Raw genomic sequence first — 119,586 nt, 5'->3', positions numbered from 1 at the left:
GGTGGGGAGAGGGAAAGGGAGGAAGAGTGAGGGTGGGGGAGAGAGGTTGGGGCAGGGTAAAGGAGGGGGAGGAGTGAAGGGAGGGGAGTGTTGGGAGGTGGAAGAGGAGGAGGAGTGAAAAGAGGGGAGCTTTGGAAGGTGGAGGATTGGGGAGGGAGGGGGCTAGAGGGGAGGGAGAAGAATGGGGAGGAGTGAGGGAAAGGAGAGAGTGGAGGGGCAGAACTAAGGGTGGTAGAGGATGGAGAAGGGGAGGAAGGAGGGGGGAGGAGTGGGGAGGGAGAGGGTGGAGGAGGAGAGGAGGGAGGGAGAGGAGGAGGTGGGTAGGGAGGAGAGGATGGAGAAGGGGAGGAGAGAGGAGGGGAGTGAGGGAGTGGAGGAGATGGTGAGCGATGAGGTGAGGGAGAGGGTGTGAGGTATGGGGACAAGCGGAATGAGAGGTGGAGAAGGGTGGAGACTAGGGGAGGTAGAGGGACAGGTGTGAGTGGGGGATGAGCGGAGGGAGAGGAGATGGTGGGGGAGGGGGAGGAGGAGGGGATGGGGAGGAAGACCAATTGAGGTTGAGAGTGTGGAGTAGAGGGAGGGGAACGAGGAGAGTGAGGGGGAGGGGGACGAGCAGAGAGGGAGGAGGGGAGGGACAGGCATGAGTGGGGGATGAGCGGAGGGCGAGGAGGAGATGAGGGGATGTGGAAGGAAGACGGAGTGAGGTTGAGGGTGCGGTGCGGAGGGATGCGGATGACCGGAGGGGGAGGAGAGAGGGTGGGGGGTGATGGAAGGGAGCAGAGTAGGTGGAGTGTGGGAGGGGGAGGGAGTCGAGGGGAGAGTGGTGGGTGGGGAAAGGGTGGAATAGGGTAAGGGAGGAGGGGGAGTGATGGGGGTTGAAAGTGGGGGGAGAGGAAATTGGACAGGGAGAGAGGGATTTAAGGGTGCGACAGGAGGGGAGAGAGGGTGGGGGGAGGGGGGAGGGGAGAAGTTTGAAGGGAAGGAAAGTGGGAGTGTGAGGGGGCAAAGGGAGGGGGATGGGGGAGTAAGAGGGGAAAAGAGTGGGAACAAGGGGAGTTGAGTGGTTTGGAGATTGGGGAGGGAGAGGGTGAGGGAGGATGGGAGGGAGAGGGGGAGCGGGAAGAGGGAAGGGAGAGGTACACAGAACAAGTGGGGAGGGGGAGGCAAGGGGAGGGTGAAGTCATGAGGAGAGTACAGGGAGGTGGATGAGGGGTGGTGAGGGGAGGGAGAGGTGTGAGGGTGGGGAGGAGGGAATAAGGGTGCACTGGAAGGATGGAGGGAGAGGAGGATAGAGTGGGAAGAGGGGATGGGGAGCGGGAGGGAGGAAGGGATGGGGAACGGGAAGAAAAAGACCGAAAACGGAAGATGGAGGGGTGGGAGAGTGAGGAAGAGAGGTAGAGGGAGATTGGGAATATGAGGGAGTTAGGGAAGAGTGAGGGAGGGGGCACGTTGGGGTAGATGGATTGAGGGGGTGAGATAGGATGGGCAGTGGGAAGGAGGGAAAATGGAATGATGGTGAGGGACGGAGAGGTAGGGCAAATGAGGGAGGAGGTGGGAGATGGCTAGAGAGCATAAGGCCAGGTGGGAGAAGGAAAGAGGGAGAGTGAGTGTGTGGGGAGAGGCACAGAGGAGTGGTGAGAGGTTGAGGGGGTGAGATTGAGGAACAAGATGGGGAGACAGAGAAAATGAGGGGGAAAATGAGGAAGGGGATGAGAGAGGAAAGAAAGAAATGGAGAGGGAGGGAGGTGGCAAAAGAGTGTGGGAGTGAGGGAGAAATATGTATGAATATAGGGGAGAGAGAGGGAGGTTGAGTGGGAGTGGAGAGTGAGTTGGTAGCAGGAAAGGAGGAGGGTGGGTGGGTAGAAAGGGAGGGAAGTGGGAAATAAGGGTGGATAGGAGAGGGAGAGAGTGCGGGGGAGAGGAAGGGAGTGGAGTTGGGATGGAAAGAGGAGAGACTGTGGGAGGGAGGAGAGAGATGGAGGGTAGGGAGGGAGGGGTAGGATGAAAGTGAGTGGGAGAAGGGTAGAGCAATGATGTGGCAAAGGAGCGAGAGTGAGAAGAGTGGAATGAGAAGGTGAGATGGAACAGGAGGACAGAAGTGGAGATGGGAGAGGAATGAAACACTGACTGGATATCAGGAAAATAATGGAAGCTGTTGGAAGAGGGAGAAACAGGGCTTGTTTTGCTGCTGTTGTTTTATTGCTTGCTGTGTCTGTGCTGTTATGCCAAGCATTGCAGGCAGGCTATGTTGGTGTCATTATGTGTGGTGACACTTGCGGGCTGTCCCAGCACATCCTTGGCAGTGTTGCTTGTTAATGCAAATAGCACATTTCACTGAATGTTTCAAAGTACTTGTGTTAAATGAAACTGAATCTCTAATGATGTCAGAAGTAATTTCAATTGATTCAAAGACATCACATTGTTTCTCTGAAAGAAAATATTTGAACTATTTATTGAAGTTAATGGAAGATGTATATCAAAATGTAGAAAGAGCAGATTCAGTGGATAGATATGGGGATAGAATTGGTAGAAAGAACAATATTGATCAGTTGCTAAATTAGACAGAGTAATGGTACATGGAATTTAATCCTGATATACAAGGCATAGTAGTTTGAGAGATCTATTAAGAGTATCATTGGTAGAGCTGTACAAAGTTCTGAGGAACAGAAGGACATTGGTGAACAAGTGCATGGATCCTTAAAGGTGACATTGCAGATAGGTAAGGTGACAAGGAAGCCACATGGGATACCTGTCCTTATAAGCAAGATGCAGAATATGTTGGCTTGTCGTGTCAAGTATCTTCTCTATCTTGTTTTGTGCCCCCACCCCTGTGCCTTGTTATTTTTCAGTTTGTGATCAAAGATGTCACTCACCGCCAAATTGACTCTGCTCTTCTGTGTTTGGGTTAAGCCTCCTCTACATTTCCTGACAGGATGGGTGAACCAGAGATTTACCCAGCAGAGTTTGCTTGCCTAAATGAAGTCATCCATCGACAGGAGCATATTATCCGGAAGCAGCAGGAAACCATTGGCCAACTACTCTCTACTCTCAACCAACTCTGTCTCGATTCAGCTCTGGCTCTCCACTCACTTCGCCTGGTCATCCAGATCCCTGCTAAGTCAGGGACCTGCCAGGCCACCTGCCTGCAGTCCCAGCTGACTTCACCCCCGTAACACCGTGGAGACGGAGGAAGCATTTTCAGCAAACTCCTGACTTAGCCATCATCTTCAGTATGAGAGAAGTCAGCACCCTGCTGATTGACCTCCTCCTGGGCACGACCCCTCCCCGATGTCACCTGTTCTCCCTCTCCCCTCCTGAGACCCAAGCCATGAATGTCTACATCATCGAAGCGCTACAGCACAACTTCGTTTGACCACCCCAGTCCCCAGCCAATGCAGGATTCTTCTTCATCAGAAAGAAAGATGGGGGTGTTCGTCCTGCATCGACTGCATCGATACTCAACAACATCACTATTAACAATCACTATCCTCTCCCTTGATGGATAGTGCATTCGAAGAACACGTGGAGCCCAGATCTTCACCAAACGGAATCCATGGAGTGCATACAACCTGATCTGCACCCGCCAGAAGATAGCGCTCACAATACATGCTGACCACTATGAATACTGGAGGATGCCGTTCGGACTTTCCAACAGTCCAGCTGCGTCCCAAGCCTTCATCATTGCGATCCTATGAGACATGCTATACAAGTATGTGTTCATCTACCTTGACAACATCTTCTTCTCCAAGGACCCCCAGAATGTATCTGTCACATCCATTCTGCCCTTCAGCATCTCCTTGATAACCAACTGTATTGCAAGTGAGAGAAATGCCAGCTCCACACCCTAGCCATTTGCTTCCTAGATTATGTGCTTTCACCCCAAAGCATAACCATGGTCCCAGAGAAAGTGCATGCCATTGTTGAATGGCCCCATCTGCGCTGCCTCAAAAGCTATAGCACTTCTTGGCTTTCTCCAATTTCTACCTCTGCTTCATCAGAAGCCATAGCCAAATTGCTACTCCCCTCACCTACCACATAGATAACCTGGTCTGATGCCGCAGATCACACTGTTGAGGAGGTCAAGAGATGCTGTACCACCCCTCCCATTTTCCTCCATCCAAACCCCTCCAGATCTTCTGTGGTAGAGGTAGATGCATCTGGTGTGGCCATCCTCTCCCAACAAGGTCCGGACAGGAAGGCACATCCGTGTGTCTTCTGGAAATTCAACTCTACACAGTGCCACTATGGACTAGGAAACAGGGAGTTACTTGCCATTAAGTGGGTCAGAGGAATGGAAGTATTGGCAAATAGAAAACACTGAGACCTTTCTGATCAGTACTGACCACCACAATCTCATATCCATTCAAAGGACCCACCAACTTAATCCATGTCATGCTTGCTGAGACCTCTTCTTTGAGCAATTCAACTTCGCCATCTCCTACCAACCCAGCTCCAAGAACACTAAGGCAGATGACCTCTCATGATAGTTTGACCCAGCTGAAATAGAGATTGTTGTTCAGCCCCATATTCTATCCTCCCAGATCCTAGCCCCAATCGTCTGGGACCTTGAGAACCAGATCTGCCAGGCCCTACACCACTACCTGCTCTGGCTGACACACCTGACAATCACATGTTCATGCCGTTGGCCTTGTGCTCTGAAGCATTCCAGTGGGCCCACTCCTCACCTCCCTCCAGCCGTCCAGGCACACGACGGACCCTGGTATTCTGCAGTATTGGCTCTGGTGGTCCACCATGATCATAGATGTACTTCAGTTTGTCGCTGCCTGCCCTCAATGTGCCCAGTCCAATCCCTGCAACATATAGTCCTCTAGGCTCGGGTGACCCCTGCCCATCCCCTGACAACCATGGTCCCACATTACTATGGATTTCATCATCAGTTTGTCACCTTCCATTGGGGCCATGACAGCAGTGGACCGACCCACTTCACTGCTCTCCCCAAACTTCTATCAGCCTCTGAGGCAACAGACCTGGTTCTCCAACATGTAGCTTGCCCCAGAACATTGTATCTGACCAGTGCCCACAATCTATCCCCCATTTCTGGTGAGCTTTCTGCTCCCTCCAACAATGAGTTGATCCTCTGACTATCATCCACAAACCAATGGACAGTCAGAAGGAGCCAATGAGCAAGTGGAGAATTTTCTGTGATGCTTCATCCTCTATAAACCTTCCACATGGAAAAGTATTTGCTCTGGGCTGAACTGCCTCACAGTATACACACCTCCTTTGCCATGGGTATGTCATCTTTTGAAGTGCTTCATGGCTACCAACCCCTGTTATACCCTGCAGAGGAGCCAATGGTGAAGGTACTGTCTGCCAGGGCCCTGGTTTGCCATTGCTGGAATTCTTGGGAGGGCCATTCTAGCTATCAACCACACCTAGTGCCACCAGGCCAACTGCCATTGACACCAGGTCTGGGGATCGTGTCTGGCTGTCCACCTGAGATATTGCCTTGCATACCGCCTCCCACAAGCTCTCACCCCAGTTCATCAGTCCTTTCAAGACCACCCAACACACCAATCCAGTCACTTACCATCTCCAGCTGTCTGTTTCCCTCAGGATGGTGGAGGGTGGTCCAGTGGACATGATTAAGCAGTTGATGGATTCATGTCCTCATGGATGGGGGGTGGTGGGGGGGGGGATGTGTGCAGTACCTGGTGGACTGGCAAGGATACAAGCTGGAAGAAAGGTCTTGGGTGCCACACAGTTTCATCTTGGATCCATTCCTCATTGAAGAATTTCACTGGATTCATCCAGATTGATCTGGGCAGTCAAGTGCCGGCTGTAGAAGGGTCCTTTCTGGCCTGCACATACAGGCACCCCCCAGTCTCCACCCAGCTAACAGGAATCACTTGCTGCTCATTTCCAACTCATGACCTGCAGCCTATTTAAACCCAGCTCTCATCCACAGTCCTTGTTCACTCATCAAACCAACCAGCCGCCTCTAACTTTCAGTTACTTTGTCATGTTTAGTATCTGAATTCTTCTTGTCCTGTGGCTCCTCATGGCTTGTTATTTTGCAGGCTGTCATTAAAGCTATTGCTTGCCGCCAAATCATCTCTGCTGCTCTGCGTGTAGGTCAAACCTCCTCTATGTTTTCTGACACATGGTGGACTGAAGCCTGTTTCAGTGCTGATGCTATAAAATGACCAAGCAACATGCAGTTACTTTACACAATTATTATTATATGTGCCTCTGGAGGTGGGGTTTTCCATTTCTTTCGTCAACAGCCCGTATTGGAGCAAAGATGTGGAAACCCCCAGCGTTTCTGCCATGGCCCAGAGGTAAACAACACAGTGCACATTTTAGATAGTGATCAAGAAGAACTATGATTCCCAGAGGTTGATCACAGAACTATGAATGCTATTGGCAGCAGATTCCTGAATATTAAAATACCTCTTGATGTGTATGTGTAAATGCATGGTATGGTGATTAAGATTAATAAACTGCAAATCAAGATAGACATTTTGGAAATTGATAACTGCAGCCTGGCTGGGGGCTTATATTGCAAGGCAGAGTGTTCTGAAGGGGCAGGTCGGGAAAGAACGGGAGCTGGAACAACAATACAAAGATGTTACTGGGCAGGGAGGGCTTGAGTTACAATAAGGGTCTGGATAGGCTGGGACTGTTGTCCCTGGATTGAAGGAGGCTGAGGTGTGACTTTATAAAGAGATTTAACATCACAAGGGACATAATGAGGTCACACCTTTTTTGCAGGGTTGGTGATACTAGAACTAGAGAGCATATGCTTAAAGTGAGACAGAAGGGATTTAAAGGAGACCTGAGGGCAGATTTTTTTTTTACACAGAGGATGGTGAGTACCTGGGATAAACTGCCCAAGGGGCAGGTAGAGGAGGGTACAATTACAATGTTTCAAAGATATTTAGACAGGTCTGTGAATTGGAACGCTTTAGAGGGATAAGGGACAAACACAGGCAAACAACAGTATTTTAGGTAGGCAACTTGAAGAAAACTGTATAATTGGTACTGTATAATCCCATGACTCAGGTAAGGAAGAAGTGATGGTGTTGGAAAGACAGGATGTCCTTGAGAGCTGGAGCGCAGAACTCTTTTGGAGTTTTAAAAAGTTGAGAGCTGAATATCACTGCCACAGTGGGTTTTCTATTGGCAAACAACAGCGACCATCAGTGAGCAGGAGTGGAGCAAATCTGGGAACTAGCGAAAGTGCACACGAACTGTGGAGATATTGGGGGCAGGAATAGGAGGGAGGATGTTAGTTACCACAAATTTGAACGTTAGGGAAAAGGCCAAAGGAGGAAGTGGCTACCTTGGAGGTATTGGGCTCCTGTCAAGATGGGCTCTTGCATCTGATTCTGGGGAATGCAACACACCAAGGAGAGTCTACACATTCATGGTGAAAATGTCTGAGCAATAATTACTGTTCCCTGAAGTTTAGTTTAACTGTGGAAATAGAGCGGAAAGAGAAATGTAAAATGGAACTGAAGCTGAGGAAAGGTTAATTTCAGTGGGTGAAATAGTTTCCAGTCAAGGCGAAGCAGAAGTAGTAAGCCAAAGGGAGGATGAGGCAACTGTGGCTTGGAAGGGAAGTCAAAGAGCATTAAAGCATAAGAGATGGGATATACTATAACAAAAAAATTAATGAGTTTGTGAACTGGAATATGTGATATGGGTCAGGCAAAGGGCAGTATTTTAGGTAGGTAATCTGAACAAAGTGTTTTCAGCAGTTTCTGTTTCAAATAATTAGCTCCTGCAGTATGCTGATTTTCATTTACTGTAATTACTCTAGAGTTTTTTAATTACTGCCACTTCTCTTCCAGGAATGTTAACATTGAAGGAAGATACTGTTTGACATTCCAAGTTCGGCTCCTCTCTCCAACAGGATTTCTGTCTGTCTCTGTCACCTTCTTTGAAAGGTTTCTGTCTCCCTTCTTTGAAAAGATGTAGGCAAAAGCTCACTTCCATAGCCGCATCTCTTTCCTTAAAGATTCTCATCCCAGAACAATTCCAATTGAAATTCCACAGCTCACAATATTGATCCCCCCAAGATCGCTGGAGTATTCAAACTATGCAGCAGTTCCTTGCCACAATATGTTATTTGTTAATTTATTTGTGGTGACATTACTTTGTGTGTTGTGTGTCAGTTATATGAACTGTGTTGTGCACTTTGGTCTTCAGGAATGTTGTTTCATTTAGTGGTATGAGTGAATGACAATAAACTTGAACTTGAACACAACTTCAAATTCATACTTTGTGATCTCTTTCTGCAACAAGATCAACTCTGTCTGCCATGGTCCCTGTTTCTTCTTTATTCTCTGTTACATTGAGAAATATAACAGACAACTTCTTTGCCCTTTTAGAGGTCACAGATTGCAATGTTCAATGGCCCTTAAATTTTAATCCTGACCTTTCACCTCCTTCACATTCTTCTGACCTCACCTCTCCTCCCAGTTCCAGCTCCAGCCATGTTTTAATTTCCCCTCCCTGTTCCTGAAGGACTGACCTTCATCAGTGGCCTCTGCTTCATTTTGTGTGAGTGAATTCTGAGCCCAACACAACTCTGAATTCTTCTTCTACTGCCTCCACTTCTATGCTCATTTCCTTGGTTTGGAGTCTAACTGCAGACATTTCTCTCACATTGGAGTTTTCAAACCAACTAGATGCCTCCATCTGGCCTCTTATCCTCTGCAAAGCTGTTCTTTGGTAACTGTCAATGGGACGTTGGTTCTACTCAATTCACTCACTCATTCATACCTACCTCCCTCTAAAGTTGTAGCACTTGGCTCACTAAAAATACACTCTGACATTGCAATTAACCCCACCAGAAAGAGAGAGATTGTGTTTTGGTGAAATGAGACCAAACATCAGTGTTGAGATACCTCCTGATCACATCCCCGGACTACAACCTAGCTTTTGACCAATTGCCCATGACACCAGCACAGTGACAGACCTTTTCCCTCTGCCATTTCTGGCCTCGGGCAGAAGTTGAAGCAAGTTGTATGAGGCTGGAGCTCTACAACTCTGCGTGCTTCTACCGACTGGCCAACATCCACAAGCAGTGCTGTCTGGGTTTATCCTATTAAGCTTATTTCTCCCTAGTTTAGCGTCATAGAGTGCAGGCCCTTTGACCCAACTCATTCATGCCTTCCTGAGCTAATTGCATTGGCCTGGATTTGGCTTATATCCCTCTAAACCTTAGGTGGTGTAAATGTACCCACCTCCTCAGGCAGCTGTTCCATATACCACTACCCCTCAGAGTATAAAACTTGCCCCTCAGCTCCGTTTTAAATCTCTTCCCCCCCCCCCACTATGTTGACCCAGCCTTTCAAGCTTAATTGTATCCTTCCTAAAATATGACAACCAGAAATATATTTTGGTACAGTCTCACCAACAACCTGCATGGATGTAACTCTTGTTCTCAGTGCCCAATCTGCTGATGGCAAAAATGCCATACACCCTTTTCAACTCCTTATCCACCTGTATAACGGAACTATGTACTTGTACCCCCTAAGTCTCTCAGTCCTACCACACTCTGCAGAGTGCCCTGCTCTGTGTATATTCTTGACTCCATCTTTTCCTTTGTGGTCCATTCCCTTTCTAATGCTCTCTACCACATTGACAGTTTCCAGTTTTCTCTCATTTACCTCTTGGCACCTCCATCCCTCATCAGTTGGTGGGTGGAGGGTGGGGAGGTTGTGAGAGGCCTTGGCTGCTTCTTTAGAAAAAGGCCCAATTAATTCTCATTAGCCCAGGATCACCTCATCATCACACTGAACGACTCCGCCAACTCCATTCACTTTTTCTGGATCGAAGATATGGCTGTGTTTGTCTTTTTGTGGGATACATGGTGCAACATTTTATCCAGTGCTACTCAGATCTCCTCATCTCTGCTTCCTGTATGTAGGTTCTAAGTGAAGACTTTTGAAGGTATTGTTTCTTCCACAGCAAAAGCACTGAATGATTCAAAAGGGATGCTGTATAAGTGAGTAGACAAAAATCTGGCAAATGAAGTACAGTATGGGAAAATTCAAGAGGATGGAGAAGTCCCTGGTTAGAAAAGAACACACCAGTAATTACAGTAAAATTCCAAGCTGTCCCAGTACATTTACAATATTGGCATCTACCCAAAAATGTGGAAAGTTGCCTAGGCACAGTACATCCCATCCACAAGACGCAAGACAAACCCAATCAGACCCAATGAGTCTGTTCTCAGTAGAGTGCAAAATGACGGAAACTGTTGTCAACAATGCTGTGAGCTAGACTTGCCCAGCAATAAGCTGTTTATCAATGCCCAGTTTGGTTTCCACTAGGATCACTTGGCTCCAGAGCTCTCTGCAGCCTTGATTCAAACACAAACCAAAGATCCGAAACTCCAAGAGATAAGTCTACAGGGACTGCCCGTCAGAATCAGGATTATCATTACTGGCATGTTTCATGTAGTTTGTTAACTTAGCAGCAGCAGTTTAATGCAATACATAATATAGAAGAACAAACTAATAAATAAGTAAATCAATTACAGTGTGTATATATATAATAGATTAAAAATGTATATGTATATTGGATAGATTTTAAAAAGTGCAAAAACAGGAATAATATATACTAAAAATGTATAGCTTTATAGCTGCATGGAGGTCGGTGACCAGTGGTGTTCTGCAAGATCTGTTCTGGAGCCCCTCCTCTTTGTGGTTTTTATAATTGACCTGGATGAGGAAATGGAGGGATGGGTTAGTAAGTTTGCTGATGACACAAAGGTTGAGGGTGTTGTGGATTGTCTGGAGGGTTGTCAGAGGTTACAGCAGGACATTAATAGGATGCAAAACTGGGCTGAGAAATGGCAGATGAAGTTCAACCCAGATAACTGTGAAGTGGTTCACTTTGGTAGGTCCAATTTAAAGACAGAATATAATATAAACGGTAAGCCTCTTGGCAGTGTGGAAGACCTGAGAGATCTTGGGGTCTGTGTCGATAGGACACTCAAAGCTGCTGTGCAGGTTGACAGTGTTGTTAAGAAGGTGTATGGTGTTGGCATTCATCAACTATGGGACTGAGTTCAAGAGCTGTGAGGTAATGTTACAGCTATATCAGACCTTGGTCAGACCCCACTTGGAGTACTGTGTTCAGTTGCGGTCACCTCACTGCAGGAAGGATGTGGATACTATAGAGAGAGTGCATGGGAGATTTACAAGGATGTTACTGGATTGGAGAGCAAACCTTATGAGAATAGGTTGAGTGAACTCAGCCTTTTCTCCTTGGAGTGATGGAGGATAAGAGGTGACCTGATAGAGTTATATAAGATGATGAGAGGCATTGATCATGTGGATAGCCAGAGGCTTTTTCCCAGGGCTTAAATGGCTAACACAAGGGTGCATAGTTTTAAGGTGCTTAGAAATAGGTACCGAGGGGATGTCAGGGGTAAGTTTTTCACACAAAGATTGGTAGGTGGTTGGAATGCACTGCCAGAGGCGGTGGTGGAAGCGGATATAATATGGTTTTTTAAGAGCCTCTTAGATAGGTACATGGAACTTAGAAAAATAGAGGGCTATGCGCTAGGGGAATTCTAGGCAATCTCTAGAGTAAGTTACGTGGTCGGCACAACATTGTGGGCCGAACAGCCTATAATGTGCTGTAAATGTTCTAAAAAAATGAGGTAGTGTTCACGGGTTCAATGTCCATTTAGGAATTGGATGGCATTGGGGAAGAAGCTGTTCCTGAATTGTTGAGTGTGTGCCTTCTGGATTTTGTACCTCCCACCTGATGGTATCAATGAGAAGAGGGCATGCCCTGGGTGCTGGAGGTCCTTAATAATGGATGCTGCCTTTCTGAAACACTGCTCATTGAAGGTGTCCTGGGTACTTTGTAGACTGCTACCCAAGATGGAACTGACTAAATCTGCGTCCCTCTGCAGCTTTTTTCGGTCTTGTGCAGTAGCCCCCTCACTCCCATATTAGACAGTGATTAGCCTGTCAGAATGCTCTCTATGGAACATCTATGGAAGTTTTTGAGTGTTTTTGTTGACATACTAACTCTCTTCAAACTCCTAGTGAAATATAGTCACTGTCTTGCCTTCTTTATAGCTGCATTGATATGTTGGATTAGGTTAGGTCCTTAGAGATCTTGACACCCAGGAACTTGAAACTGGTCATTCTTCCCACTTCTGATCCCTGTATGAAGATTGGTATGTGTTCCTTCATCTTACCCTTCCTGAAGTCCACAATCAGCCCTTTCATCTTACTGATGTTGAGTGCAAGGTTGTTGCTACGACACCACTCTACTAGTTGGTATATCTCACTCCTGTACGCTGTCTTGTCTCATGAGATTCTACCAACAATGGTTGTATCATCAGCAAATTTATAGATGGTATTTGAGCTATGCCTAACCGCACAGTCATGGGTATAGAGGCATCAAGGCAGTATTTAACTGAATGTGGCATCAAGAATCCCTGGTAAAGCTGAGATCAATGGGCATTCAGTGGTTGGTGTGCCTTGAACAAAGGGAGATGATTATGGTTGTTCAAGGCTCTGTACACAGCCACACACATAAAATGCAGGAGGAACTGAGCAAGTCAGGCTGCATCTATGGAGGGGAATAAACAGCTGACATATCAGGCTGAGACCAAGCTCCTTGCTTTACTGTCCTCATGAAGGTTTGTGGTCGGAAACACCAACTGTTTATATTTCCTTCCACAGATTGTCCAGCATTTAGTGTATGTTGCTTTCCAGTATATGTGGAATCTCTTGTGTTTATATTACAACAGGAGTTCCTTAGTACAGTGTCCTTAACTAAACCATCTTTTGCTGTTTCATCTACAAAGCTCCAACCTCAGTCTACCATCTAATCAAGGCAGCATCCTAGTGAACCTCCAAAGTCTCGATTCTCCAAAGCCTCTACTTTCTTCCTATAATGGGCCAGCAAAATTGAATGCAATACGCCAGATGAGGTATAACCAGAGTTTTATAAAGCTGCAACATAACTTCCTAACTCTTGAACTCAATGCCTCAACCAATGAAAGCAAGCAAAATTAAAGCCTGTGGAATACCACTAATCACAGACCTTCAGTCAGAGTAAGTCCCATTGACCAATACCATCTGACTTCGAAGGGCAAGCTAATTCTAATCCAAGTGGCTATGTCACCATAGATTCCATGCATCTTAATCTTCTGGATGAGCCTACCATGAGGGACCTTATGAAATACCTTACTAAGGTCCATACAGACAACAAGTTCTACCTTCATTGATCATCTTTGTCATCTCCTCAAGAAACTCAATCAAGTTAGTAAGACACAACTTGCCCCACACAAAGCCATGCTGATTGTTCCTAATTTGGATATGGTTTTCCAAATGCTCATAAATTCTATCCCTAAGAATCCTCTCCAATAACCTCCCTGCACTGACATAACACAGAATATGACATGTGGTCTCATCAATGCCCTATATAATTGCAGCAAAGCCTTCCTACTTAAATTCACTTTCCCCTCATTTCTTTGATTGTCTGGTGCATGAGGCTTTTACAAATCTTTTACTGGTCCAATCTAATTGCTCTGCATTTCAGAGCTTTGAAACCACGGAACATGCTTCTTCTTCCTTTCTCCTACCAAACTGATAATTTCACATTTTCTCACATTTTATTTAATTTGCAGAGTCTTTGCCTGCTTACTTAACCTCCATTTTTGTACCAAACAAGAGGAAATCTGCAGATGCAGGAAATCCAAGTAATACACACAAAATGCCGGAGGAACTCAACAGGCTAGGCAGCGTTTATGGAAAAGAGTACAGTCAACATTTTGGGCTGAGACCCTTCATCAGGACTGGAAAAAAAGATGAGGTGTCAGAGCAGGAAGTGGGGCGATGTACACTAGGAGGACTGGATACAGTAGATGATACCAACAGATTCACAGGTGAAGTGTTACCTCACCTGGAAGGTCTGTTTGAGGCCCTGAATGGTAGTGAGGGAGGAGGAGTAGAGGCAGGTGTAGCACTTGTTCCACTTCCAAGGATAAGTGCTAGAAGGGAGATCAGTGGGGAAGGACGAACAGACAAGAGAGTCGCATAGGGAGTGATCCCTGCAGAAAGTGGGGCGGGAAGGAGTGAGATGTACTTAGTGGTGGGATCCCACTGGACATAGCGGAAGTTATGGAGAATTATGTGCTGGACGCAGAGGCTGGTGGTGTCTAGGTAAGGACAAGAGGAACTCTATCCCTGATGGAGTGGCAGGAGAATAGGATGAGGGCAGACATGCGTGAAAAGGAAGCGATGGGTTGGGGGCAGTGTTGATGGTGAAGGAAGGGAAGCCCCTTTCTTTGAAGTAGGAGAACATCTCCTTCATTCTGGAATGAAAACCCTCATCTTGAGAGCGGATAAGGTGGAGATAGAAGAATTGAGAGAAGAGGACGGCGTTTTTACAAGTAACAGGGTGGGAAGAGATACAGCCCAGTACATTTTTGTTATGTACTCTTCACGAAGTAATTTCCTACCTATATTTGTCTCATCAACAAATCTGGCAACCATAGTTGTGGTATTCTGAGTTTATCATCTGTAGGTTGATAAATCACCAGGTACAGATGAAATGTATTCCTCGCTGTTAAAAGTAGCATGGAAAGAAATTACAGAGTCTCTGAGCCAGTCCTCATCAGAGGATCAAAGCTGGAGAGGGTCAGCAATTTTAAGTTCCAAAGTGTTATTATTAAGGACCTGTCTTGAGCCCGACACGTAAGTGCAATTATGAAGGAAGAATGGCAGCACCTCCACTTCCTTAGTAGTTTACAGTCTGGTATAGAAACGCCAACGCCCCTGAACAAAAAATCCTGCAAAAAGTAGTGAATATGGCCCAGTCCATCACGAGTAAAGTCTTCCAACTATTGAGAACATCTACATGAAATGCTGTTGCAGGAAAGCAGCATCCATCATCAGGGACCCCCACCACCAAGGTTATGCCCCCTTCTTGCTGCTGCCATCAGGAAGAAGGTACAAAGCCTCAGGACTCACACCACCAGATTCAGAAACAGTTATTATCCCTCAACCATCAGGTTCTTGAACCAAAAGGGATAACTTCACTTGCCTCATCACTGAAATGGAGTCTCTCTCAAGGACTCTTCATCTCATGTCCTCAATATTTATTTATTGCTTGCTTGCTTATTTATGTATTTATTTATTTATTTATTTTACTTCTTTTTGTACTTGCACAATTTGATGTCTTCTGCAATCTGGTTGAACATCCTAAGTGGGTGGTCTTTCATTGATCCTGCTATGGTTATTTTTCTATAGATTTATTGAAAATGAATATCAGGGCTGTATAGGGTGACATATATATACTTTGATACTAAAATTTAATTTGAGCTTTGAACTTTTTTCATTGTCCAATTGTCCCTGGTCAAATCAGTGATGTAGCAGGATTGGACAATTGCTACTGTTGTAATGCTGGTTACAGATAAAGGAAACAATAAGCCAAGTAATATTAGGTCAGTTAGTTTAACTTCATAAATGGCTATCACAGCTACACCCATCACAGCAAAGCCCTCTCCACCACTGAGCACATCTACACAAAGCATTACCACAAGAAAGCTGCATCCATCATCAGGGTCCCCCACCATCCAGGGCATGCTCTCTTCTCAATGCTGCCATCAGCGAAAAGGTACAGGAGCCTTAGGACTCACACCACCAGCTTCAGGAACAGTTATTATCCTTCAACTATGAGATACTTGAAGCAAAGGGGATAACTTCACTTGCCCTATTATTGAAATGTTCCCACAACCTATGGACTCACTTTCAAGGACTCTTCATCTAATGTTCTCAATATTTATTGCTTATTTATTAATTATTATTATTTATTTGTTGTACATTCAGAGTTTGTTGTCTTTTGCAAACTGGTTGAATTGTCTAAGTTGATGCAGACTTTCACTGATTATATTATGGTTATTATTCTATGATGGACTTATTGAGTATGCGCACAAAAAACTGAATCTCAGGGTTGTATTTGGTGACACATACGCAATTTGATAATAAATTTACTTTGAACAAGCGATTCAGCAGATACTGGAACTTCAGTGAAACTGACGGGCAAATTACTAAATCTAAGGGACAATATAAATTTTCACGTAAAAAGGCGTAGAGGAAAGCTTGTCAAGAGTGTGCATGATTAACAATTGAATCATTTTCAGAAGGTAACAATGTTTATGTTGACTGTAGGGATTGTAGCAATATTTTTGAAAGTGCCCTGCTATCCTGCGACTATTGGAAGATAGCATTAGGAGTTTGGCTGGGCAAGCTGTAATATTTTCTCATATTTTCTTACTATATATTTCCAAATTTCCATTCAACATTCACACCAACAAGTGCAGAGAGACACATACGTCATCTGTGTACTGCAGCTCGATACTGAGAGTGGAATACCCTGAGTTCTACAGTGGAAGTGAGATAGACTGAACAGTGTACATTACCTGTACTCTCGTGGAAAGCTTGTAGGAGGCAACGTGTGATATTGCAGTGAAGAGGATTCAGACAAGGGTGAAAGCGATGACACTGGGATGGTGGGTGAGTCTGGAACTCAACATTCAAAAGACAGTGGAGACAGAAGCAGTATTTGAGGGCCTTGTGTAGCAGAGTCACAGACCCACCACTGGATTGAGTGATTTGTTTGGGATGCTCTTTACTGACTAGTTGACAAGATGGACAGAATGGTCTACTTCTGTGTCATAAATAATCTATGATCCATCCCTATCTCCTTGCACTTTAGATACCTCAATGCCAATTGATTCCCAATTATTGTTTATATTTCAATATTTCCTTTGTTTAGAAAAGATGGTCAAGATGGCACCTGCGAACGATTCCTCAGGTGACATCTTTCAGATAGCCAATCACTTCAATTATTTCTCTTTTTCTATGCCTTCTGCTTGTTCTTTTTGACTTGATTGTGTTTTGGAGACTGTTGGAGCCTGTGCTGTATAGTTTGGAGTTTGGTTGAATGATCTGGTGCTCTGCTGTCCCCATTGAGGATTGCGGGCATGGGCTGCCTTGTGCAGAAGACCAGAGATAGGGCGCGAGTCCATGATCGACTCTATTTCGAAGTGTCAAGGAAGATTGAAGCATTGAGGCAAATATGGAGGAGGTCAGTGGTCACTCTCCATGGAGGTCATGGGTTGATGCGGTTCGGAAGGCTGCAGGTCAGTACATGGTGGTCACTCTTTGCAGAAGGACTAAGTCGAGTGGCCTCTCTCCTTGGTTCTAGCGGGAAGGTGTTTCGAAATTCTGATATGTATGTGATTATTGAACTGTAGTTTATATTGCTCTCGTTCAGTTTTCTGAGTTTTCTTTCTTGTTGACGATTATCGGGTTGGGAGTCCGGGTGTGCAATGTGTTGGTTTTTGTACGAGATTTGGGAGTCTGATGTTCTTACTGTTTTTTCTGTGGGATGACCTGTTCGTTTTTGTGTGTGGGAGAGGGAGTTAGAGTTTGGTGCTGTTTGTGCTGGGTTTTTTTGCTGGCAGGGGTTGGGGGTTTGATGTTGTCACTTTTTTTGTGACTGAGAGGGTTGGAGTTTGGGGTTTTTGATATTTTGGTTGCCTCTTTTGGGTGGGTGAGCTGTTGGGTTTTTTTGTGTGTGAGGAGGTGGGAGGTTTGGGGTTTGTGAGTTTTAAATGTGTTTTAAGAATGTTGGATTTAAACATGTATCAGTGAAAATAAATGAACTGTATTTTAAACTACTTTGTTAGCTGGAAGTATCTTCTCCTTGGTAGGGAGAGGGGACTCACCCTTTGAATAGTGGATATTGGCAGCTAAACTCACCATGGAGAATAAACAGGGAAGTGAACAAGTCTGAGAAGATTGTGTAATTACAGTATAATCTCTCCTTAGTGAGAGCAGTTATGGCTATTTATATCCAGTGACACTTAACGTCATCACTTGAGTTTAGAACTTCACAGTCAGCAAACCCAATGCCAACACAGTACCATCAACTACAACCCTCTGCAGTAGTTAAAAGGCACACCTTTTGTAGATGATTAGGGGGAACTCATTGTATTTGATGGCAATGTACAGTTTGTTTTTTTCTCCAGTCAGCAAGAAATCATTAATACCTAGTCATGGTCAGAGAAAATTTGTTGAAAAATTGGTACCATGTTGTAATTTACTCTAAGACTCATTTCATCAGCTTTGTGCATCAGCCTGCAGTTCAGGAATGCCTCAGTTTCATGGTCTTGCCCTTGTGTTCCTGGTCCACTAAAATATTTAGTTCCTTTAATCCTAGAGACCTGGCACTCAACTTCAGTAAGACGAAGGAGCTGATTGGGAATGTCAAGAAGAGTAAGAGGAAGGAACACATACCAATCCTCAAAGAGGGATCAGAAGTGGAGAGAGTGAGCAGCTTTAAGTTCCTGGGTGTCAAGATCTCTGAGGATCTAACCAGGCCCCAACATATTGATGTAGCTAAAGAAGGCAAGACAGTGGCTATACTTTATTAGGAGTTTGAAGAGATTTGGCATGTCAACAAATACACTCAAAAACTTATATAGTTGTACCGTGGAGAGCATTCTGACAGGCTGCATCACTGTCTGGTATGGAGGGGCTACTGCACAGGACGGAAAGAAACTGCAGAAGGTTGTAAATCTAGTAAGCTCCATCTTGGGCACTAGGCTACACAGTACCCAGGACATCTTTAGGGAGCAGCGTCTCAGAAAGGCAGCGTCCATTATTAAGGACCTCCAGCACCCAGGGCATGCACTTTTCTCACTGTTACCATGATACAGAAGCCTGAAGGCACACACTCAGCGATTCAGGAACAGCTTCCTCCCCTCTGCCATCGGATTCCTAAATGGACATTGAAGCTTTGGACACTACCTCGTTTATTTAATATACAATATTTCTGCTTTTGCACATTTAAAAAACCTATTCAATATGTGTAATTGATTTAGTTTATTATTATGTTTTATTTTATTTATTATTATTATTTTTATTTCTCTCTCTGCTAGATTATGTATTGCTTTGAACTGCTGCTGCTAAGTTAACAAATTTCATGTTACATGCCGGTAATAATAAACCTGATTCTGACTATACTGCTGAATTTAATTGCACCTCATTACTAGAGGCTGTGATGGAAAATGAATAAAACTGCAGATACTGGAAGAACTCGGTTGGTCAAGCAGTAACTTTTGGACGACATTCTGACTTGGAGTCATTCAGTCATAATCAGAACAGGTAGCTTCAGGCCATTTGCTCCTTAGCCAAGTACACTGTGAGCCTGCAGTTTTCTAGTACTGAGCAGAAATGTTAACTGCTGTCTCTTTCTGCAAATGCTGTATGATTGGCTGAGTTCTAGCACTTTCTGTACTTACTATTCGAGGTGGTGAATTCAACCACCAAGACACAGGGGTCTGTTGAAAATGCAATCACCAGCTTCCCTCAGGAATTATTAACTCGTTAAGAATGTATGCCCATGGTTTAGCTCTGTGTTTAATGCACAGAGTGGTCAAAATTGAATTCCTGTGCCCATTGCCACGAGCCCAGCCTACGGAATTCCCCTCCCTGAACACTTCTTCTCTTCCCAATCTGAAGCCACTCGCTAAAATAATACTAGCTCTTTGCTCAAAGTTTTACTCATCTGATCTGCTTATTTGGCTTAACAATGGTTACTGCTTTGATAATAAAAACGCTGGGAACAGCCGGTCAGGCAGCAGCCGCAGAAAGAGAAACAATCATCTTATTGACCAGCCGAATTTTCCCAGCAGTTTCTGGCATTGTTTCAGATTTCCAGCATCTGCATCCTTTTATTTTCGACTTCCTATTTTCGATTACTGATTTGATGATAGCTTTGCTTTGAAATGACTTTTGCAGTAGTTGTTACGTTTTGGGCAGATGTACTTTGTCTTCAAACTTAGAAGTGGTAGGTTGGAAGTGGGGTAGATTCGGCTGTAACGGTTACGGTGGGTGGCTCGACCAATGACAGTTAAGCACTAAATCTCCTGGGAATAACATCTATTTCACTTTTTGCTCGGCTACGTTAACTTTTAAAAATTTTAAAAAATGTCATGTTTTGTTTAAAATCTCCGTAGATAAGCAAATGTGATCCTCCAACGACCAAAGGCGTTGTTTACTCAGCAAATGATTGATTTTATTTGCCACTTATTTGTCCAATCATGGAAATCCCCCTGATGAAGTCCCGACCCGAAAAGTCGACCGCTAATTCTCCAAAGATGCGACCTGAACTGCTGAGTTCCTCCAGCACGTTTTGTGCTATAATCAAGATTATCAGCTTCTAGTGTAATGTCCCAGGAAGTCACCCAAGTCCCTCTTCAGAGGGACAAGATAATTACCGAACAATTCTAGTGAATGCATGAGGACATTGCTAAAATATGTATTGTTTTGGGAAATTCCATCTTTCAACGAGATTGTGGGGCGAGTGGATGAGGCAACAGATGTCTGTCCCTTTAAATTTCTGGCAGTTTGCAGCATGGGGATTGGATAGATTTGCATCCTTGTACAACATCGACCAATGAAACGGCGGCTTGTCTCGGCGCAACCAATGCGCTTTCGTGCTGACTGTGATGGACGTCATGGGAAATCCCCGGTCTCCAACACGCGCTGCAAATAGCAACTGGGACTTTCCGCCGCGAGAGGCCGTGAGAGAGGGGCAAGGGTCGGCACAGGGAGAGAGCGGAGACATACCACTGCACCTGGGACGGAGCGGAGTGGGGACTGAGACCCGACATCCAGGGACCCGGAGCGGCGGGTCTGGGGCGAGGGAGAGTTTAAGCGGCGCCCTGGGCGTGGGGTGAGCCGTTGGGTGGCATTCGGTAGGGCCCGAGTGCACGGAGCGGTAGTGGCCGGAGTTTGGAACTGAAGCGCCGCTCTGTCAGGTAGGAAGAGCGCCAGTTCGGAGCATCTAACGCCGGGCCAATATCCAGGCACCTGGTCGTTGGGGACGGGGGGAGGCAAGACAGCTGGAGTCGGGGCATTTGGTTTGGTCTGCTCCCATCAACACGGTCCGACCGGTTGCCATCGAACTGGGGGCGATTCGCCCCAAGTCCCCGAATGAAGACATGGGCTAGATCTGGTTTACCGGGAGAACGTCCCATCCCAGATCACGAGCAGAAGCGATTCTGCAGATGCTGGAAACCTTAATAGGAGGGGCGGTCGCGTTCAGTTGTCACGGCTGGTTTGACGGGTAGAGCAGCCCTGGTGGGCCGGGGGTTGAGGAAGTGATGCGGGGAGAGGCTGAGCGCTCGCTACGCTGTGATTCAATCTTTGTAACTGAGCTGACATTATTATCATGTGTGTACACTATGGAGCTGGATAACTGCACTCCACCTCATCACTTGAAAATGAATCCATGGGTTCTGACAGCCCATGGATTCACTTTCAAGGACTCTTTATCTCATATTCTCGATATTTATTGCTCACTTATTCCTTATTATTTGCTTTTCTTTATATATGTTTGCACAGTTTGTTGCCTTTTGCACATTGGTTGTTTGTCTTGTGCTTTTATTTTTTCATTGATTCTATTGTGTTTCTTTGTGTTTACTGTGATTGTCTGCAAGAAATGAATCTCGGGGTGGTGTGTGGTGACATCTATGTATTTTGACAATAAATTTGCCCTGAACTCTAGATCTTGCTCCAACTATTCTTGCTCCAGGATAGGCTTAATCTTAAACACACAAATTTCTCCTTGTAGGTCCTAAAGTATCTCCTTTCTACATCCAGGAACAAACTACTGGGGGAGGTCAGTATGTTGCGTAGCATCAGTGGAGGGAAACGGACAGTTGATGTTTTAGGTGGAGACCTTTCACCTACACTGGAACCTTGACCCAAAACATTGACTATCCATTCTCACCATAACCACCATCACAGATGCTGCCTAACCTGTTGAGTTCCACCAACAGTTTATTTTTTACCTCCAGGTTTCAGCATCTGCAGATGCTTGCAGCTCTGCATATTTTGTCATTATTGTGGTGCTCACTGACCATACTGTTTCTTGGTTTGGGAATTTTATTTTTTAAAGAAATCTACCCGTTCTAAATCACCACATGTTTGGCCTTGTGTCCACGTGGGTTTATGTGATGGCTAGTATTTTGTTAATGGATTAAGAAAAAGCCTTTACTCTTTTGGGTAATGAAAGTTCATCTTGAGAGTGGCAGGGTGGTATCCAAGCTTCTGCCAACAAAGATGTTTTGAGGATGATAAGTGGTCATATCAGGATCCAGCTTCATGCACACCAAGGGTTGGAATCAGTGGGGCTGAGGAATAACTGTGGGCGTGTGCACTGCTGAGGCAAACACATGGGGCTTTAATAGTGACAGGAGGTTTACTTTAGAATCATGGTTATAGTGTTGACTGAGTTAGAAGATTCGGTTCCACTGTATGGGGTCAAAGTGAGAATGTGATGAAGCTCGAGCTATTGCCTTCTGCTTTGGAATAGTGTGTTCTTCCCATTAGCATACTGTTTTGAAGAACAGAGGCTTGAAAATTTATTGCCCTGTGTATAGTTGTAGGGAATCACTGATTTTATAAATGCCTTGGATTAGGAAAAAAATGGGTATGTTTTTTCTTTGAGGAGAGAATGGTAGGGGGCAGTTGAGTGAAGTAGATTTGTGACTGTGTTGTAGTTAGCAGATCTGGTACTCCAGGAGTGAAAACCTCCGCGTTTGGTCACCAATGTGAAATGGGAATATTTCTCTGAACTTGTCTGGTGTATATTATCACCCAAAACAGAAGCAACTTCTAAATTAATGTTTGAGAGTGCAGTGTAGGGAGACATTTTACTGTTTAACTTGAAGCAAAAAAGAAAATACTGGACAAATTCAGTCAGGCAGTGTTTTTGGAAATAGTCAATGTACTGAAAATGAATTTCTAAAACAGCAAATTTTACTCTTAGCACAATTTTTAAAAAGTAGTCAGTTCTATGGTTAATGTAAACAGGCATTCTTGTGCTTACTTGATCACAGCACTTTAAAACAGGGCTACCTTCATCTTTAAGGATGTGAATCATGAAAAATAACTCCTGATTCGGTGTTGTGTCATTCTCTGATGGTTAAGCTGAGAAGGAACTATCTGTGGGAAATTCCTGGGTCATTTTCCTGAGAAAGGAACAATGATGAAACTATTACTATGAGAATTAGACTCAAAAAAAAAAAAAAAAAAAAAAAAAAGCTGAAACTGGCCAACAGATACCTGTGGTCAGTCAGTCAGTAACACAGTACCAGATACCCACAACATGAGCCTTCCCAGTCATGAGATGTACCCACAATCCTGCTCTGCAAGGGAAGAATCCACATAGCCAACTCAGCCCTCACCAAACAATGGATATTTGTGAAAATGTACTGAACAATACACTTCAAATTACTGATACATTGTGTAAGGTAACGAGAATATTTGTGCAACTTTGTATTTGGTTATTGTTGATATTACATGGTGAAGGGTTACATTTGGGTCTGTTAATAGTTGTGGCTTTGTTAGTGGCACTGTTTTCAAAGTTCAAACTAAGTTTCATTATCAAAGTGTGTGTTTGTCCCCATATGCTACCCTGAGATTCAGTTTCTTCCTGGTATCTAATAGATTCAATGAAAACTCAAATGAAGACTGACAAACAATGTGCAAAAGAAGACAAACTGTTGAAATAAAATAAATACATAGCTAATACTGAGAACATGAGTTGTAGAGTTGTTGAAAGTGAGTCTGTAAGTTATGGAATCGGTTCAGAGTTGAGGTGGGTGGAGTTATCTATGCTGGTTCAGGAGCCTGATGGTTATTGGGTAATAATTGTTCCTGCACCTGGTGGTGTGGGACCTAAAGCTCCTGTATCTCCTTCCCAGGAGCTTCCCAGTTTCCTACTTCAGAGAATGGCGCTCAGAAATCCAGGCTGACATTGCTGCAGTGTCGACAAGCGCAGGAGTGCTGGATGAGGTGTTAAACGCTGCACCTTCTTGCAGGTGCACGTGACATGCTGACACTAATGTCGAAGGAGAGGGGGATGATCTTTCTGGTGCCCTGGCCAATATTTATCACTTGATATCAATAGAACACAGATGATTTGAACATTATCACGCTATAGTTAATAGGAGGTTGCTTGACCATTAGATTTCCAACTTGCCCCACAGACTACTTAGAACATTGAACAGTATACCAAGGTACAAACTGAACTGATTTTGGATAGAAAATAGACTTGGTAGAAGGAGGCAGAGGGTGGTAATGGTAGATTGTTATTCAGATTGGACTCCTGTGACCAGTGATGTGCCACAGGAATCAGTGCAGGGTCCATTATTGTTTGTCACCTATGTTTATGAATTGCATGGTAATGGTGATTATTAAGTTTGCAGATGGCACCAAAATTGGTGATGTAGTAGACAGTGAAGAAAGTAATCAAGATTACAACAGGAACTAGATGAACTGGGGAAGCTGGAGAGGAAGTATTGTATTTTGACGTTAGACTAGGGTCTACTCACACAGTAGGGCCCTGGTGAGTGCGGTACAACAGAGAGACCTACAGGTTAAGGTACATAGTTCCCTGAAAGTGACCCAGATAGACTGGGTGGTGAAGGTGATCAGTGTGCTTGCCTTCATTTATCAGGACACTGAGTACTGCAGTTGGGATGTCATGGTACATTTGTACAGGTCATTGGTGAGATAATACTTGGAATATCGTGCTCAGTTACAGTCAGCCAGCTATAGGAAGGTTATCATTAAGCTGAAAAGGGTGCAGCGAAGATTCTAGGGATGTTGGCTGGGCTGGAGTTCTTGACTCTTCAGGAGAGGCTGGATTGGCTGAGACCTTGGGGTGTTGGATCCTGAAAGATGTCCTTGTGGAGGCACATAAAATAGAGGGCCTAGATAAGATGGATGAGTTGAGGAGTCTAAACCTAGAGGGCATAAAGTGTAAATCAAGAGGGGAAAGATTTAATAGGGACCTGAGGGGTAACTTAATCCCACAAAAGATGATGAGTGTATGGAATATGGTCCTAGATGAAATGGTAGAGGTGGGTGCAATCACAACATTTAAAAAAAAATTTGGACAACTACATGGAGAGAAAGGCTTTGCAGAGATGTGCACAAAACACAGGTAAGTGGGATTAGCTCAGGTAGGTAACTTGGTCAGTGTGGATGATTTGGGCTGAAGGGCCTGTTTCTGTGCTGTATAACACTGATTCTGCAGCATGGAAACAGGCTTTGTGGCCTAGCATGTCTGTGCTGGTCACGATGGCAGACTACACTAATCTCTTCTGCCTGCTTGAGGACTGTATCCCTCTAAGTTTCTCCTGAATTATTTTGAGCATCTGACTGCCAGTTCCTGGTAAAAGGGGCAATTGCAGCATGCACCACTTGGCAATCTTCAAACCTGCTGAAGTCCCAGTTGGTTGACTCCTGGTGACTGATCAGGCAAGCCAACATGTGACTGCTCCTTCTCTTCCTTTGGCATCACACCCTTCCCCCCTCCCTCACTTCCCATTGCTTTATGGGTATTTAGCCTGGGAATTCTGGGTGACAGAATTTCTCTTTGTCCTTTATTGGCATGAAGGGTTGTCTGATGTCTGTCCCACTAACCTGGCTTCAATTCCCTCCCCACCGTCAACCCTGAGGAGGCCCTGGCTGAGCTGGATATTCTGTATATGGTCAGGTCTCACTCAGTTGGAGATCTCCTGCCACTGGAGGATCCAGCTGCATTTGAACATCTTTACAGCTTAATTTCTAAATGGTGTCAGGATGGACTAACCCTCTTGGAAAGCAGGAGGTCAGAAAGTGGCCATCTTGGCGATCAGCCAGGCTTGCTGTCCACCTGGCCACCAGTTGCCAAATTTGTTGGAATCAAGTCTATCATTTTGATTGCTTTGTAGCTTAATTGAGCAATACCACCAGAAACAGGCCCTTCAGCCTATAGTTTGCATGCTGACTCTCCAGTACCCATCTATCCCAGTCCAATTTACCATTTTTGCTGTGCTTTTTTTGCACCCCAATGATTAAAGTGCTCATCTAGATAATTAAATGTTGTGAGTGTACCTGCCTTCACCAGTTTATCAAATGCTGGGTTTCAGATTGGAACCAACCATCGGTGAAAAGGCTTTCTCAGATCCGCTCAAACTCTTGTACTTCCCACCTTAAGCCCACACCCTTTGGTTTCAGATATCTTTATAATGCAGAAAGCTTTCTCACTATCCATCCTATCCAGGCCCCTCAAAGCCCTTTTTTTTTTAAAGTCTCTTATCAGGATCCCCATCCCTCCACTCCAAGGGAAACAAACCCAGCCTATAAGGTTTCTCCTCCATCCCAGACATTAACCTCCTAAGTAGTCTACAGTGCAATCAAAACCTGATTATGTGCTAGAGTTGTACCTCAATGTGCATATACACTATTGTGAAATGATCTGTGTAAATGGCATACAAGACAATTTTTCACTATCTCATACATGTGACAATGATGAACCAGTGTTCTATACAACACCTGTAGCATTTTATGAAGTTGTACGATGACCTCATTCTTATAGTTCTTCTTGAAGTTCTTGTAGTCTGTGCCCCAGCTAATAAGGCCACCAGCTTGTCTGTCTGTTCTGCAAGCTTTGGGGATTTATGGACTTGTTAAACATGGGCCCTCCGTTCCTCTTACTCTTTCAGACCCTGCCATTCTTGGTGTATGCCCTATTTATGCACAGATTCAGTATTTTCAATTTAATTTCCCAAAGTGTACAACCTCGGTTTCTAAAGATTAAATTCAAATTGCCTTGGATCCCATGGGCTCTAACTTTTTGGGCCAGTCTCACACGCATGAAATAGAATGAGCCTTCTTGAAGTCCACATCAATTGTAGTGCCCTTATCAATATATTTTGTTACTTGAAGCAATAACTCAGTCAAATTGGTCAGAGAGTATCTCCCAATGTAGATAAATGCTTATGAATAAGATTGATTTGAAAATTAGAAAAAAAACTTGGAACAACATGTGTAATAAAAAAAAAACAACTGATAACAAAGCTCTGCACACAAAATGCTGGAGGAACTCAGCAGGTCAGGAAACATCTATGGAAAAGAGTGAACAGTCAATGTTACGGCCAAGACCCTTCTTCAGATATGCAGAGCTCCTCCAGCATTTTGTATGTGTTGCTTTGGATTTCCAGTATCTGCAGACTTACTTGTATTTATGATCATAAAGCTCTCTCTGAGTAGGAGTTACTAATGTTGCTTTATGCATGTGAGAATTATGTGGTTAATTACTGGAATCAGTATCTTGAATATAAGCAAATTGGGGAGCAATGGGTGTAAGGTGTCTGAGGTAGAGATGTAACCTAGGTTAGAAGTGATGAAAGATAAACACAGAAAGTGTTTAGAGTTTATGATTCTCACAATTAGTCCTTGAAGTTCTAATGGAAGAAGTTTAACAATAGCTAATGGGAGGTGTTAATATTAGAATTTTTTTTTAAAGCCTAGAAGTTGCCAAAAATAGTAAACCTGAGAGTTCATAAGTTAATTAAAAATAAGCAAGTGGATGACAAAATGTTGGAAAAAATACTAAAATGGCCAAGAAATGAAAATGTAAGATTTTAATGCTTTTACTGTTTAAACACCTGTACCAGATCTAAATGATTTTAAACAGTAGCAAAGGCAACAATGACTGCAATATGAAATAAGGAAATAATAGTCAAATCTTTATTATCTTTGTTTTCACTTGCTGGCAGTAAAACCTGCGCCAGGCATAATGGGAACTGAAGTGCAAAGGAGTGAAGAACATTCAAATTAATATTGGTTAAGAAGATTTTAGGAATTGCAGTAACAAGATAATCCTAGGGCTTTAAAACAGGAGTCAGTAGATATGATAGATGTAATGGTTTTAACTTTTTAATGTTCCATAGATTCTTAAAAAACCATCAGTTGCATGGTTGCCAATTTAACTTTGCTCCTTGAGAAAGGAAGTTCTAAGGGAATGTGAAAATTGCATGCTGTGATATCAGTAATGAGGGAAATTCCTTGTTAAAGATAAAACAGCTTTAAATATCACACCTGTCAATTGTAATTGCAGTTAAGGGAAAGGGAATCTTGAAGATCTACATTTTGATGATGTAACTAGCAGGTCCAGGTGAGAGTGTGTGTTTTGAGTTTACAGAAATTATTTGAACTAATGTGCAAGATTAGGACGAGGCTTTGTGGTTAATATTAGCATGAATTCATTATCAAGTAGAAAGGGCAGAAGGAACAAGTGGATATCTTTTTTAGGGTGGATTGCCACAGGGATCAGTGTTATGACCTCAGCCATTGATGGCTTTGATGAGTACAGTGATCTTTCTACAATGCCAAGCAAAATAGAGAAATAAACTCTGAGGAGGACACATGGAATTTGCTTCGGCGCAAATGGAGTATGAAGTGGGCAAGTGTTCTTTCTGCTGGTGTTTCTCTTGTGTAGAGGGCACGGGCTAAAATCATCAGTGGAATGCTCAGAGGGGATTTGAGTACTAGGGTCGTAGACTTGCTGTATGGGGTGGTGGGTGATAATATTTAAGAGTTAAATCAGTTTAAACTTTTGGTGCCATGGGAATTGTGTAATGAGAGTTGATTGTGAGCATAGATCTGGTACAGGTGTTTAACAATGGTCTTAGTGAGTGGTGTATCTTAATCAGAGAAATCTTGCCAGGGTAGATGTTGCATTGTTTAGAGGCAGGATAGGGATTCCTCTTGATGTTGGAAGCTTCAATTTCTAGTCAACAGTGTATACGAAGATCACAGGTCATTTATATTAACAAGGAAATAACTTTGGGAAGCACTGAGTGTTTGGCCCCTCCCCACATACACTGAAACAGCAGCAGGTTGGAGAGGATTTGGAACAGCAAACCAGAGACAAATAATTGCTTTCCTCACACTGCTGGACCCCCATGTTCCAGAGAGGAAATGATAAAGAGAGAGGTCTCTCTGTCTCTCTCTGTCTCTCTGTGATGGGGCCTAGAAGGTCTGCCCTCCTGCTATCACCTCTTCATCCCAGAGTTGTCCTGAGTGCAAGCTGTCAGTAAGATCATCTGGGCCATTTTGGGTAATGGAGCTAGAGGTGAGGAGAGAAAGTTTGAGAAGGGAAGTACAGAGATTGGAGCCTTGGCATAAGAAGCTAGTTTTGGTAACTCTCAAATTTCATTGTGCCTCCTAAGCTCATTTGTCCAAGTTACTAGCATGTATCAGAGAAAGCAAGGTTTATGGCAGTGAGCTCACATAAACTGTACTGCACACAGCCCCCTCAGCACTAAAACTCTCTCTGACTGTCAGCCAACTTTCTCTCACTAAGTGACCTTGCAATTTGTCACTTTGTTTTGAATCCCATGAACTCTTGTTTTCTTGATCAATCCACTTTTTGGGTCTTTGAAATCTATGTCCATTACATAAACCTAAGATGCAAATGATGAATCTGGAAGCATCCAGTGCATCAGGAGAGGGAGAGATGGGTCAGGGGTTCAGGTGACCTCTCCTTAAATTCATCTCTGATTGTGAACGTGGTCCATTGCCCTGAAATGTTAACTCTTTCCATCTTCACAGATACTGTCTGATTGGCTGAATGTTTTCGGCATTTCCTATTCTTATTTCTGATTTCCAACACCTGCGTGTTTTTGTTTTACATCCCATATCAGACATCACTGACACCTCAAAAAAAAACAATTTTGCTTTAGTCAGATAAATCTATGATGTCTGCCCTAATCGGTGCCTCTTTAACGGGTATTTTACCCTGTCCCTAAAAATATTACAATCATTTGGCTGGGGAATGTTGTACCACTTAAATAACAACAGCACATCAAGAGACAGTCAGAGCTGAAAGAGCATGGGTTCTCTCTGATGATGGGCTGAGGAATTTTGAAATGGATTATGGTAGTGTGGGCATTTAAAAACTGAGAAAGTACCTGTAAGCTTGGGCCACAGATCAATTTCAGTAAATGGTTGGTTGAAATGAACAGTGTGAATTATGTTACAAGCATCAGAGCTTTGAATGACCTTGTGTACAAGGTACCATTTGGAGATGAGTGAGATGAAACGGAATCGGAGAGGGTTTCAGCTGCAGGTGAGCTTTGCGGATGTAGCAGTCCACTACTCAAGTGGGATGAAGCAATTAAGTTGACTGTGGTTTGAAGCACGTGGATTGTGTACAGCCTGTCAGAGCTGGAGCTGATGGCATTTGTGGCAGGAAGGGAACTGTCTACTTAGTGGCAATGTCTTCAACACGGATCCTGTGTTAGGTGAAAAATGCAACGTTAGAAATGATGGCTGGATTGAGTGAGGAAGAGCTGAGTTTTTTTGGTTTATGTTGATGAAACTGCATCCATATTTTTGGATAACATCTCCAAAGGCACCATGTGAATGTGAAAGGAATTGGAATTGTCAAATCCTCGGAGAACAAGAGAGCTAAAAGCACAGGGAAAGGAGCGATGGACCGAATTATGTGATCCAGGATCAGGTTTAACATCACTGGTATATGTCCTGAAATTTGTTGATAATGCGGCAGCAGTATATTGCAATACAGAATTAAAACTAAATTACAATAAGTATATAAAAAAAAGTAGTGCTAAAAGATCTATTGTGAGGACTGGAAAAGAGCAAGAGGAGAGGGAGAGAAAGAACACATCATGGGACAAGATGTCAACCTTGTCCCAATCAAGTTGGATGACTTACATGACTTTATCAGATTTTTCTTCAGTGTGGAAGTGGGGGGGCCTGATTTGAGTAAGGAATCTGAGTAGCTGGGGGATGAGGCATGAATTTAGGGATGGTGTTATGTTCAAGAATCTGAAATAAAGAGAGGAAATGGTTTGCAGGGGTAGATGGATTGGGCTGGCCTTCAGAGGAATGATGACGAGGGCTCCAGAAGCAGGGACAAGTGCAGTGGTGCAGCTGGTAGAGCTGCTACCTCCCAGCCCCAGATTCTCAGGTTCAGTCCTGACCTCCGGTGCTGTCTGTGTGGAATTTGGACAATCTTACTGATTGGTGTCCTCCCATGTGCGGGTTGGCAAGTTAAGTGGCAACTGTGTTTTCACCTAGAGGTAGGTGAATGGTAGAATCTATGGGGGAGTTGTGGTTGAGAACATGGGAAGAATATGGTTTTCTTTAAAAAAAGGGATTAATTGTAGGGATTAATGAAAATAGGTCAGTATAGACACAGTGGGCTGAATGGCTGTGTCTCTGACTGTGAGAATTGTTAACAATACTAGTTACCGTGGGAACCAGAGTTGGGTTTTTATCTCTCACTTTTGTATTTTGATGAAATCTCCTGACTGAGCTTCTCTCCACTCCTCAGCCGGACCTGCTGAGCATTTCCAATTTGATTTCTTCATTTGTACATTTGACTGTTTCAGACCTGCTGTCAGCTGATCACACAATCACCTCCCAAAATTAATTCCTTTTTCTTCATTCTTTCTCCCCCACCTGCAAGCCTCTGATCATATTTTCTATGATTAAAGAGGGATTGTCCTTAATCACAAAGCCACCCCTTCCTGTGTGTAGTTTTCTCCATGGACAAACCCCTGTGTTCATTTACCCTTTGTTCTCTTTCCCACTGTTTTCATCTTTTATTTCAGCCTTTCTATCCTTTGCCCACCCCGCTAACAGTAAGCTGTCCTCAACTCCCCCAACATCAAATAACAGCTTTGCCCACTGTCAGCCATGACTGTCTACACTGCCCTACCCCTCAACCTCACCCCCACTCGCTCTGTCCTCACCCCCAGCAGTGGGTTTCCCACCCACCCCCGGTTGATCTGCCTACATCAGCATCTGTGACGAAACCAGCCGTGTGTTTGAAGCCAAGTATCTGATTAATCCACCGCCCACGCAAGTGAAAACAGTTTTGAAATGGGAAATTTCTGAAGTTCTGTTATTTTGAACCCCAAGTTGTTCCAGGAAAAGTGCTGACGCCAAATATCCCATCTGACGCCAGCATTAGATAATTTTTGCAGCCTGCCTGTGCGTGGATTGAAAGTGCTGTTATGATGGAAGGAGTTCTGGGTTTAGTAACCTCAGTGTTAATGGGAAAGAGGAAAACATTTTTTTTTTGTGGTGAGTGTAGTTTATCACTGACCCTTCCTGTAGGAGTGAGCTGGTTGTGCACTGAAAACGGCTCCTAAGTGAAGTTCCTAGGTGAAGCCCAGACTGGTATCTTTGGTCCTGTGTCTTTTCTCCTGTTCCCTTGCGCACTGTTAGAAGGGCTATCTCAGATCTGAATGCTGGTTAAAACTATGCCTGTCCTCCAAGAATGCAGGCTCTTACATTCCTTAGTAAGCACAGTCTCCTCTTAAAGTTTTCTGCTACACTTTTTTCACTCAGTCCTATCAACATCCCTCCATTGTCCTCCATCCTCCACACAGCCCCTGGACTTCCAGGTCTGACAACCCAACCTCTGAACTTGATGATTGCCTCATTTCCACTTATTTCTTTTTCTTTTTCTCTCGCCTCTCAATGTGTCTCCTTCCTCACGCGTTCTGAATGTCACTGTCAGAACGTTGGGGTTGCATTCGGCGTTGTGTAACTTCAGCTCCAGTTTGTGACGAGGGTAGAAACTTTCTCCCTATTAAGAGTGGAGGTCAAGGTGTCTTGTTGCTGACTTTGGGGAGTGTGGTTTCACAGTTCGGGTCATCTGGGAGGGTTTGGAAGGATTCTTACTGGGACTAGAGTCTCATTGCTGGAGTACTTGAAATAAGTACAAGGTCCTTCAAAATAGGCTGATCCAGAAGATTAAGGTGCATGGGACTTGGTGGGCTGTATTCAAAATTGGCTTGCCTATAGTGTCAGCGTGTCGTGGAAGGGTGTTATCTTTAGTAACCAATGATCCACTGAGACCAGGACTACTTATGATTATATGTTAATGATTTGTACAAAGATATATCGGGGCTGGTTTGTAAATTTGCATATGACAAAAATTATTGGAGCTGCAGTGAAGGATTGTCAAAGGATTCAACAGGACTTGGGTCCGTTGCAGATATAGACATAGAAAGAGCAGATGGGGCTTAATCCGAGCAAGTGTGAGGCGGAAAGTCAGAGGCATGATGGGCTGAAGAGCCTTTTCCTGAGCTGTAGTGTTCTGTATTCTAATTGCCTAACCCTAACCCTAACCCTAATGCGTGAACATAGACAAAGGGGAAGACATTTATTCCCGAAGTATGTCAGCAGTTTGGAATTTTACTCTGGGAATAAAAGAAAGGGAAGATTCATGCGGAGACCAGTTCTTGATCATTTTCAGAGATCAAGGCTTCAGCAAGGAGAGGCATAGGCTGTAGGTAGTTTTTTTGTTACTTATTCTTTCTTTATTGCACATTGAGAGCAGTGGGGTTGCCAGGCAGGTTAGTTGAATGCTCCTCTTGCGAGATGTGGAAAGGCAGGGAGACCTCCAGTGTCCCTGATGACTACACCTGTGAGAAGTGCATCCAGCCCTATCTTCCAACAGACCATGTTAAGGAATTGGAGCTGGAACTAGATGAACTCCGCATCATTTGGAAGGCTGAGGGATTGATGGACAGGACACACAGGAAGATAGTTACATCCAAGGTGCAGGACACAGGCAACTGGGAGACCATCAGGAGGGAGAAAGGGACTAGGCGGCCTGTGCAGAGTACCCCATGGCTGTTCCCCTCAACAACAGGTATACTGCTGTGGATACTGTTGAGGGATATGACCTAACAGAGGAACGCCACGGGTATCAGGTCTCTGGCATTGAGTCTGGTTCTGTGGCTCAGAAGAGAAGGCAGGAGAAGTGATCTGTGGTGATAGGGGATTTGTTTAGGGGAACAGAAAGGAGAGACGGAGGATAAAAATGAGGTTCCTGGATGGTATGTTGTCTCCTGGGTGCCAGGATCAAGGACACCTCAGATAGAGTCCACAGCATTCTTAAGTTGGGGGGGTGGTGGGGTGAGCAGCCAGGGGTCTTGGCTCATGTCCATACCAGTGACATGGATAGGATGGGTGACAATGTCCTGCAAAGTGACTTCAAGGAGTTAGCTGTTGAGTTAAAGGACAGAACCTCCTGTGTTTTGATCTCAGGATTGCGAGGAACATAGGTGTGATAGTAGATGATTTTAACTTTCCATGTATTGACTGGGACTCCTATACTCTAAAAGGGTTGGATGGGAAAGAGTTTGTCAAATGTGTTCAGGAAGGCTTCCTTAATCAGTGCATAGAACTAGAGGGAGTGCGATACTAGATCTCCTATTAAGGAATGAGACCGGGCAGGTGACAGAAGTTTGTGTAGGGGAGCAGTTTGTGCATCTGGTGATCATAATATCATTAGTTTCAAAGTAAGTATGCAAAAAGGTAGGCCTGGTCCACTGATTGAGATTCTAAGTTGGAGGAAGGTCAATTTTGATTCTATTAGAAAGGATCTGGCAAGTGTGGACTAGGACTGGTTGTTTTCTGGTAAAGATGTACTTGGTAAGTGGGAGTCCTTCAAAAGTACACATTTTGTGTATTCCTGTCAGAATAAAAGGCAAGGTCAACGGGTTTAGAGAACCTTGGTTCTCGAGAGATATTGAGGCCCTAATTAAGAAAAAGGAGGTGCATATCAGGTATAGGTAGGTAGGAACAAATGAGGTACTTGACAACAGACAATAGGTGCAAGAGTAGGCCATTCAGCCCTTTGAGCCAGCACCACCATTCACTGTGATCATGGCTGATCATCCACAATCAGTACCCCGTTCCTGCCTTCTCCCCGTGTCCCTTGACTCCACTATCTTTAAGAGCTCTATCTAACTCTTTCTTAAAAGCATCCAGAGAATTGGCTTCCACTACCTTCTGAGGCAGAACATTCCACAGATCCACAACTCTCTGGGTGAAAAAGTTTTTCCTCAACCCCATTCGAAATGGCCTACCCTTTATTCTTAAACTGGTTCCTGGTTCTGGACTCCCCCAACATCGGGAACATGTTTCCTGCCTCTAGTGTGTCCAATCCCTTAATAATTTTATATGTTTCAATTAGATTCCCCCTCATCCTTCTAAATTCCAGTGTATACAAGCCCAGTCGCTCCAACCTTTCAACATATGACAGTCCCGCCATCCCAGGAATTAACCTCGTGAACCTATGCTGCACTCCCTCCATAGCAAGAATGTCCTTCCTCAAATTTGGAGACCAAAATTGCACACAATACTCCAGGTGTGATCTCACCTGGGCCCTGTACAACTGCAGAAGGACCTCTTTGCCCCTATACTCAGCTCTCCTTGTTATGAAGGCCAACATGCCATTAGCTTTCTTCGCTGCCTACTGTACCTGCATGCTTACTTTCAGTGACTGATGAACAAGGGCACCTAGATCTCGTTGTACTTCCCCTTTTCCTAACTTGACACCATTCAGATAGTAATCTGCCTTTCTGTTCTTGCCACCAAGAGTATAAGTAGTGGAGTGGGGTACATAACAAGGATATCAGGAGGGCTAAAAGAAGGCGTGACGCTGCTCTAAAAGACAAGGTGAAGGAGAATTCCGAGGATTTCTGCAGATACTCTGTGCCTTGCAAAAGTATTCAGCTCCCACCCTTTGTTCACATAAATGAGTATTACAACCGGGGATTTTGATTAACTTAACTAAGAATTTTTATTTGTAAATCTTGTGCTTTTTTTTTACAGTAGAGCCCCCCAAAAAACAGGGAAAATTGTAAAGCATGAAAATCTTTAAAAATCACTAACTGAAATGTCAGCAATTCAAAAGTATGCACCCCCCACCCCCGACCTTTTGCTCGGTACTGAGTTGAACCACCTTTTGCAGCTATTAGCCCCAGTAGTCTTTTTGGATAAGTCTCTAATAGCTTTTCACAATGTGTTGGAGCAAGATTTGTCTATTCCTTTTTGGAAAATTGCTTAAGCTGTGCCAGGTGAGTGAGGGAGCGGCAGTGGACAGCAATCTTGAGGTCTTGCCAGAGATATTCAATTGGAATAAAGCCAGGATTCAGCATGGGCCATCAAGGACATCAATTTTCTTCATTTGAAGCTACTTCAGTGTTACATTAGGGTTGCTTTGGATCATTGTCCTGCTGCAAGAGGAACTTCTTCCCCAGTTTAGGCTTTCTGGCAGAGACTTGGACATTTTATTCAAGATCTCTCTGTATTTAGCAGCGTTAATCTTCCCGTCAATTCTGACCAAATTTCCCGTCTTTGCTGCTGAAAAGTATCCGCATAGCATGATGCTACCTCCACCATACTTAACAGTAAGAATATTGTTACCTGGCTGATGTGCAGTATTAGATTTACGCCACAAATGCCACTTACTGTTGAGGCCAAAAAGTCTTATCCGACCACAAAATCTTATTCAACATCTTTGCAATATCTTCTAAGTGATGCTTTGCATAGTTTTTACAAGCAAGGATATGATTTTTTTTAAGCCAGGTCTTCTTCCTTGTCACTCTTCCATTAAAAACCCTTTATGTGCAAGACCTTGGAGATTGTGGACCTAGGCATATGGCAGTAGTTTCGTATTTTTCCACTTTTTCGTGATGCATTGCACTGAGCTTCGAGGTATGTTCAGTGCCTTTGAGATGGTCTCGTACCCTTCCCCAGATTTGTGCTTCTCTATTATTTCCCTGGTTTGCCTTGAATGCGCTTTTGTCTTCATTTGGATTGGGTTGAAAATCTACCATACTGTTGGATTTTAGAGAGAGAAGTGGGGGGAGTTATTTGGACAATTCTCCATTTTTCTACATCAACAATTTAGGTGAGTTGGTAAGATAATATACAGTATTGCACTTGACGAAAGGTTGTGCAGTGTTTACAACGGAGGTGAATACATTTTCAGCCTCTTAATTTTGGTTTTTAATTTTTAGTTAATGACATATTTCAGAATTTTTTTTATTTGACATGCACAATGTTTTGTAGATTAGCTCAAAATATCCTAATTTAAATTTATTAAATGAGACAGTAAAACACGAAAATACTTAAGGGGGCTGAATATTTTTTCAAGGCACTGTCGTAAGAGCAAAAGGGTAGCAAGGGAGAAAATTGGTCCTCTGGAAGATCAGAGGTGGTAATCTATACAGGCAGCTGAAAGAGATGGAGGGAGATCTTAAATGAATTTTTTGCATCTCTTTACTCAGGAAGCAGACACAGAGTCTATAGAAGTGAGGCAGTGCAGCGGCAAGGTCATGAACCTTATACAGATTAGAGAGGAGTGGATTGCTGTTTTGAGGAAAATCCCCAGGGCCTGACAAGATGTTCTCTTGGACCCTGGAGGTTAGTGCAGAAATTGCAGGGGCCTGAGCAGAGGTCCGTAGCCATGGGTGAGGATTGAAGTCTAGCTACTGTTGTTGCTTTGTTTAAGGTAAGAATAAGCCAGGATATTATAGCCCGGTGAGCCTGACATCAGAAGTGGGAAAGTTATTGAAAGGTATTTTGAGGGTCTGGACTCTGGCTTCACAGGTGAAGCCAGAGAGTGGTAGCTTGATTCTCTGGCTGGAGGCCTGTGACTAGTGGCGTGTTGCAGGGATTGGTGCTGGGTTCAGTTGCTGCTTATCATCCAGCTCATTGATATAGATGATAATGTGGTAAACTGGATCTGCAAATCTGGATGCTGAGGATGTTCTACGAGTCTGTGGTGGCCAGTGCTATCATGTTTGCTGTTGTGTGCTGGGGCAGCAGGCTGAGGGTGGCAGACACCAACAGAATCAACAAACTCATTCGTAAGGCCAGTGATGTTGTGGGGATGGAACTGGACTCTCTGACGGTGGTGTCTGAAAAGAGGATGCTGTCCAAGTTGCATGCCATCTTGGTCAATGTCTCCCATCCACTACATAATGTACTGGGTGGGCACAGGAGTACATTCAGCCAGAGACTCATTCCACCGAGATGCAACACAGAGCGTCATAGGAAGTCATTCCTGCCTGTGGCCATCAAACTTTACAACTCCTCCCTTGGAGGGTCAGACATCCTGAGCCAACAGGCTGGTCCTGGACTTATTTCATAATTTACATATTACTATTTAACTATTTATGGTTCTATTACTAGTTATTATTTATGGAGCAACTGTAACAAAAAAAACAAATTTCCCCCGGGATTAATAAAGTATGACTATGACAAACCAAGATTGGGGGTGTAGTGGACAGCGAGAAAGACTATCAAAGCTTGCAGCACAATGTAGACCCAGCTGGAAAAATGAACTGAAAAATGGGAGACAGAATTTAATGCAGGTAGGTGTGAGGTGTTGCATTTTGGGAGGACAAATCACGGTGAGTGGTAGGCACTAAGAGGTGCAGTGGAACAGAGGGATCTGGGAATACAGATCCATAATTCCTTGAAAGTGGTCATCATCATGGCTTGTCACAGCAGACAGCCAGCCACTCTAGTGTTGTTTGGTTGATGTTGAGCAGGTCAGTGTCTCCTAAATCAGGTGAGAGTGGACAGTTGCGTAGTACGTGTTCAATGTTCTGCACCCTTTCACCACACTTATAGGATTCACTGGTCTTTAAACCCCACTTAACCATATTGCCTGCCGTCCTACAAACTCCCGCTCTTGCTCTGTTGAAAGTGCACCACTTCCGTCTGTCAGGCAGTGCCCCGTCTGGTAACATTTCTGTGGGGTCTTACACTGTATTGTTTGGTGGGGTTCAGGCTTCTGTTTGTTGCCAGAGGTTAATCCTGTATGTTTGGGGGGATGTTGCGTGCGGAAGTTCCTTCACTGTAGCAAAGCTTTTCCTCGATTTTAGGCGGTTGGAAACTGGCACATGATGATGTAGTGGGTGCCGTGGATCCGAGTTCTGTTTACCTTTTTCAATTTTTGTTGTAGTTTGTCTTCGGATCTCTGGGGGAGCAATGCCTGCAAGTCTGTAAATGATGTTAGTAGGTGTGGGGCGCAGTGTGCCCGTGGTTATTCGGCAGGCTTCGTTAAGCAACGGGTCTATTTTCTTCGCATGGGCTGATCTGCCCCACACAAGTGCACAGTATTCTGCAGGTGCATAGCAGAGTGCTAGGGCAGTTGATCTAAGTGTGTGAGCATTAGCTCCCCATTTCGTGCCTGCTAATTTTTTCAAGAGAGAATTGCGAGAGCCAACTTTCCCTCAGAGTTTTTGGATGTGGGTGGCCAATGAGAGCGTCCTATCCAGTGTCACGCCCAGGTAAATTGGAGTCGGATGGTGTTCGAGCTCCTTCCCACACCAGAAGATCTTGAAAGTGGGATCAGAGGTAGGTAGGGTCACAATGAAAGCTTTTCGCACATTGGCCATCATAAATCAAAGTTTTGAGTACAAGAGTTGGGATGTTATGTTAAAATTGTGTGGAGATGTTGGTGAGGTTTAATTTGGAGTATTGTGTCCAGTTTGGGTCACCTACCAATAGGAAAGATGTAAGTAAGATTGGAAGAGTGCAGAAAAAAATTACAAGGATGTTGCTGGGACCTGAGTTTCAGGTTAGAACTTTATACCCAAGAACTTAGAAGATTGAGGGGAGATTTGGTAAGGTGTACAGAATTATTGGGGGTATAGAAAGGGTAAATACAAGCTGGCTCTTTTACTGAGATTGGGTGAGATGACAATGAGAGTTCATGGGTTAAGGGTGAAAGGTGAAATGCTTAAGAGGAGCATAAGGGGTGAACTACTTCACTCAGAAGGTGGTGACAATGTGGAATGAGCTGCCAGCGCAGGTTCGATTTCAATGTTTAAGGTAAATTTAGATAGGAACATGGATGGGAGGGATATGGAGGGCTATGGTCCGGGTGCAAGTCAATGGGAGTAGGCAGTTTAAATGGTTTGGCATGAACGAGATGGGCCAAAGGACTTGTTTCTGTGCTGTAGTTTTCTATGACTTTATCTGAACTTTACTGCTGATTTCCTTCCTTATTGTCCATCTGTAACTACATTGGAGAAGGAGGTGGGCTCTGCTCCCTTGGACCACTGCAGTACCAAGGGAGGGACTCATCCCCTCTTGGGGAGAGTGTTCCAGCATGTAGATGGAGTGAGTGATACATTCCCAGGTCAGTATGGGGTGTGTGCTGTGCCTCTCCTCATTGGGGGAGAAGTTGTAGGTTTGCGAGGTGCTGTTGATGGCTGAAAAGCTGTAGGATTGGGGGGGGGGGTTGGTGTTTTAAAAAAAATATATATAATAAATAAATAAAGCCAGGTTTGATGGTAGCAAGCTACGCTGATGTAGTTTCTTCTGTACATGCTGTTGGGCTGAGCTGTACGGCAAGGAGAAGCAGACTGTGGGTTGATCTGAACACATCCTGTTGCAGTGCTGGTATTGTTGGGGCTTTTCCTTCCTGTCTCAGCATTATTCTGCTTCACTTTCATAGTATCTGGTGGAATCAATTCCTCTTCCTGTTATGGGCTCCTTTCTCTCCATCACACCTTCTGTTATTGGAATTGGTTTATTATTGCAAGGCAAGAGTTCCACGCCTATACCATCCAAGCTGATCTTGTCGACCATAAGTACGTAGAAGTTGCAAGAACAATATTGAATGAAGTGCACCATCAAGAATTCAGTCCCGATGTGCGGCCTTTCATTGATTCTATTGTGGTTATTATTTTATTAAGAATGTCCGTAAGGAAATAAATCTCAGGGTTGTATATGGTGACATATATGTACTTTGAACTTTGAAGAGGTCCATTCGAGAGTGTGATGAACGCGGGATAGATCTATCATTGCACTTAGTGGTATGTGCTTTCAGGCTTTCGTGTCTCACCTGCCTGTCACCTCCCCCTGGGTCCGCTCCTCCTTCCCTTTCTCCTACAGTCCACTCTCCTCTCCTGTCGGGTTCCTTCCCCTGCAGCCTTTTATCTTTCCTACCTGCCTAGCTTCACCTAGCTAGTCCTCCTTCCCTCCCCCCTCACCTTCTTCTCCATTCCCTAAAGAAGGTTCTCAGCCTGAAGCGTCGACTGTTTACTCTTTTCCATAGACGCTGCCTGACCTGCTGAGTTCCTCTAGCATTTTGTGTGTTGTTTAGTGTTTAATGCCTAACCTGGAGGCCTGTCAGCTGAAGGCAGCACTGGTAGGGCCTGTTCTTGTGCTGTGCTGTTCTACATCAGAATTGGGTTTATTGTCACTGACTTGTGTCATGAAATATGTTGCTTTGCAGTAGCAGTACTGTGCAAGATGTACGGTAAAAGTTCATACATTACACAAATAAATAGAGCTAAAAATGAGATAATGTCAATGGGTTTATGAACCATTCAGAACTTGATGGGGATGCGAGGAATAAGGGGAGAGTTGGGCTTGGTTGTCACATCTAGCAAGGCAAAAGCTCCACAGGTTTCTGTGTAATCAGGTTCTGTGATCAGAAGTGAGTGGCTCTCCTCTTCTGAAACTAATACAGGTGTGCATTCCTTTATCCGAAATTCTGAAATCCAAAAAGCTCTGAAAACCGAAGTTTTTTCACCAACAGCTGACGTCACTCAGGTGTGACGTGGCAGCACTAGCAGAGGCTGCCAGACATCTGTTGTGGCTCAGCGCTCGTACTGGTTACACGTGCATTTGCAGTTCACTGTTGACTTTGTGTTTAAGTTCACTGTGAAAATGTCAAAAAGAGCTGCAGATATCCCTATGGGTAACAATGAGAAAAAGAGAAGGAAGCATCTATCATTATTAATAACGCAGAAAGTGGAGTTATTGCAGAAGCATGATCGTGGTGTGTCGGTGCGGCATCTTACTGAAGAAAATAGTGTTGGAACTGCCACTGTATATGATTGAAATAAACAGAAAGACAAGTTACTGAAGTTTTATAGTGACAGTGATAGTCAACATTTATTCCAATAAGTCATTTACCATGTGTTTGATTTGGTTCGTTTGAAGCTGTATATTTTTGTTTTATTGAATGTTTTTGTTGGAAATAAATTTTTTTCTTGTCATTATTCCCTAAACAATACAGTATAACAACTATTTACATAGCATTTACATTGTATTAAGTATTATAAGTAATCTAGAGACGATTTAAAGTATACAGGAGATGTGCGTAGATTTGGTGCACCACCGGGTCCTAAAGTCCACCGCACTGAGACAGGTTAAATAAGGGACTTGAGCAAACGTGTTTTTTGGTATCGGGGTTGGGGAGGGGGGGTCTGAAATCCGAAAAATTCTGAATTCCGAAATGCAACTGGCCCCAAGGATTTCGGATAAGGGATTGTGGACCTGTATACCAGTATGTTCATGGTTGGTCTTAAGTGATAACTTTTGATTTCTTCTAGGATGGAGGATGCCTATAACCTTGGGACACAAGATGTGAGTATGATGTGGTGTTGGGGGATAATTGGATCTGGCCCTGCCTCTGCTCAGCCTGTTGACTGCTGTGTCCTTCCTCCAGGCTGACAGTGACTTTGGGCAGCTGGACCTGAATGTGTTAACTGGCTCGGAGGCTTCCCTTGTCCCCAGTAAGTGCAATGAGGGGCTGTGGGTGGAGTAGGGAGCTAATTTAAGAGTAATCGGTGTACTGATGGAGAGTGTGGGAGTGGCTGAGGGATGTCTGGAGTTGTGTGTCCCCTTGAATAGGGGATGCAGGTGAGTATGGCTGTGAGGAAGGTAGTTTCTCAAGGCCTGGGTTGGTTGTTAGATTGTGGGTTGAGTGTGGGAGTTAGAGATTCCCGATGGGGATGCGGAGTTTGGGTGAAGGGGTATCAGTCTGAGATGTAGGGCTGTGTAGGTCTGGCTGAGTCTCGGGAGGGATTTGGGTTGTGGGCTGGGCTTTGCCTCTGGTAGAATGGTGGGCTGTGGTGGGCCTAGGACAGGGGTTTCCAACCTTTTGTATGCCATTGGCTAATACCAGTAAGTGAAGTATCTGTGAACCCCAGTTTGGGAACCCCTGACCTAGGAGAAGCTACGTCCTCTTGGTGCAATTCTGACCAATTCTTGTCTTCCTATCACAGCTGGTGGTCCGTATATTGACATCTGTGAACAGCCAAAGCAGGTAAATCCTACTCCATGAGTGAATAAGAGGATAATTTGTGATGGTAATTGGTCCCAGATGAATTAGCAGACTGTAGAACAGCAGTAGAGTGAGCTGATTGGCAAGAAACAGTGGAGGGAAGGATGTCTTGGGAACTGGAGGGGTGGGGGTGTTCATGGAATTCCCCAGTATTAGTAAATTAATAACTTGGGTGTTGTATATTCTATATGATGCAACACTTGGCAGTGTGTTAGATGTAGTCAGGGTGAAGAAATGGTTGTAGCTTGATGCTACAAAATGCAGCAAGTTAATCTTTAACCAAAAGGACAGGGCGAGGCAACGGTTCTGGAAAAGAGAACAGTGGGTGTATGTGGTGGGGTATGTCACTGAAAGTGGCAGGGCAGGTTAAGGAAATGGTGAACTGAAGAGTGAAAGATCCTGGGCTTTGTAAATGGAGGTGGAGAGAATAAGAGCCAAGTGGGTGCAAGAAGATTTGAGTATGTTCCTGGGACCAGAGACCATGGGTCATAAGGAGAGTCTGGATAGGCGGACTTAATCCCGAGAGTGTAGGAGACTGAGAGGTGACCTGATAAAGGGCCACAAGTAAAGTGAATGGTCAGTCTTTTTCCCAGGGCAAGGTAGTCCAGAAATAGAGGGCATAGATTTAGTGAGGGTAAAAATTTATAAGAAACCTGAGGGGTAACATTTTCAGAGGATGACAAGTATATGGAATGAGCTAGCAGAGGAAGTGATACGGCTGGATAGATTTATATTTAAACTGCATTTATACAGATACATGGCTAGGATGGCTAGAGGGATATGGGCCAAATGTGGGGAAGTAGGACTAGCTGAGATGGGCATCCCAATCAGCATGGATCCGTTGGGTCAGAGGGCTTGTTTTTGTGCTATAGTGCTCTGACTCTAAGTCACAATGACCTTTATAAAACAATGGCTTGGCAACAACTTGGAAGACAGTCCTGCTCAAGGAAATGCAGATCAGAAAATTTGTGAAGGCTTTGAAGAGTGGAATGATTTTGGCAAATCATTTCTGCACAGAGTTAGAGAACCATAGTTGCATGTGTGGACTGGAGGTTAGGTTGCTTTCCTTGGAGTATATTGAATTGATTTTATTTCTTACCTCCTTCACGTACATGAGAAGTAAAACTCTTTGTTACGTCTCTCTCTGTATGTGCAATGTGCAAATTATAGTAATTTGTAATATATAGTATGTACAACAAGATACAAAACAGAACAGAATGAGCTGAATTGATATTATTTGTACTAAAATACTGTGGAAACGTTTGTCTTACTTACCATTTATACAGTTCAATTCATTACAGCAGGGAATTGAAGCCATACAAGGGCAATAATAAAGGATTGCAGAATAAAGTGTAACAGCTACAAGTGAAGTGCAGTGCAAGGTCATAGTGAGATCAAGAGTACAAGGGAACCTGATGGAGTTATTTAGAATCGTGAAAGGTTTAAACAGTAGACTGAGAACTGTTCCCATGGATGGGGCAGGTGACAGCCACAAGGGAGAACTTTTAATGCACTGAGTGGCAGAGTATGAAATATCTGGCCAAAGGGGGAGTATTGCAGTTAAATTTAATAATTAATAAATAGGCTACAGAAGGATTTGAACAGATTAGGGGAATGGGCAAGAGAGTGGCAAATGAAATACAATGTTGGAAAATGCATGGTCATGCACTTAAGTAGAATAAATAAATGTGCAGACTATTTCATAAATGGGAAGGAAGTCCAAAAATCTGAGATGCAAAGGGACTTGAGTCCTTGTGCAGAACACCCTAAAAGTTAACTTGTAGGTAGAGTTGGTGGTGAGGAAGGCAAATGCTGTGTTAGCATTCATTTCAAGAGGTCTAGAATATAAGAGCAGGGATGTGATGGTGAGGATTTATAAGGCACTGGTAAGCCCTCACCCTTGAGTATTGTGTACATTTTTGGACTCCATCTAAGAAAAGATGTGCTGGCATTGGAGAGGGTTCAGAGGAGGTTCACAAGGATGATTCTGGGAGTGAAAGGGTTATTGTACGAGTAATGTTTGAAGGCTCTGGGTCTATACTCACTGAAATTTAGAAGGATGGAGGGGGATCTCATTAAAATCTTTCAAATGTCGAAAGGCCTGGACTGTAGATGTGGAAAGGATATTTCCCATGGTGGGGGAGTCTAGGACAAGGGGGCACAGCCTCAGGATAGAGGGGTGTCCATTTAAACAGAGATGTGGAAAAATTTCTTTAGCCAGAGGATGGTAAATTTGTGGAATTTGTTATCACAGGCAGCTGTGGAGGCCAGGTCGTTTGGTGTATTTAAGGCAGAGCTTGATAGGTTCTTGATTGGCCACAGTATCAAAGGTTATGGGGAGAAGGCCATGGAGTGGGGCTGAGGAGGGGAGAAAAGGATCAGCCATGATTGAATGGCAGAGTAGACTTGATGGGCCAAATGGCCTAATTCTGCTTCTGTGTCTTGTGGTCTATTGTCTAAAAGCTGGCTCAAAGAATAAGGTGAAGGCAGCACCTTCTGGGGTACAGACTGGAAGAGAGGCATGGTCTTCATGGAACAAAAATCATCATTGACAGCTGTCTGTGCTGGCATTTCACTCACTAGTCCTGCAGAGATGGTCAATATCTCCTGATCTCCACTCAGCACCAAGATTGAATCAGATTGCTTGGGCCCCAATAACTAGGAATGGGAGTTCAGTGTACCTTTCCTCCTACCAACTACTGTCAGCCACCATCTGAGTGACAGATTGCAGAGATGCCCACCAAGACTTGCACAGATGATCACCCTATCTGCTGGAGAAATGTAGCATGTCAAGCAGCATCTTTTGGAGGAAAGGAATCGTCAATGTTTCATGTCAAAACCTTGTAAGAGTCGAAAATTCCTTTCTTCCTTCTGATGCTTTTCAACCCACTGAGTTCCTCGAGTAGCTTGTGTGTTGCTTCAGATTCCACTTCTGCAGTCTCTAGTGTTTCCACTGCTGGACTGGCTGCTGCATTACCTGCATCAAGGGCCATTGGACCAACGCTGCAGCTCTCGAGCATTGGACAAAGGCAGCAGCTTGCGTACAATGTGTCTACAGCCAGCAGTTGTGATGTGTCCTCAGTTTCTGGGCATTCCCAAAGTCTGACATAATTGGGCCATGCAGAAGGGCTATTGGGTTCTCTACTGAAAAAAATGAGGGTAGCCAAGAGTTAATTAACACAAGCAGTGGATTGGAAGCTCCACCGAAGGAAGAGTGGGAAAAACTGCTCCATCAGCACATGAAGGTCAAGGACCCACAAAAAACCGCTGGGCTGTTGAACAGATTGTGGATGGGGAGAGTAGAGGAGGTCCACATCCTGTAGAATGGAGACCAAGTAATCAATTGCAGAGAAACTGTCTTGCAGCTTGGCCTCTGAGCAAATATAAATGCAAGCATCATCCACAACTCCTGAGATTCTGGAAGCCTTGGATCTGGACAGTGCTTGTTCTATGATAAATCATTTCACATAAGTTCTCAAGGCTGGGTTTGTTTTAGATACAGTTGGCTGCATTGGCAGGTCACGTTGATCATCTGGCTGATCACCCTCTTCTGGATTCAACTCCTTTCCAAGCCCTGTTGCTGGAGAAGATTACCAAACAGACAGGAACAAAACTGCAAAGATGTGAAAGGCATAGATAAAGTAGACAGCTAGCATCTTTTTCCTAGGATTGAAATATCTAATACAAAAGGGCATATGTTTAAAGTGAGAGGGGGTAAGTTCAAAGGGAGTATTGGGTGCCTGGAATGCACTGTCAGGAGTGGTGATGGAGGCAGATACAACAGAGGTGTTTCAGGTGATCTTGTGCACGTGAATATGAAGGGAATGAATGGATATGGACATTGTGAATGCGGAAGGAATAAACTTAGATAAGCATTTAATTGCTACTTTAGTTAGTTCAGCCCAACTTTATGTTCCTGCTCAATGCCATGGGTGCGGAAAAGTGAAACACATCCTCTAACTCCTGGGATTTCCTAGCTCATTATCGCTCAAAATGGGGAAGTGCTTGGGGGTGGTATTGAAAGATGAAGCCCCATATGTGGCAGAAGCAGAGCATCCTATATATAAAACTACCCACTGCCCTCCTGACAACTTTCTACCACTCGAAACTGAGGCTGATTGGAAGCAAGTTGCTCACTAAAGAAGATTCTAAGTCCTAGAACTGAACCAAACTCAGACTTGGTCCTAACCAACAGCTTAAAGCAAATTACCATAACTCAGGAGTTCCCAACCTTGGGTCTACAGACCCATTGCTTAATGGTAGTGGTCCATGGCATGAAAAAGGTTGGGAGCCCCTATCTGTGTACTTTTACTTAGGTCATTTAAAGATTCATCCTACTGCCCTGTGTATCTGGACTCTCTGTCTCTCCATTTTGTACCCTTGCACAGCACTGCCTCAGATTTCCCACTGCATTATGTTACTTTGTGCCCCTTTGTTAAGATCAGTCTGCTCCATGTCTGTCAATCTGTTTGTATCTCTGCCCCGTCTATCGTGGTCCATAACATTAGTGTGTCCTTGCAGAGAGGATTCCGGTTCCGCTATGGGTGTGAGGGCCCTTCACACGGGGGCCTACCTGGAGCTTCCAGTGAAAAAAACCGCAAGACATACCCAAGTGTCAAGGTGAGTGAACGCGAGAGTAAAGTTTGACAGAGGGCAAATGTCACAGAGCGAGTACTAATTGATTTGGTTGAATTTTTCTCCAGATCTGTAATTACACGGGTAACGCAAAGGTTGTAGTGCAGCTGGTGACAGCCAAAGACCCACCCAGACTGCATGCACACAGCCTGGTTGGGAAACAATGCACCGATGATGGTGTTTGCATTGTACAAGTTGGACCAAAGGACATGACAGCACAGTGAGTTCACAATTCTTGCATTTTGCCTTGATTCGTGGCATAATTCCCATGCACAGACCCCCATGTTGTAGGAGCTCTCCTGCACCCACCAATCTGGCGTGATGGAGAAAGGGATTTGCATGGTTCCAAATTCAGAGTGACCCAGAGCACACCAGTCCCTGGGTCAAGAGTAGTCTCTGTTGTGGGAAATGTGACAGCCAAAAAGCATAGAGCAAGTTTCCATAAAACGCAATTTTGCAATCACCAGCAAATCTCTTGAGTGCTTTTGCTGGGGGGTCAGTGTTGGGAACAAGAGTAAGCAAATCATTTGAGCCTGTTTCCCTGGTAGAAGCTGGTCAGAGAAAAATACCAAACTAATACAACTGTGTTTCTGTTCACCAGGTTTACTAACCTGGGCATTCTACATGTCACAAAGAAGAATGTTCCAGAGGTGTTGCTGGACAGGATATTTAATGAGAGATACCACAAGAATCCCTTGAGTCCGAATTTTATTAGCAAGTCTTTGCTATCAGGTGAGATCTTTGGGTGTCTGGTATAGAAGTATATGCAGATTTCAGTTTGCACTGTCTCTTCTGTCTGGAGAAATGCCTTGCTTGGCGGTATACATGTATGTAGTTACAGCGGTGCTAAATGTTTGTGAACCGCAAGTCCCAAAATTAGATAAAGAGAACCCAATTAAATAAATAACACAAAAAACATTTACTTTTTGAGAAAAATTATCCAATATTATATGTATTTGTTGGAAAAGGTAAGTTAACATTTGCTTTCAGTAACTGGTGTGATCCTCTTGATCAGCAATAACTTCAACCGAACATTTCTGGTAACTGTTGATCAGTCCTGTATATTGGTTTGGAGGAATTTTAGGCCATTCCTCCTGCAAAACTGCTTCAACTCTGGGATGTAGGTCAGCTTCCTTGCATGACTGCTTGCTTCAGATCCTTCCACAACATTTCTATAGGACTTTGACTCAGCCATTCCAAAACACGAATTTTCTTTTTTTTTTTTTTTTAAACCATTCTGTTGATTATTATTGTCTTGTTGCATTATCCAACTCCTATTAAGCTTCAAGTGACAGGCTGCTACCCTGGCATCCTCCTGTAAAATGTCTGATACAATTTTGAATTCATTGTTCTTGCAACGATTGCAAGCTGTCCAGGCCTTGAGGCAGCAAAGCAGCCCCAAACCACGATGCTTCTTCCACCACGCTTCACAGTTGGGATGAGGTTTTGGTGTTGGTGTACAGTGCCCTTTTTCCTCCAAACATAGCAATGTGCATTTCTGCCAGAAAGTTCCACTTTTGCCTCATCTGTCCACAGAACATTGTCCCAGAACTGTTGTGGAACATCTAGGTGGTCTTAAAAACTTGAGACGTACAGCAATTTTTTTTGGGGGGGAGAGCAGTGGTTTCCTCTGTGGTGTCCTTCCATGAACACCATTCCTGTTCAGCGTTTTTCTCATAGTAGAGATGTGAACAGAGACTTTAGCAAGTTCTAGAGATCTCTGCAAGTCTTTTGCTGTTACTCTTGGGTTCTTTTACACCACCTTCAGCATTGCATGTTGTATGCTTGGTGTGATCTTTGCAGAATGGCCACTCCTGTGAACTGATGAGCACTCAGGTCTTTAGAAATGCTTTTATTGCTTCATGCACCTCTATAATTCTTCTTCTAAAGTCCTCTGAAAATTGTTTTGATTGAGGCGTGGTGCACATAAACAGATTTTTCTTCAGAAGAGCAGGCTCTATCAGTAACTTAACTTTGTGTCTTTTTTATAGGGCAGGGCACCTCTACAGCGCACACCTCCAATCTTAACTCATTGATTGAAACACCTGACTCCCTATAGCTTTTGTAGAAGGCGTTATCCCAGAGGTTCATATTTTTTCCAACAAATATGTGTAATATTTTCTCAATAAATGAAGTATAATGTTTTTGTTAATTATTTAATTAGGTTCTCTTTATCTAATTTTAAGACTTGCGTGAAGATCTAATCACATTTTGGGTTATATGCAGAAATAGAGCAAATTCTACAGGGTTCACAAACTTTCTAGCACTTAACAATAAACCTGACTTGACTTTATTGAGGGTTTACTTTTATTTGAGAATGTTTTTTTGGGTAAGAAGGAGTTAGTGCCAGCAGTGGGGATTGCATCCAGTGGCAGCGTTCTGCAAACCAGGACCTGCAGTCCTGTGGGCATTGAGATGCTAGGTTAGAACAGTGCAAAGTTATAAATACTGTAAATTCTTCTGAATTTGGACACAAGGTTATTATTAAGGCAGGGTGAGCATAGCTGAGGATCTGAGTCAGGAATGGCTTCCAAATCAGTTGCATCACAGTCCCAGTGCATTCTACAGACACAGTCCGTGATGGCATTTATTCTGGAATGGAGCAAATTGTTTATCAAATGTGTTCATCCTGATCAATCAACCTTTAATCTATTCTGTTCATTCACTGGCCAGTCCAATACTGGTTCCTGTAAAACCCTAGTAATTAGCAGGAAGTTGAGAAGTTGTGAGTGTGAGAATCCATTTTTTTTTTTATTGTGGATTAAGCCCTTTGAGCCACACCACCCAGCAGTCCCTCAATTTAATCCTAGCCTAATCATGGAACAACTCTACAATGACCAATTAACCTACTAACCAGTACTACTTTGGACTGTGGGAGGAAACCAGAGCACCCGGAGCAAACCCATGCAGTCACAGGGAGAATGTACAAACTCCTTACGGGCTCTGGCGGGAGTTGAATCCACACCCCTGCTACTGTTTAGCATTGTGCTAACCACACACTACCTTTTTTTTTTGGTCCTTGATCAAGTTTTACAGGAAAGATCTGTGAAGTTGAGGGTCCTTGCAACAGAAATCTGAAGTTGTCAGTCAAGAAGTCAAATGGGTAGAAAACTAAGCCAAGATCAGCCCAGCTGAATTATAAATACATGGGACACTTGGGGTACATGCGGCAAATAACAAAGTGGGCGTTGGTAGCTCCTGTCCATTTATTTGCTGGCCTGTATTTATTGCCTTGCAAAAACCATTGGAATTATCTGTTTGGCCATTCAGAAATGAAGCCTGTGGTTTCCCAATCTTATGCAGAACTACCCAGATGTAATATTTCATTTTGTTTGGGAGCACTGTGAAGTTTACTTCCTCGATGGGTGATTAGTACATGATTTTTTTTTCATTCCTGACTTACTGAAGGTTCACCGAGCATACGGTGAGGATTGATCTGTGTACATCAGTAATCAATACTGACTCTCTCTCAACCAACGTTCACAGCACAAGAGCTCCAGCACCTCAGACAAGAGTCTGAACAATTGGCCAAGGAAATGGACCTGAGTGTTGTGAGGCTGCAGTTCACAGCCTACCTCCCTGACGGCGAGGGCATGTACACGTTGCCCCTCGAACCGGTTATCTCCAATCCCATCTTCGACAGCAGTAAGTATTAGAACGTGAAGCAGTAGAAGTGTGGATGGGACCAGAGGTGCAGCAACAGATCCTTGCAGGCTGCTCTGACTATGTTTAAGAAATATCTGTGCAACTACTTAATCACCAACTTGAGGCTGGCCTCAGACCAGGTGCTGGTAGGTGAAATTAGTCTGGTTGAGTACTTGACTGTTGGTATGGACATGATGTATTGAAGAGTCTATTTCTGTGCTTTATGACTCTGTCCCTGTTGAAGGGACAAATTGACAAACAATCACACAAAGATGGAACAAAAAAAATGCATTTGTTTATCATCTTTGAGGTAATAAAAAAAAAATCCCATAGTTACTGTGTGCTCATCCTTTGGTTGTGAGGCACAGGATCAGGGAATTTGTTCTTAACCCCTTGCCATAGTTCAGTCAGAAATTTGCACCACAGTTAATGTCAAAGATGAAGACATGACAATGGGCCACAGTAGTGCTGTAAATGCGGTGGAGGCGCTGAACTGGTCCAGGCAAGGTCACAGAGCACTTATGGGTGTGAATTCACTAGTGGGCCAGTTAGAGCTGACATGTAGGTGAAGCTTCAGTGAAATAACGCATTCAAAAGAGTGAGGCACAAAGGACTGCTGGTGCTGGAATCTTCAGCAACAAGCGATCTGCTGGAGGAACATAGTCAAGCAGCCTCTGTGTGGGGGGGGGAGGAATTGTTAATGTTTTGTGTGTCTAAGCTGAGTGCAGAGGGGAGATTGTCATTATAAGCAGAAGAGGGGGAAGGGTGAATCAGCAGCCTGAGGTGATTGGTCGACTGAGAAGGAGTGGAGAGTGATGGGCAGATGGAGCTCAGTGGGGGAAGGGGGGAGGTGGAGTTGGGAGAATTGCAGGCCCCCCCACTGGAGACTTGCCATCAATGGAGGAAGGAGAGCTGCTGAAGGATAATTGGCAAGGACACAAGAGCTACTAGTGCTGATGTATAAAAGTGGTGAGAATAGGAACCATATGGGGAGGGTTGAGGGGCAGATGGAACCAAAATCAAATGGGCACAGGTGGGAGAGAGATCTTGAGGGTTGAAGTAGGCAGCCTGTCCAGGTGAGGCAGAGATTTTCATGCACCTCTTGCAACCTTCATCTGGTGCTCTTGGCATGGCCTCCACATCAGAGAGATCAAGCACAGACTGTATGCCCGTTTTGCAGATCAGCTGTGCTCTGTCTGCTGTGGCCTTGTGTAATTCCTCTTCCCACGCCGATTGCTCCATCCTCTGCGACCAAGGTGAGAGAGGAACAGAGCCTCGTGTTTGTCCTGGGTGATCTACAAGCCAATGGCATGAGCGTTGTCTTCCAATATTGGGTCTCTTTCATGCTCCTGCCAATCCCCCATTTTTGCCTCTGTCACCTGTCTTTGTAATCCAACATCAACTACACATTACACCTTGCAACTCATCCTATTCATCAGATGTTGTTTCCATCTGTCACTTGGCTCCTACAGCACAGTGTTTGTTGCTTTATTCAAGAGTTTTATATCCAGGTTGGAGAATATTAATTCCTTCTAGAATAAAGCTGTAGGTAAGGAATGTAAGAGCATAAGAAATAGGAGCAGGAGTCGGACATCTGGCCCGTCGAACCTGCTCCGCCATTCAATAAGATCATGGCTGATCTGACCATAGACCCATCTCCACCTACCTGCCTTTTCCCTGTAACCCTTAATTCCCCGACTATGCAAAAGTCAACCCAACCTTGTCTTGCGTATATCTGCTGAGGTAGCCTTCACTGCTTCATTGGGCAGAGAATTCCACAGATTCACCTCTCTCTGGGGAAAAGCAGTTCCTCATCACCATCCTAAATCTACTTCCCTGAGCCGTGAGGCTCTATCTCCTAGTTCTAGTCTCACCTACCAGCGGAAACAACTTTCCTGCCTCTATCTTGTTCTATCCCTTTCATAATTTTATATGTAGCAGATGAGCAGACAGTGAATCTCATGCATTGCTGCTGAAGGGGAGGAATCCATTTTGGTAAAGAGTTTGAACATGAGCCAACAGAGTTTCATGTGTTTGAGCTCTGTCCTGGACAAGGATCTAAGTTGGTGTGGGACGGCTGTTACTGATTGATACTAGGATTAACAAACTGAGGTAAAATTTGTCATTGCCTCTTCAGAAGGCAACGGTCATGACTCACTGAAAATTCCCACTGCTGCTCTTGGGTTTTTCAGTTGACATTTGTACCTAGTATTGGAATTGGTCAGACTATTAGTCAGTGGGAGAAACCAAGGCCAGTGAGATGGTGGCTGAGCTAGAAAATAATTTATCTACAACCACCGTCCTACATCCTCATCCAACTGATGTTTGGTAAAGAATGGGATCAGAATGATTATTGCTGCAATGTTACCAACCTGAGCAAATTCCTTATTGTAGAAATGTTGTGGATTTATTTAGAATTCCCTGGGATCCTAACATGCCGATGTTGAGTTAACTGAACGGTGAGGGTAGCAGACAGGGATGGTGATGGTTTGCTGAAGCCGCAAGGTGTAAGCAGGATTCCTAAAACTTAATTCAACAAGATAGGAAATCAGTTGCAGATGCTGGTCCACACCACAGCTTTGCTGTTGGTGCAAGTAAGACCACAACACCAGACCGTCAGACTGCCCCACCATTCAAGATGACCATGGCTGATCTAAGCTGGCCTCAACTCCCCTCCTCTGGACATTTTATTCTGCTCCCAACACCAGGGTCTGGTACTGCAGAGGTCAGTTTTACTGTCCGGTCACTGTGGGACATGGGTATATATTTGGGTATCTGCCTACTTGATCCCTGTAGTATTACAGAGTTCCTGGGCATGATGCAGTATGTTCTTCAGACAGGCTGTGAGACTGAGGAACAAGAAAGAGTGGCTTCACTGAGGCAAAATGAAGTGGGGTTTGTGGTGGTACGTCAGACAAGGAATGGTTGACTGCAGAGCCAACCTACTAGTGAGCATCTTCGAGGCCATTTCAAGCCATGATGAGGACAGAGGACTGTAACTGGTTGAAATAATTAAATGTATTAAGATTGTTACAAAAAGAAGTGCAAGTAGCACATCGGGATATTTCTTCCATTAATCAGGATCAGTACTGAACTTTTACTCCACCTCCGAATCTACCCCTAGATTCACTCAATAATGGGAAATCTATTGATGTTTGCTTTGAAAGGACACAGTGGCTGAGTGTTTCCAACCATGAGATCAAGTTATAAAATATTCACCACCTTTATCTTGTCTGAGTCCAAAACTATCTACTGCTTATGCAGATGTTGTGCCTTCAGGCCCCAGACCCCTCAGGTGGGTAGATGTTCCTGCCTGAGTCCAGCCTGTTGAGCCATGCAAAAAAAAACTCCACAAAATCTAAGTTTCAGTGAGATCTCCTTTCATTATGGAAAATAGTTTGATCAAAATCTTCAATGGCAAACCACATCCCCATTCCCAATGTAACTAATCTTTAACATGCTCCTTGTATAGAATATATACCACCTTCAGGTAAAGAGACCAGCTGTACTCTATTGTACAGCACAGAAGCAGGCTCTTCAGCCCACAATGTCCATGCTATCCTTTGTACCCATCCACACTGATTTCATTTACCTTCATTAGGTTCATAGTGTTTGATGCTTTGGTAATTCAAGTCTTTGTCTAGAAGTTTGAATGTTGTGAAAGTTTCTGCCTATACCACCTCTCTAGAAAAAGAGAGAGAGACCTTCAGTGTTTCATTTGATGACTATCCTTAAACTGATTTCTCTATTTGATTTTAGACTTTTTTTTTGTCATAGCTGGGGGTAAAGTGCTCCAAATGGCATGCGTCACTAACAACCTCTGACAATCAAGTTCTATTCTTGGCTTTCACGTGTGACTTTGCCACTAGGCCCAGCAGAACTGTTTGTACTGACAAGAAACGGGCAAAGGTGGGGCTCAACAGCCTTGGACAGCAGCCCGGCTAGGAGAAGGAAAACTCTGATCATGTCTTTTAAGCCTCTGCTGCCTTGTGGCCATATCCACCCATGGGAAAGGCTTCAGGAGTAAACCCTGAGGAAGAAAGCCAGAGCTGGTGTCCCTAAAGCAATTTGATGTTTTTTACAACTTCACGCTGGCAGTCTCTGAGACGACACTAGTGTCAGGCTGTATAGGTGCTTGCCCTTCCTTTGGACTACATCAGTGACGTGGAGAGGGGGATCCCACTGCATGGGCAACAGCCAGTTCTTCAAACCTTCCTGACCAGGCTTGCGCCCAGAGGCGCAAACCCATGACCCCTGGGATCAATGGCTACCTACTACTTCCCCCCCCCCCCCCCCCATTGAAGTATAGAACAGAACATGATCTGTCTTAACTTGATGAGAAACTTGGGTGATGTTAATTGCAAGAAGAATTTTGAGTAAACCCATTTGCTGGTATGATTGAACCATGTGAGAACTAAGTTTTTGGATTATACATGGGCCTGAAAGTAGTGAAGACAGGGAAATAATGAAATGGTATGAGAGCACCATAGCTTACAAGGTGGCAATGTATACTAATTTCTGTAGGGGCACATGGTGTGATTTAGATTGCTGGAGTTTGGTAAGATTAGAAACAGTGACTGCAGCAAGTACTACTGGAGAGTAGTGAGACACAAAATACCTATGTACTTCATCCATTTTTTTTTAATTGCTATTAATCACAGGTTCTGCCAATGGACTTTCTGAGGTATTTCCAACCAATTCATCTTAAGACATCAAGGATGTAGAACGGGAAATTCCCTGCAGTTATTTTCACAATTACTTTTGAAATTATAGGTGTGTAACTCTTCCCTTTGGTCATTTTCTCAAGTAGAAAATGGCAGACATTTCAGGAAATGGAAGAATGAAACTTGGGTTCCTTTGCTCAAGAGCTGCTTTAGGTACCTGGTTAGGATCTTCATTGTTTACATATGTGAGACATTTTATGCACTTCACTGCATTCCTAGTTTAAATTTTACTGTTAATATTTTAATGTTTCTGATCTGTTTGGCAGAGGCTCCAAATGCTTCCAACTTGAAGATTGTCAGGATGGACAAAACATCTGGCTGTGTGCTCGGTGGAGATGAGATTTACCTCCTGTGTGACAAGGTTCAAAAAGGTGAGTCGGGGAGATCAGAGAAAGGAAAGTCTGGTGCAGGTCACTGTTCATTTTAGACTATAGCTCGGGTGGGATGCAGATCCACGGTGTTAGTGTCTCCTAGCAATCAGGTCTTCACGGTGAACCCACTGTTTCTGTCAGTATTGTGAAAGGACTAGATAGAATGGATGTGGAGAGAATGTTTCCTATGGTGGAGGTATTCAGAACTAGAGGGCACAGCCTCAAAATTGAGGGGAGACCCTTTAGAACACAGGTAAGGAGGAATGTTTTTAGCCAGAGAGTTGTAAATCTGTGGAGTGCTGTGCTGCTGCCCGCAGTGGAAGCCAAGTCCATGCCTATATTTAAGGTGGAATTTGATCATTTCCTGATTGGTCAGGGCATCAAAGGATATGGCAAGAAGGCAGGTGTATGGGGTTGAGTGGAATCCGGGATCAGCAATGATGAAATGGCGGAGCAGACTCGATGGGCTGAATGGCCTAATTCTGCTCCTATGTCTTTTGAGAAGCTATGAGCATGGAAGTGGACTGTAGCTGGTACATTTGGCTGGTTTCATCTCCCAGTGGGCAAGGAGATCACCCTGACAGTAACTGGGAGGTGGAGTTGGCTGAAAGTGAAAATCAGTTGTTGAGATAATTCTGCAATTCTTTGTTAAAGAGGGGATTACAGACACGATTACGAAAAGTTTATGTAGTTAGGCACACCCTGCAGTGGCCATATCTGCTCGGTGTTCCTCAGATCAACAACTTCATGCCAGGAATAAACGTAGTGAAGTTCCTGGACTGCCTCCAATGAAAGCACATCCCTGCTTGAAAGAACAGTGCCACCGCTCCCTTAGGCAGTTGTACTTTAGCCCAGCATTCCCTTTGCAGCAAATCACTGTCTGTGATTTGTGAGCAAGGTGGACACTAAAGTGCAATTAACATATGATTTAAATAGACAGGTATGTGATGACCAACACCATCTCAGGTGGATGAAGGACTTATTTCTGCGACCTTGTGAGGAGTTGGTGTTTGATATTTTAATCCTCCGTTCAAGTGGTTGGTCACAGATAGGATACACTGGATATGGATAAACAGGATATTTCATTTGCCAGGCTTGGAGCCACAGTGCTGGGTGCTGGGGCCTGGCTATTTATATCTACAGGAATGGTGTGGGTGAAGGAGCTGGGTATTTTGATTCCAGGTGACAGCAGATGGGGAAGTCAGAGAGGTAAACAAAAAGGTCATGAAAGACTAAGTGAATGGAGGAAAACATTGTAATATGGAGAACCATGAAGTTATCCACCTTGACAGGAAGGATACCAAAGCACAATATTTACATGGAATGGTGCAGAAAACGTTCGTGTTTGGAGAGCAAATGCTGTTACAAGAGGAGTAGTATGTAAAAGCAAGTCAGTCCTGCTGGAGATGTACCAGGCTTTGATGGGACAGCACATGGTGAGCTTGGTAGAATTTTGGTGTCTGTATTTAAGGAAAGATGTATTTGAAGGTAACAAAGGAGATGAGAAACTGTAGATACTGGAATCTGGAGTAATAAAGCAAATGGCTGCAAGAATTCGGCAGCCTGAGCAGTATCTGTGGCGGTAAAGAGATGGTTGATGGTTGGGGTTGTCACCCTACTTGGTAGCAAAGGTTGGCTGTTTTGGGTCCTTCGGGGAGGTCCCATTCTGGTAAAACTCCACAGTGTTTAGAAGATTTAAATGAGTGTGCATGATTCCATTCAGGGAGGAAGTTGGGGGGACCTAAAACTACCTGTTTCTCTGACGTTATTTTGCTTGGAACATGTGGGCATAGTTTCAGAGAAAGGCGTTGCCTGCATTAGTCAAGGCCAGGAAGAATTTGGATTTCTTAAACCCCAGAAAACTGGAGGCCATAGCTATTGCAAAAGATGAACAGATATTTGGAGGGTAGGGAAGCTGGTTATGGTAAAAGAACAGCAACATGGAAGTGAGACAAAGGACAGATCAGCTGTAATTTCAGTGAGTGATGGCTGTCATGAGGCTGAGCAGCTGCCAAGTGTTTAATAACACAAGGTGGGTGCTATGAGTGTTTCACCTAAGCAGGAGAGTATGAAGCTAGAGGATAATCTCAAAGGAGTGAGCCACTTGACACAATTACAGAACAGCTCAAGAACAGCCCTTTGGCCCATAATGTTTGTGCTGACCATAATGCCAAATGAACTAAACGTAATGAATAAACTCTCATCAGGCTTCCAGCCAGGTACAAGTATCAGTTATAACTGACATTTTGATGATAAATTCTGCCATCACCAATGAAGGTGGCAGAGTTTGTCATCGAAATGTCAGGTATAATCAATACCTGTACCCGGCTGAAAGCCTGGGAAGAGTTTATTTGTCATATATGCCGGGAAAGCACTAGATCCCTTGTTTTTCCACAAAAAAAACACTAAGTATATCTACCTGCCATGATCCGTATCCCTCTATTCCCTGCATCAGGATTGATGAAGGGTCCTGGTCCAAAAAGTCAACTGTTTATTCATTTCCATAAATGCTGCCTCACTTGCTGAATTCCCCTGGCATTTTATGTGTTTTGCTTTGGATTTCCGGCATGCACAGGATCTTTAGTACCCTCTCACCTTCAAGCTCTTTCCTCTAATATTTGATATTTCTTTCTGACTATCTACCCTAGTATCTTGTATTCTTGGAGCTACCTTGTCAGGTCTCCCCTCAGCTGCAGGTGATCCAGGGAGAGCAATCCAAGATTGTCCAACCTCTCCTTGTAGCTAATGCTCTCAAATCCTGGTGAACCTCTTATGCACCTTCTCCAAAGAACTTCACGTGCTTCCTGTAATGCAACAACCAGAACTGCACACAACACTCCAGATGTGGCTGAACCAAAGTTTTATACAGTGACAGCATGACATCCTGACTGCTATACTCAGGGTCCCAATCAAAGAAGAGCAAGTATTCCTTCTTTACTTGTGATGCCACTTCTAAAAGCTATTGACTTGGACGCCAGAGGTATCAAGGCTGTTAAGGGTGCTGCCATTAACTGTAAACTTTTCACTTGCTCTTGACCTCTCACTTGCCCTGATTATGTTCTGTCTGCCGTTTCTCTGCCCATAAATGTGACATTGAACCGTGACAATAGAGCAGCGCCACACAGGAACAGGCCCTTCGGCCCACTGTTGTGCTGAACAAATTAAACTAGTAATTAAACATCTAACTAAACTAATGCTTTCTGCTTACAAAATGTCCACATCCCTCCATTCTCTCCGAACCTCCATCACTCTCAGCAACTCTGTTTACTTTGTGTCACCTGCAAACCAACTAAGCAGCTGTCTACATTTTCATGCAAGTCATTTTTATAAACAAGAGTTCCCAGCACTGTTCCGTCAGAATAATACCCCTTTTCCACAACCATCTTTGGTCTTCAAAGTTCAGAGTGTATTTAGTATCAGAGTCTGTCTGCTGAATACAACCAAGAGATTTGCAGCAGCCATAAAGCAAAGAAAGAGTAGAAACCATTTAAATAAAATCCCACACAACAGGGATTGTCAAGCACCCAATGTGCAGTGGCGGGGGGTGGGGGGGACAAATTGTGCAAACGTTAAAAATGTAAACAAATAATACACGGAACATGAACCACAGAGTCCCCTAAAGTGAGGCACAGCCTCACTTCAATGCTGGAGCAAGTAACCCTCACAGAGTAGTGAACAGCAGTTTGTCGTTTGCCCTCGGCTTGATCCCTTATTATTTTTAACGTGGCTCAGCGCTTAAATCGGCCAACGATAGGTTCGTTTTTCACCCTCGGCCCCAGGTCCCACCGTTTCAATCAGCCCCCTAGTCTTTTCTATAAATGGCTGCTGTAGCCGTACCTGCGTTACCGAGAGTCCAGTTTGCTGAACCCGTCAGGATACCACAAAAATGTCAGGTCATACAGATGGTTCAAGAGCATGACTCTTAAAGGGAAATTACAGACTGTGGTTTACAGTGATTGTAATCCACATTGTAATCCAGAAAAAGTGTAATTAATAGAATAGTTAGTTTTGCTTGCTGCCTGTAAAACATTGCCATGTCTTGCCAGTGCCATCTTTACCAGAAGGCCAAAGGTCATATAATGACTAAACCAAGTCTGAGTCCAATTTACCAACTCTCCATGTTCCTTAATCTCTGGATCAGCCTACGATGAATGTCAAATCTTTTGTTTGATTGCTGTGAATCTTCAGCATTGTCCGACAGAGTGGTGCATGCCGAGCCATCACGCTTCGTCAAGACTTAGAATTTTGGTTAATGAGAGGCTCAAACTTCATGGAGCTGAGGTCAGAAATAATTGGCTATCCTTCAGCACTTAAAAATTCACTTTTCTTCAGCTTATGTCAATTTGTATACAGTTTAAGATAGCACTACTGAAGATGGGTGACAGCTTACTGGTGGTTCATAAAGCAAGAAGTTTATATATACTTTGATAATAAGTGTACTTTGAACTTTGATATCCAATTGAAAGCCATTCTGCTGCATGTTCATCTAATTTCTGTATTTAGATGTTCTGCTACCTGTTTAAGGAGTCAACCACTTCTATTGGAATCATAAATTTTTCTCACTTCACTAATCTTTACCATCTACACATCTCTGATTAGAGCATAATTCATTGTTGAAGTTTTCACCTGTTACTCTCCCTCTGTCATTTATTCATTTTTCTCCAATGCTTATAACCTCCAATATTTAGTTTAGTTTAGATTAGATGAGATTATGAGAACACTCAGTCCTCTTTTATTGTCATTTAGAAATGCATACATGCATTAAGAAATGATACAATGTTTCTCTGGACTGATATCACAGAAAACAGGACAAACCAAAGACTAACACTAACAGAACCACATAATTATAACATATAGTTACAGCAGTGCAAAGCAATACCATAATTTGATGAAGAACAAACCATGGGCACGGTAAAAATAGTCTCAAAGTCCCCGAGTCCCCGATAGTGGCAACAAAAGGGAGAAACTCCCTGCCATTAACCTCCAGGCACCGTCAACTTGCTGATGCCTTGGAAGCAGCCAACTACAGCCGACACTAAGTCCGTCCGTCCGAAAACTTCAAGCCTCCGACCAGCCCCTCCGATACAGCCTCCTGAGCGCCTTCGACCTCACCCCGGTCGCTGAAACAAGCAAAGCCGAGGATTCAGGGCCTTCTGCTCCGGAGATTCCGGTTACCACACATTAGCAGCGGCAGCGAAGCGGGCATTTCAGAAGTTTTCCAGATGTTCCTCCGTACTCTCATGTCTGTCTCCATCAAATCAGAATTGTGCATGGTCCCCTATTTGACAGATTACAGATATCAATCATCGGAGAGGCCGCGCGTGTTGACAGTCGTGGCCCAGTGCCGGACACGTCATGCCCTGCAAGTTGAATTTGTACCTGAGATGCATTATTTTATTCTCCCTGCAGTGAATTTTTATAAATGGGGCCACATTTTAACATTTTGCTCTAATGTTTTATTCAAACATTTGACTATTTTGTGTCTTCTAGCTTTCCCCGGAGCTTGACTTGCTGCATACTATTGCCGACTACTTTTCTACCTTTTGGTCCATTTCAGAACTATTTTTTTGTTGCCTTCTACCTTCCTGACTAGTTTAAAGGTCTTATGGTCATATTCTTATCTCTGTCCATGTGGCTCATTCTGTTTCTGTGCAAGATGTGGCTCAATACTAAGAGAAAGAATGCTACATTTGTCTCACCCTCATTACTGATTTTACTCTGCTTGTTCTCCTTCCCTACCTTACTCCACCCTCAGTCTGCATAGTTCCCATCAAAGCTGTTCCTTCATAAGAAACAAGTAGTTTGTACCTGCTGAACTACATTTTTCCTGTTTTTTTGATTCAGTTTTGAGTATTACCCTCACAGTAACACTAGTCACACAGTCTATTCTCTGTATGCCCCTACCAGCAGTGACTGAGAATGGTGTAAATTGCCCAGTTGTCAAGGCATCACTAGCCTCTACTTCCTTGTTAACTTGCAGCAGGAGGGATCTAAGTGTAGGTCCTGTAAGTAGATCGTTTACTGTCAATACTCAGCTTGCCACACCTGAGACTTCATTCAATCACTTTTGGTCTGTTTAATTCTCAATAATTTTCAACAAGTGCTGGTCACAATTTTAATTTGTCATTGCACAGATTATGTCAAATATTGGGCAAAAAGCAGTTTCTTCATGTTGGCAACAAATTTTATAAAGATGAATTAGTTTTATTTGTCACATGTACATGCAGGAAATGCGTTGTTTGCATCAAATCAAATCAGCGAAGACTGTGCTGGGGGCAGCCCGCAAATGTCATCACACTTCCAGTGCAAACAAAGCATGCCCGCTACTCACTAAACCTAATCATGTGTCTTTGGAATGGGAGGATACCGGAACACCCGGAGGAAACCCATGGGGTGAACATGGAAACTCCTTATAGACGGCAGTAGGAATCAAACCCCGATCTTACAGCTGACATTGCAAAGCACTTGCATTAATCTCTACGCTATTGTGCCACCTCTTTACACCAGGTGTGCTCTGGTTCTGTCCAACTGAGTGAGTTCTCCAGTCCAGAGAATTCAATCTGTGAGCTGTGGATCTGAGTTAAAATCACATTAGAATAGGGCCAATAATTGCACCGAAATGCAATGAGAAACTTGTCTTGCCTACTGTTCATACAGATCCATTCATTGCAACAGTGCATTGAGGTAGTACAAGGTCCAACAATAGCAAATGCAGAATAGTGTTACAGTACGGAGAGTGCATTGCAGGGAGCCGGTAAGGTGCAAGGTCACATCAAGGTAGATTGTGAGGTCAACAGTCCCATCTTATCATACAGGGGAAGCGTACAGTAGTTTTATAACAGTGGGGCAGAAATTCACCTGAGCCTGGTGGTACATGCTTTCATGCTTTTGTATCTTTTGCCGAATGGAAGGGGGGCAATGAGAGAACATCTGGGGTGGGTGCGGCTTTTGATTATGCCAGCTGCACAATAAGTATAGACAGTCCCTGGAGGGGAGGCTGGTTTCTGAGATTATGCTGAGCTGTATCCACCATCCTCCTTGGTTTCTTGCAGTTAGACCATAAGGCATAGGAGTAGAATTTGGACGTTTATCCTATCGAGTCTGCTCTGCCACTTCATCATGGCTAATCCATTTCGCTTTTAACTCCATTCTCCTGCCTTCTCGTCACCTTGCATGCCCTGACTTATCAAGAATCTATCAACCTCTGCTTTTAATACACCTAACGACTTGACCTCCACGGCCACCTGTGGCAACAAATTCCACAGATTCACCGTCCTCTGGCTGAAGAGATTCCCTCTCATCTACAGTCTAAATGGACGTCCTGCCATTCTGAAGCTGTGTCTAGTCCTAGACTCCCCCACTATAGTATATATCCTCTCCACATCCGCTCTATCTAGGTCTTTCATAGTTCAATAGGTCTCAATGAGATGCCCCCGACATTCTTCTAAATTTCAGTGAGTACAGGCCGAGAGCCATCAAAACCTTCTTGTACCTGGAATTTCAGGCCCAAAGTTTACGACCTTTTATTCCCGGAATCATTTTCATGAACATCTTTGAACCCTCTCCAATGTCAGCACATCCTTCCTTAGATAAGTGGCCTAAAACTGTTCACGATTCTCCAAGTGAGGCCTCACCAGTGCTTTTTAAAGCCTCAGCATTACATCCTTGTCTTTATATTGTAGTCCTCTTGAAATGGATGCTAACATTGCATTTCCTTCCTCACCACTGATTCAATCTTGCGCAAGCTCTCCCAAATACCCTTGCACCTCAGATTTTTGAATTTTCTCCCTACGTAGAAAATAGTTTACGCTTTTGTTCTTTCTACCAAAGTGCATGACCACACACTTCCTGACTGCATATTCAATTTCTTTGCCTATTGTCCTAATCTGTCCTTTTGAAAACTCTCCGCTTCCTCAACAGTTCCTGCCCTTCCACCTATCTTCATGTTGTCCACAAAGCTATCAATTCTTTCATCCAAATCATTGGCCTAGAATGTAAAAGGAACCTCTCCCAACACCAATCCATGCGGAACACAACTAGTCACTGGCAGCCAATCAGAAAAGGCTCCCTTTATTCCCCACTTTGCCTCCTGCCAATCTGCTAATGCTCTATCCATGCTAGTATCTTTCCTAGGTTCTTATCTTGCTAAGCAGCCTCATGTGTGGCACCGTGTCAAAGGCCTTCTGAAAATCCAAGTACACAACATCCACCAATTCTCCTTTGTCTATCCTGCTTATTATTTCTTCAAAGATTTCCAACAGATTTATCAGTTTTTTTTTGAGCAAAAGGAATAAAAGTTTGGCATGGACTAGATGGACTGAAGGGCCTGTTTCTATGCTGTAAGACTCCCTTACTATATTATTTCCATGTGATAGCTGATGATTCCTCCCCATAGTCCTGTTTTCCTTCACTTTCTCCCATGACAAGAGAGAAGTGAAACCAAATTCCATGCCATCCAAGTGACAAGAAGGATGGCGGTTCTTCAGCTGGTCTGGGAACGGAAAAGTGAGCAGAGAATTCTCCCCTTGGTTGTTCATGGTAGGGGTTGGGATCATTTGAAGGGCAGCAGGTGTGCGTCAATCTCCAATGGAGGAAGTAGCAGCTCTTGTTGCTTTGCAGATGACATCCAGATCCGTTTCTATGAGGATGACGAAAATGGCTGGGAAGCATATGGAGATTTTGGTCCCACGGATGTTCATAGACAGGTAAACAATTGTTATTTGACTCCATTTACACATACATTGGGTATGTGTGTGGTTCTGCCCTGTCGTACCCACAAATGTAAATGTAAACAACCAACATCACTGAGTCGTAGAACTGGAAGGAAACCATTGGTGGTGTTGTGATGTCACTTTGAAAGGGTTTTGATTCCCGTTCTGGAGCTCACTCTCCACAACTCTAACTTCTACATCATTGATTTGAACTCCTCTAGTTCCACCATTCCTTTTGCGTTCCAGATCACCATTAGTATAAAAATGTATTCACCAATTCCATCTGATACACTTGCCAAGGCTCTTAATTTCTTTGATTAATTTTTTGGACTGTGGGCGTCCTATGGTTTCTAGCTCCTGAGATTGGAAATGTTCGGTATGATCACCTTTCATTTAATTAAACTTAAGAGTAAATGGTCAGTGTGATCATTTTTAATTGAACAATGAGCTTACCTTCCCAATATTCAGTCTGGTGAAACAACAATGTAAAATGCTCAGAGTTCAGCTAGCCATGCAGCAGCTGTGGAGAGAGAAGCCATTCAAAGTTGCAGGTCAGCGACCCTCCCTCAGTTTTGGTGATGCCTGGCTAAATCGATACATCGGTGGCTGGTGTGGAAAGTCACGGAGATCCCCCGGACATCAAGACCTTACAAAGTCTCTACGTTTAACAACGTGTAATTAGGAGCAGGAACATACTGCTTTGTTTCTTGAGCCCGCCCCACTAGTGAATAAGACCACGACTGATCTGATTACAACCTCAACTCCATATTCACATCCACCCCAATAATCTGTGCCAATTAATTAAACACAGTACACCTATGCTTTCAAAAAATTCACAGCCTCTACTTTTTTTTTTGAGAAGGAGAGTTTCAAAGAGTGTCTCATTACAGCCTTGAGTCTTCCCGCCAAGGATCTTATGTTTCCACTTGTCAAAACCCTCAAGTCGAGTTTCCTCTCACCTCTCCAGACTCTAGCAGGTACACGCCTGTCCTGTCTAATCATATTGCAACACCAGCTACTCTAAGTATTGGTCACGTAAAGTAACACTTACAAAACGCTGTTAAGCAGCATCTATGGAGAGGAGTTTTGATGTTTCAGGCTGGGACTCTTCATCAGGAAGGGGACTTGCTAAGTTCCTGCAGCGGTGGATGGAACTGAACCATAACCATGAGATTCTGCAGATGCTGGAGATACTCGGCAGGTCAGGCAGTATCACTGCGAGGAATAATCAGTCGACATTTCGGGCAAAGGCTGATCATCAGTCTTGATAAACGGTGAGAGTCTGAAACACCGACTGTTTATTCCTCTCCATAGATGCTGCCTGACCTGTTGAGTTCTTCAGCATTTTTTGTGTGTTACTCTGGATTTCCAGCATCTGCAGAGTCTCTTGTAAACCTCTGTAATGCCCAGACAGTACTGTACATTGTTGTTATCACCAGTCCTTTGGAACTGATTGACATTCATTGAAATTGGTGGGTCTTCAGTTAAGTGTGGCCCCATTCTGGACACTGAAGGAAAGGGCTACTTGGTTACAGAGGTGATTGCCAAAAGGCCCTGCTGTCCCAATAAGAGTACCTGATGACCATCGTGTGCCTGCGACCTGTATGTGGATTTTTGGTGCATCCCCTGAATCCTGTCTGCATACTCTTTGCAGCTCACATTGTGTCATCAGTAAACAATTCTACAGATGCTGCCTGGCTTACTGAATGTTTCCAACTATCTTTGTTCTTTAGTTTAGATTTGTAGCTCTGTAGCTCTTTGATTTTCCTTTGCCCCTAGTCTCCTCAATTGATGTGTGTCACTGAATCTCGGCATTGATCCATGTGGAGTTCTACTGGTAACAGTCATCTTAAGTTTGACCCATTCATTTCCCACTGCTTTCTGCTTATTAATCAGTCCATAATCCATATTGGCATAAAATGCCTAATATTGTACATATCTTGTTCCATGTAAACCACTTGGAACTGCCTTGTGTTTGACAAGTGTTATGCAAATAAATTTGCATGTTTGCTACTGTGCAGTCTTAAGTAGCACACACAAACTGCTGGAGGATCTCGCCAGATCAGGCAGTATCTATGGAGGGAAGTGAACAGTCAGTATTTTTGGAGGAAAATGAACAGTCAATATTTAAGGCTGAGATTGCTCATCTAAACTACCTTTCACTTTAATTTTGTTTTGATATCCTGTGATACCTTAATGAAGACCTTCTGAAAGTCCAAACATAGCAACCAGTTCAACTTTGTTTATTCTACTCGTTATAACCTGAAGTAATTTCAACAGAATTGTGAAATATGATTAACAATTTGACTCTACCAACTCCTATCCTTATTTTCTAAGTTCCCTGTTATGCAGCATTGTGCAAAAGTCTTGGGCACTTTAGCTATATATATGTGCCTCAGACTTCTTACACAATACTGTATTTCCTTATTAATGAAAGTCCAGCATCATCCCTGCTCAAGATGTCAGATAATCTAATCTGTTTTCTCTCCCTCCTTGAATAGTATGGTTACATTTGCTATGTTTCAGTCTATGGGGACCACTCTGGGGCCAATGGAAAAAGACAACCATAGACACCATCTTCAGTTTTGTAGGAGTCAACACAATGGAAATTCATTCCTCTAGCATTCTCCTAATCTATTTCTGCAATATTTTAAAATTCATGCTGATTCCTTTGAGCTTCTCCTTCATTCTGAATCTATGGTTCTCCATTATTTGTGGGAGGTTTTTTGTCCTCTGAATTTCTCCATCTTTTCCTTATTCCCCAGCGTAACTTCTCCTGTATCTCTGTAAGGAAATATCATCTTTTTGAATTGGGATGAGAGGGAAAATAAATTCATTTATTTATTTTTAATCGAGCAAAGACTTAATCAGCTGAAAATATGATCGACTCATCCACCCCCACAACTTGCTTTAAAGGTCAAGTCAAGCCCTATTATTTGATTTGCTGGTTTAGAGACATGGGTGCCAGGCCCTTCTTCCTTCCAAACCACTAGTGCCAGTGTCCTATGAATTGAAACCCATTTGCCCACACATCAATCCCTGAACCACATGTTTAATTCACTGCCCCTGTTGCCAGTCCTTGTGTGGTTCAGGTAAGAGTCCAGGCATTTACCTTTGTGGCTCTGCAGCTGCTCACAGTCCCTCAGCAGAATGTTCCTCTTCGTCTTGTACGTGTTCCACCTTCTCCAGTTCCGAGGTGCAGTCCCTGCCCTCTGGTCTGAGGCAGGTATCGCAGCCCTGGAACCTCTCACTTGTGGCTGCAGACAATCCCTACGATTCCATCCACTGAGTCGTAGAGCAATAGTATGGATACAGTCCCTCCAGCCCAAATGGTTCATGTCAACCGTGCTGCCCACCCATCTAGTCCCAATTTCCTGTGTTTTCTTGGCCCATTTCCCTCAATCCTGTACATATCTATCCAAGCGTTCTCACCAATACATTTCTTTTCACTGCCCTTGCTTGAATACTCCCTGTAAGTGCTCACTCTCCCTGCAGGCTCCATGTGAACTGGTCTGTTGGATCGTACAAGGTCCAAGATTCCTTGGACCCTCCCTTCTGAATCCCGTACCTAGCTCTATCAGTCAGCCCCTCCTGACCCTCCTGACCCATCCTGCAGTGTAAGGGTCCAGCATCAACTTTGAACTGAAGGTCCTCTCGAACTATAGACATCAGCTGTAGATGTCACAGTGAACTCAGGTGGAGGTCAAATCCCACAGACCCCAGCTGTCATCCCACCTGAAAACACTTATTTCAGATACCTTGATTAACTAACTTAATTCTGACACAATTGCCCTTACAGTCTACACTTGGAGAAAGGTAACATGTGATAGGAGGGTGGAAATGGGTGAGCCCAACAGAGAGATTCCTAGCTAACAGTGCTAGAGTCACCTGCCTTCAATAGAACAGTGATGGTTAATTAACCACAAAATGAGAGCCTAAATCTCTTCTACCTCGCTCTATTTTAAAATGACAAAATTAAGGGAAGTTAGTGGTTAAAGATTTCAAAATTAAAATAAATTCAGGGAAGTCCACAGTTTGTGAGCAGCTGAGGTATAATTAGTCATTTTAGAAAAGTTTAACTTTCTTATTGCCTCCCTCAGTTCATGAGGGAAAGGATAACATCTGTTCTTTAAGTCTTCCCAGCTGATTTAATATCATTTTTCCAGTTTAATTTAGCAATGTAGCCAGAACTGAATACTCCAAAGTACAGCCTCATCGGTGTCCTGTAAAACCGTTCCAGCCTCTATGCTCAGTGCACTGCCTGAAGGCCAACATGCCTAAAGCCTTCCTCACTACCCTGTCTACCTGTGACTCCACTTTGAGGGAGCTATTTTTCAGAACTCCAAGTTCCCTCTGTTCCACAACACTCTCCAGAGCCCTCACTGTGAAAGTACTACATTTATGCAACACCTCATGAGAAGGCCTTGGTGGGTAGGATTAAGGAAAACCCCAAGGCATTCTACAAGTATATGAAGAGCAAGAGGATGAGCTGTGTGAGAATAGGACCAGTCAGGTGCGATAGTTGAAACGTGTGTATGGAGGTAGTGAAGGTACTTAATGAGTACTTTGCTTCACTATTCACCAGGGAAAAAGACCTTGGCAATTGTGGGGATGACTTGCTGAAACGCTTGAGCATATAGACATTGAGAAAGAGGATGTGCTGGAGCTTTTGATTTTTTTTTTGCAAACTTTAAATAAAGGCACAGCATTTGTTACTCTCCAGTCTACACTGCAAATATCTCAATCAAGGCTCCCACAATTTCTTATCTGGTCTCTCACTGTGTCCTTGGATGTACCTAGTCAGGCCCTTGAGATTTGCCTTTAAGGGATGAAGGTAGATATCCAGTACCACCTCTACTATAATGTAAGCTATTCTACGAGACCACCCATTAACTATCTCAAGTCCCAAAGTCTTTCTGTCTGTATCAATAGTAAAATCAGACAAACACTCACTGTGGATCTCTCCCATCTCCTGCAGCTCTACACAGTGATGTCCTCTGTACTGTGGGTGGTAACAAGGTGGTTTTGGGATATGTTATTTTTTGTTATTCGACCAGCAGCAGTCTCTTCAGCAGTGCGGCTGGACTGAATCTGTGAGGCGATGTGCCAGAGTGGGATTTAAACCTACCACCTGACAGATGAGAGGGGTACCCCTGATCATGACAATTAGGTTATTAGATGCCGCTACCTCTGCAGTGCACCCCCAGCTGTTGCCCATTCAGTGTAGGTGCCCGGCACTCCTCTGACTTGTTTATGTGTAATCTCTTGCATTTTCTCAGTTTGCTATAGTGTTCCGGACTCCCCGCTACTGGAACATTTCTATCGAAAGACCAATCACAGTCTTTGTTCAGCTGAAGAGGAGGAAAGACGGGGAGACGAGTGAAGCCAAAGCCTTCACGTATTGCCCCAGAGTGGAAGGTAAGCCTTTGGAGCTGACACGAAGCAACGGTGGGTGAGTGGTGCTGAGCTGCTTGATGGGTTCAGTGATCAAAATCTGAGCCAAGCGGCTGAGAGAAATGGAGAGCTTGCGCTCAAAGCGGCCTCTGGCAACCAGAAACACTTTGAGAAGAGTAGCCAATGGTTGGTTCACTCGGTACTTGGGGCAGTGGAGCATGTTGTCAGTGGGACTGGTGTGGTGTGCTGTGCTGAGCTGACCCTAACATTGTCTGGTGGACTGAGGTCAGGGTGGGATGATTTCATGCAATGCCCGAGGACGCACTCGTACGAGATGCTGTAGTGGTGAGGAGCCACATGACCAGCTCTCCCCACACGTATGCTGCTAGATTCGAAAATGGCTAATCGTTCTGGCGTTTGTCTTCATGTCAGCACTTTCCCCTGTGTATCACTCCCAGTCTAATCCCACCCTCTCTCCCTGTACCCTCTCTTCTCCCTAAATCAGTGTTTGTTTCCTTACTCGATAGCTGGAGGGATACGTTGTGGCTTAATTTATTTCTCTGCACTGAGTTCCCAGCTTTTGCAAGTCACAATTCATGTCACTCATTCTCCCTCTGTAGACAGGGAAGAAGTGAACCGGAAAAGGATGAAGAGGCTTCCACACTTCTCCGATCACTTTGGAGGTCCATCAGGAGGGTCTCCAGGAATCGGGGGAGGAGGAGGAGCAGGTGGTGGAGGAGGTGGTGGTAAGGCCTGGGTTTTATTCTTCATCCTTAAAGAATGTGGTGTTTACCATAGGCTTTGGAGAGAGGCCAGTGATTGACTCCCATGATATGGGGTAGGGAAGGGGTTGGGCAAGCCTTGTTTGGGCATGGATCATTGCAGAGGTGGTCTTGAGGGTGTGGTGAGCCACAGGGGGGACATTTATGAAGCCGGTCCTGATGGGTATGTGGGGGGTGGGGGGGCAGAATTTTGGCAGTGCTTTCCCAAGAAGGTGGGTGTGGTGGTGACGTGGAGGAGGGAGGCATTCCTGGGTACGTTGGCATGTGATCTTGGTGAAGATCTCCACCTTTTGGAAGCTGGACTACCCAAACTCTCTGACAGACCAGGAGTAAAGATTCTCAGGACCATTGTTGTTTTCTTTCAGGTTTTAACTATTTAAACTACTCGAATACTTTCGGAAACCCACTCTGGGCGAACCAGCAGGGGATGCAGCACACGGGGGGAGCACAGGGAGGAATGGAGCTCGCTGTGGAACAGAATCCTTCACCCCAGTCAATGGAGGTTTCCAGCAGAGGCCCACAGGAAGTCGAACAGCTCAGTGAGCAGCAGGCCCCTCTCTCTCACTCCGGTAGGTGATCAGAGTTCAGGACAGCCACAGCAGTGTGCTGAGTGTTAACAGTGTGGTAACCGTGTACAAGATGTCAGGTGTGAGAAAGGTGGTTCCAAATCTCAGATATTCCAGTGTGCTAATCATTGAGCCACAGAGCTTTGTTGATAACAGCTTCAGTGAATGTATGTAGTGAAGTTGTGGAATGAATGAAGATTCCACCTCCGTCAACATGAAGGTAATTTTTGCAAAGGAAGGAATTAATATGAATATACCTCAATGTGAATGAGGTGGGATTTGGTATTCCATGGATTTGACATAGAACTCCAAAGTGGAATGATGCATCAGATAAAACCTGTGACCGCCATTAACGTAAGGGCCCCTGTAGCCTCAAACGTGTCTCCTCAGTGGGCAGTGTGGAAACCCTGCCTTGGCTGGGAGTCGCACCAAATTCAAAGGAGGACTGTCGTTGGAAATCAATCATCTCAGGCTCGTGTGGAATGTCCTGAAACCAGCCATCTTCAGCTGCTTCATACGGACCTTCCCTAGAACTAAGGTGGAAGGGATGGTGGTTCCTGATGATTACAGAGTGTGTACAAGTAGTAAAGGCATTGTCATTGAATCCCCAGAGTCTGCACCTTGCCACATAACTGCTCTGCAAATCAAGGATGGCTGAGGGCTCAAATGTAACCAGTACACCGGTAAGCAGAGGCTTTCTGTTCACTGCGTCAAATCCCAGAATTTCCCACTGAGTAGCATCCTCCAGTGCAAGGTGCCAGCTTACTCTCACACCTAGAGAGCACCAGGACTTGGGCAGTAAATGCAGGCTTCCCACAGTGCAGGGACTGCACAAACATTCAAAGTGCACACATTTTACTGCATGACTCACTGTACACTCGGCTACAGGGCATCGAGCGGGAGGGTGACCAGCCGGAGGCCCTAGTCCACATGGGTGCCCGTAAGGTGGTAGAAGAGAGCTTGAGTGCCTCAAGCAGATAACTCTGGAGCTGAGGAGGCGACTAAACAATAGGAGGCAAAGGAAGCCGTGTCCTGGTGACTCCCAGTTAGAGTAGACACAGAAACAAGAAGAGAGATGGAAGCATTGCTGAGGGGTGGGGCAGGGCAGTGAGGTTTGGATCTATTTGGTATTGCGACTAGTGTTGGGAGAGGTGAGACCCGCACGGGGTGGGTAGGTTGTATCTGAACGGGGTTGGGTCAGTTAATCTGGGAGTTGGTGAGTGTTGGGAGGGTTTAACCGAGCTGGGGAGGGAGGAAGAGATAAAAGATATGAAATTAATGATTAATCAGTTGAATCAGTAAAACTGTGATGTTGACCTGGGATGTTTTTGCTCCATAATTGTTGTCATTGCACATGTTGGATATCCTTTTGTGCCATTGACTGCTCACAGGGCCACACATGTTACCTTTGTCAGACTCTGTGTCAGTCAGCCTCTGGAACGGGAACTTAAAACAGCAGCAATTGCAAAGTTAGTAATGAGGCAGGCAAGTGTTGATTTCAGGATCCAATGGAACGAAGTGTCACCGATTCACTAATTACAGCCTCCTCACAGTCTCTGGATTACAGCACACCTGCATGGTGAAATTGCCTTCCATGTGTTGAGCTGCACTGGTGAAGGTGAAGGGTTCGAGCTAAGGATTCACTTTGGTGCCCATTCTGCCTCTCACAGAAACTGCTACTTTTAAACGCAAAGATGACAAAAGCAAAAATGTATTTTGATGTGAGCACGTGGGGAAATGGGGGCGGCGGTTTTGATATGTGGATCATGTACAGGCAGATGGGATTAGTTTAAATTGGCCTCAGGGTCAGCACAGCAACAACTCTCTGGCTCACCATGTTGGTGCTGACCCTATGTTCTGAGTTCTAACTGAAAGCTGGTAATGTTGTGAATTGCAACTGGAACCCTGGATCCCTTTACTCACAGCTTTACTCACTCACTCACTCACTCTTCCCTCGCCTTGCAGAGCAATTGTTTGGTCTGAAAGCGCTGCAGATCACCGAGAGGACGGCCCGTGCTTTACTAGACTACGCCATCACGGCGGATGTGCGCATGCTGCTAGCTGTGCAGAGACATCTGACTGCTATTCAGGATGAAAATGGAGACACGTAAGCATTGCTTTGTAGAGAATTGGTGTTCCTTAACTGTGGTAATGCCTTTCCAGTAATCTGGATGCAGAGCAACTCCAATAATCTGGACTTTGGCATAGTACTGGATCATTGGATTTTCTGAGCTATGGGATATTATTTCTGGTAATATCTCAATATATTTTCTTTTCACCATTTCCCTGCATTTATTACTAGTGTTATAATTTATTTATTAGTGTAATAAATGTTCCAGTCATCCTTGTAAATTAAAAGCAGTGGGACATACGCAAACACTCCAGATCCAGTTCCAATTGCAGTTTGACCCATGTCATACAGTGGAGCAGGTCCATTGCGAGCATCAATATACAGAGGGATCCTGGGATCCATAGCTCCCAGAGAATGGCACCACAAGTGGATAGATGGGTAAATAAAATGTATAACATGCAGCCTTTATTGGTCGAGGTCCTGAGTATAAAAGGTGTTACATCATGTTGCAGCTGTATAGAAAAATTTTGGTTGTCCCACTTTTGGAATGTTGTGTTGAGCTCACTCCGAAGATTGTCAAGGCTGTGGAGAGAGCACAGACGAGGTTCACCAGGATATGGATGCTCCGGAGAGAGTACAGACAAGGTTCACCAGGATATGGAGGCTCCGGAGAGAGTACAGACGAGGTTCACCGGGATGTGGAGTCTCTGGAGAGAGTGCAGACGAGGTTCACCGGGATGTGGAGGCTCCAGAGAGAGTGCAGACAATGTTCACTGGGATGTGGAGACTCCGGAGAGAGTGCAGACGAGTTTCACCAGGATGTGGAGGCTCCGGAGAGAGTACAGACGAGGTTCACCGGGATGTAGTTTCTGGAGAGAGTGCAGACGAGGTTCACTGGGATGTGGAGGCTCCGGAGAGAGTGCAGACGATGTTCACTGGGATGTTGTCTGGATTAGAGGGTAGTAACAATAAAGAGTGGTTGGACAAAATTGGCTTCTCTGGATCTGAGCAGAAAGCTAATAGAGGAGTATAAAATTGCGAGAAGTATGTTTAGGGTAAATCCTTCTCCCAGGGTGGAAGAGTCAAATACAAGAGGGCATAGCTTCAAGATGAGGGTGGGGGGAAAGTTTAAAGGAGATGTGTGAGAATTTTATTTGCACAGAGAGGAAGCAGACATGATAACATTTCAGAGGCACATAAACAGGCAGGGAATGGAGGGATGTGGACCATGTGCAGACTGTTGGGATTGGTTTAATTTGGCATCATTAGTTGGCACAGACGTGCGCTGAAAGGCCTTCTGTGTAGTACGGTTCCATGTATCCACCTCCTGCTGTTATGGATCCTGATCCCAGCTCCAGCCGCACATTCCACTCCCTCTGAATCCACTGCCCACACTTCAAACTAACGAGTGAGCGATTGCCGAACTGGCAGGATTACCAAACAATCGGAAGCCAGGTTAATGGAGTTGGGTTGCATCTGGATTCTTGGATACCGTTCTGGTCACCACACTGCAGCAAGACGGGATCTCTGGATTGAAGGATATAAAGTGACAAGAGGCATAGAGAGGGTAGATAGTCTGTTTCCTCCCATTGGCAGGGCTGTCAAAAACAAGAGGACCTTGCCCTTGGGTTAGAGGAAGGAGTTTTAAAAGGGACTTGAGAGTAAGTTTTACACAGAGTGTATTTGGACTGCGATACCAGAGAAGATTGTAGAATCAGATGTAATGACTGTGTTTGAGGCATTTAGACGGATGTTTCAGTAGGCAAGTCAGAGAGGGATAGGGCCTTATGCAGGTGTAGATGAACAGAAAAGTTGATATGGACTTGCTGGGCTGAAAGATATGTTATTGTGCTGAACGATTCTGTGACTGTGACCTAGACTTTGAGAAGTTAAATCACGTTTGCAGAGAGTCAACAGGTTCTAAAGCAGGGCTTCCCAACCTTTTTTATGTCATGGTCTCCCTCCATTAACCTAGGGGTCCGTGAACCCCAGGTTGGAATCCCTTGTCCTAAAGGGACTGCTGGTACCCAGGGGGGAGGAGAAAGTGTGTCACCGTGACATTCCAGTCTGGTCTGAGTTAGCTGATTGTAGGCACGGTATCCGGCCTCCGGTTTCTGAGGGTGGAATTGTTTGGTGTTGTGAGGTTCCCTCTCCCTGGCGCTCGGCCCTGGGTGTAGTGTGTCACTAACACGTTGGAAAAGTGGAATAATGCAGAATGCACTCTGTGAGGCTGCCGCCAACAGTTCACGCACAAAAAGGCAGGGGTCTGGGGTGGCGGGGGGGTGTGGTTGAGGACACATTGATGGAGGAGCCTCAGTTGATGGTTGGGGAAGGCGTTGTGTGAGAACTCTCCTGTGGTGGGGAGCTGGCAATGTGGGGGTAGGGGCTGCTGTTGCCCAGCACCTTAAGACAGTTCTTGTAAAGGGCACTCTATTCACAGGTCCCTGCACCTGGCCGTCATCCATCAGCAGCCATTGGTGGTTCAACAGCTACTGCAGGTCATTGTCAGCATCCCATGGCAGAACATCATCAATGTCCCTAACCATCTGCGACAGGTCAGTCTCCCTCAGTACTACATCGTCTAACTGTGTGTCATGCTGCCAGGATGGTTCTGGATCCTGCCCCTCCCTGAAATGGCAATTGTTGTCTAGTTCTGCCTCTTCCTGCCCCTCCTGCTTCACATTACCAGCCTCTGCTTTCATTGAACCATGCACGTTGCTGGGGCTTGGCAGTCTCGATGTCTGCAACCAAGGCTCACAGTCTCAGCCCTCCAAGACAGAGTGAGAGGTTATTTCCCTACCTGGAACTGGAGAATCTTTGGAATTCTCCTCAATGTTCAGTTTTGGAGGCTTCAACCCAAAGTGTATTCAAAATGGAGATGAATGGATTTGTGGGGAAGCGAGGATGTGAATTCCACCTGTTTTCACTATCTGCTCTTCCCTCAGCTCACCAGCTGCTAAAGCCTTCCTGCAAACTTGCATTGCTATTGCATTCTAACGTTTCACAGCCCTCCTTCTCCCATCTGCTTGCTAGCAATATAGGATCATTGTCACTCTGTGCTAAGATTCCCATTCCTCACCCCTCTCCCCCAGGGCTTCTGGCCTAGGCTGGCTCGTGGAAAACACCCTAGAAATCTGCCTTGATTTCAAATCACTCGTGTACTCACCTTTCCAATCTCTGTGATCAGCCAGCCCCTGCTCACTGAGTGCTGCCTCCTTTCTCTTCAAGAGTTGCTCCTTGCAAGCACAGTCTGCAGAGTTGCTTACCTGCCTTTGCATGGTGTGTGGTTTGCTGGTCCATTTCCTTAGGTGCTCCTGTTCTTTGGCAGGGGAGGTGAACATTTTTGAGAGTTTGTGTCCAAATTGGTGATAATTTTCTAAAATATATTCTCTTGCTTGCCATGGTAATTTTGAGTAGAAATTATCATTGGTTAATGAATTAGTAACAATAATTATAAATTTTAAAGAAAAAGGTGCATCCTGTTGCATATTTATGTACTTTCATTGCTTTACTATTAGTAAAAGTATAACAGACTCTGAAATAAATGAAGCACTTCAAAAACCTGTTCTAAAATTATTGATGTTAATCTTTAAATAGATAATTAAAAAGTAAGGTCATTTCTAAATATTATCAATATTGTAATTGTTTACTATCCAAATACTGATGTCTACACCAGGTCTGTGAGGTTTTCAGAAGTATCATGCAGTGTCATGTGCTCTTTCAACCACCTAGCTGGCACCAAGCCAGCGTGAGACATTTCCAGTGAAAACATCTCAATGCTCTTGGGTTTCTTTTTTAAAAAATTCTCCACTGCTTCATTTGGCAGTAAATATAATCATTACAGGCATGTATTTTTTTATTATTATGGGTGGCACTGCATTCCATGTGCCAACAAAACATGTGTGCCACAGGTTGGCATCATTTTGCCCAAAAATGACAAGTGCCACATGAATAGCAGGTGGTGTTGGCTGTTCCGTATCCCTTTGCTCCTTGATTTTGTTCAGACTCTCAAATCCGAAGAGCACATGGCCTCCTCGCTCCTTCGACACAAAGGCACCAAACGCTCTGTTTTAATTTCACTATTAAATGTCGGTTTTGCGAAAGAATGAAAAGCCCGGTTGGTTGGGTTTTCCACTTACACTTCTGCTTCCTGGAGGCAGATTTGTTAGATTTGATGCTCAGGCCTGTGGAGACCATTATTGGGACCAATGATGTCTGAGACAGCTCAGGATAAGCGGGTTTTAGAAGCACCAAGTAACCCCTGACCCCAGCACCGTGTGCAGAGTAACGCGAGTTGTTATGTGACTGCTTTTCCTGTGTCTCAGACGCCGCTCCACCTCGGAGTGATCACCCAGCAGTACAAGATGGTTGAGCTACTGCTGACTGCCGGGGCTGATGCTGCTATTTTGGATCGCCATGGAAACTCCATTCTCCACCTTGCTCTGCATAGGAAGGATAAACAGATGGTGCAGTTATTGGTGCAACAACTCAAACCTCAAGTGCTCGACAAGCTCATGAAGCTGCCAGACTGTGACGGTAGGTAATAGACTTGCACCACAGAAACAGGCCCTTCGGCCCAACTAGGCCATGCCAACCATGTTGCCCAGCAAGCTGGTCCCATCTACTCGCATTTGGTTTAATATACTGTAGTGTTGTTCCCACCAATCTACCTGCTACAATGTTAACCCCCATTGTTAAGTGATTGTGTTGGCGCATGGCCAAGTGGTTAGGGTGTCGGTCTAGTGATCTGAAGGTCGCTGGTTCGAGCCTCAGCTGAAGCAGTGTGTGTTGTCCTTGAGCAAGGCACTTAACCATACATTGCTCTGTGACGACACCGGTGCCAAGCTGTTTCGGCCCTAGTGCCCTTCCCTTGGACAACATTGGTGGCGTGGAGAGGGAAGACTTGCAGCATGGGCAACCGCTGGTCTTCCATACAACCTTGCCCAGGCCTGCGCCCTGGAAACCTTCCAAGGCGCAAATCCATGGTCTCACGAGACTAGCGGATGCCTATATAAGTGATTTAACTATAGCCCATCGTGGGCAGGGCCAGAAGGCAGCTGCTACACCACAGCTCCCCTGATCTTCACTTTCCCTCTCATTCCCTATAATCTAAGACTCCTTGTAGATCAGAAATCATCTCCATTAAATGACACCCCCTCCACGAGTTATCAGTGATTATTCACATTTCCTTCTAACATTGATGGGCCACATGGTTTTCTGGTCTCTGCCTGTTCTGAGCACTCCCCTGTTTCCCTGGTATCTGTTTGTTCTCACATTTCCATTAGCACCAAACCTTGTTCCTTCCTCCTACCACCCATCTACACAGGGACCAGTTAACCCAAAATCAGCCTGCATGTCCTGGCGATGTGGGTGGAAACCGGGCACCCAGTGCAAGCCCACGGGGAGAACATTCAACCTCCACTCAGGCAGCATCTGAGGTGAGGATTAAACCTTGACTGCTGGAGCTGTGGGTCAGCAGCACTACCTGCTGCACCGCTACGCCACCCTCAAAGTTCCAAAAGCTGACCATTTCCACGGAGAAGAAACTGCCTGTTGTAAACGGGTGAGCCCTTATTCTCAATCGGCCTTTCTCGCGGCTCTCCAGCAGGTGAAGCAGGCCATGCTGATAACGAGCCCCCCCCCCCACCCCCATTGTGGACGGAAGGGCTTGCTGCTGTTTGTTTACTTTTACCCACAGCCCATTTTCTCCGGTCATTCCCCAGTCTCTTGGACCCCACTTGGATCAATCTGCCTTTTCCCAGGTGTCAACAGTTTTGATCAATTCCTTTATCAACCTTCCTTATTACCTCCAGAGAGCTGAGTTGTTGGGAGGCACTTTACCCTGCAATCACGGGAGATGGAACCCCTTTCCCGATATACCGCCACCCCTTCATAGTGACCCCGGTCCATCTATACACTACCTTCCCTCATCACCATCTGGGGGTCTAAATGGCCCTCCAGCTGAGGCAGAGATCCATGCTCACCTCCTCCAACTTCCCCTGCTGCATTTGGTGCTCCCAATGTGACCTTCTCTACGTCAGTGAAGCCAGGCACAGACAGGGCAACTCTTTTGCACACCACTCTGCATCTGCAGTGACCATTCCAAGCTCCCAGTTGCATGCCATTTGATCTCCCGTTGCCAAACAGACCTGTCCATCCACAACCTTCACTGCCATGATGAAGCCCAACACAAAATGACACCTTGTATTCATCCTGTGGAATCTACAACACAAAGGTACAGTGAGTTTTCTCATTTCAGATATTCTCTGTCACTCTCCTTCCGATCTATCTCCAGTCTTCCCATCTGTGTACCATCTTCCATCAAATTTTCCCCCCAAACCCACACCCTACTCCTGGTTTTATCCACCTACCAGCAACTTACTTTGCCCCTGTCCCGTATCCCTTTTCCGTCAGGATCCAACTGCCTTCACCTCTCTCCGAATGGATCCCATTATCACCTTCCTTATCAATCAGACTCCACCCATCATCCACAGCAGCCACCTCCACATTCACCTCCCCCTCTGCCCCTCACCTACTGGCCCCTGTCTTGCCCTTCTCTGCCTCTCTTCTCTGCTCAGTCCTGGTGTAGGGTTTCAACTACAAATGCCAGCATTCCCTCCTCCTCCCCCCACAGATGCTGTTCGACCTGCTGAGCTCCTCCAGCACATTGCTTGAGCCTCAGTTGTTGGTCAGCTGGACAACCTCATGCTATCTCCAAGCTGCTCTCTAGTCTATTCCTTTTTGAAGGCACTGGCTCTGTGTGTACAGCGTTTGATTATCACGTCGTCACTCCTGAGCAAAAAATATGTCCCGTCTTTGTTCCCCAATTGTGCTGCTCCTCAGAATATTCTCCAGTAACTGGCCACCACCAGCATCAGGCCTGTATTTGTTCTGTCCTTCGTAGAGAGGATGGGAAACTGGCAGCCAGTGCCTTTGCTTGGAAAGTGATCTGAGATGAAAATCGTTAAGTTGATGCACGTGTGGGTTGACAGCCTCACTCTGAATCTCCTGGTGTGCCTTTTCCCTCAGGATTGTACCCTGTGCACCTGGCAGTGAAAGCGCTGGATGAGAATTTGGTGGATCTTCTGCTGAGCAACGGCGCAGAGCTAAATGTGTCCGAGCAAAAAAGTGGGCGGTCTCCGCTGCACCTGGCCGTGGAAATTCGGAGCCTCAGGATGGTCGGATACCTTGTGCATGTAAGGTCACTTTGTGAGGGTCTCCTGGGTTGCTAATGGGTCCTGGCTCTCCCAACCTACCTACCTACCTACCCTCCCACCCACTTGCACTGAAGCTTGGTGTGTTCCCTATTCCCTGACTCACCCTACTCACCACATCAAGACTGGCAATGGCAGGATAGGCACTGGTAAAATGTCTCCCAGGTGCACCCCGTATTCATCAGCACAGCAATTGGCCACATCAGGGTGTCTGGGTCCATCTGTATATTTGTGCTGTAAAGGAAACTTTTTGAAGTGTGGTTCATTTACTGGCGACCAAATCCTTCGTGTGCAGCTATGTTATGAGTGGAAGTGTACAATGCAGGAGAGGGGCCTGATGTAAACAAGAGCTATTATAATCATTAATTGTTCTGGCATAGGCAGGGGCCAATTGGCCTATTGAATGCATGCCCATTCTTTGTAAAGAAATGCCATCAGTACCATTTTCCCCCGTTTCCCTGCTCTCCAGCCTATCCAATTCCTTTTTGAAAGTGCTGGCTAAGGGATATGGTCTCTATTTGTGGGATTGAGGGATATGGGACAAACGTGGGCAAATGAGAGTGGCTCAGTGGGAATCTGGGTCAGCCCTGCTTCTGCATCATTTGACACTGAGAGGTGCTGTCTGGAGACTGGGCACCTGAACTAGCTCTGTAAATTGGCTCCATTGCAGCTCAGGGACTGGCCCTTTAGCTCACCAGGTCTGTTCTGAGTATCAACCACCCTTTTCCACTGATCCTGCTTAATCCTGCCCGCGTTCAGTTCAACTCTTCGCAGATTCAACTTCTCACCCGTGCACTGTGTGAGCAGCCTACGGTGGCCATTTAACTGCTCAACTCCATCAGAACAAACTGGAAGTTCATCACAATGTGCACTCTGTGAGCAGGTCCTTTGGCCTATTTCGTCCATACTGACCAAGATTCCCATCTAAGCTAGTCCTGTTTGCCTGCATTTAGCCCACATCCCATAAAACTTTTCCTATCTGTGGCCCTGTCCAAATGATGGGAATGTGGCAGAGGACAATGGCCATCTTCAATGCTGTAACCTTTCTGGGACTGTGAACCTTATCTGCAATGTATCTACGTGCTCTGCCATCTGTTACTTTTCTAAAGGAAGGGTAGCTGTATGCTTACTGCTTTCTTGTGTGCTGTCTGTGACTGTTGGTACTGTTTTGCACTTTGACCCTGGAGGAACATTGTTTTGTCTGGCGGTATTCATGGGTATTCAAGTATGGTTGAGTGACAATTGAAGTTGAACTTGGACTTCATCTCTAGCAGCTGGGTTTCCTGAACCTTGCTATATCCGACCTGGGTGTTGAAGTCAATGCTCAAAGCGAACTGTGGGGTCTGTGTTAACACATTATATAGTCAGATGTGTTGTTTCGTCGTCACCCCCTGTCAGACTTTTAAAGTTTCAAATTTCATAATTGTTATCATGAACTTTGAGCTCCCTGATCCGATTTGTTGGCCCTGGATAACAAATCTGAGCAGCTCCCCTGCTCGGTTCCCTGTGTGTCTCACTCACGCGAGGTGTCACTGGTGATTGGCTAGGGTTAAGGCTATGAGCTCAACTTGGCCTGCTTGTAGAGTGACCTTTTGTTTTAAGCGTATCATACCAGACATGCAGCCATTCTTGTCTGGCACGTGGTGTCAGGATTAACCGGGGTCACGTTATGAACGTTCCTGACTTGACCCTTGTATTTTTTACGAGGCCGAGTGGCTAGCTCGACACTCAACCCGGCACGGATGGAAAGCGTGCTCGGGGGTGGCCCAGCCTGGATTCGAACTCAGGAACCTTCACTCCGGAGTCTGGCGCTGATCTCACTGCGCCACCAGCCGGCCAAAGAATGACCTATGACCTAGGGGTGATCACGCTGAGCACCCGGTGTAGATGTGTGCTGATGTGCCACTGTTGCCGTTCACAGACTGGCGTAGAAGTTGACCGGCCGACGTTTCAGGGGAACACTGCGCTGCACCTGGCGGCTGGCTACAGTTTCCCAGAGTTGACGGCGATGCTCCTCGGTGCAGGTTTGTTGGTCGTTTCTGTTCCTGTGGCTGTAGCTTTGTGGGTTGGATTGAATCACAGGTTTGTCACCACCCGACATTCAGTATCATTCTGATCTGATGGAGACGGCACTGAGACCTTCGTTGGTCGAGGTGTCCTGCTGTTGGCTGCCCTGTCTATCCTCTGCTGGATCGCTATGATGTTAATCTCACTGGCCTTGTCCTTTGCTGTGAATAATTATTGGCTCTTCCAATGAAATGTGGGCAGACACTTGCCCAAAGGTTCTAAACTAAAAGCCCTCAGTGAGATTTCTCCTGCCCTATTGCTGATAAATCCTCTGCACCAGTCCCTAACTAAAAGACATCTCCCTGTTCAAAATCAAGACCATTTATCGTAAATTATTAAACTCTTACTTTACCACCCAAGAGTGGAAATTGTTTCTTTTCATTATCAAATGCTGGTGATAGGCTTGAGATCTGGTGTCTTCACCACTCACGCAGGGCCCTGGTGGTTCCTTTAACGGTATCACCCAGTTGTCCAGTGCAGAAATGGGTCCTTCAGCCTGTCATCGCCATACTGACTATTCTGCCTATCTGGTCCCACTTGCTCTATCACATTCTGTGCCTCGCTTGTCTAAACGCAGCAAGTTCCAGATATCAAACAGTCTTCCAAGCCCTTTAAGACTCCTTCCTCTCACCTTGAACGTAAAATCTATTGTTTTCATCCCTACGGATGGAGAGAAAAGATTCTGACTCTACCCTATTTACTCTACCCTATTTATTTATATGAGAAACCCCTATTAGTCTCCTTCATGCCAGAGAACATCAGCCCCGCCTATCCATCTTCTCCCCATAACTGAAGTCCTCCAATCCAGGGAATATCCTGATGAACCTCCTACAGAGTCTGTGTCGCACACTCACATCCTTCATACTGTGAGTGACCAAACTGCATGCAACACTTGAAGTATGACTCGGTGAGCTGTGCACTTGAACCCCAGGGCTCTCTGCTCAATAACATTCTTCAGTGCCCCACCATTTATTGTACATATCCAATCCCTGGTCAACTTCCCAAAGTGTATTAATTCATCGGGATTAAGTTCCGCCTGACCACACTCTGCCCAACTTTCCACCTGGTCTGTGCCCTTTCACAACCTTCCTTAAAATCAACACCACTAACTTTGTGCCATCCATGTGCTTCCTGATCCAGCCTTCTGTGTCCACTACCAAGTCATTTAAATAGATCATGAACAACTGATCTGTGTAGTACACCACAGGTCACACACTTCCAATCAGTAAAGCATCCTTCTATCACAATCCTCTGCCTCTGTCACCAAGCCAATTTTGGATCCAGTTAATCAGCCAGCCTTGGACCCCAACCATGCAGTAGCCTTCTAAACCAGCCTACCATGGGGGTCCTTGTCTAATGTCTCAGTAAGCTGATGACTCAACAAGTGAGGCAGCATCTGTAGAGAGACTAAATAGTCGATGTTTCGTGCCATGACTTTTTATCAGGGCTGGAAAGGAAGGGGGATAAAGCCAAAATAAGGGTGGGGGAAGGAGAAGGAACAGAAGCCCTCTTCTACTGCCATGATGAGGCCAGACTTCATTTTGAAGTGCAGCACCTCTTATCAGTCTGGGTAGCCTCCAACCTGATGGTGTGAACATTAATTTCTCCAACATCCAGTTTTCTCTCCCTCTCTCTCTCCCTCCCTCCACTCTTTCTTTTCATTCCCCATTCTGGTTCTCTTAGTCCTTCTCTTCACCTGCCCATACCACCCTCTGGTTGCCTTCCTTCCATGGTCCTGTCCTCTCCTGTCAGATTCCTTCTTCTGCCCTTCACCTTTTCTACCCATCATCTCCCAGGTTCTTACTTCATCCCCCTCCCTCCCCAACACCCTTCACCTGCCAGCTTGTACTCCCGCTCCACCCATCTTATTCTGGCTTCTACCCCGTCCATTCCTATCCTGATTAAGGGTCTCAGCCCGAAACGCTGACTATTTATTCCTCTCCATGGATGATGCCTGAGTTCCTCCAGCAGTGTCTGTGTGTGACTTTGGATTTCCAGCATCTGCAGAATCTTGTGTTTAATCATTAATGTCTGTCCTGAGGCATCTGCCCCATTAATTCGAATAAAGTTCAGAAATGTGCACCCTACTCAGTCGAAGCTATCCATGCACTTGGAGGTTAAGAACAGTTCCTTCACTCAACACTGGGATCCCACTTCTAGGCCACCAACTCTCCCCCTGCATCGGTCATTCCAATACTTGGTTCCTGACGTTCTATCCTCATTGCCAAATTAATTCGACACCCCATGTCTGTATGTTTGTTTTAGACCTGTTACCAACTCCTGACAGTCTGCCGCATCCTCTCATGGACAAGTGCAGGAGGAGGCCAGTGGGCCTATCAAGGCTGTACCAGTACTGGGACCACAATCTCCCCTCTTCATTTCCCTGTTCCTGCACTTATTCCTTCGCAGACATTCCTTTTCCCTTTTGACTTTCTTAGCCATTAATCCACAGTAGTGGGCCAGTTATCTGCCAGCAGCTTTGGGATGTGTGAGGAAAGTGCAGCACCCACAGGGTCACTGAGTGAACGTACAGAACATGTAGTGTCTGAGGTCAGGATTGGACCTGGGTCACTGGAGCTGTGAGGTATTGCCCAACCAGAGCTATCTCACTGCACGCAGTGCTAGGCAGGAGCCCAAGCTCCTGTGAGTCTGTCAGTGTCCATCTCACTGGATCCAGTGACCGAGCCTTTGGAGCTCGTGCGCGCAGAAGGATTTGTAGTCTGAAGCTGTGCTTCCATGGGAAGGTTGATTTCCAGAAATGTGCTAGGAAATGGACCTTGTGCCTGTTCCTCATCAGCAACAGTGATTTGTGGAGTAAACCGGGGCATCACTTGAATGGTGCCATGCCTCTGACACTGCCTACTTCTTGTATCCTCTATTGTTTTCCTGGAACTCATCCCCTCTCTCAGCATTCTATTGTCCACTCTCTACAAAATCTAGCTGCCTCTCAGCACCAAGTGCAATATCTCTCTCCACACCAATATCTCCCTAACCTAATCCATGTTCCCTTCTGACATCAGAGAGATCTCCTGGCATTTCTCCCCCTTGGCTGACCCTTGGGTTATGAAGGATACGTCAGTGACTGAGCCATGTATTTGACTAGTGATCTTCTGTTTTGCCCCCCTGCTGCCCTCACCCACCTCCGGTCCCACTTGGCTGGCACCAACACCAGGAGCTGATCGAAGTGCCGAAAACTATGAGCCCATAGTGGAATCTGATGAAGAGGATGATCCGGATCTGGGGATCTGCCGTGGACACACGCCTCTCGATATCACCAGTGACCAGAAGGTACGTGAGGGATGGGGAAATGTTTTGGAGAGAGACAAGCCGATCTTAAATGGATGGTGGAGAAGTTCTGAAGGGTTGGCTGGCTGGCTACTCCATACCTATTTCTTACGTTGTGGGTTTTTTTCTTCCTGTTAACAGGTAAGTAGCCTTTATGTCGAATTGTTTTGGCCATTAGCTTTTAGTGATATTACCTGCTCTGAAATCTCACTGAGCGTCTAGTTTCCTAACTTCTCACCATTGAGAAAATGTTTTGTTCGTTGTGCCTTGGATAAGGAAGAGAAGCGCTGATGTTCGGATTCTAGGTGCTGTGTCTTCCCACTCTTAGAGTCATTTTGCAACTTCCTTTGTTCAACACTTCCTCATATCTGGCTGGCTTCATCTAAAGCCCTGATTTGAGTCCTCATTAAGGTTATATTGGCCTTGGAGGAGCTGAAATCTGATTTTAACAGAATGAAGATCTAGCCTTTGTGCCTCAATTGCCAGGCAGTTGACCATCTCCAAGAGGAGAGCCAAACCTCTTGCCCTTGGTACAGTACAGAATGACATTAACATTGCCAATCATACGTCAACAATCTGACATCGAAACTCAATTGAACCAGCCACAAAAAAAAAACAGCACCAAAAACAGCTCAAAGCCTGGCGACCCCTTGCAGAGGGACTTGTTGCATGTCACCGCAAGGCCTTTCCTCCTCCTACGAAGTGCAGTGAAACATCCTCCGCTTGCTGGGATAAGCGCAGCTTCAACAGTCTTGAGAAGCTCGACGTCATCCAGAGGAACCAGCCTGGTTGGCACCCCAGCCAAGCATTGCTGAACATTTCCCAGGTTAAAGGAGAACAATGTTTATGGTGGATTGGTACTGATAGGTGCCAAGAGCTGGAAAGCCACCAGTGGACCTTGGAATCCATGTTGACAGATCTGTGAAGGAGCAGAGCTGGGAAGGAGGATGCATGGTATATCAGCTGAGGTGCAGAATGCAGGAGGACGGTCACAGCCGAGCTACAGAACCCAACCCAACTTGAGGAGCCCACAAGGTTACAGAGGAGGAGCTGGATAGGGCAAGTAACATACGTATCCACAGATGATTATCACGGGGATGGTAGATGGATTCTCTTTTGCTAATTAATAATTATCAATCAGGTTCAAAGGTGACTACTATGGGAAACTGAAAAATTTACACATTTCTTACAAAGGAACAGTAAAACCATAAGAAACAAACAAATTTTAAGTGTTGGTATTTTAAGTGATGCCTTGTATAGAAACTAATCAGTTATTATTTTACACAGGTTCGTGACATTTTACTAGGACAATCTTGGAGATGGAAGGAACAGAATGAAAACTCATCCGAGATTCAGCAAGGTAATGCCCCTGATTGCATGTGTGGACCGTGAGGGTTGGTGGGCGCTGGCACCTTGGTCGGTCACTGTGCCCAGCAGGACTGAAACATGCCAGTGTCCTTGCCCACTATTTGTTTTCAGTGCCTCACTGCCCTCTGGATTCTGACCTGGGAAATCAGTCTGAGAACTTTGCTCACCAGACTCATTTCGGATTGTACGTTGATGTACAGACCCAGCACAGCATTCTGTAACTCAGAGAGCGCCTGCTTAGCTGCCCCCAGTACCTCGTGTACACAAACAAATCTGAACCTGTCTCCAGCAGCCGTTCATTAGATCCAAGGTGTTTGCAACTCTCCATTTCCACCTGTACCTGGTCACCTTCTACACCCCTTGTTTCTCAGGCGTTATTTTTTTCTACCTCTGCCTTAAAAGCTATTTAAACATTTCCATCTAAAATGGGTGACCCTCTTTTAAAGAACAGACATCCCACCTCTCCCGGAAGTTCGGGGAGCCTTCCGCATATTTATAACGGCGCCCTGATGCCACAAATTATATACAATATCACGGAAATCAATTTGTTTGAGAGTGAGCGCGCCATGGCAGTGTTCCAAAAAAAAGAAAATATAAAACGTACGTCACCCCAGACTACACTAAAGTGTACCCCTGCCTAACAGGGGTCAAAAATAATGACAGTGTTGCTCGCTGCACTGTTTGCAACAGTGACTTTTCTATTGCCCATGGTGGGTTAAGGCTGTAAAAGACATGTTGAGGTGAGTTTAACAGGTGTCATTTGTTCATTAGCATAGCTAACATTATTTAAACTAGCTGGCTAGCTGCTCAGGAGCTACTCTATTGCAGACATCCCACCTCTCCCGGAAGTTCCAGGAGTCTCCCACAAATTGATGGTGCTACCTCCCTGAAGTGAGTTTTTGCAGGATGGGATGTCTGAAGAATGACGTCCAGCTTTAGATTCTCTCACACAAAAATGTGATTAAGCCAGAGAGGTGCAGAAAAAATTCACAAGGGTGTTGCATGTGAAACCCCCTGGTTTCCTTCGCTGCGTAAGTCTAGGGAAAACATTCCCCGGTCCTGCCAAACCCATGAGATTGAGACGACTCTCCCACCCCAATCCCTGGTTTGTGTGACTGCTGTGTAATTTGCTACCCTGTTACAAATTAGTGCCAGGAAATAACGGACAGTACACTGCATACGATTAAAGGAATTATGTTTATGAATCTTAACTAAAGGGCTAGTAAAGAATAACAAAAAGAAAAGGGCCCACTCTCATTAAACAGTCAAATGTGCACAAGTTGGAGCTCATCGTGAACTTCTCTGTCACTCATGTGCTGGGCCCTCATCAGCATGGAAGCACACAGAACCTTCTGAACTTTGCTCACAAGCCATCTCAAACAGGTCTCCCACCGGGTTGTATCTTGCGACCGGTTCTCCCCAGCGTCTTCTCTCTCCGTCTCCTGCCGAACCAAGAAAAAAACCTCAAGACCAACCTTAGTGTGCCGCACCAAGAAAACCTCCCCCTAATTGGTTGGCACACATTCCACACCATTCCTCATCTTCAACAGTAACCCAAACAGGCTGGAAGCAGAACAGACTGCTCTTACAGAGCTGTTAAATGAAATACCTACAGCATAGCAGTAAAGATGTGAACCAGGGCTTTGCATATGATTGGAGGGCTTGGGTTATTGGGGGAGATTAGATGGGCTTGGGCTGTTCCCCCTGGGAGGTGACATGATGGAAGTTTATAAAATTGAGAGGTATAGATGGAGAATGTGTTTTCCTTTGGGAAGGGTGTCTAAAACTAGAGGGAAGAGGTATATGGTGAAAGGGAGGAGTTTTAAAGAACTGAGGGGAAAATGTTTCGCACAGAAAATAGTTTGAATCTGTTTTGAGCTGCCAGGAGAGGTGGTATCGGCAATGACATTGAGGAGGCACCTGGACAGGTACATAGAGCGTTATAGAATATGGCTGCCGCATTGTGTATAAATGTCGATATTTCAGTGCAGGCAGCACAGTGGTGCAGTCAGTATCACGTTTACCTCACGGACCCAGTGGCACGGTTCAATCCCTACCTCAGATGCTGCCTTTGTGGATTTTGCATGTTATCATTTGATTTAATTTTAACGGCAGGGTCTACAGCTGGGTTGGGTACTTGAGTAAGTGTCACGTGTGGCACTCGTATGATGTGGCCCGTGCCCGAATGCTATCCAGGCCTCCCTGCAGTGAGGCACAAGCTGCTTCAGGGATCAGTAGTTACTGGCAAACGCCGCCAATGCGATAAGGAAACAGGAGCCTTCCTGTTGTATGTCTCCATGCAACTGACCAGCTTCCTGCCTTTGACAAAGTCTAGCTTTCGCTGCCCATCGAGTGATTAGTTTGCCTGGCTGCTTGTGTTGAAGTCTTGATGCAGGGGCTCAAAATGTCGACAGGTGCTACCTGACCTACTGAGTTCCTCCCGCAACGTACCCTGCTGCAGATTCCAGCGTCAGTCATACCGTGGCTCCAGTCCTGGGTTATCCGTGGGGAAACTAAACATTGTCTGTTGATCTTTCAGGCAGCATCACATCTCTAGGCTCTGAAGCCTTGGGAGAACTGAACAAAGTTCTGAACCAGGAGGTTTCAGGGGCTGACTGGATGAAGCTGGCAGAGAAGCTGGGCCTTGGCTCTCTCAGCGAGCTGCTCAAAAGTGCCAAGTCTCCAAGCAAGTCGCTACTGGATAATTTTGATGTATGTTCACCCTGTTCTGTTCTTGAATCATTGGCCGTCTTTAACGCTGGGGCCTGCAAGTGTATGGCATACAAACCACAAAATAACAACAATTTTGTTCTTATTTCAATACGTCATTCTCCCCTCTATTCACCCCAGATCTTCTCAGTGTCCTCCATAAACTGACATGGCCAAAGGAAGTATCTCAGCTGTTCAGTATGCCTGAACCTTGCACTGGCTGCAGTTCATCTCTAGTCCTCTAACTCTACCACCAAACCCATCCCTGCCATCGGCAACCCTCAACCTCTCACGGGAGAGGCCAGATTGATAATCCACTCTGCTCTGGAGAGCTGTTCTCCCAAGCACAGAGCGCCCAGTGCCCTGCTTGGGTCCTTGCTGCTGTCCTACAGCTCTTGCCTCTGAGGTGCCTGGTGAAGCCTGCAGGCAGAGCGGCACTCCCTGCAGCTGTTGAGGAAGCTGCCCCACTGAACCCAGATCAAGTGCAGGAGCTCCCTGTAATCCAGTGGAGAAATGCAGCCGCAGGAGGGAAAATTCAATTAAATGAACTTTGAATTTTTTGTACAAATGTTAATGGTGTTTGGTTAGTTTTGACTCTGCATTCACAATAGTTTTTGAAAGTTTGACCACGCTGAAGCTGACTGCCAGAGTGTTTCCAGGGACAGACCTGGCCACTTTTGACAGGGAGATCTTGGGGTCTCACAGCCTGCAGCAGTTTGTTATTGCTGGTCAGTACTGTGGTCATTGTGGGTGGGTTGTGGAGTGACCCGCCTTTCACCAAACTACGTTAGAAATGTTAAACGGAGCTGAGCGGGTCCCATCAGGGTTACTGCATGCTACACTTGCTGGAAAGTTGCAGTGCTAATTCGTTAGAATAATGAGGGACAAATCATAAGGACAGCTTTTCAGCGAGGAGATTTTCAGACTCCCACAACAGGCTTACCCTCTCCTGGTAACTCTTGGTGTCAGATTGAGGGCATGGCAGTGATGCTGTAACTATGTTATCGATGCCGACCCGCTGTTGGAAAGTGAATTAATAAATCTCTCTCTCTCTCTCTCTCTACAGATTTCAGGTGGAACAATTGAGCAGTTAATTAATGCACTACATCAGCTGGGCTTGGAGAAAGCTGCGAATATTATCCAGAAAACAGAAAGCTACAAAGTGCTTCAGTCCTCAGGTGAGGTGATGGGTTGAAAGAGTATAGTCTAAGTTGTTAATCCATGAACCGGATATGGATGAGATCTCGCAGAATCAGAGAGAAAGACTGCGACAGAGGAGGAGAGAGTTGAGGCATCGACTTTTCAGTTCAATGTGCACTATTGCTGGGATGGAGAGTTTTGAGAAGGATGTCTCTGACCAGGAGGTAATTTGGCCCATCCCGCCTGCCCATCTTTCACTGAGATCATGAATATTTGACCTCGGTACCATTCCTCCTGCACAAACCCCCATAACCACTTGTTTCCCTCTGTATTTCCTACTCTTTTAATCCCATTTCTTTGAGCAATCTCAGTGACTGAGCCTCAGAATTCCAAAGATGCACAGAGTGAAGAAATGTCTCCTCCTTTCAATCCCACGTGGCTGACCCCGCAATCTCCTGGTTAGCCTGAGTACCTTTCCTGTTTGTACCCTGACAAGCTCTCTAAGAATGTTGTATGTTTTGAATGAGGTCGCCGCTCATTCTAATAAGCTGTGGAGAATGGAAGACTCGGCCAGTCAGTCTCCCTTCACTGATGGAGAGGCGCGCCAGTCGTAGAACCAGTCAGGTGAATCTTTGCTGTCCCTCTTTGCCCACAGTGCTGCAGCTGGGGCCTCGCCGACTGCCTTCGAGACCGGCCGCTGTTCCTGCTGTTAACCTTTAGCTGCACATGTCCCTTCAAACAGCAGTATTTCCCGCTCCCTTGTATTTTGAAATCTCAGAATTTTTTTGATTGTTTTTCTGCTTCTGCTCATTCCCTATCAAGTATGTTGCCTCTCAATTGTCTATATCCCTTTAAACCTCGCTCTGTCCAAAGGACCTGTTTCTGTGCTGACTATCCTCATCACTGCTCCATTTCCTGCTCCTTTTTCTGAGATCAGTGAATTCAATCCTCTGTGCCGACTGTGAATGGCTGCAGTCCCTGTTGTATCCCATCCCTCACAGCTTGTCAACCCAACAAACGTACAAAGTAATTTTCTCTTTGCTGACATGCTTGATAACTCCTGTGAGGCTTTGGATTGAGGTGTTCATGATTGTAGCAGTGGTGTCTTTGTACTTGTATGAGGGGTTGTTGGGCTCTGATCAACAAATCACCCATGCTCATGACTGTTTCCGAGTGGGAAGGTACTGTTACTCATGGAAGTTTGTTTCTTTCAGATGGGAAGCAGTCAGTGGACAGTGCCTATGAAAGTGAATCACAGAACATTATCAGTACCAACAGAGGGCCGATTAGTGACCAACAGGTTTAACCACGATCGGGCTCTGGCATCTATAAACAAAGACAATGAATGGACTTTATCGTTCCCACCAACTCTAGTTTGTAGGGAGCCAATCGACGTGATTCTATTTACCTCTTGCCCGCAATAAGAAAAGTGATTTTGTCTGTTTGGATCCTGCCAGCTCCTTATTGATTGACTTACAGCTGCTGATGTACGTGAAGAAATGTTGGGGACTTGGTGACTATTTCAGCCTCTACGTCAAGAGTCTGCCAAGTGAACGCCAACAACTTTCAGAGTGCAAAAGGTGGTATGAACAGACCTGTCGGTGTACGAGTCAATGGGCTGATGTTTACGTGTTTATACGGAGGAGGGCAGGTGTAATCTGAACTTGTCTTAGTGTGATGTGTAAGGGAAAGGACAGCATAGCAACGGGCTCTTTGGCCCATCAAGTCTATGCCAACCAACATACTTATCTATACTAACCCCACCCACCTACATTAACCCCATTACAGGATGTGGAGGAAGTGTTTAGCTCTTCATTCCTTGAATTGCCTTACACTCTTGCGTCTCTTCTGCCCTCTCTTGTTCAGTGTCAGCTCTTTGCCTTGTGAATCTGTGCCTTCTGCTATTGCAACAGCCAGGCGAAGCTGCGTCTCTGCTGATGTCGGCAGTTGGTGGTGTTATAAATGGGAAAACCTGGCAGGTTCCAGAGAGGACGGGAGCTGAGCGACAGGTGTGACTACTTTTAATCCATCGCTACATTCAGAGTACACCGCTGGCACCTTTGGTTGGTCACAAGTGTTATTTTTTCAAAAGGCAGAAGGATTAAATTTCTCACTTGAATTGTAACTTTGCAAACGAATGTGCCAAACCAATTCATCTTTGAGCAGACCTTGGCTCCAGATATGTGGGTTTCGATAACCTGCAGCAGTCTCATCTCCCCTCTGGAATCCTGAGCTGTTGTATTTATGCAGCACTTTTATAAGATATATATAATTATTACAAGAAAAGTGTATAAGTAGCAGGATATGTTAACAGCTGTTGATAAACCGTGCGGAGGGGTACTGAGTACCTTTAGTGCGGGGGATCCGGACACTTGCTTTCAAGCTGACATTTTGCTCATTCGTTGAAATGATTGGAAACAAAACATCAAGTACATGCAGGTGATGATCAGATCATTTATCCTTCAAACCTGCTTCACCGGTTAATACAATCAGAGATGACACTGTCGCAAAACCATATTCTTGCTCTCACTCCTGATATCTGTGTCTAGATACATATTTCTTTAAATATGTTCACTGTCCATGGTTGTAGCTGCACGATTTCACCACCTTCAGAATGAAGGATTTTCTTTACATTGACCTAAATAAATTGTCCTGTATTTTTAAACCAGATATGCAGCCAAGGGGACAGTCCCCCTTGCATCCAGCCTGTCAATACTCTGTACACATCAGTTAGATTTTTTCTCTTCTAAAACTGTAGTGCATACAGGTCAAGTTGTCCCTTTCTGTCTATGTACAGGAGCCCTGCCATTCCAATTATCAATCTAGTGAACTTGCATTGCACTCCCTATATTCCCGTACTTTATACGGAGAACAAAACTGCACACAGTGTTCCAGATGTGGACTCACCAAGGCCCTGTATGGTTGGAGTAAGGTGTCCTTGTTTTTGTATTCAAATACTTTTGCAATGAAGACCAAAAGCACAGCTTGCTTGCTGTACCTGCATATTTGCTTTTTGTGACTGGTGTATGAGGACACCTGTCAGTATGTTATCATTTCCCAATCTTGCACCATTTAATATCAACATCTGTCCTCCCAAAGTTGATAACTTCACTTTGTGCTGCACCTGCCTTGTACTTGCCCACTTGAGGAGCTTGGCTAAATTACCTTGCGGCCTGTTTACTGCATCCTCACACCCCAGACAAAGATTTATTTAACCCTTTTTTTGTTGTATGTCATTATTTTGCTGTATGCAGTTTCCCAGTCCATAGGTTGCACTGACTTAACTGTATCCAACGACTCTGTACAATTTGTAGAGTACTTTGGTATGTGAAGTGTAAGTTCTGTGATGAGATGATTTCGGATGGTATTTAAACTGATTATAAAATAAAAACACCAAAAGTCAGTGGAGTTTTGTTCCTTTTTTAATGTACTTTGAATATTGAAAACAACATATCTAGCATCAAATCAGATTCATATTAACTCGCACAGAGTGTAGAAAAGTACAGCAAGGAACATGTCAGTCCATTTCTGTGCTGAACATGATGTCAGATTAACCTAAATCTCTTCCATCTGTATGTGATCCATCTCTTCATTCCCTGTATTCTCTGCATGTGCAAGGTTAGAGCAAACTCAGGTGTGCAATCCGTATGGTAGAATGCCAACTACACGAGTCAAAAATTTGTGTTTAGCATTATCATTTTAGAGTCGTATGTCAAAAATAGTCCTTCAACCCACCAGATCTGTGCTAATCGGCAATGACCCAGCACCCAGTCCCTACCTGCTTGCCTTGGTGGTCGAGCTGCTGACCTGCCTATTCAGCCTGCTGCTGATGCATGACTGCATTGCTAGATCCAGTTCAAATGGAATCATCAAGCTTGCTGATAAGACAACAGTGGCTGGCCTCATCAACAGTGATGACGAGATGGTGTGCGTAGAGGAGGCAGAGTGGCTGGTAGAATGATGTGAGCAAAACTTGAGGCTGAAAGTTGACGAGACCAAAGTGATTGCCGACTTTAGGAAGGTGCAGGCTGACCACTCCTCATTTGCACTTATGCAACTCTATCGTGGGGAGAGTTAGCAACACCAAGTTTCTGGGAGTGCACATAGAGTAATGGACAATCTTACCTGGTCCCTCAACACCATCTCTTTGGTCAATAAAGCACAGCAGCATCTCCACTTCCTGACTCCTACCCCCCCACCACCACCATTTTAACCAGGTTTTTCAGGAGCACCATCGAGAGTGACCTGATCAGTTGCATCACCATCTGGTACAGGAATTACATGGCATCTGACTGCAAGTCCTTACAAAAGATTGAGAGGATCATCACGCTCTCTCATCCATCCGTTAGAGATATCTATCAAGACATAGAGTCCTTAGCATTATCAGATCCCTCCCATTTGTCCAACAATCTTTGATCCCCTACCATCGAGTAGGAGTTACATTAGCATTGGGATGGACATTGGGATGGGAAACAGCCTCTTCCCTCAGGCTGTAAGACAACTGACCTCTTTGCCACCATCTAAGTCTCATTGCACATGATGCAACAGTAGTGTTATACTGTTTAGTTTTTAATTTGTATCATATATGCATCTTATTATTTGTGGTAATGTTGTGTTGTTTGTGAGTTATATGTATTGAGTTGTGCACCCTGGGCTGGAGGAACGTTGTCTTGTTTGACAGTGTTCATGTGTATGGTTGAATGACAATAAACTTTGAACTTGATACTGCTTAATGTTGAGAAAATCCTATCTTCCACCACCCTACCATGATGAAGTTCTCAGATCCCCTTTCAGGTCATACTGTTCACCTTAGAACCATGTGCTCTATTTTCAGACACCTTCCCTGTGGGTAAAGGTTTCCCACTAACATTTGTAACTTTACACCCCTGTCAGGTTCCCCCTCGGCCTCCTCCACTCCTACGAAAACAAACCCAACTCCATCCCAGGCAATGTCCTGCTGAAGCTACTTCCTCTCCGGTGTAACCGCATACCTCCTACAACGTGACAAACAGAATTGCACATCATACATGTCCCCGCAGGTTGTTCTGCGCTGTGCGCTGCCTTCACCAACCCATCTAACCTGGGCTGCACTTCCCTCTTCATCAACACTCCCTAAATTCAGACCATCTATGTCCCACCTTCCTCACTACCCACTGACCCACCTCCCTCCTCCTCCACACGCCTACCCCGTCCCGCCCGGTCCTCATCCACAACCTCTGCCCCACCTCCCTTCTCAGGATCCCCCTCACGTTAAGATTGACGGGACTTCTTCACTCAGAGGGAGGTGTGAGTGCGGAACGAGCTGCCAGATGCGAGTTCGATTTCAACATTTAAGAGAAATTTCGATAGGTACATGGACGGGAGGACTAGGCAGATTAATGGTTCGGCACGGACTAGATGGGCCGAAGGGTCTCTTTCTGTGCTGACTCCTCCCCACCCCCCTCGTAGTTCTCCTTCACTGCGCAGTCGCTGAACCGCTCGGCAGTACTTCCGGTGCGCGGCGAAGTCCTTCCGTGCGGGAAAATTTGGACTGGCGGGAAGTCGGTGGTGAGGGACAAACTGGGTCCGGTGGCGTTCGGGGTTTGACCGGGTGGCGGGGGGAATGGCTGCGGTGTGAGGGCCGAGGGCGGCGCCTGTGCGATACGACGTGATGTGTTGAAGGTGGGAAGTTGATGACCAACTGTGGCCGGGCCTGACCTCCCCCGGGTGAGGGCGTCTGTATGTAGCGGCCGCCCTGCCACTCGGTGACCGGGACCTGGCCGCTCAGCCCGTCCTCCCCATCCAGTGGCAGCTGCGTTCCTTCAACACCCCTGCCCTGCTCTGACTCTGGCGCTTAAATCCCTTCATCTCCGTTCGGTGAGTCCGTCCTGTGACCGAGCTCCATAGAACGCCCTCTCACCCATCGGATACAGATATCCACAGGGTGCCCACCTTCTGCCTGAACGCTGCCTTCTCTCGGTGTTGAATGACCAACCTGTTATTCTGAGGTTCTGAAAGCTTCCACCAGGGGAAGCATCAGTCAAGCCATATGTGAATTCTCTCTGTTTCATTGAGCACCCCCCCCCCTCATTTTTTCAAGTCTGGAGTGGCCCAAACTAGTTATATTTCCTCATCCAACATACTCACCATCCTAGAAATTGTACTCCCACATTAACAGGTACATTCTACCTTCAGTCGGGAAATCAGGTTCGTGGATAATGTAGTCTCACCAGCGCTGTGTATAATAAGAGCTAGTTGACTTAACCCTCTTGCAATAAAAGCAGAGCTGTCTTTTTTTTTACTTCCTCGTTGTATTTTGCTGTGTGACAGGTGCCTGAAACTAGCTTGGCTATGGGGCTCCTGGAACAGTGTGAGGAGGTGTTTGGTACCTCAGACCTGTATCAAGTGTTGGGCGTTAAGACAGGGGCCTCGGAGGGAGAGATCCGGAGGGGATATCGGAAGATTTCTCTCCAGGTTCACCCTGATCGAGTTACAGAGGCGGAGAAGGAAGCAGCCACTCAGAAGTTCCAGGTATATTCTGCCATGGTTAAGGTATTGTTGTCCGGGGCAATACAGGTTATATGAATATTTCAGTTTTGTTTGGAAATAAATCAGATAGTGAGAGACCTTGTTTGATCACCACAGTATTGAGAGTTTGGTCTCCATCATGGTACTATGTTACGGAAGCTAATTAATACCTGGATCAGTCACAGCCTGCATTTTGGTTATGGAATACAAATCAGGTTATTTTAGAATTATATGAAACAAGTTGGAGAACAGAACAAGACCAGATCAATTGGTGCATAATGTCTGTGCCGATCATGGTTTCATGTTTAACTGAACTTCTCTGCACATGATCCATCTCCCTCCATTCCCAGCAGGTCACTGTGGCTGTCAAAATACCATTGTCATGTCTGCCTCCATCACCACCCTGGCAACCTGTTCTAGGCACCAGCTCCTCTCTGTAAAAAATAAACATGCCCTGCTCATCTTTAGAATCTCCCTCTCCTCTTAAATCTATACCCTCTAGTTTTTGACATTTCTATCTTGGTGGAGTGAAAGACTACCCTGTCTTGTAATTTTATAAAACCTCCACCGTGTCTCCCCTCAGTTTCTGAATATCTAGAGGAAAAAAATACACTTTTGTCCAATATCTCCTTGTGGCTAACCCTGTATAATCCAGACGGCATCCTGGTGAACTTTTTCTACACCCTTCCAAAGCCTCCACATCCTTCCTATAGTGGAACAACCAGAACTGCACGCAGTGCCCAAATGTAGCCTAATCGAAGTTTTATACAGCGTCAATATGTTTTCCTGAACATGGATTAAGTGTCCCAACAAATGAAGACAAGCGTGAAAATGCTGCCTTTACACCCGTACCTACTTGTGCTTGGGGCCCTAAGGTTCCTCTGTCCATCAATGCTTCCAAGGTTCTTGGCATTAACTATTTACATTAGACCTAGTAAAATAGACAGCTCACACTTAACCAGATTAAAGGCCATCTGCCATTTCTCCACCCGCACCTCTAACTGATCTGTATCCTTTGACAACCTTCTTCACTATTTCCACTAATTTTTGTGTCATTGCAAACGTATTAACCCAACCACCTATATTTTTGTCTGACATTTTATATTCAAGATATCGCAAACAAAAGATGTCTCAACACGGTTACTTGTGGACCAACCCTCTCAACCACTATCGTCTGTCTTTTATGGCCAAGCCAATTTTGAATCTAATCTACCAAATCACCATGGATCCTTTATGCCTAAATTTTCCTGTTTAGTCTACCAGGAGGGACCTTGGTAAATGCCTCACTAAAGTCCTCGTAGACAACATCTGCTGCCCTACCCCCATCAGTCTTTTTTACCTCCTCAAAAAGCTCAACCAAGTTTGTAAGATGTGACTTGCCCTGCATAAAAGCAAACTGACTGTCCCTAATAAGCAAATACTTTTGCAAATGTAAGTTCAATCTCTATCTGACAACTTCCCTATAACTGGTCTATAGTTTCTAGGATTATCCCCATAACCCTTCCCAAAGGAATGATGTTGGTTCATCTCTAGAGAGTGTGCAGTGACCTTTGTCAAGACCCCAGCAACAACCTCTGGTGCCTTGCTGAAGAACCAGGTATAGATCACATCAGACCCCAAGGACTTACCCTCCTTAATGTTCTTCAGTGGACCAAATACCATAAGTACTTTGATCTCAACGTGCCCTAGATTGTTCGCATACTTCATAATGATTTCAGTGTTCTTTTCCTTGGTGAGTACCAGTGCAAAATACTTGTTTCATGCTTCGCCCTCATTCTCTGGCTCCAGGTACAACTTCTCTCTGTTATCCTTGAGTGATCCTACCTACTCCCTAGCTGCCCTCTTGTTTCTAATGTATGTATAATATGCCTTTGGATTTTCCATAGTCCTATTCAACAAGGGCATTCCATGACCCCTTTTGACCCTCCTAATTCCCTGCTTGAGATCTTTTGTGCTTTCTTTATATTCCTTGAGGGCCATGTCTGATTTTAGTTTCCCAGACTATGCATTTTTTTTTTTGTTTTTAACTAATTGTCTAAATTTTTATCATTCAAGGTTACTGAACATTGCCATCATTGTCTTTCCTACTTACTGAAACATGCTTCTCCTGAATTCTGATCAGCTGGTCTTTGAACAACTCCCAGATGTCAGATGTGGCCTTGCACAATAACAACTTCTCCCAGTCTTCTCTCCCCAGCTCCTGCTTAATAATGTTTTAATTTTCCTTCTCCAAGTTTCACACATTGTGCACAAAGTGCAGGCTTATCCTCATTCATGACCATCTTAAAACTTAAGGAGTTGTGACCACTCTTCCCAAAATGCTCTCTCATGGAAATCATAGTCAACTGGCCAGCTTTCCTTCCTAATGCAAAGTCTAGTCTGGCCTCTCCTCTAGATTGATTGTACATAATTTTGAAATTATTGGAAATCATAGTTCATACACACATTCTCATTCCACACACAGGCCTGCTAGTATCACAACCGAAGTCACTTGAAACATATTTCTCCCAACATCTCCCCATAGTAGCACTCCCAGTAATGCTCAATCCTGGACTAAACTCTCATTGTAGTTCCATGTTTTCTTCGGATCATGTCTGGAATTGATTCTCCCCGAAGTTACCCAGCACTCCATCTATTGAAGAAAAGAAATCTCAATCATTCACCTCTCCCAATATCGGAGACTCCCCAGTGACAAAGTCTTCCCAATTCCCAAGTTTAAACTGAAATCTTCCTATGGTCCCAAAGCAACCAGAATGTATCTTTTTTTCTGTCTCCGAGTCCTGGTTATTATTTGCAAGTTAATTATTACTTGTCCTTCTAACAGATCTTGGGTAAAGCTTACACTGTTCTGAGCGACAAGGAGCAGCGTGCAGTGTATGATGAGCAAGGTATAGTGGATGATGAAGCAGATGCCTTAACACAGGATCGTGACTGGGAAGCTTATTGGAGACTTCTGTTTAAAAAGGTGACTTTAATAGAAATATGACAGACTTGAAATTAAGGGGCTCGGGAACTGATGTGAAGCATCAGGGATCTTTGAGGAACTGTTCGACAAAGCCTATTGAGATTCATTCTCACAGCACTCTGGCCAGATTGCTCCTTCGCACGACACATAATTCTGGCCAGAGCTCCTAGGATCTCATGGCCCTGAAGGGAATATCAGGCTTATCCCTTTTGAGGTAAAATGGTGTGCTGAGATTTGTTGTCATAGTTTATAAAGACCTATCTGTTACAGTTTCTGTGCATTAGTTGCTTGGGAGTACAGCATATATAGTGAAGATGGTGTTGGTTGTTACCCTCCACATACACTTTATAATGAAATCATAAATGAAGCAAAACCAAGTTGCCAGTGAATGTTCTTTACCAATCTACCCATGCCCCTCTAAACCTCCTAGTCCTCACCTTAAACCATGCCCCCCTGGTCTTAGACATGTCAGAACGTTTTTCCTAAGCTTGTAATAATTTTGTATATATCTGTCTGATCCACTCATAAATCCATGCCAATTATCCTTGATCAATCCCTTCCTTTCCAATTGTAGGTTAATGCTGTGCCTCAGGACAATTATTAGAAAATAAACCTTACAATGAAGAGTCTCAGCTTGAGATGTCAACCATTTATTCTCCTCCAGAGATGTTGCCTTACTTGCTGAGTTCCTCCAGCATTTTGTATGTGCTGCTCATAATTTCCAGCATCTGCAGAATCTTAAAGATTAACTTTCGATGTCACAGTATTCTCCTCCCTATCAGATCTGCCCCCTCCATTGACTCTTTTAAGTCCGGGCTCAAAATTTACCTTTATTCACGAGTGTTTGAATCTTCCTGATGTGGCTGATTTTTGGCTTGTGCCCAGGCTCATGTGTTGTTTATTTTGTGCCTATAAGTTGTGCGCCTTGTTTATATCTGTGTTTCTTGTATTTGTGAATTTAGCTACCAGGTATGGTTTGTACAGCACTTTGGTCAACATGGGTTGTTTTTAAATGTGCTTTATAAATAAATTTGACTTGACTTGACATTTACATCAAAACATGTAGTGAAATGTGTTCTTTGCGTCAAGTCAAATCAAATCAGCGTGGATTATACTGGGCAGTCATACTTCTGGCAACATACATACCCACAACTCACTAACCATAACTGTACATCTTTGGAATGTGAGCATCTGGAGGAACCCACACAGTCACAGGGAGAATGTACAAACTCCCTACAGGCAGTGGCTGGAATTGAACCCCGATCTTACAGGCACTGCTGTGAAGCATTGCACTAACCTCTGAGCAACTGAGCCGCCCACCTCTTGTGCTTAGGAACGTTAGTTAGACAGACTGGCCGGTAACTTCCAAACTTGCGTCTGATGCCCTTCAATGAAGGTAACAGAGAATGCAGGAAATGCTCAAGCGGTCAGACATTGGAGGAATGAGAATCAAAATCAGCCTCTGAGATCATTGTCACCCCATTTCATCAGAAGGGTTATCAAACTGAAATATTGATTCTGCTCCTCTGAAAACAGGTGCTGTCTGACCTGCCAAGTGTTTCCAGCATTTCTGTTCTCTACTCATTTACAGGGATGCCTAAACAGTAAAACTCCTGTAATCCAGTATATTGATCGCTGGGAAATCCGATTGATTTTGGTATCAGGCTCCCCCTTTGATGAGTGTGAGCAGAGCACAAGGCCAGAGCCAGGGTCCAGGGTGCTTGCTTCTTTCAATTTACTTTGATATCTTGAAATTTACAAGTAACAACTGGCCAGTTTCTGCTGTCTACTCCCTTTAAACTCACTGGTGAATATGTTGCACCACTGTGTAGCAAGTGTAAAACAAAATTAATTAGGAGTATCTGCAGGTATCAACAGGAGTAACGTTCAATAATCCTGGAACACAGAATCTGGCACCAAAGAAGTCACTCAGATGCAGGATTACTATAACTGAATGCCGTGTGATATAACATTGCTCTTGGCACCTGTACGTACATGTGCACGTCGTCCTTCAGGTTTAGTTAGATGTGGTTTTTTGGCATTGTACTGGACTGCCAGCTTCCTGAGTGACCTTATCACACGTAATTTATTGTGCCCAGATTACATTTGATGATATTAAGAACTTTGAAGACAAGTACAAAGGATCTGAAGAGGAGATGACGGATATAAAACAGGCATATATGGAATTTAAGGGGGACATGGACTGCATCATGGAGTCGGTGTTATGTGCAACGATTGGGGATGAACCACGGATACGAGAAGTCCTAGAGACTGCCATCAAAGCACAAGAGCTTCCAGCATACGCTGCATTTACCAAAGAGAGCAAAAGTAAACAGAGAGCACGCAAGAGGCAGGTAAAGAAGCAAGTACTTCAATTTGGGATTAATCTAATTTTTCCAAGATATTCAGGCATAGAAACTAGAAAAATATATAATAGATGTATATTTCATGTTTCTATATTTCTTCTGTTTCTCACTCGCACTAATATCATTATGTTAATTTTGCTGTGCATATTTTATGTTAATTTATGTTTATCATGCACATCTTCATGTCAGGGTGACAGGGAAGCTAAAGAAGCAGAAGCAGCGAGACTGGAATTGGGGCTGGAGGATGGGGATGACTCCCTCAAAGCACTGATCCAGGTACGTGAGACAGCAGGCTTGCTGACACACTCAGACCTGGAGTTTGTCTCCTGCCATTGTAATCTTTAATATACAGCCTATCTTCTCACTTAAGTTTTGAAAATTATTTAAATGAACTCATACTCCTAAAGTTCATGGACTCTCAAACTAACCTGGCAACAGGAGAGAAAGAAAAGTGGGTGTGAAATATCACTGTATGAGAAGATTAAGAACAGTATTGTTTTGTAAGTTTGTAAAGGACAGTAAGTTAATTGGGAAGAATAAAGTCCATAAGGGTCCAAGTGGTAATTTTGTGCATGGGAAATGGAGGTGATATAACATAGTTCACAGTGGATAACTTCCCGGGGCCTGATGAAATGTATCACAGGCAGCTGTGGGAGGTGAGGAACAAGGTTGCTGGGTCATGAGCGAGGTGCAAATGCACAGCAAGTGTGGTAGCCTCCTTCAAGCAGGTCAGAAGGGGTAAGACAGGAAATTACAGGTCTATGAGTCTAACCACTTATTAGACTCATTTCTAAGGGACAGGATAAATCCGTGTTTAGGACAGAAAAAATATTCAACATAGGTTTGTTGGGGAGTGACCTGCCTGGCACATTTGAGCTTATCAAAGAGATAAGAAAATGTCTTGATAAGAACCGTGTGGGTAATGTAGTCTACATGGACTTCAGTAAAGCCTCTAGCAAGCTCCAACGTGGGAGACAGGTTCGAAAGGTAAAACCCACGGGCTATTAGAAAAACTGGATCCAAAGCTGTTTTTGTAATACGAAGGTGGCTTCTATCAGCTGGAGGACATGATGGGGTGAGGATCAGTTTTACAAAACAAGTGCTTGAAATAAGCAACACATCAGTCAACCAGAATTGACACAGGATCTTTGTTAATTTTGTTCCTACTTCCTAAGATGCTGCCTGACTTGAATATGCAAAGAATGGTGTGATATTGACCACGTACAGCAGTAGGGATGAGATATCCTTTGTTTAACAAGTTTGGCACAACATCAAGAGTGAAACTGCTAGATAACCTAGTAAAGTGAGAGACTTCACTTTAGACTAAGAAAGAATAGAAAAGCACTCGTAAGCATTAAAATTTTGAATCCATGAAAGTGCAAAGAGGTCTGTGCATGTAGATCATGGAAAATAGTCAAGTGGCTAAAAGAATATAACACCTTGTCTGGAGGGCTGCAAATTAAGGCAGGTAAAGTCATATCAAATCATAGAATTGTTACTGTACAGAATGCTCCACATACAACTCCCTAAGTAAAGCAGCCCATGCTGGACTGCAACAAGAACTAGTAGTGGCCTGGTGAGTGTCAAGTTACACTTGCAACAGCTGGATACCAGGCAAATATATTTCCAGCAAGAATTTCACCATCACCTCAAGGCAGACATTAAAAAGCTGGCTTTTCTAATGTAAAACAATTAATAAGTCACTTAGTTTACTGTCTTCAGCCTGGAATTATTCACCTGACATGTGTCTCACCCATTTTTTGCCCCTTTAATTATTATGAATTTGAGGGATGATTTGTTGAAGTTTTTCAATTAGTTATGTGAATTTATGTAGAAAAGCTTAGCTTTGGAACCAAGGATTAGGGTTTTGGTCTGAAAGTTGGAGCAGTCCTCTCAGAAGCATAGCTACATACAACTCTTTCTTTAGTAAAGAATAAGTTATTGTAGAGTAAGAGTAAGTAAGTGTGGGATAAAAGCAGGTCAATGGAATTAGGTTTCAGATCAACCATTGGGCACATTGGCAGAATAGTGTCTGAATGGTGTCTCCAGTTCCTGTGGTCTCACCTCAGTTGATGTGGGAACAGGTTGTGTTTGAAGGAGATTCTTTAAGCTTTAGTTGAGTTTCTAATGATATCTTTATATCCTCAGAAGAAGCAGAAGGACCGAGAGAAGGAAATGAACAGTTTCTTGGCTGCAATGGAGGCCAAATACTGTGGAAAGTCCGCAAAAGGTGGGAAAAAAGCTACCAAAAAAGGGAAGAAATAAAAAATCATCTGTGATGATGCCCTACCTTCAGATGGAACGACAGTAGTCCAGTAGTCTCAGAGTTCTGGAATGAGAAGAGCTGGTATTGCTATGATGACTTTAGTTGTCTGCCTTGAACAACTCATGTACTCTGACTTTTTTCCTGAGAGTTACTGTTCCCACTAACCTTGTTACATAGTCCATGCTGAACTGTTCTCCCTCCACAGTGCATCTGTTGAGATGTAAAGGGAGAGGAATCCTGATCAAATGGTTGTGTTTTGTAGTAATATGTTTCCAGGAAATAGTCACTTTTGGATGCAACCATTATTTAAATGACAGTTCTGTGTTGATAACATTATAATGAAATACAAAATACTTAATTATTTGCCGAATGTTTCACTGAACCCTATATTGACACACATCCCAATCCCGATTTTATAACTGACAGATCTCTCCAGTGACGTTAAGTGAAAGCCTGTGTTGCCTCCCCTCCTCTCCATCTCCTCCATGAGTGTAAAAGTACTTGCTGTAGTAAGTTCCACCAGTTATCTTCTGCACTGATTAGCACATGCAGGAATGGAAACCCTTTTTAATTCAGACTTTATCAATTCTTAAGTGCTTCTTACAAACCTGTAACGTAAGTATTTTTAAGTAAAAAAAAAGGAAAGGTACGTTACATCTGGAGTTTCTCCAGTCAGCGGATGATTTCCCTCCACGCTTCTGTGACGTAGTAGGGAACAGCATACGAGGCAAGTTACAGCAGTGGTTTGCCATTGCCTTCTGCCGGGTGAGTGTCCAAACAGATCACCAGCTCATAACCCAGCACGGATGGAAAGCGTGCAGGGGAGCCAGCTGGATTTGAACTCGGGAGCTTTCATCCCGAAGTCCGACGCTGATGCCACTACGCCACAGTAACACACATAAAATGCTGGAAGAACTCAGTGGGTCAGACAGTGTCTGTGGAGATAAATAAATCGGTGACATTTCGGTCCAAGACCTTTCTTCAGGCCTGGAAAGGAAGGGAGAAGACCCCAGAATTCAAAGGTGGGAGGCGGGGAAGGAAGGTAGCTAGAAGGTGAAACCAAGTAGGTGGGAAAGGTAAAGGGCTGGAGAGGAAGGAAACGAGCGTGGACCATGGGCGAAAGGGAAGAAGGAGGTGATAGGTAAGGAGAAGAGGGCAGAGTGGGGAATAGAAGAAGAGGGAAGGTGGAGGGGTAAAATATTGGAAGGCGAAATCAATATCCATGCCATCAGTTTGGAGGCTACCTGCACAGAATATCCTGTGTTGCTGCTCCACCCTGAGAGAGGCCTCATTGTGGCAAAAGAGGAGGCCATGGACCGACATGTCAGAATGGGAATGGGGATAGGAATTTAAATGGTTGGCCACTAGAAAATTCTGTTTTTTGTGGAGGTGCTTGACAAAGCAGTCCCCCAATTTTTGTTGGGCTTCACCAATATTAAGGCTGCATTGAGAGCACCTAATACAATAGATGATCCCAACAGACCCATAGGGGAAGTGTTGCCTCACCTTGAAGAACTGCCTGAGGCCCTGAATGGAGGTGAATGGGCAAGGGTAGCACTCCTGTTGCAGGGATATGTGCCAGGAAGGAGATTTGTGAGGAGGGATAAATGGGCAAGGGAGTCACGGAGAGACTGGGTGGGGGAGGTAAAGATGTGTTTGGTGGTAAGATTCCATTGAAGATGGCAGATCGCAAAAAATGATGTGTTGGATGCAGAGGCTCATGGGGTGGTAGGAGAGGACAAGAGGAACTCTTTCTGTTGAGGCGGGAAGATGGGGTGACCGCGGATGTCTGGGAAATGGAGGAGACACAGGTGAGGGCAGCATCAGCAGAGGAAAGGAAACCCCATTCTTTGAAGAAGGAGGAGATTTCTGATGCCCTGGAAAGGAAAGCTTCAGCCTGGAAGCATGGCAGAGATTAATTGAATAAAGGGAATAGCATTTTTACAGGAGGTGGTGGGAAGAAGTGTAATCAAGACAGCCATGGAGTTTTTCCCATTCTTTGAAGATATTTCTGGGTGCTGGGCAAAATTATAAAAAAGTGTTGAGTGATTAGATTGTTAGCTTGACTCTTGAATGAACATTTAATTTTGTTAAGTAAATGGTTCATAATGTGATACTTTCTCACACAATTTGTTCTTCAATAATGTAGCACTCTTTGCTTACTGTGCCCATTCCATCATCCAGTCTGTATCTTCTTGACATCTGCCAATATCTTCTTTATGCCATGGACTCCTACCATTAACCAAGGGGTTTGACGACCCCTGATGTAGTAAACCAGCAGATTAAAGTTCGTTGTTGAAAAGTTTATTTTCCCAAAGAGTTAGGGGTTCTGAAGTCACTGAAATAATATGAAAGCTGACACTCATTTGAAGTACTGCAGAGCGTTAAAGTGAGAGTAGTCTAAATCGCTCTGTTTTTAGCTGGTATGGACATGATAGGCCAAATGACTCCTGTTCTCAGCTAATGATAAAGACAAGTAATTCTGTGTACCAGCTCTGCTACCTTCAGGGATCAGGATGTGCATGCCAATATCATACTTTGCTTTCTGGTATCCAATCAATAGTTTCTTGTTCTACATTTTGTTTTGCATCTGTGGAATAAATTGCATTTGTCTGCCACATTTTTGTCCACAATATTACTTCACTGAAATTTTTCCCCATTGGAACTGCCAATCCTAGTATCATCCACAACTTTGTAGACTCCATCAGAAGCAGCATTGATGCACACCGAAGAAACAAGTCCGGCCTCCCAGTTCCTGAAACTCACACCTACCCTTAGCTTTCACATTCTACTATTTAATCAGTTTTGGATTTAGTGTTGCTCTCCCATGAGCTTTTCTGATCAGTCGGCCATATGAAATTTTATAGAGCATTACAGGACAGTACAGGCTCTTTGGCCCACAACGTGCACCTTTTAACCAACTCCTAAGATTAATCTAACCCTTTCCTCCTACACAACCCTCCATTTTGCTATCACTGCCTGTCTTAAGAATTTCGTAAGTGCCCCGAATGTATCTGACTCTACCACCATTCCTGGCAGAGTGTTCCACGCACACACCACCCTCTTCTTACTCTGAAGAGCTTACTTCTGGCATCCGCCTGATACTTTCTTACAATCACTTTAAAATTATGCCCCTTGTATTAGTCATTTCCGGCCTTGGAAAAAGTCTCTGAATATCCACTCATTCTATGCTGCTCATCATCTTGTACACCTGTATCAAGTTACTTCTCATCCTCCTCCACTCCAGAGACTAAAGACCTAGCCCGCTCAACTTAACCTCATAAGACGTGCTCTGTAAACCAGGCAGCAGCCTGGTAAATCTGCACCCTCTCTAAAGCTTTTCTATAATGAAGCGACCAGAACTGAACAGAATATTCCAAATGAGGTCCAACCAGGTTTTTATAGAGCTGGAACATTTCCTCGCAGTGCTTGAATTTGCTCACCTGACTAATAAAGATCCACACACTAAAGTCAGAGTTTACATCAGTGGGGTTCAGTTATTTTTGGGGAGAGTTAAACTGATGGCCCAGATCTTTTCAGAGGGCCCTAGCATGTACACAGAACCCATCTCCCTCAAAGGTCTCCCTCCCACAGTTCAGTCTGCTCTATGGTCCTGTCTCATCATGGAGTCGGGTGGAGGAGTGCCAGCTTCCTGGAGTTGGGTTACAGAACTGATCTGGCCACTGACCCCATTCTGGATACGACCCGGAGCAGTTTCAATGACCTCAGACTCGTTTCAGTGGTGAGGCCATCTCCAGGGGTTGGGGGAGTCTGCAGATATGATTCACCAATTAGTGGGGTAAATTGATAGTTGCCATGGCAACATAGCGGTTAGTGTGCCGCTATTACAGCTCGGAGTTCAGAGTTCAATTCCAACGTCATTTGTAAGGAGTTTCTTTTTCAATATTTTTATTAATCACTTGCATAGACGAATACAAAATACATTATGATATTATGGAAACAGAAACAAAATTGAAATGCCCCATAACTATGTATAGCAAATTAACCATAATATTGAAAAGGTATATTTTATTCTAATCTAAAGCAAAATCAAAACCCCATAACAAAACAAAAAAAGAAAAAAAAACAGCTGCTTGGTTAAAAGAAAAGAAAAAATCTCTGACGTAGTCGTAAATTCAAACATAATAGCCATCATCATTGCTGAACAAGTTGAAAATTGTGAAAGTAGTTCCAAAAAGGTCCCCATAATATGAAAAAAATCTTGTCTCCGTATAGAAATAGAACACCTAGTCTTCTCTAGATTTAAACATGACATAACATTAATCAGCCAATAGGCATGAGTAGGCGGAGCAGCATCTTTCCATTTAGGCAACAAAACTCTTCAGGCTAAAAGAGAAATGAAAGCCAAAATATACAAATCATTTGGCTTAAGAGTCAAATCATTTCCTCCAATAATGCCAAACAAGACAGTCAGAGGATTGGGTTTAAAGTTTACTTTAAAAAGCTCTGAGAAAGTTTGAAATACTTCTTTCCAAAATTTAGCAAGCCGTGGGCAGGACCAAAACATGAATTAGAGAGGCCTCTTCAACATTAAACCTATTACAGTATGGAGAAAAATCTGAGTAAAAATGAGAGAGCTTATCTTTAGTCATATATGCTCTATGAACCACTTTAAATTGTAAAAGAGAGTGACGTGCACATAACGAGGAGGTGGGAACAAGTTTAAAAAATTCATTCCAAGTATCCTCATCAATTGAAATCTGTAGGTCATGTTCCCAGAGGTTTTAAATTTTGTCTAACGGAATGTTTCTCACTGCCAACAACATACTATAAATGTTAGAAATAGATCCATTATGAAAAGGTTTCAATGTAAAAATTGTATCAATTAAATTCTTATCTGGACATTTAGGAAATGTATGAAGTTGAGAATGTATGAAGTTGAGAACGCAAGAAGTTTCTAATTTGTAAATATCTAAAAAAGTGAGCTTTACGAAGATTATATTTAATAGATAGTTGATCAAATAAAGAAAGACTATCTCCAACAAACAGATCCTGAAAACATTTAATACCTGGTCTATTCCACTCTTTAAAAACTACATCAGTCAAAGAAGGTTTAAAAAATAGTTAGAAAAAATGGGACTGGAGAGTGAAAAACCAAATAACCCAAAGAATTTTCTAAATTGTAACCAAATCCTCAAAGAATGTTTAACTACATAATTATCAGTTAAATTACTTAGGGACAGAGGAATTGAAGAATCAAGGAGAGAAATAATAGAAAATGTATTAACAGAATTAACTTCTGAAGAAACACAAACTGGACAGTCATCATGATTAATGTAGTACAACCAAAACGTAAGGTAGTGTATGTTGACTGCCCAGTAGTAAAACCTAAAATTGGGTAGGGCTTTTTTAGTTTTCTGAAGATGAACTTTGTTTAATCGGGGGGGGGGGGGGTTATCCTTCCATAAGTAAGAAAATATAATCAAATCTAAAGAGTCAAAAAAGGAGTTAGGAACAAAAACAGGTAGGGTTTTTTTTAAGTTAGGTAATTTAGGCAAAATATTCATTTTAATAGAATTAATACGTCCAATCAGCGATAAAGAAAGGGGAGACCAATTTGATAGTACCTTCTTAACATACTCCAAAAGAGTGACAAGGTTTTCTTTAAAAAGAAATTTATAATTCCTCATAATTTTTATACCCAAATAATAAATTGATTTCTTACAATTTTAAAAGGAAGGTCAGAGTTGACTGATACCAAATTATTCAAAGGAAAAAGTTCACTCTTATGAAGATTAAGTTTATATCCTGAGAACTGACTAAATTCAGAAAGTAAGGAGAGTATTGAGGGTAGAGAGGACTCCACATTAGAGACGTAGAGCAAAAGGTCATCAGCATAAAGCGATAAAGTGATAACCCTCCTTAAAATACCTGAGATGTCAACAGATTCACGAAACACGGTGGCTAAAGGCTCTAAAGACAAATCAAAAAGCAAAGGACTCAAAGGACATCCTTGTCTGGTTCCACATTGGAGATTAAATGTTTTAGAACTCTGAGAGTTAGTAAGAATCTGTGTAGTGGGAGATGAAGTAATTTAATCCATTGAATCAAATTGGACCCAAATTTATTTTTTTTTCTAATACTTTAAATAAATAATTCCATTCAACCCCAGTCAAAGGCTTTCTCAACATTCAAAGAAATCACGCTTTCTGAAGTTTCCTTAGAGGGAGAATAAATAACATTCAGTAAATGACGAATGTTAAAATGAGAGTAATGATTTTTAATAAATCCGGTCTGGTCATCAGAGATAATAAAGGGCAGAATGTTTTCCATCCTATGAGCCAAAAGTTTAGATAAAATTTTAGCATCAACATTAAGTAAAAAAATAGGTCTGTAGGAAGAGCAACCAGTTGGATCTTTATTCTTTTTGAGAATAAGTGAAATAGAGGTGTCATAAAAAGATTGTGGCAATCTACCTAATTTAAAAGAGTCAGAAAGGACAGAAAGTAAGTGAGGAATAAGCAAAGGAGCAAAAGCCTTATAGAACTCCAGAAAATCCATCAGGGCCGGGAGCCTTCCCCGAACTCAGAGAATGGACAACCTGGGCAATTCCTCAGAAGAAAAAGGTTGATCTAACTATTTTCCATCAAACTCAGAAAGTGAGGGAATGTTTAAATAATCTACTTTACTTTATTGTCACCAAACAACTGATACTAGAGCATACAATTATCACAGCGATATATGATGCTGCGCTTCCCACTCCCTGGATTACAAATCGATAGTAAATATTAAAAATTTGAATTATAAATCATAAATAGAAAATAGAAAAGGGAAAGTAAGTTAGTGCAAAAAAAACAAGAGGCAGGTCCAGATATTTGGAGGGTATGGCCCAGATCTGAGTCAGGATCCATTCAGCAGTCTCATCACAGTTGGAAAGAAGCTATTCCCAAATCTGGCCATATGAGTCTTCAAGCTCCTTAGCCTTCTCCCAGAGGGAAGAGGGATGAAAAGTGTGTGGGCTGGGTGGGTCATGTCCTTGATTATCCTGGCAGCACTGCTCCGACAGCGTGCGGTGTAAAGTGAGTTCAAGGACGGAAGATTGGTTTGTGTGATGTGCTGGGCTGTGTTTACGACCTTCTGCAGCTGCTTCCAGTCTTGGACAGGACAACTTCCATACCAGGTTGTGATGCACCCTAGAAGAATGCTTTCTACGGTGCATCTATAAAAATTAGTGAAGGTTTTAGGGTTCAGGCCAAATTTCTTTAGCTTTCTCAGGAAGTAAAGGCGCTGGTGGGCCTTCTTGGCAGTGGACTCTGCTCGGTTGGACCAAGTCAGGTCATTTGTGATATTGACCCCCAAGGAACTTAAAACTTTTGACCTGTTCCACTTGTGCACCACCGATGTAAATTATTGAAAATTAATCATAGCCAAACTGGCTTTAGGGGAATCGGAACTATACAGTTCAGAGTAAAATTCTCTAAAAGTATTGTTTATTTCTAATTGATCAGCAGTTATATCACCATTTGCTTTGATTTCCTTAATTTGATGTTTAACTGTTAAAGTTTTAAGTTGATTAGCCAAAAGTTTGCCCGTTTTATCACCATGAACATAAAATTCACTTTTATCTTTTAAAAGTTGAGTTTCAACAGGGTAAGTTAAGAACAGATCATATTTAATTTTAACTTACACACGTCTTTTATATAAGATGGGATCCAGATCAGAAGCATATTTTTGATCTAAATGTTTCAGCTGATTGGCTAAATCAGTTCTCTCCTTATTAGCTTTTTTCTTGATACTTGCTGTATAGCAAATAATTTGGCCTCTAATATAATCCTTGAAAGCATCCCAAATAATAAGCCTAGAAGTGCCATATAGCGTATTCTCTTCAAAGAAAAAAGTAATTTGACTCTCTAAAAATTGTTAAAAAAAAGCCTTATCCGAGAGTAAAATTGGATTAAAATGCCAAAATCTGTTTGATCGAGGAACCCCCGGAAGATTTAAAGATTAAAAAATGGGGGCATGATCTGAAACAACAATTTCTTTATAACCACAGAATCGAACAGAGGGTATCAAATGACTATTGACAAAAAAAAATCAATCCTGGAATAGGTATGGTTAACATGAGAAAAAAAGGAATATTCTCTACTTGTTGGGTATAAAAAACCGCCAAACATCAATAATGTCACATTTCATTAGAAAAGATTGGATATAGGAGGCAGATCTACTAATATTGAATCGTTTCGAAGATGAATGGTCTAAAACAGGGTCAGGACAGCTATTAAAATCACCTCCCAAGATTAAACAGTACAAATTTAAGTCTGGTAAAAAAAGAAAATAAACGTTCAAAAAAGCTGGGTTCATCTATATTCAGAGCATAGAGATTAGCAAAAACCATTAGTTTGTTATCTAATTTCCCTGAGACTATAATGACTGGCCCATTGGGGTCAGACATTACATCACGTTGAACAAAAGCAACTGAATTGTCAATCAAAATTGAAGTACCTCTGGCCTTAGCTTGAAAGGAAGAGTGAAAAGCTAGACCATTCCAACATTTGAACAAATGCCCACAGTCTGATCTGTGAACATGTGTCTCGTTTAAAAAAATAATTGAGGCATTCAATTTCTTAATATAGGTAAAAACCTTATTGCGTTTCACAGGGTGATTTAAACCTTTCACATTTAAACTAAGAAAATTAATATTGTATCTATGTACTATTAAAACTCTCATGCTCTGTCTGTCCGTTTGTGACCTCCAATTATCGCAAATGGTGCATTACAGTGGCACTTTTTTTGGCTAAATCGAATTAAAATGCGCTAACTTACAAAATGCAGGCAAAGTGCAGGGTTATATATTCGTATAAAATTGCTCATTCGCCAAAAATCAACAGGCTGCCTTTCACCCAAGACCCAATCAGCCATCATGGAAATCGGGACGCCACAGCCCGATGCATGTGCACGGCCAGCCTCAGCAGCGCCTCATGATGCTCACAGAGCCGGCTCCACCTTCCATGGAGACCACAACGCCACAGCCCAACACAAGCGTATGGCCAGTCTCAGCAGCTTGGAGGCTTTGGTGTTTCTGCTTCCTATCTTCCATCAAGCATTAGGGTAAAAATATATGGATAGCCTAATTATGTCGCATTGAAAGAGAAGGGGGACATTATGGTCAAGAGATGACGCCAAACATCATCGGAATCGGCAAGGAGAGGGAGAGAACAACAATCGGATGAGGCCAGGGCTGCACGACTCCAGGATCAAAGGGTCAGGACAAAAAAGATGAGAGAAGACAAGACAGAGGAGAACAGGCATGCACGTCTCCAAAATGACAACAATAGGCACAGACAGAGGAAAGAACAAGAATCCGATCAGGCCAGGGCTACATGACTCCAGGATCAGAGAGAAAGAACAAATGGTAGATGAGATGAAGAGACGAAGGATGAAAGAGCTGCGCGTCTCCAGAATGACAAAAACAGGCAAAGAAGGAGGAGAGAGGAAGAGACAGAGGAGAAAAGGAAAGATCAACTCGAGAATATGCGACACAGAGTAATTATTGCGAGAGTTGCTGAAGACGACAATGGCCACTTTCGACAACAATGAATTCCAACCTAGACTAAATAACCTTCAAAGGAAATTTAAAAAATCAAAGCATAATTTTTGCAAAAAAATAATTACAAAGAAAACTTACTGAAGTCAAATCTATTAATTTCCTAAACAGAAAAAAAATGAGAAGAAAAAGAAGAATTATTTATGAAAATATATCAAAAAAAAGAATTGTTCAAAGAAAGAAGTAATAAACAAATAAAACTGCACAATTACAATGAATTGATCAGTCAAACTGAGGGGACAAGGTTATATGAAGCAGAAATAAACATTTAAACTTCTGGAGTTGATATACTAAATATTATTCAGAAGAGCTAAAGAAGAGTTCAAAACATGTTAAAAAAAGATTAACTCAGCAAAGAAAATCCGATAAGACCAGAAACTAATTATAAGAGTATACGAGAATAGAAGAGAGAATTGTTCAAAAGAAAGACATACTAAACCATTAGATTGTAAACTTCCAACACAAAGAATTGGTCAAGCTAAGGAAGCATAATTTATGTGATACAGTATTAAACAATTAGTCTTCTGGACTTGATTTGGCCTGAAGAAAATCGTGCACTTCCTCAATCAAAAGAAACCAAAACAATTCTGAGGCGAGCGGGGTAATTTAGTGAAGGTTTATAGCCTTTGTTATATAACTCCACCATGACCTTTTTATACTTACAGCGTTCATTTAATACCTCAGGCCAATAATCTTCGACCAGCCTTATCTTATAATCTTCAAGGTAAATCATACCTAACCGACGAGTTTGGCGAATTATAGAAACCTTAGTTTGAAAGTCATGAAAACCACTTATCACAGGTTGAGGTTTTTGTTGAGAAGCGGTTCTAAACCCTGGGACTTGGTACGCCCGGTCTATTCTTGGTGGAGTATCCAAGACATCAGAAAACAAGCGAGTCAACAGATTTGCAAAAAAAATTCTGAAGGTCGCTTGCTTTCGACCAACTCAGGAAGACCCAAAATTCGTATATTGTTCCTTCTTGATCTATTCTCGAAAGCGACAATCTTTTGACTTAAAGATTCAACGATTTTCTATTGTTTATCTCCGAACTTCTCCAATTCATCCATCTTAGTATCCAGTCTGGTTAAAGCATCTTCATGTTCTTGAAACTGAGTAGTATTTTCCTGTAAAGTTTTTTGATAAGTCTACAGCAGATTCCCCATTCGTTTAAGCTCTGTGGTAACTTTTAAACATACATCTGAAAATTGTTCAGATGTTTCGCTCTGAGGTTTCTGAATTAACTCGGCAATAGCTCCCATAGTTACTGAAGAATCCTCTTCTTTTTTAAAAGTTTTAGCACGAGACATCATAATACTCCAAAAGTAAGTTTTCAAAGCAGATTGGATTCAGTAACTTAAAAAGAACGGAGCCATTCGAGAAACACGTCTTCTCCATGCAATGCCAGTAGGAGAAGTCCGTAAGGAGTTTCAGTCTGTTCTCCCCATGGAATGCATGGGTTTTCCCCGGGTTCTCCGGTTTCCTCCCACTGTTCAAAGGTGTACCGGGTGGGTTCAGTGGTCAATGTAAATTGTCCCATGATTGGGTTAGGATTAATCAGGGTTGTTGAGGGTTGCTGAAGGGGTGTGACTGAAGGGCCAGAAATCCCTACTCCACGCTTTACTGCCACATAGATAGATAAATAAATAAATAAAACAGATCTAACATTCAATCCAAATGTGGAGAAAATGTCAAGAAACAGGATAATCCTAGAAACGACAGTGTGGAATGAACTGCCTGAGCAAGTGGTGGATGCCATTTCAATTTCAACATTTAAGAGAAGTTTGGATTGGTACATGAATGGAAGAGGTGGACGGCAGTTTAAATGGTTCAGCACAGAATGGATGGACAGAAGAGCCTGTTTCTGTGCTGTAGCTTTCTATAACTCTATATGCCTTCATAATCACTCTATTAACTAGTGCGACAACTTTGAAGGCTCTATGGACGTGGACCCCAAAATCCCTCCATTCCTCCACACTGTTATTGCTGCCATTAACTCCATTCTGCCTTCATATTTGACCTTCCAAAATGACTCGTTTCACACATTTCTGGGTTGAACTCCATCTGCCACATCTCAGCCCAGTTCTGCATCTTGTCAATGTCATGTTGTAACCTATGGCAGCCTTCTACACGATCCACAGCTTCTTCATCCAGTTCATTTATAAAAATCTCATAGAGTATGGGTCCCAGAAAAGAACCCTGTGTAATACCATTAGTCACTGACCTCCAGACAGAATACAATCCATCTACAACCATCCTATGCCTTATGACTTTCTGAATGAGCCTAGTATGGGGAATTGAATCAAATGCCTTACTAAAACCAATATACACCACACATCGATTGCTCTCATTCACGTATGTGGTTTGTCACATTCTCATAAAATTCAATGACCTGACCTTCACGAACCCAAGCTAGTTACCCCTAATCAGACTAAGTTTGTAAAACCTGTCTCCAAGATTCTTCTCTAATAGTTTACCCACCATTGAAGTATGACTGGTCTATAACTCCCAAGGTTATCCCTACTCCCTTTCTTGAGTAAATAACATTCACCACCCTCCAATCATCTCATGGCTGTTGCAAAGATCATTGCCAAAGGTGCAGCAACCTCTTCCCTTGTTTCCCATAGTAGACAGGGGTATACTGTACCCCATCAATTCTAACGGTTTTCAAACGTTCCAGCACATTCTCTTTCATAAAATTGACATGTTATAGCATAAAGTATCAGCCTATTTTTCACAAACATAAAGGTTCTTCTCATTCAGGGATTCCCAAACTTTTTTTTATGCTGTGGACCCCTGCTTTCACTGGTGAATTCTAAAGCAAAATATTTAAGTCTCTTCTACCTCCTCTGACACTATTGTGTCGGCCTTTATGTTAACAATTCTGTGTATACTTTAATAATACAACTTTTTTGACCCTGGTAACATAGTAGAGCAGAGGAACAAGCCCTTCAGCCTACAGTGTCTGTGCTGAACTCAATTCAGATTTAAACTAATCCTTTCTGCCTGTACGTGGTCCATATCCCTCTGTTCCTTGCATATTCATGTGCCTATTGAAAAGCCTTGTATACACCTCCGTCGTATCTGCTCCCACTCCCAGTCATACAGTGCACCCCACAAATATCTGCCGAGAATAGATCAGATGAGTGTTAGTGAGAACAGTGATGTAGCAGGATGGGCTTTAGATCTCTGCCACACTGGAATGGTTTCTGGGAAACTGCAAAAGCTGCACCTGAAATGGAAGGAGTCCAACACCCTTGCAGGGAGAAAGGGCTTTTGGGATGGTTGAAATCAATTTGACAGGGGAGTGAGCCATGGAGTAGATGTACCGTTGAGATTAGGGCAGGAAGTGGACTGGTGGGTGTCTGCTGTGAAGGAGACAAACTCCCGTACATAGAGCAGACAGGAATGATAAAGCACATAGGGGGCACGTAGGGCTCAGCAGCATCACTAGCATCTCTTTTAATGCCAGGAGTCTGATGTGCAGGGCAGATCAACAAAGCAAGGGTCAGATTATGGAATTATGATAATTTTACATCCCAGGCAGAACAGAACTGGTGCCTCAGCATCGGGCATTGATGGGTGACAGGGGATGTAAAAGAGTAGATGGCGTCGCAAGATGAATTAGTTTCTACAGTAATATGGGAAGCTGTCATCAGAGGTTCTTCAAAGTGTAGGAGAATATTCTCAAAGGTTCTACAAAAATGCCAGATTGGTAGAACATAAGAATGAAAGGGGAGCTGTCGATTTGCCGGGGTTGGACTAAGGCCTTGTTTGAACAGGAGACGGAGGAACAGTTGTAGTGGTAAATCACAGAGAGGTGTAGGAGCAGTGGGGTGATAGTATCAACTGGCATGGCAATGTGAAAGTCTTGGAAGGCTGGAATTTTTAGAATGTGTCTAGGAGAGCTTTATAAGCTTGTACAGAGCTAGTCCTACCAGAGAATGGACAGTACTGGACAAGTCATCTCCGGGACTACAACTAGGCAAGTAGTTGGGTGGGGTAGGGGGAAGGTGTGGGACTTTTTGGAAATAGCTTAGAAGATATAACTAATCTTCAAGGTATTTATGGAAAGGCATTGGAATAATACAGAAATTTTGGTTGTAATTTTGGGGAAGGCAGGTTTCCATATCATCAGACAGGACCTGACAACACTAGACTGGGAGCAGCTAGATACAGTCAATCTATATTTGGCCACTGACAGTCCTTCAAAATGAATTAGTGTAAGTTCATGGACAACACATTCCCGTAAGGGTGAAGAGTAAATCCGGCAACTCCACTTCAAGAGTGGGTAGGCAGCATGGCAGTGTAGCGGTCGGCATAATGCTTCACTGCACCAGCGATGGGTTCAATTTCCACTGCTGTCCGTAAGGCGTAATTCTGTAAATTTGTATGGTCTTCCCATGAAAGCGTGGATATTCTCTGGGTGCTTCAGTTTCCTCCCA

The 119,586-nt window shown here is 44.1% G+C and overlaps 2 protein-coding genes across 7 annotated transcripts; both read left to right on the top strand.

Moving 5' to 3' along the window:
* The first annotated feature begins 20,581 nt into the window (after positions 1-20,581).
* nfkb2 (nuclear factor of kappa light polypeptide gene enhancer in B-cells 2 (p49/p100)) lies at positions 20,582-94,877 on the top strand. 2 transcript variants are annotated; one of them, XM_072282383.1, is made up of 23 exons: positions 20,582-20,839; positions 42,059-42,092; positions 42,175-42,241; positions 42,734-42,774; positions 47,314-47,412; positions 47,496-47,647; positions 48,029-48,159; positions 50,914-51,072; positions 56,063-56,167; positions 64,787-64,872; positions 70,158-70,296; positions 70,893-71,018; positions 71,420-71,623; positions 73,586-73,727; positions 76,132-76,246; positions 78,017-78,227; positions 80,721-80,887; positions 82,827-82,929; positions 86,145-86,260; positions 87,545-87,617; positions 90,165-90,337; positions 91,401-91,512; positions 92,689-94,877. In XM_072282383.1, exons 2-23 carry the CDS (start codon positions 42,060-42,062, stop codon positions 92,778-92,780), a joined length of 2,646 nt encoding a protein of 881 aa, XP_072138484.1. In that variant the 5' UTR covers positions 20,582-20,839; position 42,059; the 3' UTR covers positions 92,781-94,877. The 2 variants fall into 2 exon arrangements, with proteins under 2 accessions (XP_072138484.1, XP_072138485.1); XM_072282384.1 differs by lacking the exon at positions 70,893-71,018.
* Positions 94,878-96,953: 2,076 nt separating this feature from the next.
* On the top strand, positions 96,954-108,196 carry dnajc9 (DnaJ (Hsp40) homolog, subfamily C, member 9). Of its 5 annotated transcripts, none has more exons than XM_072282378.1 (6): positions 96,954-97,021; positions 97,784-97,984; positions 100,806-100,946; positions 103,046-103,300; positions 103,502-103,588; positions 105,461-108,196. In XM_072282378.1, the coding sequence occupies exons 2-6, from the start codon at positions 97,805-97,807 to the stop codon at positions 105,575-105,577; spliced, it is 780 nt and encodes a 259-aa protein (XP_072138479.1). In that variant the 5' UTR covers positions 96,954-97,021; positions 97,784-97,804; the 3' UTR covers positions 105,578-108,196. The 5 variants fall into 5 exon arrangements, with proteins under 5 accessions (XP_072138479.1, XP_072138480.1, XP_072138481.1 ...); XM_072282379.1 differs by lacking the exon at positions 96,954-97,021 and adding an exon at positions 97,035-97,135; XM_072282380.1 differs by lacking the exon at positions 96,954-97,021 and adding an exon at positions 97,158-97,180.
* The last annotated feature ends 11,390 nt before the right edge of the window (positions 108,197-119,586 follow it).

This window comes from Mobula birostris, chromosome 18 (genome assembly GCF_030028105.1).
Source record: "Mobula birostris isolate sMobBir1 chromosome 18, sMobBir1.hap1, whole genome shotgun sequence".
NCBI classification, from domain to species: Eukaryota; Metazoa; Chordata; class Chondrichthyes; order Myliobatiformes; family Myliobatidae; genus Mobula; species Mobula birostris.
This window is presented reverse-complemented; position numbering and strand designations above follow the sequence as displayed.

Excerpts from the sequence above, each read along its gene's own strand:
- nfkb2 (XM_072282383.1), top strand. The coding sequence starts at position 42,060 with ATGGAGGATGCCTATAACCTTGGGACACAAGAT. Across the intron at positions 47,413-47,495 it reads AGACATACCCAAGTGTCAAG|ATCTGTAATTACACGGGTAA; the intron begins GTGAGTGAACGC and ends ATTTTTCTCCAG. Across the intron at positions 76,247-78,016 it reads TCCCTAACCATCTGCGACAG|ACGCCGCTCCACCTCGGAGT; the intron begins GTCAGTCTCCCT and ends CCTGTGTCTCAG.
- dnajc9 (XM_072282378.1), top strand. The coding sequence starts at position 97,805 with ATGGGGCTCCTGGAACAGTGTGAGGAGGTGTTTGGTACCTCAGACCTG. Across the intron at positions 97,985-100,805 it reads CAGCCACTCAGAAGTTCCAG|ATCTTGGGTAAAGCTTACAC; the intron begins GTATATTCTGCC and ends TCCTTCTAACAG. Across the intron at positions 103,589-105,460 it reads CCCTCAAAGCACTGATCCAG|AAGAAGCAGAAGGACCGAGA; the intron begins GTACGTGAGACA and ends TTATATCCTCAG.